Source organism: Pseudophryne corroboree, chromosome 8 (assembly GCF_028390025.1).
Source record: "Pseudophryne corroboree isolate aPseCor3 chromosome 8, aPseCor3.hap2, whole genome shotgun sequence".
NCBI classification, from domain to species: Eukaryota; Metazoa; Chordata; class Amphibia; order Anura; family Myobatrachidae; genus Pseudophryne; species Pseudophryne corroboree.
This window is the reverse complement of record NC_086451.1, coordinates 114,619,502-114,763,680: the sequence shown is the minus strand read 5'-3', so window position 1 is coordinate 114,763,680 and position 144,179 is coordinate 114,619,502. Positions and strand designations below refer to the sequence as shown.

Below are 144,179 nucleotides of genomic sequence, written 5' to 3'. Positions count from 1 at the left end.
GGCTCAACAATAACCCGATTTAGTTAACAATAACTATGTACAAGTATTGCAGATAAACCGCACTTGGGATGGGCGCCCAGCATCCACTACGGACTACGAGAAATAGAATTACCGGTGAGTAAATTCTTATTTTCTCTGACGTCCTAGTGGATGCTGGGAACTCCGTAAGGACCATGGGGATTATACCAAAGCTCCCAAACGGGCGGGAGAGTGCGGATGACTCTGCAGCACCGAATGAGAGAACTCCAGGTCCTCCTCAGCCAGGGTATCAAATTTGTAGAATTTTGCAAACGTGTTTGCCCCTGACCAAGTAGCTGCTCGGCAAAGTTGTGAAGCCGAGACCCCTCGGGCAGCCGCCCAAGATGAGCCCACCTTCCTTGTGGAATGGGCATTGACAGATTTTGGCTGTGGCAGGCCTGCCACAGTATGTGCAAGCTGAATTGTACTACAAATCCAACGAGCAATAGTCTGCTTAGAAGCAGGAGCACCCAGCTTGTTAGGTGCATATAGGATAAACAGCGAGTCAGATTTTCTGACTCCAGCCGTTCTGGAAACATATATTTTCAGTGCCCTGACAACGTCTAGCAACTTGGAGTCCTCCAAGTCCCTAGTAGCCGCAGGCACCACAATAGGCTGGTTCAGGTGAAACGCTGACACCACCTTTGGGAGAAACTGGGGACGAGTCCTCAATTCTGCCCTATCCATATGGAAAATCAAATAAGGGCTTTTACAAGACAAAGCCGCCAATTCTGATACTCGCCTGGCAGAAGCCAAGGCCAATAACATAACCACCTTCCACGTGAGATATTTCAGATCCACGGTTTTTAGTGGTTCAAACCAATGTGATTTTAAGAAACTCAACACCACGTTGAGATCCCAAGGTGCCACAGGAGGCACAAACGGGGGCTGACTATGCAGCACTCCTTTTATAAATGTCTGAACTTCAGGTACTGAAGCTAGTTCTTTTTGAAAGAAAATCGACAGAGCCGAGATCTGTACCTTAATGGAACCCAATTTAAGGCCCATAGTCACTCCTGCTTGCAGGAAATGCAGAAATCGACCTAGTTGAAATTCCTCTGTTGGGGCCCTTTCGGCCTCACACCATGCAACATATTTTCGCCATATGCGGTGATAATGAGTTGCTGTAACCTCTTTCCTGGCTTTAGTAAGCGTAGGAATGACTTCCTCCGGAATGCCCTTTTACTTCAGGATCCGGCGTTCAACCGCCATGCCGTCAAACGCAGCCGCGGTAAGTCTTGGAAAAGACAGGGCCCCTGCTGCCGCAGGTCCTGTCTGAGTGGCAGAGGCCATGGGTCCTCTGATATAAATTCTTGAAGTTCTGGGTACCAAGCTCTTCTTGGCCATCCACGAGTATCGTTCTTACTCCTCGCCTTCTTATTATTCTCAGTACCTTTGGTATGAGAGGCAGAGGGGAGAACACATAAACCGACTGGTACACCCACGGTGTTACCAGAGCGTCCATAGCTATCGCCTGAGGGTCCCTTGACCTGGTGCAATATCTTTTATAGCTTTTTGTTGAGGCGGGACGCCATCATGTCCACCTGTGGCCTTTCCCAATGGTGTACAATCCTATTGGAAGACTTCTGGAGGAAGTCCCCATTCTCCCGGGTGGAGGTCGTGTCTGTTGAGAAGATCTGCTTCCCAGTTGTCCACTCCGGGAATGAACACTGCTGACAGTGCTAACACATGATTTTCCGCCTATCGGAGAATCCTTGTGGCTTCTGCCATCGCCATCCTGCTTCTTGTGCCGCCCTGTTGGTTTACATGGGCGACTGCCGTGATGTTGTCTGATTGGATCAGTACCGGCTGGTTTTGAAGCAGTGGCCTTGCCGGCCTCAGGGCATTGTAAATGGCCCTCAGGTCCAGAATATTTATGTGTAGGGAAATAACCTGACTTGACCAAAGTCCCTGGAAGTTTCTTCCCTGTGTGACTGCCCCCCAGCCTCAAAGGCTGGAATCCATGGTCACTAGGACCTAGTCCTGTATGCCGAACCTGCGGCCCTCTTGAAGATGGGCACTCTGCAGCCACCACAGTAGAGATACCCTGGTCAATGGAGACAGGGTTATCAGCCTATGCATCGGAAGATGCGATCCGGACCACTTGTCCAACAGGTCCCTCTGAAAAGTTCTTGTACGGAACCTGCCTAATGGGATTGCTTCGTAGGAAGCTACCATTTTTCACAGAACTCGCGTGCAATGATGCACCGCTACCTATTTTGGCTTCAGGAGGTCTCTGACTAGAGATGACAACTCCTTGGCTTTCTCCTCCGGGAGAAACACTATTTCTGGTTTATGTCCAGAACCATCCCCAGGAATAGTAGACGTGTCATAGGAACCAGCTGTGACTTTGGACTGTTTAGAATCCAACCGTGCTGTTGTAGCACTTTCCAAAATAGTGCTACCCCGACTACCAACTGCTCCTTGGACCTCGCCCTTATAACGAGATTGTCCAAGTACGGGATAATTACAACTCCCTTTTTTCGAAGGAGTATCATCATTTCGGCCATTACCTTGATAAAACACCCTCGGTGCCATGTACAGTCCAAACGGCAGTGTCTGGACTTGGTAATGGTAATCCTGTACCACAAATCTGAGGTACTCCTGGCGAGGATGGTAAATGGGGACATGCAGGTAAGCATCCTTGATGTCCCGGGATACCATGTAATCCCCCTCGTCCAGGCTTGCAATAACCGCCCTGAGCGATTCCATCTTGAACTTGAATTTTTTTATGTATGTGTTCAAGGATTTTAAATATAAAATGGGTCACACCGAACCATGCGGTTTCGGTACCCCAACCCGTGTGGAATAGTAACCCCGTCCTTGTTGAAGTAGGGGCACCTTGAGTATTACCTGCTGGGAATACCGCTTATTAATTGCCTCTAGCACAGCCTCCCTGCCTGAGGGAGTTGTCAGCAAGGCATATTTTAGGAAACGGCTGGGGGGAGACATCTCGAATTCCAGCTTGTACCCCTGAAATACTACTTGAAAGAAACAAGGATCCACCTGTGAGCGAGCCCACTAATTGCTGAAATTTTTGAGACGGCCCCCCACCGTACCTGGCTACACCTGTGGAGCACCCGCGTCATGGTGTGGACTCACAGGAGGCGGGGGAAGAATCTTGATTCTGGGAACAGGCTGACTGGTGCAGCTTTTTCCCTCTACCCTTGTCTCTGTACAGAAAGGAAGCGCCATTTGACCCGCTTGCTTTTCTGAAGCCGAAAGGACTGTACCTTTGTCTGTAAGGAAACCTGAGGTAAAATTATTTCTTCCCAGCAGTTGCTGTGGATACGAGGTCCCAGAGACCATCCCCAAATAATTCCTCACCCTTATAAGGCTCTCTATGCGCTTTTTAAGTCAGCATCACCTGTCCAGTGACAGGTCTCTAATATCCTCCTGACAGAATGGACATTACATTTATTTTGGATGCCAGCCGGCAAAATATCCCTCTGTGCATCCCCCATATATAAGACGACGTCTTTAATATGTTTTTATGTTTGCCAACTAGTATCCCTGTTTGACAGGGTCACCGACCACGCTGCAGCAGCACTATCTGCAGGTCTCAGTCTAGTACCTGAGTGTGTAAATACAGACTTCAGGATAGCCTCCTGTTTTTTATCAACAGGTACCTATTAAAGTGTCCGTATCCTAAGACGGCAGTGCCACCTTTTTTGACAAACGTGTGAGCGCGTATCCACCCTAGGGGATATCTCCCAGCGTAACTTATCCTCCTGGCGGGAAAGGGTACGCCATCAGTAACTTTTTATAAATTACCAGTTTCTTAACGGGGGAACCCACGCTTTTCACACACTTCATTTATTCATCTGATGGGGGAACAAAACACTGCCTGTTTTTTCTCCCCAAACCTAAAACCCATATTTAGAGGTGCTTGGGTTAAAGTCAGAAATGTATAACACATTTTTTATTGCCGGGATCAAGTCACGGATGTTCCTAGTGGATTGTGTATATGTCTCCACCTTGTCGACACTGGAGTCAGACTCCGTGTCGACATCTGTGTCTGCCATCTGAGAGAGCGGGCGTTTTTGAGCCCCTGATGGCCTTTGAGACGCCTGGGCAGGCGCGGGCTGCGAAGCCGGCTGTCCCACAGCTGTTACGTCATCCACCCTTTTATGTAAGGAGTTGACACTGTCGGTTAATACCTTTCACCTATCCATCCACTCTGGTGTCGGCCCCACCGGGGGCGACATCACTTATATCGGCCTCTGTTCCGTCACCATATAAGCCTCCTCATTCAACATGTCGACACAGCCGTACCGACACAACGCAGACACACAGGGAATGCTCTAAACGAGGACAGGACCCACAAAAGCCCTTTGGGGGGACAGAGTGAGAGTATGCCAGCACACACCAGAGCGCTATATAATGCAGGGACTAACTGAGTTATGTCCCCTATAGCTGCTGTTTTTATATATAATGTATACTGCGCCTAAATTTAGTGCCCCCCCTCTCTTTATTAACCCTTTGTAGACTGCAGGGGAGAGCTAGGGAGCTTCCTTCCAGCGGAGCTGTGAGGGAAAATGGCGCCAGTGTGCTGAGGAGATAGGCTCCGCCCCTTTTTCGCGGCCTATTCTCCCGTTTTTTATGGAATTCTGGCAGGGGTATTTACCTCATATATAGCCCCTGGGGCTATATATTGAGGTATTTTAGCCAGCCAAGGTGTTTTTATTGCTGCCTCAGGGCGCCCCCCCCCCCCCCCCAGCACCCTGCACCCTCAGTGACCGGAGTGTGAAGTGTGTGAGAGGAGCAATGGCGCACAGCTGCAGTGCTGTGCGCTACCTTGGTGAAGACAGAGTCTTCATGCCGCCGATTTTCCGGACCATCTTCTTGCTTCTGGCTCTGTAAGGGGGACGGCGGCGCGGCTCCGGGACCGAACATCAAGGCTGGGCCTGCGGTCGATCCCTCTGGAGCTAATGGTGTCCAGTAGCCTAAGTAGCCCAATCCGGCTGCAAGCAGGCGAGTTCGCTTCTTCTCCCCTTAGTCCCTCGCTGCAGTGAGCCTGTTGCCAGCAGGTCTCACTGAAAATAAAAAATCTAAGACTATTACTTTCTAAGAGCTCAGGAGAGCCCCTAGTGTGCATCCAACCTCGGCCGGGCACGAAATCTAACTGAGGCTTGGAGGAGGGTCATAGTGGGAGGAGCCAGTGCACACCAGGTAGTCTAAGATCTTTCTAGAGTGCCCAGCCTCCTTCGGAGCCCGCTATTCCCCATGGTCCTTACGGAGTTCCCAGCATCCACTAGGACGTCAGAGAAAATCTGTTGGTATGCCGGCGGTTGGGATTCCGGCACCGGTATGGTGGTTGCCGGGAGCCCGGCCGCCGGCAACCTGAAGACCACCCATCCCAAGGTGCACCAGACAGAAGCAAAGAAAAGTTTTTAAGGAGGCAATCAGGGAGCTATGGAGGGGGAGGTATAAGAGCCATGGAGGAGGCAAACACAGAGATTTAGGTTGGGTACACATCAAATAATGTGTTTCCCAGCTAACGACATGACCGATATAACGCTATTTTGGTCCTCCATACACACTGAACGATATATCGTGACAGAACGCATGCCATCATTGCCAGGATCGTCCCACTGGTCATACAGCATATATAAATAAAGCGCAGCGGAATTTGCTGCGTTATATGAGAAATTGTTAATAAATAAATAAATAAATATATATATATAAAAAATAGAGTGCAATAGAGCGCCTGATAGTGTTTATATATTAAAATATTATTGTATAGCCAGTTCACCCATTTGAATTCAGAGAATGTTGGTTCCAAAATATTGCAATAGTTTGTTAAGCTGACCAGCCACTTCACGGCCATTCCCATTTGGTCAGTCCCTACACTGATTTTCAGAAAATAAGAATTTACTTACCGATAATTCTATTTCTCGTAGTCCGTAGTGGATGCTGGGGACTCCGTAAGGACCATGGGGAATAGCGGCTCCGCAGGAGACTGGGCACAAAAGTAAAGCTTTAGAACTACCTAGTGTGCACTGGCTCCTCCCCCTATGACCCTCCTCCAAGCCTCAGTTAGGATACTGTGCCCGGACGAGCGTACACAATAAGGAAGGATTTTGAATCCCGGGTAAGACTCATACCAGCCACACCAATCACACCATATAACTTGTGATCTAAACCCAGTTAACAGCATGATAACAGAGGAGCCTCTAGAAAAGATGTCTCACTACAGCAATAACCCGATTTTTTGGTAACAATAACTATGTACCAGAATTGCAGACAATCCGCACTTGGGATGGGCGCCCAGCATCCACTACGGACTACGAGAAATAGAATTATCGGTAAGTAAATTCTTATTTTCTCTGACGTCCTAGTGGATGCTGGGGACTCCGTAAGGACCATGGGGATTATACCAAAGCTCCCAAACGGGCGGGAGAGTGCGGATGACTCTGCAGCACCAAATGAGAGAACTCCAGGTCCTCCTCAGCCAGGGTATCAAATTTGTAGAATTTTACAAACGTATTTGCTCCTGACCAAGTAGCTGCTCGGCAAAGTTGTAAAGCCGAGACCCCTCGGGCAGCCGCCCAAGATGAGCCCACCTTCCTTGTGGAATGGGCTTTTACAGATTTTGGCTGTGGCAGGCCTGCCACAGAATGTGCAAGCTGAATTGTACTACAAATCCAACGAGCAATAGTCTGCTTAGAAGCAGGAGCACCCAGCTTGTTGGGTGCATACAGAATAAACAACGAGTCAGATTTTCTGACTCCAGCCGTCCTGGAAACCTATATTTCCAGGGCCCTGACAACATCTAGCAACTTGGAGTCCTCCAAGTCCCTAGTAGCCGCAGGCACCACAATAGGTTGATTCAGGTGAAACGCTGAAAACCACCTTAGGGAGAAACTGAGGACAAGTCCTCAATTCCGCCCTGTCCGAATGGAAAATCAGATGAGGGCTTTTACAGGATAAAGCCGCCAATTCTGACACGCACCTGGACCAGGCCAGGGCCAACAGCATGACCACTTTCCATGTGAGATATTTTAACTCCACATATTTAAGTGGTTCAAACCAATGTGACTTTTGGAACCCAAAAACTACATTGAGATCCCAAGGTGCCACTGGAGGCACAAAGGGAGGCTGTATATACAGTACCCCTTTCACAAACGTCTGAACTTCAGGGACTGAAGCTAGTTCTTTTTGGAAGAAAATTGACAGGGCCGAAATTTGAACCTTAATGGACCCCCATTTCAGGCCCATAGACACTCCTGTTTGCAGGAAATGTAGGAATCGACTTAGTTGAAAATTCCTCCGTCGGGGCCTTACTGGCCTCGCACCACGCAACATATTTTCGCCAAATGCGGTGATAATGTTTTGCGGTTATATCTTTCCTGGCTTTGATCAGGATAGGAATGACTTCATCCGGAATGCCTTTCTCCTTCAGGATCCGGCGTTCAACCGCCATGCCGTCAAACGCAGCCGCGGTAAGTCTTGGAACAGACAGGGTCCTTGCTGGAGCAGGTCCCTTCTTAGAGGTAGAGGCCACGGATCCTCCGTGAGCATCTCTTGAAGTTCCGGTTACCAAGTCCTTCTTGGCCAATCCGGAGCCACGAATATAGTGCTTACTCCTCTCCATCTTATAATTCTCAGTACCTAGGGTATGAGAGGCAGAGGAGGGAACACATACACTGACTGGTACACCCACTGTGTTACCAGAGCGTCTACAGCTATTGCCTGAGGGTCCCTTGACCTGGCGCAATACTTGTCGAGTTTTATAAACATGTGGAAGACTTCTGGGTGAAGTCCCCACTCTCCCGGGTGGGGGTCGTCTGCTGAGGAAGTCTGCTTCCCAGTTGTCCACTCCCGGAATGAATACTGCTGACAGTGCTATCACATGATTTTCCGCCCAGCGAAGAATCCTTGCAGCTTCTGCCTTGCCCTCCTGCTTCTTGTGTCACCCTGTCTGTTTACGTGGGTGACTGCCGTGATGTTGTCCGAATGGATCAACTCCGGGTGACCTTGAAGCAGAGGTCTTGCTGAGCTTAGAGCATTGTAAATGGCCCTTAGCTTCACGATATTTATGTGAAGTGATGTCTCCAGGCTTGACCATAAGCTCTGGAAATTCCTTCCCTGTGTGACTGCTCCCCAGCCTCGCAGGCTGGCATCCGTGGTCACCAGGACCCAGTCCTGAATGTCGAATCTGCGGCCCTCTAGAAGATGAGCACTTTGCAACCACCACAGGAGAGACACCCTTGTGCTTGGTGACAGGGTTATCGGCTGATGCATCTGAAGATGCGACCCGGACCATTTGTCCAGCAGGTCCCACTGGAAAGTTCTTGCATGGAATCTGCCGAATGGGATTGCTTCGTAGGAAGCCACCATTTTTCCCAGAACCCTTTCATTGATGTACTGAGACTTGGCTCGGTTATAGGAGGTTCCCGACTAGCTCGGATAACTCCCTGACTTTCTCCTCCGGGAGAAACACCTTTTTCTGGACTGTGTCCAGGATCATCCCTAGGAACAGAAGACGAGTCGTCGGAATCAGCTGCGATTTTGGAATATTGAGAATCCAATCGTGCTGCCGCAACACTACCTGAGATAGTGCTACACCGACCTCCAACTGTTCCCTGGATCTTACCCTTATCAGGGAATCGTCCAAGTAAGGGATAACTAAAATTCCCTTCCTTCGAAAGAGTATCATCGTTTCGGCCATTACCTTGGTAAAGACCCGGGGTGCCGTGGACCATCCATACGGCAGCGTCTGAAACTGATAGTGACAGTTCTGTACCACAAACCTGAGGTACCCTTGGTGAGAAGGGTAAATTGGGACATGAAGGTAAGCATCCTTGATGTCCCGAGACATCATGTAGTCCCCTTCTTCCAGGTTCGCAATCACTGCTCTGAGTGACTCAATCTTGAATTTGAACCTCCGTATGTAAGTGTTCAAGATTTTAGATTTAGAATCGGTCTCACCGAGCCGTCCGGCTTCGGTACCACAACAGTGTGGAATAATACTCCGTTCCCTGTTGCAGAAGGGGTACCTTGATTATCACCTGCTGGGAATACAGCTTGTGAATGGCTTCCAAAACTGCCTCCCTGTCAGAGGGAGACATCGGTAAAGCCGACTTTAGGAAACGGCGAGGGGGAGACGTCTCGAATTCCAATTTGTACCCCTGAGATATCACCTGAAGGATCCAGGGGTCAAATTGCGAGTGAGCCCACTGCGCGCTGAAATTCATTGAGACGGGCCCCCACCGTGCCTGATTCTGCTTGTAAAGCCCCAGCGTCATACTGAGGGCTTGGCAGAGGCGGGAGAGGGCTTCTGTTCCTGGGAACTGGCTGATTTCTGCAGCCTTTTTCCTCTGCCTCTGTCACGGGGCAGAAATGAGGAACCTTTTGCCCGCTTGCCCACGAAAGGACTGCGCCTGATAATACGGCGTCTTCTTATGTTGAGAGGCGACCTGGGGTACAAACGTGGATTTCCCAGCTGTTGCCGTGGCCACCAGGTCTGAAAGACCGACCCCAAATAACTCCTCCTCTTAATAAGGCAATACTTCCAAATGCCGTTTGGAATCCGCATCACCTGACCACTGTCGTGTCCATAACCCTCTACTGGCAGAAATGGACAACGCACTTAGACTTGATGCCAGTCGGCAAATATTCCGCTGTGTATCACGCATATATAGAAATGCATCTTTTAAATGCTCTATAGGCAATAATATACTGTCCCTATCTAGGGTATCAATATTTTCAGTCAGGGAATCCGACCACGCCAACCCAGCACTGCACATCCAGGCTGAGGCGATTGCTGGTCGCAGTATAACACCAGTATGTGTGTAAATACATTTTAGGATACCCTCCTGCTTTCTATCAGCAGGATCCTTAAGGGCGGCCATCTCAGGAGAGGGTAGAGCCCTTGTTCTTACAAGCGTGTGAGCGCTTTATCCACCCTAGGGGGTGTTTCCCAACGCACCCTAACCTCTGGCGGGAAAGGATATAATGCCAATAACATTTTAGAAATTATCAGTTGTTATCGGGGGAAACCCACGCATCATCACACACCTCATTTAATTTCTCAGATTCAGGAAAACTACAGGTAGTTTTTCCTCACCGAACATAATACCCCTTTTTGGTGGTACTCGTATTATCAGAAATGTGTAAAACATTTTTCATTGCCTCAATCATGTAATGTGTGGCCCTACTGGAAGTCACATTTGTCTCTTCACCGTCGACACTGGAGTCAGTATCCGTGTCGGCGTCTATATCTGCCATCTGAGGTAACGGGCGCTTTAGAGCCCCTGACGGCCTATGAGACGTCTGGACAGGCACAAGCTGAGTAGCCGGCTGTCTCATGTCAACCACTGTCTTTTATACAGAGCTGACACTGTCACGTAATTCCTTCCAACAGTTCATCCACTCAGGTGTCGACCCCCTAGGGGGTGACATCACTATTACAGGCAATCTGCTCCGTCTCCACATCATTTTTCTCCTCATACATGTCGACACAAACGTACCGACACACAGCACACACACACAGGGAATGCTCTGATAGAGGACAGGACCCCACTAGCCCTTTGGGGAGACAGAGGGAGAGTTTGCCAGCACACACCAGAGCGCTATATATATACAGGGATAACCTTATATAAGTGTTTTTCCCCTTATAGCTGCTGTATTTTTAATACTGCGCGTAATTAGTGCCCCCCTCTCTTTTTTAACCCTTTCTGTAGTGTAGTGACTGCAGGGGAGAGCCAGGGAGCTTCCCTCCAACGGAGCTGTGAGGGAAAATGGCGCCAGTGTGCTGAGGAGATAGGCTCCGCCCCCTTCTCGGCGGCCTTATCTCCCGTTTTTCTGTGTATTCTGGCAGGGGTTAAATTCATCCATATAGCCCAGGAGCTATATGTGATGCATTTTTTGCCATCCAAGGTATTTTTATTGCGTCTCAGGGCGCCCCCCCCCCAGCGCCCTGCACCCTCAGGGACCGGAGTGTGAAGTGTGCTGAGAGCAATGGCGCACAGCTGCAGTGCTGTGCGCTACCTTGTTGAAGACAGGACGTCTTCTGCCGCCGATTTTCCGGACATCTTCTGTCTTCTGGCTCTGTAAGGGGGCCGGCGGCGCGGCTCTGGGACCTATCCATGGCTGGGCCTGTGATCGGTCCCTCTGGAGCTAATGTCCAGTAGCCTAAGAAGCCCAATCCACTCTGCACGCAGGTGAGTTCGCTTCTTCTCCCCTTAGTCCCTCGATGCAGTGAGCCTGTTGCCAGCAGGTCTCACTGAACATAAAAAACCTAAAACTAAACTTTTCACTAAGCAGCTCAGGAGAGCCCCTAGTGTGCACCCTTCTCGTTCGGGCACAAAAATCTAACTGAGGCTTGGAGGAGGGTCATAGGGGGAGGAGCCAGTGCACACTAGGTAGTTCTAAAGCTTTACTTTTGTGCCCAGTCTCCTGCAGAGCCGCTATTCCCCATGGTCCTTACGGAGTCCCCAGCATCCACTAGGACGTCAGAGAAATATGAGTATTGCTCTCAGGCATCTTTGGGTCTTTGGGATTTTAAATACACAGTATGCTTCTATCATGGGGGGTAATTCAGAGTCGATCGCAGATGTGCCAAAGTTAGCACATCTACGATCATTTACTCTGGCATGCCAGGGGACGCCCAGCACAGAGCTAGTCCGCCCCGCATGTCAGGCCCTGTCCCCCACCCCCCACCCCCCCGCACAGGTACAAACGCATTGCACGGCATCAATGCCTTTGTACCTGGTGAGTAGCTCCCCTCGCGTTCTGAGTCAGAGCGGCTACGCAGTAACCACGGCCCACCCCCCCAACGGTCTGGACACACCTCCGTTGTCCGGACCGAGTCCCGTCAACAGCGTTCTAACGCCTTTGGCACATCCCCTCCCGCCCTGCTGATAGCATCTCAATGGGCTCACGGGGTATGCATGCGCAGTGCGACAGCTGTGCATGCGCACTCCATAAAGTAATTCAGACTCCGATCACTGCCACTGCATCGTTCCAGTCTGAATTACCTCCATGGGTTTAGGCCCTGTCTCACTCTTTTAAAGAGACAGGAACCACACCCAAGCATATCCGTTAATAAACACCTGGGGAATTTCTTAACGTTTAATTTACACATGGACAATAGGGCATACTTGCCTAGCTAACCCTCTCCATGAGGGAGAAAATGCTCTGTTCTTGGACTTTACTGGTAATGTAGGATTGCCATCACCTGTGGTGAGCTAGTTAATTGATTAGAAAGGTGTTTCACCACAGGTGATGACAATCGGGTCTGGGACTCCTGGTCAACAATCGCGTGCTTCGGGCACGGTGCCACGCTTCGCTCGGCACAGATTACCGTTCCAATCGTAGTCCACGTGGATCGTTAAGCATGAAAAGGTTCCAAAAAAGTAAAAAATCATGAAAAACTCATGTCAACCTTTTGTCCATGTCGACCTAAGGTGTGTCGACCAATTGGTGTCGACCTAAGATGCGTCGACTTTTTTGTTGTCGACCTGGAGTCCGGATACCATGACAATCATATATTACCAGGAAAGACCAGGAACAGAGCATTTTCTCCCTCATGGAGAGGGTCAGGTAGGTAAGTATGCAATAGGGGTGCAAGAAAGTTTTGTGGTTGCACTTTTTCTTGCACCCCTATTGTCCATATGCAGGGCAGGAATCTGGCAGGGAAAGCAGGAGACTTGCCCACCTTTCCAGTTGGCCGAGAGGGCCATCCCAATTTTTGTTAGACTCCAGGCCATTCTGGGAGGGTAGGCAAGTATGAGCAAAGGTCAGCTGAAGCCGCAGCCCTTTCACCCCACCCCTGCTGGGACTTTCAGCTTCGTGTCTGCCCGGCTGCACAGGTAGGTGAGTGTTCAGTCGCGGCCCCCCCTCTTCCCCGCCAGCTGCCAGGTTGCGCTGCAGTTGTGGTCCCCTCCCACGGGACCTTACTGCCGGGGCTGCTCGGCTGCAGAGATCACTCTGGAGCTGCGACCTCCTACCCCTGTTGCACAAGCTGCCGTGTAAATGGACCCTGATCTTTTTTGCACACAGACCATCAGTCAGTGCAGCTTCTGTAATAGTAATTTCACTAGTTCCTATGGAATTACTAGGCTGCAGTCTGTCATACTGAAAAAGATCTTTCATACTCAGCTATCATCATTGTACACTATCAAGATTTTTTAACATATGCTCCAGAGTCTTTAAGATGTTCTGATTGAAATCATGTGAGAATTTAGTTTCGTGATGTAATGTCAGACATGGTACACATGTGAATACCAGATTGGATTTTACTGCCCAAGATCATACAGATCACCTTTTACACTTACCCATCAACATGTCTGTGGCTTGAGGTATGCTTTAATCCCACTGTATTTACCAACAGCGTACACTGAAAGAGCAGCTTCTTTTGAAATAAAGCAATAAAAAGCAATGTTCTATGCATTCTGCTTCATAACACACATGTCTTATAATGCAGGAGAGCACACCATGCTTTTATTTACTTTTATTTCCACAGACAAGACAGACTACTGTTCAACACAGAATAACAGTTGTGTTCTCTGTAATAATGTACACCAGTGGTTCTCAAACTGTGTGCCATGGCAGCCTGGGGTCCTCGGGACACTTGCAAGGGGGGCCTTGGATTGGTGGTCCAGAACCAGTTCAAATTATTTATGGTCAATATAACAGGCAAAACCAGTACTGGTGGCTTCCAATTAGAGATGAGCGGGTTTGGTTCTCAGAGAACCGAACCCTACCGGACTTTGCCTTCCGAGCCCGGATCCGAGTCAGGCTCTGGTTTTCCCGCCAGACTTGGAAACCCGAACAAGGAAAAATGTCATCATCCCGATGTCGGATTCTCACAGGATTTGGATTCCATATAAGGAGCCGCGCATCGCGGCCATTTTCACTCCAGTCTCGGAGAGTGTATTGAGAGGATGTGTCCTCAGTGTTCAGTGTCTGTGTGGGGGCAGGAAAGTGGGGTGGCGAGTCTTGTGCTGTGTTGTGCTGCTCAGTCCAGTGTAGTCAGTGTCTTATGCTGCATCAGTCCAGCCAGTCACAGTGTTGGTGTCCTCTGCTGCCACATATCCAGTGTAGCTGTATAAACTGGTGCTGTGTTGTGCTGTCCAGTCCAGTGTAGTCAGTGTCTTATGCTGCATCAGTCCAGCCAGTCACAGTGTTGGTGTCCTCTGCTGCTCTATGTCCACAGTGCTGCTGACTTGCATTTTTGCTGTGTTGTCCAGCATTAGACCAGGGGAAGTCTCTTGTGCATCAGTCCAGTGACCAGTGACACTGGTGGTGTCCTCTGCTGCCATATATCCAGTGTAGTTGTATACCGTATATACTCGAGTATAAGTCGACCCGAATATAAGCCGAGGCACCTAATTTTCCCCCCAAAAACTGGGAAAACTTATTGACTCGAGTATAAGCCTAGGGTGGTAAATGCAGCTATAGCTGGACACGGCCCTCATACTGCCAGATATGCCCCCCAGTGCCAGATATACCCCCACAGTGCTAGAGATATGCCCCCATGGTGCCAGATATTTGCCCTCATAGTGCCAGATATGCTCCCACAGTGCCAGATATGCCCTCATAGTGCCAGATATGCCCCCACAGTGCTACATATGCCCCCAGTGCCAGATATGCCCTCATAGTGCCAGATATGCCCCCACAGTGCTAGATATGCCCCCATGGTGCCAGATATTTGCCCTCATAGTGCCAGATATGCCCCCACAGTGCTACATATGCCCCCAGTGCCAGATATGCCCTCATAGTGCCAGATATGCCCCCACAGTGCTAGATATGCCCCCATGGTGCCAGATATTTGCCCTCATAGTGCCAGATATGCCTCCACAGTGCATCATATGCCCCCACAGTGCCAGATACCATATGCCCTCACAGTGCCAGATATGCCCAGCCCCCAACTACCCCCCCCCCACGACACACCCGCGCTCCCCCCGACACACCCGCGCTCCCCACCCCGCAGCCTGTCTCTACTAACCTTCAATGACGGGGCACGAGTGCAGGCAGCAGCAGGCGGTGCGGGCAGCGGTGGCCGGCCTTGGGACAGAGCGCAGCGGCTGAGGAGGCGGGCGGCGCGGCAGTACTTCGGTGAGCATGGAGAGGGAGAGGGATGGCTGCAGCAGCGTCACTGGTCGATGCACCAATTACAGTGCGCTGCTGCGGCTCCCGAGTCCCCCTCTCTCCTCCTCCTCCTTCTCTCACGGCTGCTTCCTGTGCTCTGCTCCTGCACAGGGCTCCGGGCGCATCACTCGAGTATAAGCCGAGGGGTGCTTTTTCAGCACAAAAAATGTGCTGAAAAACTCGGCTTATACTCGAGTATATACGGTAAGTCCCTTACAGTGTTGTTGTTGTATTGTGCTGCATTAGACCAGTTGTAGTGTCCTGTCCATCAGTCATTCCAATGATGAGGCAGTCACAGTGGTATACGCTGCTGCTATATGTCCACTGCTACAGTATTATAATAATAATAACAACAACTACAAGTCTCTTACAGTGTTGTTGTATTGTGCTGCATCAGACCAGTGGTAGTGGATATTTTGTTATATAACTCCAGAAACATAATGGAGAACACAATTTGAGGATAAAATAGGGAAAGATCAAGAACCACTTCCTCCTAGTGCTGAAGCTGCTGCCACTAGCCATGACATAGATGATGAAATGCCATCAACGTCATCTGCCAAGGCCGATGCCCAATATGATAGTAGAGGGCATGTAAAATCCAAAAAGCCAAAGTTCAGTAAAAAGAACCAAAAAAAGAAATTTAAATGGTCTGAGGAGAAACATAAACTTGCCAATATGCCATTTACGACCCGGAGTGGCAAGGAACGACTGAGGCCCTGGCCTATGTTCATGGCTGTGGTTCAGCTTCACGATGGAAACCCTCACCCTCCCACTAGAAAAATTAAAAGAGTTAAGCTGGAAAGAGCACAGAAAAGAACTGTGCGTTCTGAGATGGTATCACAAATCCCCAAGGAGAGTCCAAGTGTGTCGGCGGTTGCGATGCCTGACTTAACCAACACTGGACGGGAAGAGATGGCTCCTTCCACCATTTGCACGCCCCCTGCAATCACTCCCCTTCCTTTTATTACTGGAGAGAGGACTGGCCAATGCTGAGCTGCCTGTCACCCCAGCATCTGCTGGGCTGGGAGAGAGGCTCCTGCAGCGGCGGCCTTTCTCTCCCCACCCGACATGCGGCTGTCAGCAACAAGGAAGGAGGAGGGCAGCGGGATTATGACCCCCTCCGGGCCCCTCCAATGGGCCAGGTAGAGAGTACCTTCCACCCCCTCTCGGAACCAATGTGTGTGTGTGGTATCTGTAGTGAGTGTGGGGACAGGACTGTGTGTGTGTGTTTGTGTTACCTTGAATATGGGGGTCACAGACTCCCAGCACCCACCCCCATGTGTGCCTCCCCAGCCTCTGACCTCACCGCACGTCACTGGTGTGCATTGGCCCAAACATAGTAGGAAAAACAGAAGTTAATTTACAAGTAAAAGGATAAACATTTATGAAAGAACAACTTGCCATTCTTCTATAATCTTATCACTCGTTCATTGTACAGGTAGAACTTCACAAATTATAACGTTAGTTAATATTTACCTGCTGTGTCAGTCACAGTTTTGTTTGTCTTTCTTTTTCTCCTTTCTGCCTGACACTTTAATCTTTGTTTAGTCTTTGTAATAATTCCCATCAGGTTTTCAAGATAGAGTACCTATGGGGTGCAGCCCCAACAGGCTTGTAGCTGTGACAACGAAAGTTACAATTATTACAGAACCCAACTCCCCAAACACTCCTCCATAGCATGCCTGCAGACTGGCAAGTGCGACACATACAGCAAAAGTTATACACAGGTAAAACATCTAAAGAAAAGAGCTGAGAAGAAGAGTCCTCTAACGGCATGAGTGATGTATCTCAATAGCACAAGTCATGGAGAAACAGGTAAGACAAAATATAATTAAAACACCTTACAAATGTAAAGGTTGAAGGGAAGGAGGTACATTTGATTTTCAAAAATATTCATATATGTATAATGAGCAATACATATTGGCCCTCATTCCGAGTTGATCACTCGCTAGCTGCTTTTAGCAGCATTGCACACGCTAGGCCGCCGCCCTCTGGGAGTGTATCTTAGCTTAGCAGAATAGCGAACAAAAGATTAGCAGAACTGCTACTAATTCATTTGCTGCAGTTTCTGAGTAGCTCAAGACCTACTCCTAGACTGCGATCACCTCAGTCTGTTTAGTTCCTACTTTGACGTCACATACACGCCCTGCGTTCGGCCAGCAACTCTCCCGTTTCCCCAGCCACTCCTGTGTTTTTATCTGGCACGCCTGCGTTTTTTAGCACACTCCCTGAAAACAGACAGTTTCCGCCCAGAAACACACACTTCCTGTCAATCACACTACAATCACTCGAGCAATGAAAAAACGTCGCTCGAGCTTGTGTAAATCTACAAAGTTTTGTGTGAAAGTGCTTAGCGCATGCACGCTGCGTACCATGCGCATGCGCATTTTTGCCATTTTTTTACTTAAACGCTGCACTGCGAAAATCGGCAGCAAGCGATCAACTCGGAATGACCACCATAGTCAAAGTGTAGTCTACTGTGTACACAGCCATAGCTGCTAATCATTCATTTGCAGGGACAGTCTCTGCCAGGCCTGGATATATGTATACTGTATATATATATATATATATATATATATATATGTATGTATATATATATATATATATATAGATATATAGATATATATAGATATATATAGATATATAAAAACAAAAGTCTCATTGATGGAATTGTGGTGAGTGCCTATACCCAAGTTTTGTTTCTAGATGCTAGATGAAGATGATGTGTGTAACAGCAGTGAAGTAGTCAGGTTTTAAGACTCTGTGATAGTGTAGGACCTGCATGAAGGTGGGGTACCTTGAAAATCGGTATGCAGGCTTCCGTGCAATGGCCAATCCACTAACTAAACCCCCATCATTTATTTATTGAATTGTTGAGGATAAGTGAGTTTACTTTGGTGAGTGCTGGGTTTTTTGTTTGTATTTATTAGAGCGATGTGGTCATGGGCTACATGCACCCCGCCCTGTGAGTGGCAAGTACAGCGGTGTACCCCGCTTTTGTGGTGGAGAGTGCTGTGTTACATGCACCCCACCCTGTGAGTGGTAAGTGCATAGCTGTACCCCGCTTCTGGTGTGGTGAGTGCTGTGGTTTTTTTGTGTGTGTGTGTGTGTGTATATATATATATATATATATATATATAATACAGACTTGCTTTAAACCCCATGGGCCGGATATATTGCAATGCGAGACGGCCGGAGCTCCGAGACTCCGGATGAATTTGTACGTTTTTTTTAAAGCAGCAAACATTTACCACGCAAAACCAACCTGGTTTTGCCTTGTAAATGTTTGCTGATTTAAGAAAACGTACGAGTTCGGCAAGAGTCTCGGAGCTTCGGCCGTCTCGCATTGCAATATATCTGCAACCATAGCTTACTGACTATTATTAATATGTGGCAGTATAACCTGCTCCTATATGCTCTATTTTTACTGCTACAAGGAAGATGACACATGGTAAGCCAGGCATTCCCAACATCGGTCCTCAAGGCACACTAACAGTGCAGGTTTTAGTAATATCCAGGCTTTAGCATAGATGGTTAAATCAAAATAACTGAGGTACTAATTAAGTCACCTGTGCACAAACATGGATTTCACTAAAACCTGATCTGTTGGTGTGCATTTTGGATTGAGGTTGGGAATGGCTGTGGTAGGCTATACCTATATGTAATTGAATTCTGGAATGCCATAACACCTTATTGCACCTACCACTATACAGAGTGCAAGTAAGCCTTATGGGGGATGGGACAGTGCCAAAGGACTTACTAAAACTTAGATACTGTATAATAAATCTATGGGTCTAATTCAGACTTGCACGTTAACCCAATGGGGGTGGGGGGGAGGGGGGGTCACCTGATGTGTTTCGCTGTCATTACACAGTCAACTTTGATTCAGGCCCATTGACCCAGACTTCATTACCTTAGCCACCCAGTCAAAAATAAAATCCAATCAGGTTTGTTTGACATGATCTATCCAAGTAAATCTGCTGTTGCCCTGGGATTTTACAAATTGCTGGACATGTGACATTCTACAATGTTTTGATTGTTTCCATTGATTTCCTCACTATGTATGTGAGGTTGGCTGTTCTGTAGTTGACGACCTCTCCTTTGCTTCCATGTTTGTACTGTGAGTCTATATTTGCTCTTTTCTGGTCTTCTGCGACTACTCCTGTTAATAGTAACATCTGAATAACCCTGTCAGTGGTGTTACCAGGACCCCTTTTAATTCTTTTATCACCATGATTGGATATATTCTGCCTGGCCTCTTAGACGTCTCTACCTTGAGTTTTGTGTTCTGTTAGGGTCGTCTCTGTAAGTGTACATGTGTCTCCTTCCTTTGTATCAGTGTCCTTGCTACTTACCTGTGTTCTCCTGCTATGAATACTGAGAAATAATAAGTATTAAGATAATTTGCTAAACTGTTGTGCCCTCAACACGCCCCTTTAGTCTTCCTAATCTTCTTTTTACATATACAGTATAGTAGTGCAAAATGTAGTACTTTAGTGGGGTAAATAAAAAGTAACTTTAATTGAGTTGACGATCCACATGTGATAGTAGTAGGCAAAACTTAGTGGTGATTGTACATATTTGCACATTTATGCCAGATCAAAAATCTGCAATGTCCCATTCAAAGTGCCTGCCCAAACACACATATAATTGCAGAATGGACCTATCAGGAAAGGAAGGCGAGTGGGGGCAGCGCTGGCACCAGCATGAGGAGAGTTTTGCCAGAGACAGATTTAGCTGTGTCTGTAGGGCCGCCATCATGGGGGGACAGCTGGTACTTCCGTCCTAGGTCGAACCGTGAGGGGGCCTGGGTGGAAGAAGTGTTGATTGATCAACACCAGTAGGTGTGTGTGTGTGTGTGTGTGTGTGTGTGTGTGTGTGTGTGTGTGTGTGTGTGTGTGTGTGTGTGTAGAGAGGGGTGGATTCCTATTTTTCTGTCTTGGGCCCCATAAATTCTGATGGCAGCCCTGTGTGCACTGCAGCCACACACTAACAGTCTCTCACTTTCTGCCAGTGTATGCCCGCAGTGCCTATTGCTTGGCCCAGGCTAGCGCAGTTGTGCTCTGAGGGCCTGATTCTGAGGTAGACACAAGGCCGATGTTCCATGCAACTTAGCGATTTTTGTCAGACTGCGCATGTGCCAACATTGCACTTGCTTTTATGTTATATTACTGTGAGAGGGAATGGAATCTAACTGCTATATGAGGAAACACTAATTAGGGCAAGTGGTTCCCTGAGGGCCCCTTAAAATTACTTCACATGCCTTTATGCTCATGAGACAATGTGCAGATGAAAATACAGTATTAAGTTTAAAAAAATATATACTATTAAGTTTTTCTTAACTATTGCACTTAAGGGTTTAGTATGAAATACCTACAATCAAAATCCCGACAAGGTCAAAATACCAACATTTAAAATGTTGATAGGTCAAAAAGTCGACACATTTTTCATTGTTCTTTTGGTGTGTATGTTGACATAGGTCGACATGGACATCGTATAAGTGTTCCGCGTCCCCTGGCATGGCTCGCTGCTCTCGCCATGCTTCGGGCGTACTATTATAGTCCCCCTCCAGGTCCACTGGGATGGGATTGTATGAACAAGTCGGTTTCAATGAAAAAATCATGAAAAACTCATGGCGGTATTCTAAATGTCGTCATTTTGACCATGTCGGGATTTTGACCTTGTCGGGATTTTGACCATCGGTCAATGCTTGTCGGTATTTCGACCGTCGGGATTTTGACTGTAGGTAAATTGACCACATCCCGTACTTAAGGCATAGGAGGTGCTTTGTTCAAACGTCATGGCTCTGCACTCAGTACAGTATACTGATAAAATGTAGTGCAAAATAATACAGAAAAGTGACTTTAAATAAAAATGGTTGAAACTATGAAACAAAGATAAATAATCATACTGTGTTATTTTATAGGGAAAAAAAAGTTCAAATACATAAAGCATTTTGTCTGAGGTCTGTCCCTGCTATAACTATTCTGAAATGACGATAGTGACAACAAGATTGCCCTGGAACATGTACTGCCACAGTTGTTTTTCATCATTAAGGAAGCATTCACCTGAGGCCAAACAGTTTCTCCAGCAGGGTCTACGTCTGGCCTCTGGCATTAGCCGGCTATAACCCTTTAGTAGATAGGGTCGGGAGGAGTCCTAACTTTAGAGAAAACACCCATTTTTGCTGGAGGAAGACCTTATATAACTTTAATAAACAGATCCCCTAAATTTAGTTGCTGGGTGTATATGTTACTGTAGATCAGTATGTTTTCTACTTGGAGAGAGAGTAGGGTGTAGTGTACTCTTGTATGTACTGTATGATATAAATGAGATAACCTTATGATGATGCACAATAATTTGAAAAAGTACATTATAAAAACACCCTGATGTTATTTAATCCTTATACTGCCAGGTTTTACATTGATTTCACAATTACCCAATCAGTGTAAGTTATGCTCCAAGCTGCAGCTAAATAGACTGAATGATGTAAATGTTCAAGTGCCTGTCTTGTCCCTGATGACCAGTATTAGTTAGGAGAGCTGTGGGTGGATGCTGTAATAGTAATCAGTAAGCAGGTCAGATCATGACCAGCTTAAAAGAGGAAAAGTAAAATTATTTAATAAAAATAATTAATATTAGCTAATTAAAAAAAAAAATCATTAACCACAATGTTACATTTCAGGTGGATGTCCTCTTTACAAGGAATCAGTGGAGTTTACTATATACATGGGGCCTAATTTAGGGTTGATTGAAAAACAACATTTTCCTCTAATGGGCAAACCATGTGCACTGCAGGTGAGGCAGATGTAACATGTGCAGAGAGAGTCAGGTTTGGGTGCGGTGTGTTCAAACTGAAACCTAAATTGCAGTGTAAAAATAAAGCAGCCAGTATTTACCCTGCACAGAAACAATATAACCCACCCAAATCTAACTCTCTCTGTACATGTTATATCTGTCCCCCCTGCAGTGCACATGGGCCCTCATTCCGAGTCGTTCGCTCGGTAATTTTCTTCGCATCGCAGCGTTTTTCTGCTTAGTACGCATGCGCAATGTTCGCACTGCGACTGCGCCAAGTAATTTTGCTATGAAGATAGTTTTTTTACTCACGGCTTTTTCTTCGCTCCGGCGATCGTAATGTGATTGACAGGAAATGGGTGTTACTGGGCGGAAACACAGCGTTTTATGGGCGTATGGATAAAAACGCTACCGTTTCCGGAAAAAACGCGGGAGTGGCTGGAGAAACGGGGGAGTGTCTGGGCGAACGCTGGGTGTGTTTGTGACGTCAAACCAGGAACGACAAGCACTGAACTGATCGCAGATGCCGAGTAAGTCTGAAGCTACTCTGAAACTGCTAAGTAGTTTGTAATCGCAATATTGCGAATACATCGTTCGCAATTTTAAGAAGCTAAGATTCACTCCCAGTAGGCGGAGGCTTAGCGTGTGTAACTCTGCTAAAATCGCCTTGCGAGCGAACAACTCGGAATGAGGGCTATGGTTTTGTCCATTAAAGGAAAATGTTTTTTTTTTTTTAAATCAACCTTGAATTAGGCCCATAGTCCATAAATGTAAAAATAAACAGATGTTCCATGATTACTACCTCACAGCACGGAAGTTCTGGGTTCGATTCCCACCATGGACCATGGAGTTTGTATATTCTCCCTGTGCTTGCATTGGTTTTAGTCATTTTGACACCTGACAAAATTAACTCTATTGTGCATGTGGTAGGGAACATACTGTAGATTGTAAACTCCACTGGGGCAGATACTGATGTGAATGTAAAGCACATTTTATATGTTGTACAGGTTGAGTATCCCATATCCAAATATTTCGAAACACAGAATATTCTGAAATACAGAATTTTTTGAGTGAGAGGGAGTTAGTGAAACTTTTGTTTTCTGATGGCTCAATGCACACAAAGTTATTAAAAACATTGTATTAAATGACCTTCAGGCTGTGTGTATATGGTGTATATGAAACATAAATGAATTGTGTGAATGTTTAATGCACAAAGTTATTAAAAATATTGGCTAAAATCACCTTCAGGCTGTGTGTATAAGGTGTATATGAACATAAATGCATTCTGTGCTTATACTTGTGTCCCATCGCCATGATATCTCATTATGGTATGCAATTATTCCAAAGTACGGAAAAATCCGATATCCAAAATACTTCTGGTCTCAAGCATTTTGGATAAGGGATACTCAACCTGTATCACTATTTTAGAGGAGGGTATGTAAGGAAATGTTGTTTGACATTTTTACTAGTAAGATCATGCTATGAAGAATCCATAAGCTTATATGCGGCTTATTGCTAAGTATTTAGAACACTTTTTTTTAACACATTTTTAGATTCTATTAAGTTTCCTGCTCCAATTATAGATGCCAGGCAAATAAGTCACATAAGGTGCAAAGAAAAATGCATACTGTCTCTTAACTCATGTACTGTGGCCCTCATTCCGAGTTGTTCGCTCGGTAAATTTCATCGCATCGCAGCTATTTTCCGCTTAGTGCGCATGCGCAATGTCCGCACTGCGACTGCGCCAAGTAAATTTGCTATGAAGTTAGGATTTTTACTCACGGCTTTTTCTTCGCTCAGGCGATCGTAGTGTGATTGACAGGAAATGGGTGTTTTTGGGCGGAAACAGGCCGTTTTATGGGCGTGTGGGAAAAAACGCTACCGTTTCCGGAAAAAACGCAGGAGTGGCTGGAGAAACGGGGGAGTGTCTGGGCGAACGCTGGGTGTGTTTGTGACGTCAAACCAGGAACGACAAGCACTGAACTGATCGCAGATGCCGAGTAAGTCTGAAGCTACTCTGAAACTGCTAAGAAGTTTGTAATCGCAATATTGCGAATACGTCGTTCGCAATTTTAAGATGCTAAGATTCACTCCCAGTAGGCGGCGGCTTAGCGTGAGCAACTCTGCTAAAATCGCCTTGCGAGCGAACAACTCGGAATGACCTCCTGTATTATCAGTGCTTAAAGTGGTCCTAGAGAGGTTGTGGAACTTCCCCCGGCGCCCATGTAATAAAGGTATTGCGCACGCCGTAGGCTCGCGCCCCCAAAAGGGGGTGTGGTTTCAAAAGGAAAGTGGTGTGGTCACACAATAGTATCCCCAATTAAAATTATGCCACACAGTAGCACAATCTTATTCACATTACACCACATAGTAGTGTCCCTTATTCATGTTATGACACACATTAGTGCCCCTTATACACAAAGCCCACAGTAGTAGCACCACTAATACAAATAATGCCCACAGTAGTAGAACCCCGTAATACACATAATGCCCACAGCAGTAGCGCCCCTTATACAATGACCACAGTAGTAGTTTCCCTTATGCAATGTCCACTCTACTGGTAGTGCCTCTTATATAGAGCCCATAGAAGTGGTGCCCCTTATGCAATGTCCCCAGTAGTGATGTGCCCCTTATGTCCCCAGGAGTGATGCCCCTTATGAAGTGCGCCCTTAACAATGCCCTCATTAGTAGTAGTATTGCCCCCAGCAGTTATGTCGCCTGAGTCAGTGGCGTAAGTTCGTCCCAGGTGCCCGGAGGCAAGATAAATGTTGGTGCCCCCCCTTCCCATGCCGACTCTTTGTAAAACAAATTTGAACCTGATTTACGGTTATACAGGCAACAAAAATGCAAGTAAGCATAGATCACCATGAAGGCACAGATTACCGTTCCTATCGTAGTCCACGTGGATCGTTAAGTATGAAAAAGTTAAAAAAAAAAAAAAATGTGAAACTCATGTCGACCTTTTGACCAGTTGACCTAGCACATGTTGACCTAGAAACCCTATCGACCTTCCAACCCTGTCGACCTAAACATTGTCGACCTAGACACTGTCGATCTAATGATCCACACCGGATTTTTCCAAATTATGCATGTACAGTAGCACAGAAAGAATATAAATGTCCCACTTAATTCCTGGCTACTGGTGCTATAGCAGTCTATGATAGTTTTCAGTAACACAAATTTTGATGGCAGATAACCACTTGGCCCATCTAGCCTGCCCATGTACACACACACTTGGGTTCATTTTTGTTGAGTGACAATGAACCTACCAGTATATTTTTTGATTGTGGGAGAAAACCCACACAAGCATGGGGAGAATATACAAACTCCACACAGTTAGGCTCATGGTGAGAGTAAAACCCATGACCTCAGTGCTGCAAGGGAGTAATGTTATCCATTACACCGTCCATACTGCCCATTACAACATCCATACTGCCTGTAACTTACGTTTTTAAAGTGGAAGTTCCATATAGACAAATTACATCACAGTAACACCCAGCCAGCGCTCTGCCTACAGGCAAGTAGAATGGACTTGAAGATATACAAATAAGTGGCCAGTCTGGCATTGAGAGGTCAAGCAAATAGGAGATCAACACAAAGAGCAATGTGCAATGGAAGGGGACTGAGAATTGGGGACAGTGTGAAATGTTCATACGCTAGCCATGGTCTAAGCTGTGTTTACTGTCTGGGAGCCGCATGCATTTATGATATATATATATAGATAGATAGATAGATAGATAGATAGATAGATAGATAGATAGATAGATAGATAGATACACAGCAAATGACCCAGCACTCCCGTATACCAGAGCTTTAGACACCCGGTGCCTCCGAAAGAGTAATGTGTATACAGCGAACAGCTGTGCGGCACTCAAGGCAATAATGACAGAACTCCAATAATGCTGGTAGACTACCAGCATTATTGGAGTTCTGTCATTATTGCCTTGAGTGCCACACCGCTGTGTGTGTGTGTGTGTGTGTGTGTGTGTGTGTGTGTGTGTGTGTGTGTGTGTATGTATGTATGTATATATATATATAGTGTTCACTCTAGGATTTTTTTAGGGCAGGGTGCTGATCACGGGGAGGGCACATTTTTCATTCGTGAGGGCACATTTTTAAGTTAGAAGGGCAAAATTAGGTACATACTATAATGCTTGGTGCTCCCATTCCTATAGGTGAAAGCATGGACAGTGCGCGCCGAAGCAAAAATTTAGGGGCGTTGTTTCGTGGGGAAGGGGCGTGACCACATAATAGTACCAAATCACATTATACCACACAACAGTGCCGCTTATACACATTGCACCAGGTAGAACCTCCTATACACACTGCGCCAGGTAGAGCACGTTATACATATTGCGCCAGATAGAGCACGTTATACACATTGCACCAGGTAGAACCTCCTATACACACTGCGCCAGGTAGAGCACGTTATACATATTGCACCAGATAGAGCACGTTATACACATTGCACCAGGCAGAGCACTGAGACACACTGCACCAGGGAGAGAACACTGAGGCACATTGCACCAGGGAGCGAACACTGAGGCACACTGCACCAGGGATAGAGCACTGAGGCACATTGCACCAGGGAGAGAACACTGAGGCACACTGCACCAGGGAGAGAACACTGAGGCACATTGCACCAGGGAGAGAACACTGAGGCACATTGCACCAGGGAGAGAACACTGAGGCACATTGCACCAGGGATAGAGCACTGAGGCACATTGCACCAGGGAGAGAACACTGAGGCACATTGCACCAGGGAGAGAACACTGAGGCACATTGCACCAGGGAGAGAACACTGAGGCACATTGCACCAGGGAGAGAACACTGAGGCACACTGCACCAGGGAGAGAACACTGAGGCACACTGCACCAGGGAGAGAACACTGAGGCACATTGCACCAGGGAGAGAACACTGAGGCACATTGCACCAGGGAGAGAACACTGAGGCACACTGCACCAGGGAGAGAACACTGAGGCACATTGCACCAGGGAGAGAACACTGAGGCACACTGCAACAGGTAGAGAACACTGAGGCACACTGCACCAGGGAGAGAACACTGAGGCACACTGCACCAGGGAGAGAACACTGAGGCACACTGCACCAGGGAGAGAACACTGAGGCACATTGCACCAGGGAGAGAACACTGAGGCACTTTGCACCAGGGAGAGAACACTGAGGCACATTGCACCAGCGAGAGAACACTGAGGCACATTGCACCAGGGAGAGAACACTGAGGCACACTGCACCAGGGAGAGAACACTGAGGCACATTGCACCAGGGAGAGAACACTGAGGCACACTGCACCAGGGAGAGAACATTGAGGCACACTGCACCAGGGAGAGAACACTGAGGCACACTGCACCAGGGAGAGAACACTGAGGCACACTGCACCAGGGAGAGAACACTGAGGCACACTGCAACAGGGAGAGAACACTGAGGCACACTGCAACAGGGAGAGAACACTGAGGCACACTGCAACAGGGAGAGAGCACTAGGAGGAAAGGGAGGACGGGCTCAGGGCCGATGCAGAGCGGCACTCACCGTTGCAGAGGAGAGCGCTGTGCCGGGTCAGCGGGGCCGGTCTCTTGATGCTGACAGCGGAGCCCAGGTCAGCGCACAGCGCCATGGTGAGGGGGAATCAAACCATGCCGGAGGACTGGCGGGAGACACCACAGGCTCTGATTGGCTGCTCCTCCCCGCTGCACGCTGACCCTGTCTCCGCCTTCAGCTGAGAGATATCAGCGCGGCGGGGGGGAGAAGTGACAGCACGGCGGGGGGAGAAGTGACAGCACGGCGGGGGGAGAAGTGACAGCGCGGCGGGGGGAGAAGAGCAGTCCTTAGCAGGGCGGGCACAAACGGGCAGGGCGGCATTCTGTCACTCAAAAAAGGGGCAGGGCGCAGCGCCCTGCGAAAGAAGCTTAGAGTGAACACTATATATATATATATATATATATATAAATCCACTTTGTCCGGCTCTCCCTTTAAGCTGGTTGCTGCAGCAGGTGCCCAAACAGAAGGATTACACAAAATAGCAGCAGGTTCAGCACTCATAGTGACTCACACACAGGTACACTGGTGGCAGGGTTAATGGCCATCAGTGTACCTGTGTGTGAGTCACTGAGTGCCGAACCTGCTGCTATTTTATGTTTATGTGTCAAACCCCCCCCCCCCCCTCTCTCTTTCCGAAAGTGCTTGCATTTTTACATACTGAGTGTAGGGTACTTTACAGGAGTCCACGCTCCTGACTGTGACAGCTCCGCTATCCCGCACTACCACTCTCTCCTGGCGGCTCTTTTCTTATGTGTCCTGGCGGGCGGCTGCTCTGGGTCGCGGGAGGATGTCACGTGACATCTGCGACCCAGGCCAGAGCACACAGCAGCAGACAGCACAGAGAGGAGGAGGAGCGAGCGCCGCTGATGCTGATAGCGCTGCGCTCGCTCGTTCGTTCGTCAGCTGCTGCTCCTCTAGCAGCTCCTGCTGCACTACAGAAACGTATCGTGTGAACGGAACGGGGGACAACGGAGCAGCTGTAGGCGCCGTGCCCCCTTCATGGCCAGGAGCCCGGCGGCAACAGACTCCGCTGTCTCCGGGAGTTCCGCCCCTGGCCTGAGTAATGCCCCTAGTCGTTTAGCCCCCTGGGGGAATTACATTAGTAGTAGTATTGCCCCCAGTAGTTATGCCCCATAGTTTAGCCCCCCAGTGGTAATGTCCCTGCAGTTATGACCCCAGTAGTTTACCCCCCCATTAGTTTAGCCTCCCAGTGGTAATGCCCCCAGTAGTTTAGCCCCTGTAGTTATGCCCCCAGTAGTTTAGCCTCCCTGTAGTTTAGCCCTCATGTAGTTTGCCCCATGTAATCATAGCCCCTGCAGTAATGCACCCATAGTAATGCCCCTGTAGTTTAGCCCCCATGTACTTTGCCCCCAGTAGTTAGTCCCCCCGTAGTTTAGCCCCAGTAGTAATGCCCCCAGTAGTTTAGTGCCCCTGTAGTTTAGCCCCCGAGTAGTTTAGCCCTAGTAGTAATGCCCCTGAAGTTATGCCCTCGTAGTTATGCCCCCAGTAGTTTAGCCCCCCTGTAGTTTAGCCCCTATGTAGTTAGCCCCCAGTAGTAATGCCCCTGTAGTTATGCCCCTGTAGTTAGCCCCCCAGTAGTAATGCCCCCAGTAGTTAGCTCCTATGCAGTTAGCCCTCAGTAGTAATGCCCCTGTAGTTTAGCCCCCAGTAGTTTAGCCCCCCCAGTAGTAATGCTCCCAGTAGTTTAGCCCCTGTAGTTAGCCCCCCAGTGGTAATGCCCCTATGTAGTTTAGCCCCCCCAGTAGTAATGCCCCCAGTAGTTTGCCTTATGTAGTTTGCCCCCAGTAGTTTAGACCCCCTGTAGTTTAGCCCCCCTGTAGTAATGCCCCCAGTAGTTTAGCCCCTGTAGTTAGCCCTCCAGTAGTAATGCCCCTATGTAGTTTAGCCCCTATAGTTATGCCCCCAGTAGTAATGCCCCTATGTAGTTTAGCCCCTGTAGTTAGCCCCCCAGTAGTAATGCCCCCAGTAGTTTAGCCCCCTAGTGGTAATGCCCCCAGTAGTTTAGCCCTAGTAGTAATGCCCCCAGTATTAATGCCCCTGTAGTTATGCCCCTGTAGTTTAGCCCCTATGTAGTTAGCTCCTACGTAGTTATGGCCCCAGTAGTAATGCCCATGTAGTTAGCCCCCCAGTAGTTTAGCCCCCTTAGTAGTAATGTCCCCAGTAGTTTAGCCCTAGTATTAATGCCCCTGTAGTTATGCCCCCGTAGTTATGCCCCCAGTAGTTTAGCCCCCCTGTAGTTTAGCCCCCCTGTATTTTAGCCCCTGTGTAGTTAGCTCCTAGGTAGTTATGCCCCCAGTAGTTATGCCCCTGTAGTTAGCCCCCCAGTAGTAATGCCCCCAGTAGCTAGCTCCTATGTAGTTAGCCCACAGTAGTAATGCCCCTGTAGTAATGCCCCTGTAGTTATGCCCCCAGTAGTTTAGCCCCCCAGTAGTTTAGCCCCCCAGTAGTTCAGCACCCCCAGTAGTTTAGACCCTGTAGTTAGCACCCCAGTAGTAATGCTCCTATGTAGTTTAGCCCCCCAGTAGTAATGCCCCTATGTAGTTTGCCCCCACTAGTAATGCCCCAGTAGTTTAGCCTCCCAGTAGTAATGCCCCCAGTAGTTTAGCCCCTGTAGTTAGCCCCCCAGTAGTAATGCCCCTATGTAGTTTAGCCCCTGTAGTTAGCCCCCCAGTCATTTAGCCCCTATGTAGTTTAGCCCCTGTAGTTAGCCCCCAGTAGTAATGCTCCTATGCAGTTTAGCCCCTGTAGTTAGCCCCCCAGTAGTTTAGCCCCTATGTAGTTTAGCCCCTGTAGTTAGCCCCCCAGTAGTAATGACCCCTGTAGTTTAGCCCCTGTAGTTAGCCCCCCAGTAGTAATGCCCCCAGTAGTAATGCCCCCAGTAGTTATGCCCCCAGTAGTTTAGCCCCTGTAGTTAGCCCCCCCAGTAGTAATGCCCCTATGTAGTTTGCCCCAGTAGTAATGCCCTGTAGTTATGCCCCCAGTAGTTTAGCCCCCCTGTAGTTTAGCCCCTCTGTAGTAATGCCCTCAGTAGTTTAGCCCCTGTAGTTAGCCCCCCAGTAGTAATGCCTCATGTAGTTTAGCCCCTGTAGTTAGCCCCCCAGTAGTAATGCCCCCCAGTAGTAATGCCCCTATATAGTTTAGCCCTTGTAGTTATCCCCCCAGTCGTAATGCCCCAGTAGTAATGTCCCTATGTAGTTTAGGCCCTGTAGTTACGCCCACAGTAGTAATGCCCCCAGTAGTAATGCCCCTATGTAGTTTAGCCCCTGTAGTTAGCCCCCAGTAGTAATGCCCCCAGTAGTAATGCCCCCGGTAGTTTAGCCCCTGTAGTTAGCCCCCCAGTAGTAATGCCCCCAGTAGTTTATCCCCTGTAGTCACCCCCCCAGTAGTTTAGCCCCTATGTAGTTTAGCCCCTGTAGTTAGCCCCCAGTAGTAATGCCCCCAGTAGTTTATCCCCTGTAGTCACCCCCCCAGTAGTTTAGCCCCTATGTAGTTTAGCCCCTGTAGTTAGCCCCCAGTAGTAATGCCCCCAGTAGTTTAGCCCCTGTAGTCAGCCCTCCAGTAGTAATGACCCTATGTAGTTTGCCCCTAGTAGAAGCGCCACTTACACTGAAACATATATATAAAAAAAACTCACAATACTCACCAAGCCCCGCTCCCGCGTCCTTCCGGCGTCCGCTCCTCAGCACTATGGGAGAGATGTCATGACGTCTCTCCCGTAGCGCACACTGACAGGAGCTTCCGCTGTGGAGAGAGAGCCTGGCGCCAGCTGGTAACACAATCTCAGCGGGCGCCCGCATCTCCCTGCGATGCCGGGCAAACATAGGGTTAGGTGAGCCGGAGGAGGCAGAACTGCGTTCCGTCTCCAAGTGGAACTGACAGAACGCAGTTGCGCCCTGTTCCAGCTCACTTTAACACCTGTATATATGGATAATATTAAGCATCATTGCTTTCAGGTGGAAGAAACTCTGGGTCATATAGAAGCACTAGTAGTTAATTAACATACTTCAAGGACAATTTATTTTATTGTATAAGCTAAAAAATACACAGTCTGCACTAAAGCTGCCGAAGTGTATTCAGGTACCACGGTTCCAAATCAACATTTATGCATCATGGGGGTTATTCAGAGATGAAAGCACATGGCTGCATACGCAGCAAGATCTGCGTTCATCTCTGCACATGCAGGGGCCGCCCAGCACATCCCCGATGGATTCGACCGCAATGTGTGTGTCTGAGCACATTGTCTAATATGTGAAACAGCTCTTCACATATTAAAGTCAATTTTGTTTTCTTTAATAAACAAGTTATGTACGTATTAAGCATGCATCTGACACATATTTAGCTATCTTCCTGCAAATTATTATCTTCTTTTCAAAATTACTATGGAAGAAAACAACATGGCTGCCAGACACAAACACAAGTTCACAGCTCTTAAGGTCCGTACACACTTAATGATAAAATGAGCGACGTCGCTCATTTTCCCCCTCCTTGAGCGACGTCGCTCATTTTATCGTTAAGTGTGTATGCCGCCAGCGACGACCGATGCGCGGCCCCGCGGGTCGGCAACGATCGTCGCTGTCGGTAGGGCATGCATGAAGGATGTGGACTGTCGTCCACGACCTTCATGCAGGGCTGGCGGGGGCGTGACGTCACTGAGCGATATGAGCGGTCATATCGCTCAGTGCGTACAGGCGGCCGCCGACCGGCCGGCCCGGGAGGGGGAAACGTTAGACGATGTTGCTCACAGAGCGACATCGTCTAATGTGTATGGGCCTTTAGAATGCCATGTGATAACAGGAGGTAAAGGAAAGAGACAAGGGGGGTCATTCCGAGTTGATCTCTCGCTAGCTACTTTTTGCAGCCGTGCAAACGCATAGTCGCCGCCCACAGGGGAGTGTGTTTTAGCTGTGCAAGTGTGCGAACGCTTGTGCAGCCGAGCAGTACAAAAACAGTTTGTGCAGTTTCTGAGTAGGTCTGAACTTACTCAGCCGCTGCGATCATTTCAGCCTGTCCAGTCCCGGAATTGACGTCTGACACCCGCCCTGCAAACGCTTGGACACGCCTGCGTTTTTCCAACCACTTCCTGAAAACGGTCAGTTGACACCCGTAAACGCCCTCTTCCTGTCAATCTTCTTGCGATCGGCTGTGTGAATGGATTCTTTGTTAAATCCATCGCCCAGCAACGATCCGCTTTGTACCCGTACAATGCGCCTGCGCATTGCGGTGCATACACATGCGCAGTAGTGACCTGATCGCTGCACTGCAAAAAAACAGCAGCGTGTGATCAGGTCGGAATGACCCCCAATGTCACAGTGAAAACAGAGTTTTTAGAGTCATTCCAAAGCCTTCTATTTACTACATCATCTGCTACATGTTTCTTTTGTTGCCATAGCAATCACATAGCACTCTGAGAACCTGCAGAATTATCATTCAGTAATAGCATTTTAAATAACAGGTTTAATGGAATAAATATTTTCAGTTTTTTTTTAAATAAATTATAATACAGAAATGGTGGAATGACAGAAGCTACTCAAAAAAGGAAAAGATCTTCTGGATTGGTAGCTCAGACGTTCATGGATCCTCTCGAACCTCAACTCCCTTCTGTCTTATTAACCAGACATTAAGGTATGTGCATTATTTGTGCATGTATGACCAGTGTCGGACTGGGGCATGAAGGGCCCACCGGGGAATTGCAGTGGTAGGGGCCCATTCTTAGAGGCTTGGCAAACCATTAGTGTATGGTCTGGGCCCCTTGATAAATAATATATATACAGAGCCGGCCATAGGCAAACTAGGCAATTGCCTAGGGCATTTGATATGTCTAGGGGCATCAGCAGCTTCTGCTGATTAAAATGATATGCGGCATGCCTATATTCTGTGTGTAGCATTTCATATGCAGATACAGCCACAGTCTCACACAGTATATAGGCATGCTGCATATCAGTTTAATCAGCAGAAGCTGCTTGTGTATCCTAGCCACATAGCAATGCAAATAAGATGCACTTTCTTTAAAAAAAGGTACCCGACATTAGCATTGAGGCAAGATTTGTGAGGACACATCTGTATCCAAGCAGAGGCAGAGGTCACAGTGTTAGTGGCAGTGTGAGTGCTGTGTGCATGTGAGTGGGTTGGTTGTGCAGTAGTGTTCAGAATATGTGTAAGGAGCATTATGTGTATCATGTAAAAATGCATTAATAATGTGCAACATATGTGTAAAAGGGTACTACTGTATCTGTGTCATGTGTATAGGGGCACTAATAATGTGCAGCAAATGTGTAGGGGGCACTATGTGTGTCATCATGTGTATAAGGGCATTAATAATGTGCAGCATATGTGTAAGGGACATTATGTGTAAAAGGGCATTAATAAAGGTTGTCATAATGTGTAAGGCGCATTATGTTTATAAGGACATTAATAAGGTGTCTCATATGTGTAAGGGGCATTACTGTGTGGAATTATGTGTATAAATGCATTACTAATGTGTGGCATTATGTGTATAAGGTGCTCTACTATGTGGCGTTGCGTATAGAAAGGGCACTACTGTGTCGTCTAATGTGAATAAAGAGCAATAGGGTGTGGTGTAATCTGAATAAGGAGCAAGTCAGTGTGATGTAATGTGAATAAGGGGCTCTACTGTAATATGAATTATGGACACTATCGCATGATCAAATGTGAATAAAGTTGCAATACTGTGTGGCGTAATTGGAATTGGGGTTACTATTGTGTGGCCATGCCCCTTGCCAGCAAAAACACACCCCTTTTTGGGCTGTGCGACAAATGTGCGAGCTGTTCCTATTTAAAGTATAGGGGGTACAAATGCCAAAATAAGGACTGCTGTGGGTGAGGGTGGTGGTGCTGGGAAAGAGGGTCAAGGTCAGAGGCGGAACCAGCGGTGGTGCTAGGGGGCACCAGCCAAAATCTTGCCTAGGGCATCATATTGGTTAGGGCCGGCTCTGTATATATAGTAAATACTGCTAGTGCATGCATGATAATGGGGGTCATTCCGAGTTGTTCGCTCGCAAGTGAATTTTAGCAGATTTGCTCATGCTAAGCCGCCGCCTACTGGGAGTGAATCTTAGCATCTTAAAATTGCGAACGATGTATTCGCAATATTGCGATTACACACCTCGTAGCAGTTTCTGAGTAGCTTCAGACTTACTCGGCATCTGCGATCATTTCACTGCTTGTCGTTCCTGGTTTGACGTCACAAACACACCCAGCGTTCGCCCAGACACTCCCCCGTTTCTCCAGCCACTCCTGCGTTTTTTCCGGAAACGGTAGCGTTTTTTCCCACACGCCCATAAAACGGCCTGTTTCCGCCCAGTAACACCCATTTCCTGTCAATCACATTACGATCGCCAGAACGATGAAAATGCCGTGAGTAAAATTCCTAAGTGCATAGCAAATTTACTTGGCGCAGTCGCAGTGCGGACATTGCGCATGCGCATTAAGCGGAAAATCGCTGCGATGCGAAGATTTTTACCGAGCGAACAACTCGGAATGACCCCCAATGTTCCAGAATAATAACAGCAATGCATAGTAACATAGTATCTAAGGTTGAAAAAAGACAATTGTCCGTCGAGTTCAACCTATTTGTGGTCTCCTATGCACGATTATTTTGTATAAAATTTTGACTGATGTTGATGACTGCCGTTACATTTTACCCCTCTTTTCTCTAACGTCCTAGAGGATGCTGGGGACTCCGTAAGGACCATGGGGAATAGACGGACTCTGCAGGAGATAGGGCACTTTAAGAAAGCTTTGGATTCTGGGTGTGCACTTGCTCCTCCCTCTATGCACCTCCTCCAGACCTCAGTTTTACACTGTGCCCAGAGGGAAATGGGTGCACTGCAGGGAGCTCCCCTGAGTTCTCTGCTTAGAAAGCATTTTTGTTTGGATTTTTTCTGTATTTTTACAGGGAGCACTGCTGGCAACAGGCTCCCTGCATCGAGGGACTGAGGAGAGAGGGGCAGACCTACTTAAATGATAGGCTCTGCTTCCTCGGCTACTGGACAACATTAGCACCAGAGGGGGTGAACACAGGTTCGTCCTGGGCGTTCACTCCCAGAGCCGCGCCGCCGTTCTCCTCACAGAGCCAGAAGAAACAAAGTCAGAAGACGTCTCAGGCGGCAGAAGCCTTCAGAGCTTCACTGAGGTAACGCACAGCACTGCAGCTGTGCGTCATTGCTCCACACACCTCACACCCTCCGGTCACTGTAAGGGTCAGGGCGCAGGGGGGGCGCCCTGGGCAGCAATATAAACACCTCTCTTATGGCAAAAGACTATATACATGTACAGGTGGGCACTGTACATGTATATAAAAGAGCCCCCAACATTTTTTTTTATAACTTTGAGCGGGACAGAAGCCCGCCGCCGAGGGGGCGGGGCTTCTCCCTCAGCACTCACCAGCGCCATTTTCTCTCCACCGCACCGCTGAGAGGAAGCTCCCCGGACTCTCCCCTGCTTTACACACGGTGAAAGGGGGTTTTGAAGGAGAGGGGGGGGGCACATATTTGGCGTTTAATTACTACTCCAGTGTGTTTCTTTCCAGGGGTATAGCGCTGGGGTGTGTGCTGGCATACTCTCTCTCTGTCTCTCCAAAGGGCCTGAAAGGGGATACTGTCTTCAGAAAAGAGTTTCCCTGTGTGGGTGAAGTGTGTCGGTACGCGTGTGTCGACATGGTTGACGAGGAAGACTCGCTTAATGTGGAGGGGGAGTGCTTGAATGTCAGGTCGCCGTCGGCAACGCCGACACCGAACTGGGTGGATATGCTGAATGTCTTAAATGCAAATGTAAATCTACTACATAAAAGGTTAGACAAGGCTGAAGCTAGGGATCAGTCAGGTAGCCAGGCCATGCCTATCCCTGTGGCGCCAGGTCCTTCGGGGTCTCAGAAGCGCACCATATCCCAGATCGATGACACAGATACCGACACGGATACTGACTCTAGTGTCGACTATGAAGATGCAAAATTACAGTCGAGGGTGGCAAAAGGTATTCGGTACATGATTATTGCCATTAAAGAGGTTTTGCATATTACTGAGGAACCCCCTGTCCCTGACACGAGGGTACACATGTATGAAGGGAAAAAGCCTGAGGTCACTTTTCTGTCCTCATTTGAGCTAAGCGAATTGTGCGAAAAGGCTTGGGAATCTCCAGATAGGAGACTGCACGTTCCCAAAAGGATTCTTATGGCGTATCCCTTTCCACAAACGGATAGGATACGATGGGAATCTTCGCCTAAAGTAGACAAGGCGCTGACACGCTTATCCAAAAAGGTGGCACTGCCTTCTCAGGATACAGCTTCCCTCAAGGGTCCTGCTGATCGCAAGCAGGAAATTACCATGAAGCACATTTACACACATTCAGGTACTATTGTTAGACCGGCTATGGCGTCGGCCTGGGTTTGTAGTGCTGCCTTGTATATGAGAGATGCTCAAAGGGACATTTGTTTATTAAGCTCCAGAATAAACGCTATGTCTATTTCTGCTAGGCGGCTCTTGTGGACCTGGCAGTGGACGGGAGACGCCGATTGCAAGCGGCATATGGAGTCCTTGCCTTACAAGGGGGAGGAGTTGTTTGGAGACGGCCTCTCGGACCTTGTCTCTACTGCTACGGCCGGTAAATCGAATTTCTTACCTTATGTCCCCCCGCAGCATACAAAAAAGGCACCTCATTATCAAATGCAGTCCTTTCGTTCCAATAAGAGCAAGAAGGTACGGGGATAGTCCTTTGGTAAAGGCAAGGGAAAAAAGCTGCACACAGCTAGTTCCCAGGAGCAGAAGTCCTCCCCTATATCTGCAAAGTTCACCGCATGACGCTGGGGCTTCCCGGGGGGAGGCAGATCTTCGGTTTTTCAGCCACGTCTGGGTTCACTCGCAGGTGGATCCCTGGGCATTAGAGATTGTTTCTCAGGTATACAGACTAGAATTCGAAGACTTGCCTCCTCGCCGGTTTTTCAAATCGGCTCTGCCGGCTTCCCCGTCAGAGAGGGAGCTAGTGTTAGCCGCAATCCAAAAATTGTATATTCAACAGGTGATAGTCACAGTTCCTCATCTCCAGCAAGGAGAGGGATATTATTCAACCCTGTTTGTGGTCCCGAAACCGGACGGTTCGGTCAAACCCATTTTAAATCTAAAATCCCTGAACCTGTACTTGAAGAGGTTCAAGTTCAAAATGGAATCACTCAGGGCGGTCATCGTCAGCCTGGAGGGGGGGGGGGATTGGATGGTGTCCCTGGACATAAAGGATGCATACCTTCATGTTCCGATATTCCCCCCTCACCAGGCGTTCCTGAGATTTGCAGTGCAGGACTGTCACTACCAATTTCAGACGTTGCCGTTTGGGCTTTCTACGGCCCCGAGAATTTTCACCAAGGTAATGGCGGAAATGATGGTGTCACAATTATCCCATACTTGGACGATCTCCTCATAAAGGCGAGATCTCGGGAGAAGTTGCTGGACAGCGTGTCTCTGTCCATGAAGATGTTGCAGTTGTACGGCTGGATTCTCAATATACCGAAGTCCCAGCTAGTCCCTGCAACGCGTCTGACCTTTTTGGGCCTGATTCTAGACACAGACCATAAAAAGGTTTTTCTTCCGATGGAAAAGGTTCAGGAGCTCATAGCCCTGGTCAGGAACCTATTAAAGCCAAAAAAGGTTTCAGTGCATCATTGCACACGGGTTCTGGGGAAGATGGTAGCTTCATACGAGGCCATCCCCTTCGGCAGGTTCCATGTGAGGACTTTTCAATGGGACCTCTTGGACAAATGGTCCGGGTCCCATTTACAAATGCATCAAAGGATCACCCTGTCTCCCAGGACCAGGGTATCTCTTCTGTGGTGGCTGCACAGTGCTCACCTACTAGAGGGTCGCAGGTTCGGCATTCAGGACTGGGTCCAGGTGACCACCGACGCAAGCCTCCGAGGCTGGGGAGCAGTCACGCTGGGAAGAAATTTCCAAGGTCTCTGGTCAAATCTAGAGACTTGTCTCCACATCAACGTACTGGAGTTGACGGCCATATACAACGCCCTACGTCAGGCGGAGGAATTGCTTCAGGAAAAAACGGTTCTGATTCAGTCAGACAATGTCACGGCAGTGGCTCATATAAACCGCCAAGGCGGGACAAGGAGCAGAGTGGCCATGGCAGAAGCGACCAGGATTCTACGCTGGGCGGAATGCCATGTAAGCGCACTATCAGCAGTTTTCATCCCGGGGGTGGACAACTGGGAAGCAGACTTCCTCAGCAGGCATGACCTGCATCCGGGAGAGTGGGGACTTCATCAAGAAGTCTTCGCACAGATCACGGGTCGGTGGGGACTGCCTCAAATAGACATGATGGCATCCCGTCTCAACAAAAAGCTAAAGCGGTATTGCGCCAGGTCAAGGGACCCTCAGGCGGTAGCTGTAGACGCTCTGGTGACACCTTGGGTGTTCAGATCGGTCTATGTGTTTCCTCCTCTTCCTCTCATACCCAAGGTGTTGAGAATAATAAGAATAAGCAGGGTCAGAACAATTTTCATTGTTCCAGATTGGCCACGGAGGACTTGGTATCCGGAGCTGCAAGAGTTGCTCACAGAAGATCCGTGGCCTCTTCCTCTAAGGCGGGACCTGCTGCAGCAGGGGCCCTGTCTGTTCCAAGACTTACCGTGGCTGCGTTTGACGGCATGGCGGTTGAACGCCGGATCCTAGCGGAAAAAGGGATTCCGGAGGAGGTCATTCCTACCCTGATCAAGGCTAGGAAAGACGTGACGTTGAAACATTATCACCATATAGGGCGAAAATATGTTTCTTGGTGTGAGGCCAGAGTTGCTCCTACGGAGGAGTTCCATTTGGGCCGTCTACTTCACTTCCTTCAAACAGGAGTGAATTTGGGCCTAAAATTAGGGTCCATAAAGGTCCAAATTTCGGCCTTATCCATTTTCTTTCAAAGAGAATTGGCCTCTCTTCCTGAAGTACAGACTTTTGTGAAGGGGGTGCTGCATATTCAGCCTCCTTTTGTACCTCCGGTGGCGCCTTGGGATCTTAACGTGGTATTACGTTTCCTCAAGTCACCTTGGTTTGAACCACTCAAAACAGTGGAGTTGAAATACCTCACATGGAAAGTGGTCATGTTGTTGGCATTAGCTTCGGCAAGGCATGTTTCAGAATTGGCGGCTTTATCACATAAAAGCCCATACTTGGTTTTTCACGTGGATAGGGCAGAGTTGAGGACTCGTCCTCAATTTCTGCCAAAAGTGGTCTCATCTTTTCATGTGAACCAACCTATTGTCGTGCCTGTGGCTACACGGGACTTGGAGGATTCCGAGTCCCTGAATGTGGTCAGGGCTTTGAAGATTTATGTGACCAGAACGGCTAGGATCAGGAAGACTGAAGCTCTGTTTGTTCTGTATGCGGCCAACAAAGTTGGCGCTCCTGCTTCAAAGCAGACTATTGCTCGCTGGATCTGTAACACGATTCAGCAGGCGCATTCTACGGCAGGATTGCCATTGCCTAAATCGGTTAAGGCCCATTCCACTAGGAAGGTGGGCTCTTCCTGGGCGGCTGCCCGTGGGGTCTCGGCATTACAGTTGTGCCGAGCAGCTACTTGGTCGGGGTCAAACACCTTTGCAAAATTCTATAAGTTTGATACCCTGGCTGAGGAGGCCCTCCTGTTTGCTCAATCGGTGCTGCAGAGTCATCCGCACTCTCCCACCCGTTTGGGAGCTTTGGTATAATCCCCATGGTCCTTACGGAGTCCCCAGCATCCTATAGGACGTTAGAGTAAATAAGATTTTACTTACCGGTAAATCTATTTCTCGTAGTCCGTAGAGGATGCTGGGCGCCCGTCCCAAGTGCGGACTTCTTCTGCAAGACTTGTATATAGTTATTGCTTACATAAGGGTTATGTTATAGTTTTATCGGTTGAACCCAGGCTATGTTGTTGTTCATACTGTTAACTGGGTAGTTTATCACAAGTTATACGGTGTGATTGGTGTGGCTGGTATGAATCTCGCCCTTAGATTTACAAAAATCCTTCCTCGTACTGTCCATCTCCTCTGGGCACAGTTTCCCTAACTGAGGTCTGGAGGAGGGGCATAGAGGGAGGAGCCAGTGCACACCCAGAATCCAAAGCTTTCTTAAAGTGCCCTATCTCCTGTGGAGCCTGTCTATTCCCCGTGGTCCTTACGGAGTCCCCAGCATCCTCTATGGACTACGAGAAATAGATTTACCGGTAAGTAAAATCTTTATTTTTTATAATAACCATAGTGCGTGACTATGCCCCGTAACCCTGGATATCCTTATCCATTAGGAATTTATCTAACCCATTCTTAAAGGTGTTGACTGAGTCGGCCATTACAACTCCCTCAGACAGGGAATTCCAAACACGTATCGTCCTTACCGTAAAAAAGCCTTTACGCCGTATTGTGTGGAATCTCCTCTCCTCTAACCTGAGCGAGTGTCCACGAGTTCTCTGTGTTGATCTAACCAAAAACAGGTCCTGCGCAAGATCTGTATATTGTCCCCTTATATATTTGTAAATGTTGATCACTGTATGCACTGTAGAAAATACACCATAGTCCTGTGCAGTATAATGTAACATATTCATAATGTATAATTGACAGGGTGGGGCCCCAGGCAGTGAGGCCCACCGGTGGTTTCCCCTGTACCCCTGTGGGCCAGTCCGAGCCTGTGTATGACAAATACAATACATTTGGTATTAGTTGCCTGTATGGGATGCATGTGGCATCCCGGCGGTCATGTGACTGACGCCGGAAACCCGACACAGCTCAGAACACCGGCAAAGGAATACCGACCACGGGATCCCGAAGGAAAGTATCTAGATGGTTATTAGTGTTAGGGCCCTGGGGGAGGGAGGCTTAAGGGGAGTAATTAGCCAGACGGGGGGAGGGTTAGCTTTTTTACTCCCCAAAACTGTTGGGATTCTCTATTTCGTGATGCCAGGGTCGGTCATGTTACCGTTGGCATCCTGAATGCTGGGATAATGTATCACACCCGCCTGTATTTGTATACAAATGAGTTTAAAATTGTTTTTAAAGAGCTAATTTAGCTCAGGAAGGCAATGTTTTATTATTATGTTGCTTTAGTCTGAGGAAGTTCAGATGCCACAATTTATGGTGTTACTAGATATCCAAAATGCTCTTTGGATCTTGGATTCGTGCACAGAGGCAGGAATATGTCACTTAACCACTAGCCTGGCGTGGTCGCATCTAATGCGAGAGTCAGAAAGCCATACCTGCCAACTTTAGTTACTTGTGAAGAGGGACATGCCGCACCGGAGGTGCAACTGCTGCTGGAAAGGGGGTGGGGCTTCACATGGAGGGGTGTGGTCTTGAGTTGAAAGAGCGTGGCCTAGCACTGCAACCCCCGGCTTTGTCATTTTAGGGGCGTGCCCAGTGCTCCCTGAGCATCTGGACAGCCCACAGCTCCCCTCCATGCATTGATAGATGTCGTGCGCATGCGCACGGCATCTATTCAGTAATCACTGGCAGCTTTTCGTTCGGGGTGCATGCACGATCAAATGCCAGGGCCTAAAAGCAGTCCATCCCTGGGCTGCAGAGAGGAGTTACAGCTGGGAAAATGTTAAGTTCACAATAGTCTTGATGTTCCGAAATGGACTGATATTTCGCCCATAGTTGTTTAACCAATATTTTTTAAAAATTGTAAAAAAAAACCCCATTTTATTTGTTTTTTTAAATAAAATTGTGTTAGATATGTTTTAAATACATGTTCTTAAGCTAATTTAATACAGGTCGAGTATCCCATATCCAAATATTCCGAAATACGGAATATTCCGAAATACAGACTTTTTTGAGTGAGAGTGAGATAGTGAAACCTTTGTTTTTTGATGACTCAATGTACACAAACTTTGTTTAATACACAAATTTATTAAAAATATTGTATTAAATGACCTTTAGGCTGTGTGTATAAGGTGTATATGAAACATAAATGAATTGTGTGAATGTACACACACTTTGTTTAATGCACAAAGTTATAAAAAATATTGGCTAAAATTGCCTTCAGGCTATGTGTATAAGGTGTATATGAAACATAAATGTATTCTGTGCTTAGACTTAGGTCCCATCACCATGATATCTCATTATGGTATGCAATTATTCCAAAATACGGAAAAATCCCATATCCAAAATACGTCTGGTCCCAAGCATTTTGGATAAGGGATACTCAACCTGTAATTTAAAAAATACAATTTCTGAGCATTTTTTGGAAATAATATTAGCCATTTACAGCATAGTACAGAGGTTCCCAAATGCGATACTCAAGGCACCCCAGCGGTCCTGGTTTTAAATGTATCCATGCTTGGCCACAGGTGACTTAATTAGCACTTAAGTCAATTTGATTTAACCATCTGTGCTGAGCCATGTATATACGTAAATCCTGGACTGTTGGGGTGCCTTGAGTACCTCGTTTGGGAACCTCTGGTATAATAAATGGTTAAAGTGTTGCTATCTCACTTCAGTGCTTTATACCCCTTTTGTATATGGGCTAAGAGCTATTCGATTGGTACATGGAAAAAACGAGTTTTATGGTAAGAACTTACCTTTGTTAAAACTCTTTCTGCGAGGTACACTGGGCTCCACAAGGAATGGACAATGGGGTGTTGAGTAGGATCTTGATCCGAGGCAGCAACAGACTCAAAGCTTTGACTGTTCCCAGAATGCACAGCGCCGCCTCCTATATCACCCCGCCTCCCTGCATAGGATCTCAGTTTTTAATTAACCAGCCCAATGCAGTAGCAGGAAAAGAGACGACAACGGTTAGTAGCCACATATACCACACTCTCATGATAAGAGAAGTGTCAGCGGCTAATGCCATATCAACCCAAAGAAGCTAAGTGCGTCAGGGTGGGCGCCTTGTGGAGCCCAGTGTACCTCGCAGAAAGAGTTTTAACAAAGGTAAGTTCTTACCATAAAACTCGTTTTCTGCTGCGGGGTACACTGAGCTCCACAAGTCTGGACAATGGGGATGTCCTAAAGCAGTTCCTTATGGGAGGGGACGCACTGTAGCGGGCACAAGAACCCAGCATCCAAAGGAAGCATCCTGGGAAGCGGCAGTATCGAAGGCATAGAACCTTATGAACGTGTTCCCGGAGGACCACGTAGCAGCCTTGCACAATTGATCAAGGGTCGCACCATGGTGGGCCGCCAAAGAAGGTCCAACAGACCGAGTAGAATGGGCCGTAATGTGAGCAGGAGCTGACAGACCAGCCTTCACATAAGCATGTGCAATCACCATTTTAATCCATCTGGCCAGGGTCTGCTTGTGAGCAGGCCAGCCACGTTTGTGAAATCCAAACAAAACAAAGCGAGAATCAGATTTTCGAATAAAAGCAGTTCTCTTCACATAGATACAGAGAGCCCGAGCCACATACAAAGACCGCTCTTTGGGAGACAAATCAGGAGAGGCAAAGGCTGGAACCACAATCTCCTGATTAAGGTGGAACGAAGAAACCACCTTAGGTAAATATCCGGGACGAGTACTAAGAACCGCCCGGTCACGGTGAAAAATCAGATATGGGGAACTACAAGACAAGGCACCCAGATCCGACACTCTTCTAGCAGAGGCAATAGCCAGCAAGAACACCACCTTAAGGGAAAGCCACATAAGGTCAGCTGAACCAAGAGGTTCAAATGGAGGCTCCTGCAACGCCTCCAAAACCACCGACAAGTCCCAAGGAGCCACAGGCGGGACATAGGGAGGTTAGATACGCAACACACCCTGAGTGAAAGTATGAACATCAGGTAAAGTCGCAATTTTTCTCTTACGTCCTAGAGGATGCCGGGGACTCCATAAGGACCATGGGTTATAGACGGGCTCCGCAGGAGACATGGGCACTACAAAGAACTTTAGATGGGTGTGCACTGGCTCCTCCCTCTATGCCCCTCCTCCAGACCTCAGTTAGAGAACTGTGCCCAGAGGAGACTGAGTGCACTACAGGGGAGCTCTCCTGAGTTTCTCTGAAAAAGACTTTTGTTAGGTTTTTTATTTTCAGGGAGCACTGCTGGCAACAGGCTCCCTGCATCGTGGGACTGAGGGGAGAGAAGCAGACCTACTTAAATGATAGGCTCTGCTTCTTAGGCTACTGGACACCATTAGCTCCAGAGGGTCGGAACGCAGGTCTCACCCTCGCCGTTCGTCCCGGAGCCGCGCCGCCGTCCTCCTCACAGAGCCGGAAGATAGAAGCCGGGTGAGTATAAGAAGAAAGAAGACTTCAATGGCGGCAGAAGACTTCAGATCTTTTCTGAGGTAACGCGCAGCGGTAACGCGCAGCGCCATTGCTCCCACACACACACACATACAGCGGGCACTGAAGGGTGCAGGGCGCAGGGGGGGCGCCCTGGGCAGCAATAATAAACCTCTAGGGACTGGCTAACATACATATATTCTGCGGAGGCAGTATATTAAATAATCCCCAGTACAGAAAAGTCCGTATTTCGGAATATTTGGATATGGGATACTCAACCTGTATTGGAAATTTGAGCGGGACCGAAGCACGCCGTTGAGGGGGCGGGGCTTGATCCTCCAGCACTAACCAGCGCCATTTTCTCCACAGCACGCTGCAGAGAAGCTGGCTCCCCGGACTCTCCCCTGCTGAACACGGTGACAGAGGGCAGAAAAGAGGGAGGGGGGGGGGCACATTTAATTGGCGCAGTGAGTGTATATACATATATATATAAAAGCGCTGTTTTAACTGGGAATTTGGTTTCCAGTGTCAGGTGGCGCTGGGTGTGTGCTGGCATACTCTCTCTCTGTCTCTCCAAAGGGCCTTATTGGGGAACTGTCTCCATATAGATATATCCCTGAGTGTGTGGAGGTGTCGGTACGCGTGTGTCGGCATGTCTGAGGCGGAAGGCTCATCTAAGGAGGAGGTGGAGACAATGATTGTGGTGTCTCCGTCGGTAACGCCGACACCTGATTGGTTGGATATGTTGAATGTTTTAAATGCAAATGTGTCTTTAGTACATCAGAGATTGGACAAAGCAGAGTCCAGGGATAGAACAGGGAGACAATCCATGGCTTTGACAGTGTCACAGGGCCCTTCAGGATCTCAGAAACGTCCCCTGTCCCAAGTAGCAGACACTGATACCGACACGGATTCTGACTCCAGTGTCGACTACGATGATGCGAGGTTACACCCAAGGGTGGCCAAAAGTATTCATTATATGATTATTGCAATAAAGGATGTTTTACATATCACAGATGACCCCTCTGTCCCTGACAAGAGGGTTCACATGTTTAAGGAAAAGAAACCTGAGGTAACCTTTGCCCCATCTCATGAGCTGAACGCGTTATTTGAAAAGGCTTGGGAAACTCTAGACAAAAAACTGCAGATTCCCAAGAGAATTCTTATGGCATATCCTTTCCCTGCGCAGGACAGGTTACGGTGGGAATCCTCACCCAGGGTGGACAAGGCGTTAACGCGCTTGTCCAAAAAGGTGGCGCTACCGTCTCCAGGCACGGCAGCCCTCAAGGATCCTGCTGATCGCAGACAGGAAACTACCTTAAAATCAATTTATACACATACGGATGCCTTGCTCAGACCGACAATAGCGTTGCCTTGGGTTTGTAGCGCTGTAGCGGCTTGGACGGATACTTTGTCAGCTGACATTGATACCCTGGATAGGGATACCATTGTATTGACCTTAGGTCACATTAAAGACGCAGTCTTATATATGAGAGATGCTCAGAGAGACCTTGGTCTGCTAGGTTCGAGAGCCAACGCCATGGCGACTTCTGCTAGGCGAGCCCTGTGGACCCGCCAATGGATGGGTGATGCCGACTCAAAGAGGCATATGGAAGTTTTGCCTTACAAAGGTGAGGATTTATTTGGGGAAGGTCTCGCGGACCTGGTTTCCACAGCTACCGTGGGTAAATCTACTTTTTTACCTTATGTTTCCTCACAGCAAAAGAAAACGCCGCAATATCAGATGCAGTCCTTTCGGTCGCATAAGTCCAGAAGAGGTCGGGGCTCTTCCTTCCTCGCCAGAGGTAAGGGTAGAGGGAAAAGCCTGCTACGGCTAGTTCCCAGGAGCAGAAGTCCTCCCCGGCTTCTACTAAATCCACCGCATGACGCTGGGGCTCCTCTGAGGGAGTCCGCGCCGGTGGGGGCACGTCTTCGACTCTTCAGCCACGTCTGGGTTCAGTCAGACGTGGATCCTTGGGCAATGGAAATTGTATCCCAAGGTTACAAGCTGGAATTCGAAGACGTGCCTCCTCGCCGTTTTTTTAAATCGGCTTTACCAGCTTCTTCCCCAGAAAGGGAGAGAGTTTTAGCTGCAATTCAAAAACTGTGTCAACAACAAGTGGTTGTTGAGGTTCCCCTAGTTCAACAGGGGAAGGAGTACTATTCAACCCTATTTGTGGTCCCAAAACCGGATGGCTCGGTCAGACCCATTCTAAATTTAAAATCCCTAAACCTGTACTTGAAAAAGTTCAAATTCAAGATGGAATCGCTCCGGGCAGTTGTCTCCAGCCTGGAAGGGGGGGATTTTATGGTGTCACTGGACATAAAGGACGCATACCTTCATGTCTCCATATATCCCCCTCATCAGGCGTTCCTGAGATTCGCTGTACAGGACTGTCATTACCAGTTTCAGACGTTGCCGTTTGGGCTTCCCACGGCCCGAGGATTTTCACCAAGGTAATGGCGGAAATGATGGTGCTCCTGCGCCGGCAGGGAGTCACAATTATCCCGTACTTGGACGATCTCCTGATAAAAGCAAGATCGAGAGATCAGTTGCTGAAAAGCGTGGCGCTCTCCCTGAGAGTGCTGCAGCAACATGGCTGGATTCTGAATCTACCAAAGTCACAGTTGGTTCCAACAACTCGGCTATCTTTCTTAGGCATGATTCTGGACATGGAACAAAAGAGGGTTTTTCTCCCAATGGAAAAAGCCCAGGAACTCCAGAACATGGTCAGAGACCTGTTAAAACCGAATAGAGTGTCAGTCCATCAATGCACTCGAGTACTGGGAAAAATGGTGGCAACCTACTAGGCCATCCCCTTCAGCAGGTTTCATGCGAGGACGTTTCAGTGGGACCTTCTGGACAAGTAATCCTGGTCCCATCTTCAAATTCATCAGAAAATAAGCCTGTCCCCCAGGGCCAGGGTGTCTCTCCTGTGGTGGCTGCAGAGTGCTCACCTTCTCGAGGGTCGCAGATTCGGTATTCAAGACTGGGTTCTGGTGACCACGGATGCGAGCCTCCGAGGATGGGGAGCAGTCACACAAGGAAGAAACTTCCAGGGACTATGGTCAAGCCAGGAGGCTTGTCTACACATCAACGTACTGGAATTGAGGGCCATATACAACGGCCTACGTCAAGCGGAGAATCTTCTTCGCGACCTACCGGTTTTGATTCAATCAGACAACATCACAGCCGTGGCTCATGTAAACCGCCAAGGCGGGACAAGGAGCAGAGCGGCAATGGCGGAAGCCACCAGGATTCTTCGCTGGGCAGAAAATCACATAAGCGCTTTGGCAGCAGTCTTCATTCCGAGAGTGGACAACTGGGAAGCTGACTTCCTCAACAGACACGATCTCCATCCAGGAGAGTGGGGACTTCATCAAGAAGTTTTTACAGAGATAACAAGTCATTGGGGACTTCCTCAAATAGACATGATGGCGTCACGCCTCAACAAGAAGCTTCGGAGGTATTGTGCCAGGTCAAGGGACCCTCAGGCAGTAGCAGTAGACGCCCTGGTGACACCGTGGGTGTTTCAGTCGGTCTATGTGTTCCCTCCTCTTCCACTCATCTCAAAGATATTGAGAATCATAAGACGAAAAAGCGTGCGGACAATACTCATTGTTCCAGATTGGCCTCGAAGGGCCTGGTATTCAGATCTTCAGGAAATGTTCACAGAAGATCCGTGGCCTCTTTCTCTCAGAGAGGACCAGTTGCAACAGGGGCCCTGCGTGTTCCAAGACTTACCGCGGTTACATTTGACGGCAAGGCGGTTGAACACCGAATCCTAGCTGGGAAAGACATTCCGAAAGAAGTCATCCCTACTCTGATAAAGGCTAGGAAGGAGGTGACGGCAAAACATTATCACCGTATCTGGAGAAAGTATGTATCTTGGTGTGAAGCCAAGAATGCTCCTACTGAGGAATTCCATCTGGGCCGTTTTCTCCACTTTCTACAGACAGGAGTGGATATGGGCCTAAAATTAGGCCCCATTAAGGTACAGATTTCGACCCTATCAATTTTCTTTCAGAGGGAATTGGCTTCTCTCCCAGAAGTCCAGACTTTTGTAAAGGGAGTGCTGCATATACAGCCTCCTTTTGTGCCTCCAGTGGCACCATGGGACCTTAACGGGGTGTTACAGTTCCTAAAATCTCACTGGTTTGAACCTCTTCAAACGGTTGAATTAAAATTTCTCACTTGGAAGGTGGTCATGTTGTTGGCCTTGGCATCTGCAAGGCGGGTGTCCGAATTGGCGGCTTTGGCTCACAAAAGCCCCTATCTAATTTTCCATGTGGATAGAGCGGAATAAAGGACTCGTCCTCAATTTTTGCCTAAAGTGGTTTCGTCGTTTCATATGAACCAACCTATTGTGGTACCTGTGGCTACAGATAACTTGGAGGATTCCAAGTCCCTTGATGTAGTCAGGGCCTTAAAAATTTATGTAGCCAGGACGGCTCGGTTTAGGAAAACAGAGGCACTGTTTATCCTGTATGCAGCCAACAAGGTTGGCGCTCCTGCTTCTAAGCAGACCATTGCGCGCTGGATCTGTAACACGATTCAGCAGGCTCATTCTACGGCTCATTCTACGGCTGGATTGCCGTTACAAAATTCGGTAAAAGCCCATTCCGCTAGGAAGGTGGGCTCTTTTTGGGCGGCTGCCCGAGGCGTCTCGGCATTACAGCTTTGCCGAGCGGCGACTTGGTCAGGTTCAAACACTTTTGCAAAATTCTACAAGTTTGATACCCTGGCTGATGAGGACCTCATGTTTGCTCAATCGGTGCTGCAGAGTCATCCGCACTCTCCCGTCCGGTCTGGAGCTTTGGTATAATCCCCATGGTCCTTACGGAGTCCCCAGCATCCTCTAGAACGTAAGCGAAAATAAGATTTTAAACCTACCGGTAAATCTTTTTCTCCTAGTCCGTAGAGGATGCTGGGCGCCCGTCCCAGTGCGGACATATTTCTGCAAGGCTTGTACATAGTTATTGCTTACATAAGGGTTATGTTACAGTTAAGATCAATCTTTTGGCTGATGCTGTTTTTGTTCATACTGTTGACTGGTTGCATATATTCCAGGTTATACGGTGTGGATGGTGTGGGCTGGTATGAATCTTGCCCTTGGATTACCAAAAATCCTTTCCTCGTACTGTCCGTCTCCTCTGGTCACAGTTCTCTAACTGAGGTCTGGAGGAGGGGCATAGAGGGAGGAGCCAGTGCACACCCATCTAAAGTTCTTTGTAGTGCCCATGTCTCCTGCGGAGCCCGTCTATACCCCATGGTCCTTACGGAGTCCCCAGCATCCTCTACGGACTAGGAGAAAAAGATTTACCGGTAGGTTTAAAATCTTTTTTTTTTCCAAATATGTTTATTAAATACCTCCAAAACACAGTACAGAAATAAGAAAAGAACAGCATGTATATCAGACATATCAACATCAAAATAATCAGGAAAAGGAATTAAAAGTATACAGCATATTTATGTAAGCGGAGGAAATTTTCCAATTTTCTAAGACAATCAACAAAAACAAACTGTAAACCACCAGAAGAGCAGGTATTATACTAGGCTGTATTATATTAAGAATGGAACTGAATATGACTGACTAAAAATTGACACTCAATTCTGACAGTACAAAAAAAAAGGGGGGGGGGAGAATATCACAAGAACATTAGAACAAAGTGAACAAAAGCACCTACTAAGAGCTACAGGCCACCGATCCGTCCATAGAAGTGTCCATCCAATCCGCCGGGGAAGAAACAAAAGAAATAAAGAGAGAAGGGGGAAAAAAGAAAAAGAAGCGTGTGGAGAGGGGAGCACGAATGAAGAAGAAGGGGAGGGGGAAGAGAGGAGGCTCAGTTAGTCAGAGAAACTCGGCTATCAAGTTGTCAGAGAGTACCAAAAGTAAGACTGGAAACATTTATGTATTGCTACCCTAGTGTGGGGAGGAAGGGTACAAATGTATTTATCCCAGCACATAAAGAGTGCAGGAGTCAGGGTTTCCTTATGGATAGAGGCCTCCAACCAGTCCATATTAAATAAAAAGAGTAACCTAGAAGTAGCCATAGAAAGAGTAGGAGAGGTAGGATGGATCCACTGTTGCAATATCGCTTTTTTCCCCACTGCTGAAAGTAACACTATCAATTTTTTATCAGTGCATGGAATTCCAGGTTGGTCCGACAGATGACCAAAGAGGGCCCAGGGAACAGTACATTGAAAGGGGATGCCTAGTGTTGAGGTGCCATAATGGTGTAAGGTGTGCCAGACTTTTTGAATGGCAGGGCAGGCCCAGAGACAATGGAAAAGATTAGCTTCTACCACTGGGCATTTATTACATCCGGCCCTATCTGATATACCCATTAGAAAACCTTGTTTAGGCGAGATATATGCCCTGTGTAGCAGTTTATAGGCCATTTTCTGATATATACTTGCCGGTATTAGTTTAAGGTTCGCAAGAAAAGTATTTAATGGGTTTTCTACTGTGAGTGAGGAAGTTGGGAGATCCATTTTGCTAGGTCAGGAAAATCAGTGTGGGGGTTTAGTTCCAAGCGGGTACGGGCATAAATAGAAGATATGGAGTAAGTATTGGAGCGTAAAAGAGAATCTAAGGGGTTAATAAAGTCTTGTTCCTTAAGGTGAGGGAGAACGGACGTAGGATAGTGTATAGCCTGGGAGTAGTAAAATCCATGCAGGGGCGAGATTTTATATTTCTCAATAGCCTCCTGGAATGGCAAAGGAGTATGAGAAGGTGTCATCAGATTATGTAAAGATCTTAAACCAGAGGAGCACCAAGCACTAAAAGGAAAAGAGGCAGTACCGTTCTGGAACTCCAGGTTTCCAAGCAAGGGTAGAGATACTGAGTAATAATATTTGAGACCAAGAGCTTTTCTAGCCATTTTCCACGCCTTAATAGTGGAAGACACTAGTGGGTTATCAAATTGGGAAGATTTTATTTGAGAGGGCTAGGTATGTAGAAGGTAAGCAAGGGAGAGGGGAATACAAAGCTGGGATTCTAACTTGGTATCTGTGAATACATCGTTGCCACTGAGCCAGTCCATGGCAAAACGTAGCAAGCAGGCTAGATTATATTGTTTAATGTTTGGTAGGTTTACACCCCCCTTTGGCGTACAGATTGCATCATTTTTTTAAGACTAATCCTGGGACGTTTACAGTTCCATATAAACTTGGAAACCAGGGTATTAAGTAAAGAGAAATCAGAATGAGTGAGAAGAATGGGAGTCATTTAAAGAATATACAGGAGTTTCTGGAAGCTTGCCATTTTAAACAGGTTGCATCTCCCTAACACATTAAGGTGAAGGTTTTGCCATAGGCTAAGTTCATCCCGGATTTTATGTATGATCGGGGTAATATTACATGCATAGAGGGTGGAGAGATGTTGCGGTAGAGCCACTCCCAAAAATGTGATATGAGAGGGGGCCCATCTAAACGGGAAGGGTCTTGCCCAACCCAGTCTCGCCTGGCCAAATATGGCCAGGGCTTCAGACTTGGCAAAGTTAATAGAGAAGCCAGCAAAAGACGAAAATCTGTCAATTGCCTTTACCAATTTAGGGAGGGAGCGTTTAGGGTCCGAGGTACATATAAGTAGGTCGTCTGCGAAGGCTATAACTTTGAGTTCGCGATCCCCAATAACAATACCCCTAAACCCAGGTAGCAGTTGGACATAACAAATAAAAGGTTCCAAGGCCAAATTAAAGAGCAAGGGGGAGAGAGGGCATCCTTGTCTGGTGCCTCTCTCAAGAAAAAAGGAAGAGGAGGCCACATTATTAACTACCACCTGGGCCATTGGGGCAGTGCAGAGGGTTCGCATTAGATTACAGAAATTAGTGCCAAATTGCTGATGGGAGAGCACTCTAAAAAGGTGTGGCCAAGCAATTTTATCGAAGGCCTTTTCGGCGTCTAAATTAATAAGAATATTATCTTCCAGATTATGAAGGCGGGTATGGAAAATAGCAGCTATCGCCGGTCTAATACCTTGTACAGATTGTCTGCCTTTAATAAAGCCTAGCTGGGCCAGAGAAATGAGATGAGGCAGACAAGACTGTAGGCGGTTGGCCATTAGTTTGGTAAGCAATTTGAAGTCTTGGTTAAGAAGTGAGATAGGGCGATAGGAACCCATGAGGGAGGGATCTTTACCCGGCTTGGCTATTATGATTATCCGCGCCTCATTGAAATATAAAGGTATGGTTCCAGAGGTAAAGATATGATTGTATAGTTTGGCTAGAGTAGGTGTGAGTTCAGCACTAAGTAATATATAATATTCGGCCCCAAAGCCATCAGGGCCTGGGCTCTTGCCATTTGGTAAAGATTTGATAGTCGTGAGTATCTCTTCCTTAGTTATAGACGTCTCGAGAAGGTCCCCGTCATCTCGAGAGAGGACAGGAAGCTGAGCGTCATGCAAAAAGGATTGACCTGCCTCCACATTATCTGGCTCTGCTGTATACAGGGATTTGTAAAACTGCATAAATTCAGCACAAATGGCTGTCGGATCTGATATAATAGTGCCTGAAGATTTAACCGCCTCAACCCATGTACACGTACGGGGTCCCCGAGCGAGGTTTGCCAAAAGTCTGCCCGATTTATGACCCCACCTAAAAAATTTGTTCCGCAGGTAATCATATCGTGTCTGGGCCTGCTCTGTTAGGAAAGTATCATATATTTGATTAGCGGTCAGGTACGCCTCTTTATGTGCAGGGGTATCAGAACGCTTATACGTTCTATAAGTTGAGGTGAGAATAGAACTCAATTCATGTAGGCGGGAATTAAATGCTTTGCGTCTAGAATTTACTTATGAGATAATGTGACCCCGGATAACAGCTTTAAAGGCGCTCCAGAACAGCGAGACATCCTCCGCCTGGGCTAAATTATCAGAAACGTAGGTGTGCCAAGTATGTCTAAGATGTAGGAGAAAATCCTCCGAGTGGATAAGATAAGCAGGGAATCTCCAGCATTTGGAAAAGCATTGAGGCAGCGCAAGCTTAAGAGAAATCATAATAGGGGCATGGTCTGAGATAATAATATTTTTGATCGAGGTATGAGTGACTTTAGGGAAGAGGTGTCGGGATAGGAAAATATAATCAATACGGGAGTGTGTAGAGTGAGGGTGAGGGTAGAAGGAGTAATCACGAAGAAGAGGATGATGGATACGCCAAGGGTCGGAGAGAGCAAGTTGCGAACAGAGGGAAGAAAGAAGATCACAGCCGGATTTAGATGATAAAGCACTCACCCCAGACCTGTCCATGGACGGATCGATGACCGTGTTGAAATCACCTCCTAAAATTAGATTAGAGCTCCGCCAAGATAAAAGTTTCTGTAGGACAACTGCAAAAATATCCTGTTGAGAGACATTCGGGGCATATAGATTAAGGAGAGTATACAAAACATTATCAATAATCACATCCAGCAAAATAAATCTCTCATTAGGATCAAGAAACTTTCTACGTCTTGAATATTGCAAAGACTTATTAAAAAGAATGGCAACTCCCCTGGTTTTATTAGAATAAGGGGCCGAGATGCAATCCCCAATCCAGGGGGCACGTAAGGTGTTACGGGGATCATCCAGCCAATGTGTTTCCTGTAGGAAGGTGATGTGGGGGGTCATACGGTGGAGGTGGGAGAGCACTTTCTTACGCTTCACTGGAGCGTTAAGGCCTTCCACATTCCATGACACTATATTAAAAGCAAGGAGTGGAGTATCTTCCGCAGCGGTGGGGGGAATAGGAGCAGGGTCAGCTATATCAGCCTATGCCGACGGATGGGAATGCAAGCAAATATATACTAAAGGTGAAGTAGGGCCCCTGCCCATCCCAGTGAGCGGGAAGGGGTTGACCCATGGAGGATTTGGGACGGCAGGTCCAGCAGGTGCAACTAACAATACTAAACAGTAACAAAGAAAACAAACAAGAAAAACAAGAAAAAGTACAGCTCATTGTATACACAGAGCTGTGCAATTATTCCTCTCCACGTGACCTACAGATGGAGGGGGAAAAAAGGAGAGAAAACAGGCATGCAAGCGATAATAACAGTGCAACATTCAAGTGGGTAGACTCGAGAAGTGTGCCTTAGCGAGTGCTATGTCATCGAAGAACAATGGCTTGCCGTCCTCGAAGACCCGCAGTCGAGCCGGATACAGGAGAGAGAATTTGATTTTGGCGTCAAACAGTTGCTTGCACAACGGGCCAAACTCCTTGCGCTTAGCAGTGACAATAGTAGAAAAATCTTGAAAGATCAAGAGCTGATCTCCATTGTAGGTCAGGCTGGCCGTCTTCCGGTAGTGGTCTAAGAGCCGAGCCTTGTCGGCATAATTAAGGATTTTCATGATCACAGGGCGAGGGCGACCAGAGTTCAATTTGCGTTCAGGTCCGATTCTATGCGCTCGCTCGATAGCCAGAGGGGACCTTTGAGATCCATAGCCAGTTGTTGCTGTATCCAGTTAGAGAGAAGATCAAGTAACTCATGACCTTTGACCGATTTGGGGATTCCCACCACCCGGAGATTACTTCTGCGTCCGCGATTCTCCAAATCATCTAGCTTTTGAGTCAGATCCGAAATGTCTCTTTGCTGTGAATTAATGGTAAGTTGTGCTGTATGCAAATCATCCTCCAGGGTAGACACCCGCTGTTCGACGTCATCTAGGCGGCCAGAATGTTGAGTTAGTTTGGATAGAGTAGAGTCAATAGCTTTCCTAATGCCCACCAGTTTTTCATCTAGCAGGGGGCCCAGCACCGCCGCAATATCCGCAGGTTTCATTTTGGGAGGCTTACTGACGGGAACAGACTTGCGTTTTTGTAAAGATCTGGAATGGGAGACAGAACAATCTGAATCAGAGGAGTGTCCCCACACAGTATCGTCTCGGGTTGTGGAGGCGGAGCCAGCAACTGACATCGGGCTCGGTATGAGAAATTTTTCCATAAAAATAAGCGGGCAACGGAGGGCCTAATTATACAGTAGGAGTCGCCTCACGCAAGGAGCAGGCAATAATGAGGTCACATGGAGAAGGAAAAAAGGGGAAGTATAACAGGCTACATCCCAACAAGTAACAGCTTAGGAGCCGTCGGCATCAGTCCGTAAACAGCGCATATGGGTGAGGAGAAATGTCACATAGTTACAGGAGCCGGCATGGATTTATGCGTGGAGCAGCTGGAGTGAAGCTGTCAGCAGAAGAGTCAGGTGAGCAAGAAGGCACTAGTAGGAGAGCTGGCGTTATAGTGACAGCAGCAGCAGCTGGAATGAGCACTACAGCAGGTAGGCCAGGAGTAGAGGGCAAAGCAGCTCCCAAGTGTGGTAATCTGGCAGTCACTAATGCCGAGGCAACAAACAAAAGGTGAGAGGTTCTCTCAGCTGAGAGATTACCTGGGTGCCGAGCATGTATCACAGCTGCAGCAGGAGTAAATGGAGAAATAAGTGGGTCCAGCTGGGGCACAGGGGTCACATCAGCAGGTAGCAGGTCCAGAGACAGAGGTGACCGCAGCAGCACACATCCCAGCAGGGGTGCAAGGTCAACCCTCCGCAAAACAAATACTTCCAGATCTCCCTCCAAGCAGCCCTGAAAATAGTGATCCCGGCCGTGTAGTATAAGGGGGCCGTAGAGCAGGTAGATAGCTCCTTCGGGTGTGCTGGGACCCAGCGGTAGGCAGCGGGTCTCCGGCGGGTCGGGCAGCCGCGTCAGCGGGATCCCCGGCGGACGCATCAGCGGAGCTTCCGGCAGACGCGCCGCGGGCAGGCTCAGAGATCGAGGCCCCGGCGCCGGACTAGCGGTAGGCCACAACCTGCGGGAGTATTAGAAAACACTCCCCGGCTCCGCGGCGCTAACCGAGACACAGCGGGGGGCAGGTGAGAGTGGAAGGGAGGTGGATGTAGAGAGGGGGATGGCAGAAGAGGGCAAGGAGAGTGTATTTAATGAAGTGGATGTGGGAGCCGAGGGATTCTGCCGCCACTCTCCTCCGCCGTCAGGCCAGGCCCCTCAGGTTTAAAATCTTATTTTCTCTGAAACCACACTGACAAGGCAGAAATATGAACCTTGAGGGAGGCCAGACGCAGGCCTAAATCTAGGCCCTGCTGCAGAAAAGCCAAAAGTTTTGCTGTACTAAACTTGGAAGCGTCATAATCGTTAGATGCGCACCAAACAAAGTATGAATGCCAGACCCTATGGTAAATCCGAGCAGAAGCCGGTTTCCGGGCCCGCAACATAGTTTTAATGACCTCTTCAGAAAAACCCTTAGCGGTCAAGACCGAAGCTTCAAGAGCCACGCCGTCAAAGATAGCCGGGCTAGGTCCTGGTAGACACAAGGGCCCTGAACGAGGAGGTCTGGGCGTTGTGGAAGTAGAAGTGGACGCTCTGACGATAGGCCTTGCAGGTCTGAGAACCAGTGCCGTCTGGCCCACGCTGGAGCTATGAGAAGCAGATTTCCTTTTTCTTGCTTGAACTTCCGAATTACCCTGGGTAGGAGTGACACCGGAGGGAACACGTACGACAGCCAAAACCTCCACGGCACCGCCAGCGCATCCACGAATGCTGCTTGAGGATCCCTTGTCCTTGCTCCGAAGACCGGAACCTTGTGATTGTGTCGAGACGCCATCAGATCCACATCTGGAAGACCCCACCTTTCCACGAGGAGTTGAAACACTTCTGGATGGAGGCCCCACTCGCCGGCATGCACGTCCTGACGACTGAGAAAGTCCGCTTCCAAATTCAGGACTCCCGGAATGAATATTGCCGGTAGATGGCGTTCTGCCCACTGTAGAATCCGTGAGGCTTCCTTCATTGCCAAACGGCTTCGAGTGCCGCCTTGATGATTTATGTAAACCACTGTGGTGGCGTTGTACGACTGTACTTGAACAGGACGGTTCTGAATTAAATGCTGGGCCAGGTTCAACGCATTGAAGACCGCCCGCAACTCCAGAATGTTGATCGAGAGGAGAGATTCCTCCTTGGTCCACCGACCCTGTAAGGAGTGATGCTCCAGCACCGTGCCTCAACCTCTTAGACTGGCATCTGTCGTCAACAAGGACCCAGTTGGATATGCAGAAGGGACGGCCCCTGCACAATTGTTGGTCCTGGAGCCACTAGAGCAGCGACAGACGGACCTCCGGAGTCAATGAGATCATGTGAGACCTGATCCGGTGAGGCAGGCCGTCCCACTTGGCTAGAATCAGCTTCTGGAGGGGGCGAGAATGGAATTGAGCATACTCCACCATGTCGAATGCTGACACCATGAGGCCCAGCACCTGCATAGCCGAATGTATCGACACTTGCGGACGAGAAAGGAAGCAACGAATCCTGTCCTGAAGCTTCAGTACTTTCTCCTGAGACAAGAACAACCTCTGGTTGTGAGTGTCTAACAGCGCTCCCAGGTGCACCATGCTCTGAGCAGGGACCAGAGCATGGTGCACCTGGGGGCCTCATCCAGTTGATGAGCCACCCGTAGGCTTTTAGAAACCGGACCGTCATATCCAGATGACACAGGAGAAGATCTGGGGAATTTGCCAGGATTAACAAGTCGTCCAGATACGGCAGTATCCTGACCTTTTGACGGCGGAGTACCACCGTCATCACCGCCATAACTTTGGTGAAGACTCGCGGAGCCGTTGTTAAACCAAAAAGGTAACGCCCGAAACTGGTAATGGATGTTGCCAATAGCAAACCTTAGGTATTGTTGATGTGACACTGCTATAGGAATATGCAGGTAAGCATCCTGTATGTCCAAGGAGACCATGTAGTCCCCAGGTTCCAAGGCCAGAACTATAGAGCGAAGGGTTTCCATACGGAACTTGGAAATCTTCACAAACCTGTTCAATGCCTTGAGGTTGAGAATGGGCCGGGAGGACCCATTCGGTTTCGGGACTAGAAACAGCGGAGAATAGTACCCCCGGCCCCTCTGAGCAAGAGGCACCTGTACTACGACTCCTGTATCCAGGAGGGTCTGTACCACCAAGTGTAGAGTTTTTGCTTTTGTCCGGTCCAAAGGGACGTCTGTCTGGCAAAATCGATGAGGGGGTCGGTTTTTGAAGGCACTGGCGTAACCTCGAGTGACGACTTCCCGTACCCAGGCATCTGAAGTGGTCTTCAACCATTCCTGGGTATACCCTAGAAGCCGGCCTCCCACCCTGGGATCCCCCAGGGGGAGGCCCGCCCTGAAGGACGAAAGAGTCGAAAGGACGTACCTTTAGCCTTCGACACAGAAGGAGCGGTATTAGGTAGACAGGCAGTTTTGGCAGTAGCCAAGTCAGCCACTATCTTATTTAAGTCCTCCCCAAACAGAATATCTCCCTTGAAAGGGAGTACCACCAGGGTTTTTCTAGAGTTCAGATCCACAGACCAGGATCTCAGCCACAATATCCGGCGAGCCAGGACTGACGTAGTAGAGGCCTTGGCTGCCAGGATACCGGCATCAGAAGCCGCCTCTTTAATATATCGAGAAGCAGTGACAATATATGACAAGCATTGTCTAGCATGGTCAGAGGAGATTTCAGCTTCTAACTCCAAGGCCCATGCTTCAATAACCTCAGTAGCCCATGAAGCTGCAATAGTAGGCCTTTGTGCAACACCCGTGAGGGTGTAAATCGCTTTTAGACAACCCTCCACACGTTTATCCGTAGGCTCTTTCAGAGACGTGACGGTAGTGACAGGTAGAGCTGAGGAAACCACCATCCTAGCCACATGTGAGTCCACTGGAGGAGTTGTTTCCCAATTCTTAGACAGCTCTGGCGCGAGGGGATAGCGAGCCAGCATCCTCTTTTGAGGCACAAACTTCGTACCCGGGTTTTCCCAGGTTCCTGACGTATATCCACTAGGTGATCAGAGTGAGGTAAAACCTGTTTAACCACCTTCTGACGCTTGAACCTATCTGGTTTCTTAGGAAGCACGGATGGCTCGGGATCATCCGTAATCTGCAGAATTAACTTAATAGCCTCCAAAAGGTCAGGAACATCCACATGTGAACTACCCTCCCCATCAGCCGTATCTGAGTCAGAACCTGTGGGGTCAGTGTAAGTGTCGTCCTCATCAGACGAGGTGTCAGTGACAGCAGTGGATTGTGAGGAGACGAGCGCTCGCTTAGAGGACCTCTTGGACTTAGGCAAGCGTTGGTCAGACTTTTTAGTAGTCAAGGACTGGTTCAACTTCTTTAATTGAGCAGATAAATCGTCCGCCCACGGCGGGTTAGCTGCAGGGCCCACATACGGTTGTACCGGCATTGGGGGTCCCATAGGGGGTGTTAGTTTATGAACTAGCATATGCAGAAGCGTGGAAAAAGCGGCCCACGGTGGGTCAGTATGTGCCTCCGTTGCCACAGTCCCACTGGGGGGCAAGGAGCCCCCAGAACCAGAGCCTACAGCTGCTATATTCTCCTCATATGTGCCTGTGGCTTCAGCAACACCAGCAGTGTGTTCCGCCCCAGAACCGTTACCCTCAGAAGCAGACATGATATAACTTGCAGTATGAGGTAACACAGTACAATTATCAGCAGCACTATACCTCTAAACCCAAACCCCTGCGCAGTGTAGTCAGCACCAGCAGAGATAAAGGAGAGATATGGTGACCAAATCACAGAGAAAAATACGTAATACAGTATATCTTTGTGAAAATCCTATATTAGATAACACCTGACGCACCAAGCCCCCTCAGGTTATGGAATATAGGGATAGCAGGTTGAGTGAAAGACACGAGATGGACAACACTCAGCTATCAAATGCACACACAGAAGGTCACAGTTTGTACAATGCAGAGGTTATTACAGACAATAATACTGCACTGGACTAGCTTACACAGCTATATAACAGTAGATATAACAGTACACAGTAAGAACTGGATGTATATCACAGGCTAATTGTACTAGGAAACCCTGACTAAATGCACTCTTTTCTTACTAACACTGACTAAAAAAGGCAGGTAGAATACTTACGTGTCATGTAAAGACACTGACAACCAGGCGGCTTTACATAGGAGGATTTGCCCAAGCAGTCCCAGGAACAGTGAGCTGAGGGATAATGGCGCCGCAGACACTGACTGGGAGTGAGGAAAAGGCAGACATGCAGCTCCAGGGCGGGAACATTTGCGGGAAATGGCGCCCCTGGGACTGGGGGAGGGGCTTCAGGTCTAAGCCTTATCCCCCTTGCTGGCAAAACCACCGGGTACTGTGGGCGATATAAGAAGTGGTTTAGAGAGAAAACCCGACCTGCGCCCATGCCCTGGTGATCTAGTGGGATCGCCTGTACTGCCACAGTGTCCACCGCCAGCGCGCGTGACCCGCCTCCCACTGACTGCGCCGGATCGCGATAAAGACCGGGTCCCGCGAGCAGGACCCACTTACCACCTCCCGAAGCGTGGCCACGCGATCCTGGAGAGCCCCAGCCGTGTGTGTCTAACATGAAGAAAACCGGAGCCTCCGTTGTAGGTACCCGGCAACCAGGGCTCGGGAGTGTACAGCGCCGCTGGGGAGAGCTGGAGCTGCAGCAGTGAATGTCACAAAACATTTACCACCGCTGCTGCCCTTGAAGTCTTCACTTTTTACCTCATAAAAAGCTTCTCAGGACTGCTTGGAGCAGCCCCTCTGTTATGTGCCTGCTTACTGCAGCACCAACTGACAAACTGAGCTCCTGTTCTGGGAGGCGGGGTGATATAGGAGGCGGCGCTGTGCATTCTGGGAACAGTCAAAGCTTTGAGTCTGTTGGTGCCTTGGATCAAGATCCTACTCTACAACCCATTGTCCAGACTTGTGGAGCCCAGTGTACCCCGCAGCAGAAATTAAGTTACTGTACAAAATCAGAGTAAGCTCAAACAATGTGTTTTACCATCACGTATGAAATAATTTAGGTTGCTTGTCCTTTAATCAATGCATTGTTCAACAGTGACATTTCCTTCTAGTAGTCAGATGGAACTAATGTGAAATGTTTTCTGTTACATTTTTTTTTTTTTTTTTTTTTTTTGCGGAATGCATCTGGGAATGTCAGGAAATGAAGGATGGCCCAATAAGTAACTGCACTTAATATTTTGCAGGGATGGACTGCAGAATGCCAGACAAACCCAGGATGAGCAGGAGACGAAACGCCCACCTAGCAACATAAGAAGATCCATAGATGTCTCTAAAAGGGAAAAACACTTAGGACTGGCAGGTGGATAATACATTGTTCTTAAAATCAAATCACTTCAGTTGTTGTTCTTAATCATACATTAAAGCAGTAAGTAAGCTATGCTACATCCTGTAAGTGCATGATCGTTATTGTAAAGCACACATAAAAATGCCAGATCTGAGTCCATCTCCTCACATGCTGGGTGCCGCCCAGCACAGAGCAAGGCCACCCAGCATATGTGAGGCCACCTCCTGATACGTCCGCAATTAGAACACTAAGGTTGACCCCTGCCAGTGCAGCCTGGCTGTGCTGTCAGGTGGTTAGCTGCCATTTTTTAAATCAGAGTGGCTGCATGTGACGGTCCCGGTCTGCCCCTGTTCGGCCTACCCCCTAATGCCGCATCGTCGCCCCACGAACGCCCACCGCTGTCAATTAAATTGTGGTAGCATCCATCGGGGATGCGACCGCAATATGTGGGGTCTCGCACCCACAATGCGACCACTGCGCATGCTCTGTTTGCCTCCATCGGCAAACTGGGCAGTGGGCCACATCAGTGGCCGGGTCTGAATGACCCGCTAAATTGTCTACTGCCATCCACTGCATTACGAAGCCAAGAACTTTTAATGACTGGTTTCCATGCTGTTTGTGTGTTACACCAATGTATGACTTGTGTTCTATAATCTGGAGGCCTCATTATTTTCAAAAGGAACAATGTGATTGCATTGCAATGGTGAATTATTTGGTACTCCAAACTAGCAGACGTATTGAATGCCAATATGCTCAATTGTTCCTCAAATACACAAGTTCTGGGACTGCTCACGTGCACAAAAGCACAAAAATATTTGTTTTATAGGAAACAATATTTAAACGAACTTTAAAGAGATGAAAAGGCTGGATTTTGGAGGTGTTTCCTATATTAGCAAGTGTTCAACAAGTTCATTTTAGTACACAAATGACCACATTTATACACCACCTCTGATCCCTTGTACTAATTATAATGTCAACCTTTTGCGTCATAAGTTCTAAAAGATATTCATCATTAGTCTACAGCAAGCAGTATTTCGGATGAAAACAGTAAAAGTGGTGGTGATGGTAAGCGGTACTTTGAGATGACACCATCATTAAAGCAGCAAGTAAGCTATGCTACATCCTGTAAGTGCATGATCGTTATTGTAAAGCACACATAAAAATGCCAGATCTGAGTCCATCTCCTCACATGCTGGGTGCCGCCCAGCACAGAGCAAGGCCACCCAGCATATGTGAGGCCACCTCCTGATACGTCCGCAATTAGAACACTAAGGTTGACCCCTGCCAGTGCAGCCTGGCTGTGCTGTCAGGTGGTTAGCTGCCATTTTTTAAATCAGAGTGGCTGCATGTGACGGTCCCGGTCTGCCCCTGTTCGGCCTACCCCCTAATGCCGCATCGTCGCCCCACGAACGCCCACCGCTGTCAATTAAATTGTGGTAGCATCCATCGGGGATGCGACCGCAATATGTGGGGTCTCGCACCCACAATGCGACCACTGCGCATGCTCTGTTTGCCTCCATCGGCAAACTGGGCAGTGGGCCACATCAGTGGCCGGGTCTGAATGACCCGCTAAATTGTCTACTGCCATCCACTGCATTACGAAGCCAAGAACTTTTAATGACTGGTTTCCATGCTGTTTGTGTGTTACACCAATGTATGACTTGTGTTCTATAATCTGGAGGCCTCATTATTTTCAAAAGGAACAATGTGATTGCATTGCAATGGTGAATTATTTGGTACTCCAAACTAGCAGACGTATTGAATGCCAATATGCTCAATTGTTCCTCAAATACACAAGTTCTGGGACTGCTCACGTGCACAAAAGCACAAAAATATTTGTTTTATAGGAAACAATATTTAAACGAACTTTAAAGAGATGAAAAGGCTGGATTTTGGAGGTGTTTCCTATATTAGCAAGTGTTCAACAAGTTCATTTTAGTACACAAATGACCACATTTATACACCACCTCTGATCCCTTGTACTAATTATAATGTCAACCTTTTGCGTCATAAGTTCTAAAAGATATTCATCATTAGTCTACAGCAAGCAGTATTTCGGATGAAAACAGTAAAAGTGGTGGTGATGGTAAGCGGTACTTTGAGATGACACCATCAATAAATGTCAATGGGGCATAAGGATGCTCCAGTGGCAAATAACATACCTCCACAAAATAATTCTATGTAGCATTACAGCAGTCTTCAGTGGATGGTGCCATAACAGCGTGGTTCACTGCAAATGATGTCATCGAACCCTGAACCAATGTGGGAGGCTGGCCTACTCTCATCGGGAGTTCCCTGAAATTTGTGATTCTTCTGGACATTCAGAGTGAGTAGGCAGTATGTGAGTGATTTAGGGATTTATTCAGAGCTGTTAGCAAACCCAAAAAGTTAGCAATTGGGTAAAACCATGTTGCACTGCAGGTGGGGCAGATGTAACGTGCAGAGAGATTTAGATTTGGGTGGGTTGTGTTCAAACTGAAATCTAAATTGTAGTGCAAAAATAAATCAGCCAGTATTTACCCTGCACAGAAACAATATAACCCATCCCACCTGCAGTGCAGCATGGTTTTGCCCAATTGCTAACTTTTTTGGTTTGCTAACAACTCTGAGTAACCCCCTTAAAACTGTAGGATGGCTCTAGGTATTGGAAGGCTGGCAACACTGGTGTAACTACAGCCCCCGCAATCACTGCGGAGGCTTGGAGGCGCCAGGCTTGGGGGGCGTGCAATGATTCCCATGTGGACTAGCTGTCCGCATGTAAATCATATTACTTGCCTACCCTACCGCATGCCTCGAGAAGTTCAATAACGCTCCCGGAATTCCCCACCGCCAGATGATGCAGATGCCACAGTACACGGGCCGGCGCTGGATGAGTGACACTTAACAGGCAGGGTTGTGGGTAACAGAGCATGGAGCCTTACCCAGAAGTCTCAACCCATCTCTAACACCCCCACGGTGCCACCTTCATTCTCCTAAAACCTGTGGCCGCATCTGTACTGCAGTGCAGGGAGAGAAGACCGGCGGCCTGAGCCCAACGCCGCCAGAAGCATCTCACCAGGAGGACAAGTCCCAGGAGCGCCGCAAGTATAGCACAGCAGCAGCTGTTATGGGGTAGTCAGTGCAAGCAGGGAGGTGAGTAATGGACGGGCGCAGCACTGAGCATACCATCCTCTCCTCTGTGCTGTGCATAGTATGTGTAGAAGTTCTCTGTATAGAGCAGTGTGTGTGTGTGTGTATGCGCGCGTATGCATACAGTATGTAGAAATTCCCCTACAGTCACTCCCTGATACTGGGTATACACCTGTCCCCACCCCTCTCTGCCACTGGGTACTCATTTGCCTCCACCTTCCCCTGTTCTCACCTTCCTCTACCCCCTTCCTGCCTCTGTATGCTCAGATTCCCCCACTGCCTCTGAGTTGCTCCACTACCCCTTTCTCCCTCCCTGTCAGCTACTGGATGCTCACCTCCCTTACTGTTACTGGGTACTCACCTGTCCCCACCTTCCTCTGTACTCACCTACTAACACCCCACCCCCCTGCTAATGGGTACTTACTTCCCGCCTGTCCCGGTTATTGGGTACTCATCTGTCCCCACCTTCCCCTGTACTCACCTGCTACATCCCCTTGAGGTCGAGCAATACACCCCTGGCAACGAGCATGACACCCAGGGCATGAAACCCCTGACAACAAGCATCAGGGTGATTCTCCGTGATGTATGGGACAGCTACACAAATTCAAACGACATACGTCTCCAAAATACCAAGATTTTAGTGGGTCTTAAGTTATAGGGTAAGGCAGTGGTTCCCAAATATTTGGAATCACAGCGCCCTAGAGTATCCAAAAAAAATTCACGGCATCCCTAGGGCAAAAGTTTCTTATTGAGAAATTTTGAAAAAATATTAAATTAAGTAAATTATGTTTATATGTCATACATACATACATTCAATTGTGTGGCGAGGGACAAGATTTGCTTGTATTTGTCCACATGTTTTATGATTGACAGCCACCCGCTTTAATTTTGCCTATGACAATAAATAGTTTGAATTGGTCCTGGACCTCCAACCTCAGGCACCCCTGCAAGTGTCCCGCAGCACCCCAGGGTGCCACGGCACACAGTTTGAGAACCATTGGGGTAAGGAATTGCTACTAAGCAATTACGTTTCATATAACAACAATTTCTTAACAGACCAGTTTAAAAGGAAAACATTTTTAAAAGCATGTGATGCACAGAACTTTATGTTTACTTTCTGGAGAATCACCCATGACACCCTGGCAACGAGCATGAGACTCAGAGCATGAAACCCCTGGCAATGAGCAGGTATTTTAAAAGTAATCAGTAAACCTTGCTGTAGGGCATAATGTGTCAGGGACATTGTGGTGTGTGGCATAATGTGTCACATGCATTACGGTGTGTGGCATAATGTGTCATGGCCATTGCAGTGTGTGGCATATTGTGTCATTGGCATTATGGTGTGTGGTATAATGTGTCAGTGGCATTGTGGTGTGTGGCATAATGTATCACAGGCATTACGATGTGTGGCATAATTTATCACAGGCATTACGATGAGTGACATAATGTGTAAGAGGCATTACGGTGTGTGGTATAATGTGTCATGGGCATTACTGTGTGTGGCATAATGTGTAAAGGGCATTACGGTGTGTGGCATAATGTGTGTGGCATAACGTATTACTGGCAATACTATGTGTGACATAATGTTTAATGGGCATTATGGTGTGTGATATAGTGTGTAATGGGCATTACCGTGTGTGGCATAATGTGTAAGGGGCATTAATATAAGGGTCATGAATCAGTATTTTTTTTTTCTGTGGAGGCCAATGTCTGGGTGTGCAGGTTGCAAAACTGGGATAGTCTTTTCCTGCAATGTCACGCCCCTTGCAGTGAGGCCACGCTCCTTGCAGTGAAGCCACACACCCTTTTTTGGAGCGCCCGCAGAATCTTTTAAAAGTAATTTGAAATTACGTTTCATATAACAACAATTTCTTAACAGACCAGTTTAAAAGGAAAACATTTTTAAAAGCATGTGATGCACAGAACTTTGTTTACTTTCTGGAGAATCACCCATGCCACCCTGGCAATGAGCATGAGACCCAGAGCATGAAACCCCTGGCAATGAGCAGGAATTTTAAAAGTAATCAGTAAACCTTGCTGTGGGGCATAATGTGTCAGGGACATTGTGGTGTGTGGCATAATGTGTCACATGCATTACGGTGTGTGGCATAATGTATCATGGCCATTGCAGTGTGTGGCATATTGTGTCATTGGCATTATGGTGTGTGGTATAATGTGTCAGTGGCATTGTGGTGTGTGGCATAATGTATCACAGGCATTACGATGTGTGGCATAATTTATCACAGGCATTACGATGAGTGACATAATGTGTAAGAGGCATTACGGTGTGTGGTATAATGTGTCACAGGCATTACGGTGTGTGGCATAATGTGTAAAGGGCATTACGGTGTGTGGTATAATGTGTGTGGCATAACGTATTACTAGCAACACTATGTGTGACATAATGTTTAATGGGCATTATGCTGTGTGATATAATGTGTAATGGGCATTACCGTGTGTGGCATAATGTGTAAGGGGCATTAATATAAGGGTCATGAATCAGTATATTTTTTTTCTGTGGAGGCCAATGTCTGGGTGTGCAGGTTGCAAAACTGGGATAGTCTTTTCCTGCAATGTCACGCCCCTTGCAGTGAGGCCACGCTCCTTGCAGTGAAACCACACACCCTTTTTTGGAGCGCCCGCAGAATCTTTCCTTGTCAAATGGCAATGCGGGGGGGGGGGGGGCGGGGGCAATAAACTTTTTTGGCTTGGGGGAGCAAAATTTCTAGTTACGCAACTGGCTGGCAATAGAAATTGTAGGGCCCAAGACACTGATAATATCTCTATCTATACACATATAATTACAAATATATGTACATCTCTCCTTCCTCCCCAACACACCCCACAGTCTATGTCTCCCAGCTCCCTCAACCGATCCCAAAGTCCTCACTAATCCACTTTTACCTTGGGGAGAGACTCACCCGTGCTGCACTCCCCAATATCCAGACCTGAACACCGCACAGCAGGAACCATATAGGTTACTTTGCCAACATACTACTTATAAGCACAATACACCCATGTGAATATGCATTAAACTATATTTTTATTTCTGTTACTGTGGCATTATATTTTGTATTTGGATTTATTATCTAATACTTCTTTGAATTATGCATACATAACGAATTATAACCATAATTGTACAGATGCTTATTTTATTCAGTCAAGAAATGCTTACATTGAATTATTCCTATTTCTGTAACTAGTTATTAAAATAAAAAATTAGACCCTCCACGAAAAAAGGTGCCATTACTTTGTAACTTTGCGAAGGGGTACAGAGAGTGTGGGTTCTTGGAGTGACCCGGGCTGGCAGGGGGGTTCCTGGTCCGCCTTCCCCCTATCATTTCTTACCTGTCTCTCTCCCCCAGCAGCTGTGTGCTGGGCTGTGGTGAGTCTAGCAATCTCCTCTGCCTGCATGATGTACAGAGGAGGGTGATTGCAATGATTACTCCCAGTCCTGGCTGATGGGCTTATGGTACACACCTCTGACCCCCATGCTACATAGGGTGTTGTGCATAGCTTTTTTTCCCCTTTTTTGTGGGTACTAGGACATGGCCACACACACTGCCATGATTAGTCCACACCTCCACAGTACCCGGGCCCGCTCTCTACGACCCTGCCCCTGGGTACCACCACAAAAACATTAGTTTGCATAGTACAATAAATGCTGGGTTAGTACTTCCGCTGTGGTTTGCCACTAAATTTACCATTAATGGAAAGCTTTACATCCAAAAATGCCTTAAAGTACATCCTTAAATCTCCAGATTCCAGCCACTGAGTAATGGCATAATATATTACATTTCAGTGAGTTTGTTCATTGCATTGTCTATGTTCAGTTTGTTAAACCTTCTGTTTGAGTTGGTTCCATTTTCTCACAGTGACTGATGGAAACATCTTTCTCTGCTGTTCAGTTTTGGGATCAAAGCCCAGAAAAGAGACCAAACATTTTATCCCACAAAAACTTTTACTTCCCTCTAAAAGTAATTGTGGTTATCCGTTAAATCCTTTTGAGTGGCATTTTTCCCACCGTCGAGAAAGTTTTCCTCCTAGAATACAGTACATGTTAAAGTGTGCTATCCTGAGACCATAGGCTATCTCTTATTACAGACGGAGAACACCATGTGTTTAGCATCATGGGATAAATGTTAGGAAATAGTTTCAGGCCTGTCATGCTGTTGAAATTTTATCCACTGGTGAACACAGTATCCCTGCTACAAAAGGGATTAATATAATCCGTTGTGCCTAGTGCTATTAGATCAAGTGCTATTTTATTATATGTACAAACATTGCTGGGGCATAATTTCACACTGATACCGTATCAAATGATATTTCAACATTGTGACATTATGTTATGAAAACCAGTATTGAACAAATGTAAAAAGAAAAAAAAAGTGAAACTGAACAGAATTGGGAAACATGCACATCATCAGCAAAAATAACATATGTATACTGTGTATGTATGTATATATATATATATATATATATATATATATATATGTGTGTAGCAAAGTGATACAGCGCCACTTGTGGGATATGATCTCAGTAATAAAAAAGTTTACTAAAAATGCTAAAAACACATAAAACCTCATTAGAGGTGTCTGCCACCCCTTAAGATTGCAATACTGGTACAGTACTGCTGAAGAGAGTATATAGTGGGGGGATAAGGGTACCGGCGACTAATGTTGGTTAAAAGTACATATACTAAAACTTATAATTTATGAGCCAAAAAATATAAAATTAAACAAACAGTTTTTAATAATAGTAATAACGCATAAAAAATGGGATAAAACATAAAAGTTTGCCAAATATTGATAAAAACATAAAGGTCAGATAAGAAGTTTATGACTTAACCTAAAATAGGCAAGGGGGTCACTGCAGGGAACCCAACGCGTTTCGTCACACCAGACACCTTGAAGAAGTCTGGTGTATCTTTTGGATTTTAAATACACAGTATGCTTCTATCATGGGTTTAGGCCCTGTCTCACTCTTTTAAAGAGACAGGAACCACACCCAAGCATATCAGTTAATAAACACCTGGGGAATTTCTTAACATTTAAATTACATATGGACAGTAGGGGTGCAAGAAAAAGTGCGACCACAAAATTTTATATATACAGTTGTTCTCATAAGTTTACATACCCTAGCAGAATTTGTAATTTTCTGGCCATTTGTCAGAGAATATGCATGATAACTCACAAACTTTTCTTTCACTCATGGTTAGTGGTTGGGTAAAGTAATTTATTGTCAAACAACTGTGTTTACTCTTTTTAAATCATACCCAAATGACCCCGATCAAAAGTTTACATACCCCAGTTCTTAATACCGTGTATTGCCCCCTTTAACATCAATGACAGCTTGAAGTCTTTTGTGGTAGTTGTGGATGAGGCTCTTTATTTTTTCAGATGGTAAAGCTGCCCATTCTTCTTAGCAAAAAGCCTCCAGTTCCTGTAAATTCTTGGGCTGTCTTGCATAAACTGCACGTTTGAGATCTCCCCAGAGTGGCTCAATGGTATTGAGGTCAGGAAACTGAGATGACCACTCCAGAACCTTCACTTTATTCTGCTGTAGCCAATGACAGGTCGACTTGGCCTTGTGTTTTGGATCATTGTCATGTTGGAACGTCCAAGTACGTCCCATGCGCAGCTTCAGGGCTGATGAGTGCAAATTTTCCTCAGTATTTTCTGATAACATGCTGCATTCATCTTGCCATCAATTTTGACCAAGTTTCCAGTGCCTTTGTAGCTCACACATCCCCAAAACATCAGCGATCCACCTCTGTGTTTCACAGTAGGAATGGTGTACCTTTCATCATAGGCCTTGTTGACTCCTCTCCAAATGTAACATTTATGGTTGTGGCCAAAAAGTTAAATTTTGGTCTCATCACTCCAAATGACTTTGATCCAGAAGTTTTGAGGCTTGTCTCTGTGCTGTTTGGACTAGTATTGTAAGCGGGATGCTTTGTGGCATTTGTGTAGTAATGGCTTTCTTCTGGCAACTCGACCATGCAGCCCATTTTTCTTCAAATGCCTCCTTATTGTGCATCTTGAAACAACCACACCACTTTTTTTCAGAGAGTCCTGTATTTCAGCTGAAGTTATTTGTGGATTTTTCTTTGCATCCCAAACTATTTTCCTGGCAGTTGTGGCTGAAATTTTTGTTGGTCTACCTGACCGTGATTTGGTTTCCACAGAATCCCTCATTTTCCACTTTTTAATTAGAGCTTGAACACTGCTGATTGGCATTCTCAATTGCTTGGATATCTTTTTATATCCCTTTCCTGTTTTATACAGTTCAATTACCTTTGCCCGCAGATCCTTTGACAATTCTTTTGCTTTCCCCATGACTCAGAATCCAGACACGTCAGTGCAGCACTGGATGAAAGATGCAAGGGTCTTTCAGGAGTCCAGAAACTCACTGACCTTTAATACACACACATTGATTACAGCCATTCAAACCCGTTTGTGTCAACTTTTGTGCATGTTATCAGGCCAAAATCTCCAGGGTATGTAAACTTTTGATCAGGGTCATTTGGGTAGTTTCTGTTGTCATTATGATTTAAAAAGAGTAAACACAGCTGTTTGACAATAAATGCCTTCACCCAACCACTAACCATGAGTGAAGTTATCATTCACATTCTCTGACAAATGGCCAGAAAATCACAAATTCTGCTAGGGTATGCAAACTTATGAGCACAACTGTATATAGCAATACAAAACTGCCGGCACTCTTTGCTATTAATACAGCTGGTCCCTGTGTCATGGTGCAATGATGCTTATAACCCTCCAAGAGACGCATGGCACTCACGGGGACACAGTTCAAAGGTTTAATGAAATGTTGTCCAAGTCAACGTTTAAAGGCTTACGCTCCTTCATCAAGACACAACAAACAAGATACACAAACACACACAAGCAAGTTAAATACCTAAATCCAGATGAGATCTCCCGCCACCGCCACCAGTCCGCTGCCTCGCGGTCGCCGGATGTCAGCGGATTACCTCACTTCTGGGTAGCTGGTAGGCAATAGTTGCTAGGCAACCCACTGCTTGCTCTCCAGCGGAGGATCCCAGTGACACATCACAGGCTACACCGCTGCAGAATGGCTGGGAGGGAGCAAGAGAGACATATATCTAAACAGACATAGTGCAAATACATATTAAAAATGGCAGCAAACATATTCTACATAACAGTATTGTTATATGGACAAAAATACTGCAGCATACAAAATACTTAAAAAACTATTACATAGATGGTCACAAAATGATTGCAGACAGAGTTATAATACAACCCAATGTCACAAACTATATAGGATCTGATATACTATTAGAAGTAGTTAGAGATTTAGCAGCAGTGTAGACTATCACATAAGACTATACCAGTTGATTTTATCATTCAATCCCTAGGGTGTTATAGTATTAAGATGAAAGATCCATTGTGATTCCATAAGTAAAAGGGATTTAGCTCGGTCACCACCACGAGGTGATTTCATTTACATGATCAATAATAAAATATTTTAGGGAGGACAAGGGGTGTCCCATAGTTTTAAAGTGACGGGCCACTGGTTGGTCTACACTTTTGCCAGTTGAGACTATTTGTATAGCAGACCTATGCAGGGCCATTCTATCACAACATTTTCTGATAGTCTGGCCCACATATTACAGGCCACAAGGGTATGTAATTACATAGACCACAAAGGCCGTAGTACATGTAAGCACAGATCTAAGTTTTTTCAGAGTAGGGGTGTTTAAAGGACTTACATGGGACCATAAATCTACAGGTGGTACAATTATGGCAACTATAGCAGCCAAGGGGCTTAACATAGACATTGGGTAATCATGGAATGCCTCTGCCGGTGATATCCGTAACCACCAACCGATCATTTACGTTACGCCCTCTCTTAAGGGCTCCAATAGGGTGTACATTTCTAAAAGCAGGTAGAGCTTTGTCAGAGGATACAATTGTCCAAAGCGCCTTTGTGGCATGCGTAATACCAGGGCTGGCTGTGGTATAATTACTTGCCCAAGGCAACACTTTATCTTGTATTTTTCTACGTGATTGAAGTAACTGGGACCTAGGCATCTGCAAAACCTGTCTCTTATTCTCCAAAAGCATCCCATAATCATAGCCTTTATGCACAAATTTAGATATAAACACATCTATATTATCAGAAGCTTTAGTGGCATCGCCAGTAATTCTAGCTACCCGCATCATTTGTGACCGGGGTAAGCCCCGCTTAAGAGTTGGTGGGTGGTGGCTAGTTGCTAAAAGAAAAGTATTCCAATCCATGTCCTTATTAAACACTTCTGTGTGTATCATTCCCTCATTAATCGTAATCTGGACATCAAGAAAATGTGCTACATCTTCACTACAGGTGAATGTAAATTTATAGCAGAGTTACTCCTATTCACTTCGTCCATCAGCAGCTGAAACCTTTCAACCACCCCACCCCCCATCCCGTTTACAACATAAATATATCATCGATATATCTTGTATATAGTTTAATGTGCTGTGAAATCTCCGGGCACTCAAAAAACATCACATCCTCTTGTTGGAATATGAAAATATTGGCGTACGATGGGGCAGTGACAAGTCAAAAACTTTGGATGACAGCGGAAGCAGTCCACTGACCACTAAATCCCTTCCTCTTGTAACCAAGCTCCTGCAAACCACACCACCAACTCCCTCAGTGTCAATTTCCTCCTTACCCAGAAAAGCCAATAGTCCTGCAGGCCATGTCACTGGCAAGTCTGACGAGTCCTCTCCTGCCTGGGATTCCTCCGATGCATCCTTGAGTGTAACGCCTACTGCTGCTGGCGCTGCTGTTGTTGCTGCTGGGAGTCGATCGTCATCCCAGAGGGGAAGTCGGAAGACCACTTGTACTACTTCCAGTAAGCAATTGATAATTCCTCGCAATAGTCCTTTGCGAGGAAGATGAAATATCACAGCAGTCATCCTGCTGCAAAGCAGATAACTCAGGCCTTGGCAGCCTGGGCGGTGAGAAACGTGGTTCCGGTATCCACCGTTAATTCAGAGGCAACTAGAGACTTGATTGAGGTACTGTGTCCCCGGTACCAAATACCATCTAGGTTCCATTTCTCTAGGCAGGCGATACCGAAAATGTACACAGACCTCAGAAAAAGAGTCACCAGTGTCCTAAAAAATGCAGTTGTACCCAATGTCCACTTAACCACGGACAAGTGGAGCAGGGCAGACTCAGGAATATATGACTGTGACAGCCCACTGGGTAGATGTATTGCCTCCCGCAGCAAGAACAGCAGCGGCGGCACCAGTAGCAGCATCTCGCAAACGCCAACTCGTTCCTAGGCAGGCTACGCTTTGTATCACCGCTTTCCAGAAGAGGCACACAGCTGACAACCTCTTACGGAAACTGAGGAAGATCATCGCAGAATGGCTTACCCCAATTGGACTCTCCTGGGGATTTGTGACATCGGACAACGCCAGCAATATTGTGCGTGCATTACATCTGGGCAAATTCCAGCACGTCCCATATTTTGCACATACATTGAATTTGGTGGTGCAGAATTATTTAAAAAACGACAGGGGCGTGCAAGAGATGCTGTCGGTGGCCCGAAGAATTGCGGGCCACTTTCGGCATTCAGCCACCGCGTACAGAACACTGGAGCACCACCAAACAATCCTGAACCTGCCCTGCCATCATCTGAAGCAAGAGGTGGTAACGAGGTGGAATTCAACCCTCTATATGCTTCAGAGGATGGAGGAGCAGCAAAAGGCCATTCAAGCCTATACATCTGCCCACAATATAGGCAAAGGAGGGGGAATGCACCTGACTCAAGCGCAGTGGAGAATGATTTCAACGTTGTGCAAGGTTCTGCAACCCTTTGAACTTGCCACACGTGAAGTCAGTTCAGACACTGCCAACCTGAGTCAGGTCATTCCCCTCATCAGGCTTTTGCAGAAGAAGCTGGAGACATTGAAGGAGGAGCTAAAACAGAGCGATTCCGCTTGGCATGTGGGACTTGTGGATGGAGCCCTTAATTCGCTTAACCAGGGTTCACGGGTGGTCAATCTGTTGAAATCAGAGCACTACATTTTGGCCACCGTGCTCGATCCTAGATTTAAAACCTACGTTGTATCTCTCTTTCCGGCAGACACAAGTCTGCAGAGGTTCAAAGACCTGCTGGTGAGAAAATTGTCAAGTCAAGCGGAACGTGACTCGTCAACATCTCCTCCTTCACATTCTCCCGCAACTGGGGGTGCGAGGAAAAGGCTAAGAATTCCGAGCCCACCCGCTGGCGGTGATGCAGGGCAATCTGGAGCGAGTGCTGACATCTAGTCCGGACTGAAGGACCTGCCAACGATTACTGACATGTCGTCTACTGTCACTGCATATGATTCTCTGTTAGGGTCTCCTGCCCTGTGCTGCCACGTCGTCATGGCAACCGGGAGACAAGTGCTAGCGGAGTAACCTGAGCGCAGCTGATACTCCGGTTCGGGTCTTTTGCTGTGCAGTGGTTACAGGCATGGGATCCGGTGCTGGTTTTTGTGCTCACAGTCTGTGAGGTCTGAGGGGGGAGTGGACAGCACCTGCTTTATAAGGCCTCTTCTCAGGTTAAGCAGATGCTGCTGAATCTTTGTTGGTTAGTCAGTTCCTGAAAGTTAGCCAGTACTGTATAGCTTTGTATTTTGTTGTTGCTTACTGCAAATAGGCCTGGGCATTTGGTACTACACTCTGCCAATCCAGACCTAGCAGTAAGACTGGAGTCAGTCATTTAGCCTGCTGAGGTTCTTTTGCTATTCTGTGAACCCAGCAGGTTTGTGGCTGTACTTTCAGACCTGGCTGCATAATCCTCTCTCACTGTGCAGGGCGTCCATGTGTCAGTTTAGTGGCAGTAAGCTGAACCTGGGCCCTGCAAGTGAGAATTAGGATTGTGGAGACTCTCCTTGTGTCTATTATTCCATCTCTGACCAAGGAGTTTACTGCCACACCCGTTGGTAACCCTTTAGGGTTTTGCTGTTGCCCTTAGCAACAGCATTTCGGGTTCTCTACGTATTAAAACACAAGATCTTGCTTTTTCCATCTGAGCATTTCTAATACTAGGGAGACACCCAGTTTCTTAGCCTCTGGGCTTCTCTGTTCACTCTGTGTTGGTTTTGTTACCCTATCACCTTCTGTGTACGTTATGTCATATTTCCCAGTCTGTCTGTGAGTTCATTTGTTTTGCATCCCTCTCTGTTCAGACACCAGTACATTCCTGCAGGCACTGGTGTGTATAACAGTTCAAACACCAGTACATTCCTGCAGGCACTGGTGTGCATAACATATTCAGCAGCCCAATACTCCTGTTGAAATTTTGTGGGAATATGGAGCATACCCCTCAAAATACGTTGCAACAGGTGGTCGATCAGGTGCAGGTCCTGACTCGTCAATTTAATGATTTGTCCATTAAAATGCACACCTCCCAGGCCGCTGGCGGAGCTCCCGCAGCAGCAGCACCTTCAGGGGTTAAGGAGCCGAAAGTAAATCTTCCGGATCGTTTTTCTGGAGATCGCTCGCAGTTCTTTTGTTTCAAGGAGAGCTGCAAGTTATATTTCCAGCTTAGGTCTCAGTCTTCTGGGTCAGAGATTCAGCGGGTGGGCATAGTGATTTCCTTGCTACAAGGAGACCCACAGGTCTGGGCATATGGGTTGCAGCCTGACTGTCCGTCGCTTAAAAGTGTTGATGCTTTTTTTACGGCACTGGGCATGTTGTATGATGACCCTGACAAGACGGCCTCAGCCGAGGCTCAGATTTCGATCCTTAAGCAAGGGCGAAGGCCAGTTGAGGTTTACTGTACGGAGTTTCGGAGGTTGGCCCATGATACCCAGTGGAATGACCCAGCCCTGAGACACCAGTACCGAAGAGGTCTTTCTAACCAGATAAAAGACCAACTGGTACAATATCCCTTGCCTGATAGCTTGGATCAGCTCATGCAGTTATCCATCCGGGTGGATAGACGGCTGAGAGAGCGTAGGCTTGAAAGGGAGACCGAGGTTTCCTTCTTTCCCAAGGGAACCTCAGACTCTGAGGAATTTTCCGAGGAGCCTATGCAGATTGGGGCTACCCGCCTCTCCTCGCGTGAGAAGACGCGGAGGAGACAGCAGGGGTTGTGTTTGTACTGTGGGAATAAGGGTCATGTGGTACTATCATGCCCAGAAAAGCCGGAAAACTTCAGGGCCTGAGGGTGATGGGAAATATCCTGTCAGGCCAGAAGTCAGAATTTCCCAAGAAGACTTTTATCATTCCGGTGACCTTGAAGATCCTCGGTCAAACTGTCAAGACTGAGGCCTTTGTGGACAGTGGGGCCGACGGGGTTTTTATGGACCGCCAATTCGCCCTGAAACACTCTGTTTCCTTAGTACCCTTGGCGTCGGAAATTGAGATTTGTGGGTTAAACGGGGAACCATTATCCCAGGGTAAAATTACCTCTTGCACTAGCCAGATTTCTTTGTTTATTGGAGCCACACACTCTTAAAAATTGTCCTTTTATGTGACTGTCTGTACTTTTGCCCCATTGGTGTTGGGGTTACCCTGGTTAAGGGCCCACAATCCTCAATTTGACTGGGTCTCTGGGGAGATTCTTAGTTGGGGTACTGATTGTTTCAGGAGTTGCTTGAGCCTTCCAGTCAGGCTCTCGCAGCTAAGTTTGCCAGGATTGCCAGGGTGTTATGCAGATTTTGCGGACGTGTTCTCCAAAAAAGTTGCAGAGGTACTACCTCCCCATCGCCCCTATGACTGTGCCATTGATTTGTTGCCGAATGCTAAGCTTCCCAAGAGCAGGTTGTACTCCCTGTCACGTCCTGAGACTCAGGCTATGGCAGAGTACATTCAGGAGAACTTGGCTAAAGGATTTATCAGACCTTCACAGTCTCCAGTTGGGTCGGGGTTCTTCTTCGTGGGTAAAAAGGACGGTTCATTGCGACCCTGCATCGACTTCAGGGAATTGAACCGTATCACGATTAAAAATTCATACCCACTGCCTCTCATTTCGGTCTTGTTTGACCAGCTTCGTACTGCCACCATTTTTTCTAAGATTGACCTACGCGGTGCGTACAATCTAATCCGAATAAGAGAGGGGGATGAATGGAAGACTGCCTTTAATACCCACTCAGGGCATTATGAATATTTGGTGATGCCTTTTGGGCTCTGTAATGCCCCGGCAGTCTTCCAGGATTTCATGAACGATGTGCTCAGGGAATATTTGGATAGATTCTTAGTTGTATACTTAGATGACATCCTAATCTTCTCCCATTCCCTGGAGGAACATCGGAAGCATGTACGCTTAGTCCTCCAGAAACTCAGAGACCACCGGCTTGGGGCGAAGCTGGAGAAGTGCGAATTTGAAGTTCAGCAAATCGCATTTCTAGGATATATTATCTCCCCAGAAGGTTTCCAAATGGAGGGTTCCAAGGTACAGGCAGTCCTGGATTGGGTGCAGCCCACTAGTTTGAAGGCGCTTCAGCGTTTCCTGGGCTTTGCAAATTTTTATAGACGATTTATCGCTGGATTTTCGTCTATAGTGGCGCCCTTGGTGGCACTCACTAAGAAAGGGGCGGATGTTGCTCACTGGTCTCGTGAGGCCAAAGCGGCTTTTGCCCGTCTCAAAAGGGCATTTGTCTCGGCCAAGGTGCTGCGACACCCAGATCCAGAGCGTCCTTTTGTGGTGGAGGTGGATGCCTCTGAGATGTGTATTGGGGCAGTGCTCTCTCAGATGGGAGTGTCTGATAATCGCCTTCATCCCTGTGCTTACTTTTCCCGTAAATTTTCGCCTGCCGAGATGAATTATGACGTGGGTAACCGGGAATTGTTGGCTATTAAGGATGCACTCGAGGAGTGGAGACACTGGCTTGAGGGGGCTAAGTTTGTGGTCTCAATTCTCACCGACCATAAGAATTTGGCATATTTAGAGTCAGCGAAGCGTCTCAATGCCAGGCAGGCACGATGGGCTTTGTTTTTTGCTCGCTTTAATTTTTTGATAACATATCGCCCTGGGTCAAAAAACATCAAGGCTGATGCGCTCTCGCGGAGTTTTGCTCCAATCCAGGAGACCACCGAGGAGCCGTTGCCCATTGTGTCCCCATCATGTATTAAAGTGGGCATTACCCAGGACCTCTTGTCATTAGTCCTTAGAGCACAGGAGCAGGCTCCTCCAGACCTTCCGGTAGGTCTTTTGTTTGTGCCTCCTAGGTTAAGACAGCGAGTGTTCCTGGAATTCCATGCCAAGAAGTCGGCAGGTCACCCGGGTATTGCCAGAACTCGGGAGTTGCTATCTAGGGCGGTGTGGTGGCCCTCGGTGGCTAAGGATGTGGATCAGTGGGTTCGGGCATGTGACATCTGTGCCCGAAATAAGACTCCTAGAGGGGTTCCTGTTGGCCCATTACATCCACTCTCTATTCCATCTAAGCCATGGACCCACATTTCAATGGATTTTGTTGTGGAATAGCCCAAATCCTCTGGGATGACAGCCATCTGGGTTGTCGTTGACAGGTTTTCGAAGATGGCGCACTTCGTTCCACTGGTTGGGCTGCCATCGGCCAGACGCCTGTCTGAATTATTTATGCTGCATGTTGTGCGCCTCCACGGGTTGCCACTTGATGTGGTCTCTGACCGCGGATCCCAGTTTGTGGCCAAATTCTGGAGGGCATTTTGTTCCGATCTCCAGATTTCTGTCAGCTTGTCGTCAGGCTACCATCCGCAGTCTAATGGGCAGACTGAAAGGGTGAACCAGACCTTGGAGCAGTTCCTCAGGTGTTATGTCTCAAAGTGTCAGACTGACTGGGTTGCTCATCTGTCAATGGCGGAGTTTGCCTATAACAACGCGGCTCACTCTGCTACAGGGATCTCTCCCTTCCTTTGTGTGTATGGGCATCATCCTAAGGCCAATTCTTTTGACCCCCTGGACTCCACGCCTGGTGGTTCCTCTGTCGTTTCGGTCCTTAGAGGTATTTGGAGGAAAGTGAAGAAAGCCCTTGTGTCTGTGTCATTAGTGACCAAAAGGGTTTTTGATAAGCGGAAAAGACCCTGCAGCTTCAAATTAGGAGACTTTGTCTGGTTGTCTACCAAGAATTTGAAGTTGAAACAGCCATCTCATAAGGTAGGCCCCCGGTTCATCGGCCCTTATAAGATCACCAGGGTTATCAATCCGGTGGCATTTCAGTTAGATCTGCCCCGTTCTTTGGGTATCAATAAAACATTTCATTGTTCCCTTTTAAAACGGGCGATTAGTAATCCTTCTTCCAGAGGAAGACCTTCCCCTCTTCTGATACGTGGCCAGAGGGAGTTTGTTGTTGAAAGGATTCTTGACTCCAAGATGGTTCGGGGTCGGCTGTCATTTTTGGTGCACTGGAAGGGGTATGGCCCGGAGGAGCGGTCGTGGGTGCGCAGTTGTGATCTTCATGCCCCCAGACTGATACGCTCTTTCTTCTCGCAGTTCCCCGATAAACCCGGTGGTAGGGGTTCTTTGACCCCTCGTCAGAGGGGGGGTACTGTTAGGGTCTCCTGCCCTGTGCTGCCACATCATCATGGCAACCGGGAGACAAGTGCTAGCGGAGTAACCTGAGCGCAGCTGATACTCCGGTTCGGGTCTTTTGCTGTGCAGTGGTTACAGGCATGGGATCCGGTGCTGGTTTTTGTGCTCACAGTCTGTGAGGTCTGAGGGGGGCGTGGACAGCACCTGCTTTATAAGGCCTCTTCTCAGGTTAAGCAGATGCTGCTGAATCTTTGTTGGTTAGTCAGTTCCTGAAAGTTAGCCAGTACTGTGTAGCTTTGTATTTTGTTGTTGCTTACTGCAAATAGGCCTGGGCATTCAAGTAGGCACGTCAGACAGTCCGTACGTATACTGGCAGGAAAAAGAGGCAATTTGGAGGCCCTTGCACAAACTGGCTTTATTCTACCTAAGTTGCCCTCCCTCCAGTGTGTACTCTCGAAAGAGTGTTTAGTGCAGCCGCTCACCTTGTCAGCAATCGGCGTACGAGGTTACTTCCAGAAAATGTGGAGAAGATGATGTTCATCAAAATGAATTATAATCAATTCCTCCGTGGAGACATTCACCAGCAATTGCCTCCAGAAAGTACACAGGGATCTGAGATGGTGGATTCCAGTGAGGACGAATTAATAATCTGTGAGGAGGGGGATGTACACAGTGAAAGGGGTGAGGAATCGGAGGATGATGAGGAGGAGGACATCTTGCCTCTGTAGAGCCCGTTTGTGCAAGGAGAGATTGATTGCTTCTTTTTTGGTGGGGGCCCAAACCAACCAGTCATTTCAGTCACAGTCATGTGGCAGACCCTGTCACTGAAATGATGGGTTCGTTAAAGTGTGCATGTCCTGTTTATACAACATAAGGGTGGGTGGGAGGGCCCAAGGACAATTCCATCTTGCACCTCTTTTTTCTTTCATTTTTCTTTGCATCACGTGCTGTTTGGGGACAATTTTTTTGAAGTGCCATCCTGTCCGACACTGCAGTGCCACTCCTAGATGGGCCAGGTGTTTGTGTCGGCCACTTGTGTCGCTTAGCTTAGTCACACAGCGACCTTGGTGCGCCTCTTTTTTTCTTTGCGTCATGTGCTGTTTGGGGACTATTTTTTTGAAGTGCCATCCTGCCTGACACTGCAGTGCCACTCCTAGATGGGCCAGGTGTTTGTGTCGGCCACTTGTGTCGCTTAGCTTAGCCATCCAGCGACCTCGGTGCAAATTTTAGGACTAAAAATAATATTGTGAGGTGTGAGGTGTTCAGAATAGACTGGAAATGAGTGGAAATTATGGTAATCGAGTTTAATAATACTATGGGATCAAAATGACCCCCAAATTCTATGATTTAAGCTGTTTTTTAGGGTTTTTTGAAAAAAAACACCCGAATCCATAACACACCCGAATCCGACAAAATTTTTTCGGTGATATTTTGCCAAAAACGCGTCCGAATCCAAAACACGGCCGCGGAACCGAATCCAAAACCAAAACACAAAACCCGAAAAATGTCCGGTGCACATCACTAATTTCTTCACAATTTTTAAGTGGAAACTGAACATTTACCAGAGCACCTGTACACCAATTTGTTGACTATATATGTGTGTGTGTGTGTGTGTGTGTGTGTGTGTGTGTGTGTGTGTGTGTGTATATATGTATATATCAGTGATGTGCACCGGACATTTTTCGGGTTTTGTGAGGGGAATGACCTGACTCAGGCTGGCAGTGTCTGAACTGACTTCACGTGTGGCAAGTTCAAAGGGTTGCAGAACCTTGCACAACGTTGAAATCATTCTCCACTGCGCTTGAGTCAGGTGCATTCCCCCTCCTTTGCCTATATCGTGGGCAGATGTATAGGCTTGAATGGCCTTTTGCTGCTCCTCCATCCTCTAAAGCATATAGAGGGTTGAATTCCACCTCGTTACCACCTCTTGCTTCAGATGATGGCAGGGCAGGTTCAGGATTGTTTGGTGGTGCTCCAGTCCAGTCTCTTGCACGTCCCTGTCGTTTTTTAAATAATTCTGCACCACCAAATTCAATGTATGTGCAAAACATGAGACGTGCTGGAATTTGCCCAGATGTAATGCACGCACAATATTGCTGGCGTTGTCCGATGTCACAAATCCCCAGGAGAGTCCAATTGGGGTAAGCCATTCTGCGATGATCTTCCTCAGTTTCCGTAAGAGGTTGTCAGCTGTGTGCCTCTTCTGGAAAGCGGTGATACAAAGCGTAGCCTGCCTAGGAACGAGTTAGCGTTTGCGAGATGCTGCTACTGGTGCCGCCGCTGCTGTTCTTGCTGCGGGAGGCAATACATCTACCCAGTGGGCTGTCACAGTCATAGAGTCCTGAGTCTGCCCTGCTCCACTTGTCCACATGTCCGTGGTTAAGTGGACATTGGGTACAACTGCATTTTTTAGGACACTGGTGACTCTTTTTCTGAGGTCTGTGTACATTTTCGGTATCGCCTGCCTAGAGAAATGGAACCTAGATGGTATTTGGTACCGGGGACACAGTACCTCAATCAAGTCTCTAGTTGCCTCTGAATTAACGGTGGATACCGGAACCACGTTACTCACCGCCCAGGCTGCCAAGGCCTGAGTTATCTGCTTTGCAGCAGGATGACTGCTGTGATATTTCATCTTCCTCGCAAAGGACTGTTGGACAGTCAATTGCTTACTGGAAGTAGTACAAGTGGTCTTCCGACTTCCCCTCTGGGATGACGATCGACTCCCAGCAGCAACAACAGCAGCGCCAGCAGCAGTAGGCATTACACTCAAGGATGCATCGGAGGAATCCCAGGCAGGAGAGGACTCGTCAGACTTGCCAGTGACATGGCCTGCAGGACTATTGGCTTTCCTGGGTAAGGAGGAAATTAACACTGAGGGAGTTGGTGGTGTGGTTTGCAGGAGCTTGGTTACAAGAGGAAGGGATTTAGTGGTCAGTGGACTGCTTCCGCTGTCATCCAAAGTTTTTGAACTTGTCACTGACTTATGATGAATGCGCTGCAGGTGACGTATAAGGGAGGATGTTCCGAGGTGGTTAACGTCCTTACCCCTACTTATTACAGCTTGACAAAGGCAACACACGGCTTGACACCTGCTGTCCGCATTTGTGTTGAAATAATTCCACACCGAAGAGCTGATTTTTTTTGTATTTTGACCAGGCATGTCAATGGCCATATTCGTCCCACGGACAACAGGTGTCTCCCCGGGTGCCTGACTTAAACAAACCACCTCACCATCAGAATCCTCCTTGTCAATTTCCTCCCCAGCGCCAGCAACACCCATATCCTCATCCTGGTGTACTTCAACAGTGACATCTTCAATTTGACTATCAGGAACTGGACTGCGGGTGCTCCTTCCAGCACTTGCAGGGGGCGTGCAAATGGTGGAAGGCGCAAGCTCTTCCCGTCCAGTGTTGGGAAGGTCAGGCATCGCAACCGACACAATTGGACTCTCCTTGGGGATTTGTGATTTAGAAGAACGCACAGTTCTTTGCTGTGCTTTTGCCAGCTTAAGTCTTTTCATTTTTCTTGCGAGAGGATGAGTGCTTCCATCCTCATGTGAATCTGAACCACTAGCCATGAACATAGGCCAGGGCCTCAGCCGTTCCTTGCCACTCCGTGTCGTAAATGGCATATTGGCACGTTTACGCTTCTCATCAGACGCTTTCAATTTTGATTTTTGGGTCATTTTACTGAACTTTTGTTTTTTGGATTTTACATGCTCTCTACTATGACATTGGGCATCGGCCTTGGCAGACGACGTTGATGGCATTTCATCGTCTCGGTCATGACTAGTGGCAGCAGCTTCAGCACGAGGTGGAAGTGGATCTTGATCTTTCCCTATTTTAACCTCCACATTTTTGTTCTCCATTTTTTAATGTGTGGAATTATATGCCAGTATCAATAGCAATGGCCTACTACTATATATACTGCGCACAACTCTAATGCACCACAGGTATAGAATGTAGATGGATAGTATACTTAATGACGACACAGAGGTAGGTACAGCAGTGGCCTTCCGTACCATACTGCTATATATACTGGTGGTCACTGTGTCAGCAAACTGCAAAACTAAAATGCACCACAGGTATAGAATGTAGATGGATAGTATACTTAATGACGACACAGAGGTAGGTATAGCAGTGGCCTTCCGTACCGTACTGCTATATATACTGGTGGTCACTGTGTCAGCAAACTGCAAAACTAAAATGCACCACAGGTATAGAATGTAGATGGATAGTATACTTAATGACGACACAGAGGTAGGTACAGCAGTGGCCTTCCGTACCGTACTGCTATATATACTGGTGGTCACTGTGTCAGCAAACTGCAAAACTAAAATGCACCACAGGTATAGAATGTAGATGGATAGTATACTTAATGACGACACAGAGGTAGGTACAGCAGTGGCCTTCCGTACCGTACTGCTATATATACTGGTGGTCACTGTGTCAGCAAACTGCAAAACTAAAATGCACCACAGGTATAGAATGTAGATGGATAGTATACTTAATGACGACACAGAGGTAGGTATAGCAGTGGCCTTCCGTACCGTACTGCTATATATACTGGTGGTCACTGTGTCAGCAAACTGCAAAACTAAAATGCACCACAGGTATAGAATGTAGATGGATAGTATACTTAATGACGACACAGAGGTAGGTACAGCAGTGGCCTTCCGTACCGTACTGCTATATATACTGGTGGTCACTGTGTCAGCAAACTGCAAAACTAAAATGCACCACAGGTATAGAATGTAGATGGATAGTATACTTAATGACGACACAGAGGTAGGTACAGCAGTGGCCTTCCGTACCGTACTGCTATATATACTGGTGGTCACTGTGTCAGCAAACTGCAAAACTAAAATGCACCACAGGTATAGAATGTAGATGGATAGTATACTTAATGACGACACAGAGGTAGGTACAGCAGTGGCCTTCCGTACCGTACTGCTATATATACTGGTGGTCACTGTGTCAGCAAACTGCAAAACTAAAATGCACCACAGGTATAGAATGTAGATGGATAGTATACTTAATGACGACACAGAGGTAGGTACAGCAGTGGCCTTCCGTACCGTACTGCTATATATACTGGTGGTCACTGTGTCCGCAAACTGCAAAACTAAAATGCACCACAGGTATAGAATGTAGACGGATAGTATACTTAATGACGACACAGAGGTAGGTACAGCAGTGGCCTTCCGTACCGTACTGCTATATATACTGGTGGTCACTGAGTCAGCAAACTGCACAACTGAAATGGACCACAGGTATAGAATCTAGATGGATAGTATACTTGACGACACAGAGGTAGGTACAGCAGTGGCCTTCCGTACCGTACTGCTATATATACTGGTGGTCACTGTGTCAGCAAACTGCAAAACTAAAATGCACCACAGGTATAGAATGTAGATGGATAGTATACTTAATGACGACACAGAGGTAGGTACAGCAGTGGCCTTCCGTACCGTACTGCTATATATACTGGTGGTCACTGTGTCAGCAAACTGCACAACTGAAATGCACCACAGGTGTAGATTCTAGATGGATAGTATACTTGACGACACAGAGGTAGGTACAGCAGTGGCCTACTGTACCTTAATGCTATATATTATATACTGGTGGTCACTGGTCAGCAAAACTCTGCACTGTACTCCTCCTATATAATATTATATTGGTGGTCCCCAGTCCCCACAATAAAGCAGCACACTGAGCACAGATATGGAGTGTTTTTCAGGCAGACAACGTATACTGGTGGTCACTGTCAGCAAAACTCTGCACTGTACTCCTGCTATATAATACAGCTGCTCCCCAGTCCCCACAATTAAGCAGTGTGAGCACCAGTGGCGTAACTAGAAATTTTCCTCCCCCAAGCCAAAAAATCCTTCGGCGCCCCTTCCCCCCCCCCCCCCCATACCCCCCATAATTGGCATTAGCAAAGGGACAAATATGTGCGCGCCGTAGGCGTGCGCCGCCAAAAAGGGGGTGTGGCTTTGTTAAAATGGGCGTGGCTTCGCGTAAAGGGGCGTGGTATTGCAGGAAAAGACTACCTTATACCCCAGTTTTGCAACCTGCACGCCCAGACGTTAGCCACCACAGGAAAGAAAAATAATCCTGATTCATGCCCCTTACATTATTTGTCATTTTTCCTCCTTATAGTAATGCCGAGTATACATTATTCCACATACTGCAATGGCCCTTAGACAGTATGCCACACACAACAATGCACATGACACAATATGCACACACTGTAATGCCCCCGACACATTATGCCACACACCGTAATGCCTGTGACACATTATGACAGGAATCGCAATGCCCGTTATACATTATGCTACACACTGCAATGCCCCTGATACATTATAGCACATACAATGTCTGTGACACAGTATGACACACACCACAATGATCCTGAGACATTATACCACATACCACAATGCTCGTGATATAGTATACAACACACCGTAATGCCCGACACATTATGACACACACCGCAATGTCCGTGATACATTATGCCACACACCGTAATGCCCATTACACATTAAGTTCTACAGTAAGGCTTCTAATTACTTTTAAATTACCTGCTCGTTGCCAGGGGTTTCATGCTCTTGGTTCCATGCATGGTGCCATGGGTTTTCATGCTCAGGGTGTCATGCTCGTTGCCAGGGGTTTCATGCACTGGGTGTCATGCTCGTTGCCAGGGGTTTCATGCACTGGGTGTCATGCTCGTTGCTAGGGGGTAGTGCTTGTTGCTAGTGCCGTGCTCCCAGTGCCACATATGCCCCCAGTGCCAGATATTCCCCCACAGTGCCAGGTATATGCCCCCAGTGCCATGTACATGCCCCCAGTGCCAAATATACCCCTCCCCCAGTGCCACATATGCCCCCTCAGTGCCTGCCACCCTCAGTGCCAAATATTCCTCCACAGTGCCACATATGCCCCCTCAGTGCCTGCTCCCCCACAGTGCCAGGTATATGCCCCCAGTGCCAGATCTTCCCCCACAGTGCCAGGTATATGCCCCCAGTGCCAGGTATATGCCCCCAGTGCCAGATCTTCCCCCACAGTGCCAGGTATATGCCCCCAGTGCCAGGTATATGCCCCCAGTGCCAGATCTTCCCCCACAGTGCCAGGTATATGCCCCCAGTGCCAGGTATATGCCCCCAGTGCCAGATCTTCCCCCACAGTGCCACATATGCCCCCTCAGTGCCTGCTCCCCCCAGTGCCAAATATTCCCCCACAGTGCCAGGTATATGCCCCCAGTGCCAGATATTCCCCCACAGTGCCAAGTATATGCCCCCAGTGCCAGATATTCACCCACAGTGCCAGGTGTATGCCCCCAGTGCCAGATCTTCCCCCACAGTGCCAGGTATATGCCCCCAGTGCCAGGTATATGCCCACAGTGCCAGGTATATGCCCCCAGTGCCAGGTATATGCCCCCAGTGCCAGATCTACCCCCACAGTGCCAGGTATATGCCCCCAGTGCCAGGTATATGCCCCCAGTGCCAGATCTACCCCCACAGTGCCAGGTATATGCCCCCAGTGCCAGGTATATGCCCCCAGTGCCAGATCTTCCCCCACAGTGCCAGGTATATGCCCCCAGTGCCAGGTATATGCCCCCAGTGCCAGATCTTCCCCCACAGTGCCAGGTATATGCCCCCAGTGCCAGGTATATGCCCCCAGTGCCAGATCTACCCCCACAGTGCCAGGTATATGCCCCCAGTGCCAGGTATATGCCCCCAGTGCCAGATCTTCCCCCACAGTGCCAGGTATATGCCCCCAGTGCCAGATCTACCCCCACGGTGCCAGGTATATGCCCCCAGTGCCAGGTATATGCCCCCAGTGCCAGATCTACCCCCACAGTGCCAGGTATATGCCCCCAGTGCCAGGTATATGCCCCCAGTGCCAGATCTTCCCCCACAGTGCCAGGTATATGCCCCCAGTGCCAGGTATATGCCCCCAGTGCCAGATCTACCCCCACAGTGCCAGGTATATGCCCCCAGTGCCAGATCTTCCCCCACAGTGCCAGGTATATGCCCCCAGTGCCAGGTATATGCCCACAGTGCCAGGTATATGCCCCCAGTGCCAGATCTTCCCCCACAGTGCCAGGTATATGCCCCCAGTGCCATATCTACCCCCACAGTGCCAGGTATATGCCCCCAGTGCCAGGTATATGCCCCCAGTGCCAGATCTATGCCCACAGTGCCAGGTATATGCCCCCAGTGCCAGGTATATGCCCCCAGTGCCATATATTCCCCCACAGTGCCAGGTATATGCCCCCAGTGCCAGGTATATGCCCCCAGTGCCAGGTATATGCCCCCAGTGCCAGATCTTCCCCCACAGTGCCAGGTATATGCCCCCAGTGCCAGATCTACCCCCACAGTGCCAGGTATATGCCCCCAGTGCCAGATCTTCCCCCACAGTGCCAGGTATATGCCCCCAGTGCCAGGTATATGCCCCCAGTGCCAGATCTACCCCCACAGTGCCAGGTATATGCCCCCAGTGCCAGGTATATGCCCCCAGTGCCAGATCTTCCCCCACAGTGCCAGGTATATGCCCCCAGTGCCAGGTATATGCCCACAGTGCCAGGTATATACCCCCAGTGCCAGGTATATGCCCCCAGTGCCAGATCTTCCCCCACAGTGCCAGGTAAATGCCCCCAGTGCCAGGTATATGCCCCCAGTGCCAGATCTACCCCCACAGTGCCAGGTATATGCCCCCAGTGCCAGGTATATGCCCCCAGTGCCAGATCTTCCCCCACAGTGCCAGGTATATGCCCCCAGTGCCAGGTATATGCCCCCAGTGCCAGATCTACCCCAACAGTGCCAGGTATATGCCCCCAGTGCCAGGTATATGCCCCCAGCGCCAGATCTTCCCCCACAGTGCCAGGTATATGCCCCCAGTGCCAGGTATATGCGCCCAGTGCCTGCTCTCCTCTCTCCCCCCCCCCCACCTTTGTGTTGGAGGGACACTGAGCGCATAGCGCGTCTCTCCTGTGTCCCTCCTGGCTCTCCCCCGGCAGGTCTAATAAAGGAAGTGCCGGTTCATGAGCCAATCAGAGCTCACGAACGGCACTTAGACCGGCCGGGGGAGAGCCAGGAGGGACACAGGAGAGACGCGCTATGTGCTCCGTGTCCCTCCAAGTCCTTACAGCAGGGAGGGAGACCGCAGATTGACATGCGGACGCTCGTCCGCATGTCAATCTGTGCAAAGTCAGTGGCGCCCCCGCAGCCCCTCGCCCCCAAGCCACCGCGAGGACTGCGGGGGCAGTAGTTACGCCACTGGACTGAGCACAGATATATGCAGCACACTGAGCACAGATAAGGAGCGTTTTTTTCAGGCAGAGAACGGATAAAACTGGTGGTCACTGATCAGCAAAACTCTGCACTGTACTCCTATTTTATACAGCTGCTCCCCAGTCCTCCCCCAATTAAGCAATAAAGCACAATCAAGTTCAACAATAATGGAGAGGATGACAGCCACGTCCTCTCCCTAACATTTCCAATGCACGAGTGAAAATGGCGGCGACGCTCAACTGCTTATATAGAATCCGAATCTCGCGAGATTCCGACAGCGGGATGATGACGTTCGGGCGCGCTTGGGTTAACCGAGCCATACGGGAGAATCCGAGTATGGCTCAGACCCGTGTAAAAAGGGTGAAGTTCGGGGGGGTTCGGTTTCCCGAGGAACCGAACCCGCTCATCACTAGTATGTATATATATGTATAGATAGATAGATAGATAGATAGATAGATAGATAGATAGATAGATAGATAGATATTTTCTGATCCTGACGGTTACAATAATGGCTGTGGAATACCTATTGTCAAAATACCAAATATCATGGGTATTAGGATCAGGGTTATTGTTAGGCACTAGAGGAAGGTTAGGGATAGGCAGCAGGAGAGGTCGGTTAGGGTTATGCTGCCAAAGGTAAAAGGTAAGGGTAGGCTGTAGGAGGGGAAGGTTAAGGTTAGAATACTCACCAAAATTTGGTGGGATTCTGTGTGGGCTACAGCACAGATCATATATAGCATGAGGACGCAGGTTAACACATATAGGGCGGGTAGGGCCGGTGCAAGGTCTCTCTGCACCCTAGGCAAAGCTTCAGCCTAGCGCCCCCTAACCAGCAAATCTCACCACCATCACCTCTCAGAGGGGAGATTCAGGTGGCCACTAGGTGGGCTAGGGTGAATTGCATCTCCTATATATTAGCCCAGATCTGTGACTCTGTGCCTGGAGTCACAGATGGAGGCGAGGTGGCTGGATGCAGGGCAGGATCAGGAGATAACGGCGCCGCCACGCTCCTCCTGGCTCCTGCACACGGCGGGTACTGGGGTGAGGGCTGTCACTCTCGCCCGCCAGGGCCCTTCCCTCACATGGATGCCGCCATGAGAGCAGCAGGAGCCGCCAGAGCGCATTACAGGCCAGAACTGCAGCTGCGCCCAGAGCCGGCCCCACGCATACGCGGGGTACGCGGCTGTGTAGAGCGCCAGATGAGGAGGGCACTGCCACAGTTACCCTGCTGTCCGAAGCCACCGCGCCGCCCGCAGCCACTGTAGCTGCACCTCTCCCATCTGACTTTTACATGCTGGCGGTAACTCTGGGAAGGGAGTCCACGGCGCTAGATCACCACCAGCATAAGAACCCTGTAGGTAGGTCCCACCGCGCAGGCTGTTATGTGGGCGCCCTGGGGTTTATGCTGTCCTAGAAAGCAGCAGTTGAATAAGCTCCGCCCCCACAATCATGACTCCCTCCTCCTGTCCTGTGAAACACTGCCATAATCTGAAGCAGACACGCTTCACTTGCCTGTCCTCCCTGCACTGTATAGAGTAATGCCGAGATATTGTATTCTGTGTTTCTGCATATGGGAGGTATGTGAATGTACAGCAGGGGTGTATATAAGTTTATGTATGGGGGGATGGGAATGTACAGGCAGGGATGTATATATCTACTGTATGTGGGGGGGTGTACATGTACAGGAGGGGGTGTATATATGTACTGTATATGTGTGTGGGGGGTGTGCATGCGCAGGAGGATGTATATACTGTATTTATATTGGGGAGGGGTATGTGTATATACATGAGGTGTGTATATGCATATGGGGGTATGTCCATGTGCAGGAGGGGTGTATGAATGTATATTGGGGGTAATGTGTATATACGGTAGGGGTGCATATATGTATATGGGGAGGTATGTGTATGTACAACTCTTAAGAGGAGTGTATATAAACAGTATAACGGTGTGGTGGTGGGGTATATGTGTATATATACACAGTATATTGGTGGTGTGGGTTTGTCCATGGACCCCGTCGTTAAGCAGCTGTCAGCCCCCAGGAGAGAGATGCTCCGACCCCCTTCAAGCCTGAGCCAATGTGACCATGGCAGACACCAAGCAGACTCTGGGCCTCTGCAGGGAGGGAGAAGCAGAGCTCCATGGAAGGGACTGGATGCAGCAGCTGGGAATCATGTTTGTTGCGGACCAGCTGGAGTGGCTGTCCGGTGAAGTTTGGTAATGGGGGCAACAGGCCTTTGGCTGTTGAATTGTGACTCCATACATGCGTACAGTGCACATCACACCAGCACCCGAACCTTCCCGACCCACAGCGCCACCGGAGCCCCTCCCCTAGCCACCACAGCACCTCCCCTTCCCTCACCCGCAGTACCCACCCCTCCCTCCCCCACCCACAGCACCTCCGGACCCCCGCCTGCATCTGCGCACCACCTGCAGCCACTCATCCCCCACCCACAGCATCAACAGACCCCTTCCCCGGCACCCCGCAACCACCCCTTCCCCAACCGCACCCCCTTGCACCCACCCCCCCTTCACCTGCCCCTCCACCAGCAACATCTACAGACCCCCTCCCCCATCCGCCCCACCTGCAGTCTCTCTGGACCCCCTACACCATCCGCACCCCCACTTCTCCCCCACCCGCAGTACCTCTGGACCCCCTCCAACATCCACAGCCCACCTCTCCACCACACGCAGCACCTTGGACACCATCCGCAGCCGCTACCAGTGAGTCCCTGAATCAGGGGTGATCAGCGGCACGGAGAGGCACCTCCACTTCACGCCTGACACCTCCAGACTCCCCCCCCCCCCCCCCCAACCTGACCTTACACCTAAATTCTGTACATCGTGCCCTGCAGGCGCTCTTCACGCCGTCGCAAGGGGATATGCCCCCTGAACCATCGGACGCCCTTTTGTCGCTCAAAATGTAACCACTAACAAAACTAGGAATGCTGGTAATACTCCATATAATACAAATATTGAACGGCAGAAAGGCGTGCAGGGGTTACGGGGGCGTAGTCCCTTGCAATGGTGTGAAGAGCGCCCGTAGGGCGCGGTGAATCACCTAGTGTATAGATATACAGAGAAAAGAGACAACACTCAAGGACTTTTAAAGTGAAAAAGTACATTGACTGCCATTCTTTCTGCTTATGTATAACCGCCAGCTGGCATGTTAAGAAATTTTATGGTGCACTGGGGACAATTTCACATTTTGCTGAGTGCCAGGATTATCTTATTGTGTTCCATCCCCCCATCTGTAAATTCATTACTGACCCCCCCCCCCCCCCCCCCCTATTCCATTTGTAGTGTATTGTGCCCCAGTGCCTGTGTTTTTCCTGTTGAGCTGTTTACAAGTGCTAACCGCCCATCTGGCTGTAAGATCTGCACTGTCTGTGGTCCCGCAGCAACCCCCATGGATTATTCGTTTTCCCTCTGCTTTGGCAGGATTCCTCTTATGGGCAGCAGCAGCATTACAGTGATGCTGCGGGTGCAGACATGTAGTCAGGTGTTGCTTGCTGCTGGAGAGTTGGGATCCAGGGACCTGGAAGAGGTGCATCAGGGCTATGAGGAGCAGCCGTGGAGGCGCCCCTCGGGAGCCATAGTTACATCCACCTTAACATGACTTGATGTTACACCTGTCAGCATGGAGGAAGTGCTGAGACACTGCGTGGTACAGCCTGATAGCAATGGCTGCACCTGATTAGACCCGCAGCAGCAGCTAGCGCAGTGTAAAAGGAGGTGGCGCATAAAGAGACATCCTTCATTTTTTTGCTATATGAATTCAGTGGTGTCCTACAGGAGCTGTAGTCCCTAGGCAGCTGCCTAAAGCTGTCTAATGGTAGAGCCGGCCCCGAGAAAAAACGTGGCTAAAAGTGAGTTTTCTGGCTTTGGCCACATTTCACATATGTATCAAGCACTGGATTCTGGGGATTCGGTGCAGAGCGAAACACCAGCTTCTTTCCGCATTCTTCACAGGAGTCTGGGGGCGGGCTTATGCAGGAAGGACAAGGTGAGTGCTGGGTCCCGAGTGCAGCGGCACTGGCGGCTGTGAAACACACAGCACTGCCGATCCCCGGGGTAAGGCAGCCAGCACATGTATTACATACAACATTACATATATGTGTATATGTGTTAATCCCCCGCCCCCCTCCCCTTTATGCTGTAAGTGGTCCACAGGCAGCAGGCGCAATTGGATTGATAGTGGGTATGTGTATTTATGTTGGTGACACCCTAAATACGGTGTTGTTCTAGAAACAAACATGGTAATTGAATGCGTGTTTACATTACTTTAGCAGTTGAAGGTGCTACCTGCTGTCTTCAAGAGAGATTCAACACTCGGGACAGAATCTCCTCCAAGTCACCGTCCAACCTCCGCCAGAAGATCGCTGTCACTGTGTTGAAACCTGAGAATGCAGAATTCAGTCCAACCTACCAGAGTAATGTTCTACATTTGATGGCAGGTGAGATATGACAGGAACTTCCCTAATATGACATGAATATAATAAAGTATAAATGTCCTTTTGCTGTATGCAAAAAGTTGATTTCAGGTCTATAAACTGTTTGGGTCACATATTCTGCAGTTGGTACTGTGTTATTGCCAGCTTTTCATTAAAATCATGTTTTCCTTGGCTGAGCAATGGACAATTATGGGAAACTTTATACGCATTCTAAAATATGATTTACTTGATTTTTTTTTTTTAAATGAGATTATAATTACAGCAAGATACAGTATCACATATTTACCCCAGAGATAGAATGATAAATGTGCTGTCATCCATGCATTTACTGCTTGACTAATGTAGCAGCTGATTCAAGCCATTCATTTAGACAACTACATTACAATGACAATTGTTCATGCCAATTGTCCTAATGAGGACTTTAATAATTAGCTGGCGCATACTCTGTTAAATTGTCCTGCTGGGAAATGGCAGAATTTTCTGCTGTGTGTCCTATTATCTCCAGAATAATTATAACGATGAATAGGTTAGACTTAACTACTGCATAGGAAATATTTGCCATAGTTACCAGAAGGAAGATAATACTGTAGGTTTTGGGCTATGGGTGACCAGTGCTTGGGATACTACCTGTCACCATACCGATGCCGGGATCCGGGGGAGTAGAATGCCAGCGCAGGAGGGGGGGGGGTCGTAGCGAAGCCCTTTGCGGGCTCGAGTGAGAATAGTCCCTGTTAATCAGCATGCCGACTGTCGAGATTTAGAGGGGTCGGGATGTAGCCGTTGGTGTTGTGACCGGCGGTCACATAACTACATACCAGATAATATGTACGTAAATGTAATTGGTGTGTTATACTATTTTTGCTGTTTTTCACCACAATGCTGTGCCTCTCATTGTTCTGTGCCTCCCCACACTCAGCCAACCAACAGATTGGCAATGAATACACCTTCTTTACACCACGCATACAGTCCTAGAATGGAGCAGCACCCCATCTAAGCACTCTCTGCCACAGGGCACCAAAATGACTGGTTACGGTTCTGGCTCCTCCCCTTAATCCAGCTCTCGCCACATTTATGGTTTTGCTCAATTCTGTATAGCCTGCAATTACGTTGACATGCCCACTAGATGCACTAGCATTTTCTTATTCCTGCAAAGCACCACAAGTCTCAGCATGGTAGCTCCTCTTCTAATGTTTAAAGTTAGAGTGTGCGGTCCAGCCCCTGCCCCTACACCCTCTACTTGCCTATGTGAGAATGGCCAGTTACAGGCCAGTTACACCCCTTAACCACTTAACTGACGATTTATATTGCCGAAAACCGCTCTGAAATTGTCGGGTTTTTGATGAGTGAATTAGGTGAAGAACATGACTTTAACCCTATTCCAAATAATTTTAGTAAAAAAAAAAAGGAAAAAAACTATTATTATTATTTAATTTTTTTTGGGGGGGGGGTTAATATTTCCCCCCCAAAACATTGAAACATCGATCGGGAAAATCACGACCATTGGAACATCGGGAACATCATGACCAAGCAAAGACAGCCTGCAGGTATACAGGGGGGGGGTCTGGGGCATACTTGCCTACCTGACCCTCTCCATGAGGGAGAAAATGCTCTGTTCCTGGACTTTCCTGGTAATGTATGATTGCCATCACCTGTGGTGAAACACCTTTCTTATCAATTAACTAGCTCACCACAGGTGATGGCAATCATACATTACCAGGAAAGTCCAGGAACAGAGCATTTTCTCCCTCATGGAGAGGGTCAGGTAGGCAAGTATGGTCTGGGGGTGGCTTGGGAGGGTTCATTTACATTCCCCAGCAGCTGCCATTGTCTGCAGCCGCTGGAGGGAGGGGATCCTGCTGTGCTGACCGATCAGCAGTGATCAGCAGCACGGCAGACACGGGGAGAGTGCAGGGAGGCAGAGGGACCTTCCAGTCCCTCTGACAGCAGTAGCGGAGGGAAGTTTATCTTCCCTGCGCTGCTAACACTCTCTATCTGACTGGTCACATCCTGTGAGACCAGGTCAGATAGAGTACTTGCGGCATGTTCGCATGTGATGCGACCATGCCTGGCAAGTGGTTAACTATCAGATGCGACCACGCCAGGCTGGGCTTTTCCTGACATGGTCATATCTGATGCAACCAGTCAGAAACGCCCACTGTGCGGCTGCTGGAAGCAACCACTAAGCAGCTTCCATTCTCAGAGGGCACTCCCCCAGTACTCCTGATCACTACTGACATTAGCAACCATCGGGAAATGTAATAGGCTGCAGAGAAGAGCATCAAAAATGAAGGATCGCGATGGTCCGATATCTCGATCATCAATGTTTATGCCATTTTTTTAATTTTTTTATTTATTTATTTTAAGAAAATCATGTTGGATATGTTATAAAAAGATGTTCTTAGCATAATTCAATCACAAAAAAAATTTAATTTCCAAGCGGTTTTTGGAAAAAATATTAGCCTAGTGGTTAAGTTGCAACTATAGATGCAATGAAATGCACATAACTCTGTTTTGCCTGTACTTGCGTATGCTCAGTCTGGAGCATGCACAGTACCAAAGCATGCAGGACACACTCCACAAACTGGCGTACGTTCAAGTTTGCATCAGCCCTAATATGTTTAGTGGTTTGAAATTGCCTTGGCATTTTTTGTGTAATCACTAGAATGTACCATGTCTCTCTCCTACAGGTAGGCTAAATGGCAGAAGTACAGAACCAAGAAAACAAGGGGTAGCACAGGCTCCTTACCTGCCAACCAATGTACAAAGATCAGAGACCAATATATTGCACCTCTACCTCCCAACTGCTGAGTCCTATGAAGAGGATGAATCCGAAACTGCCAGGTACAGTATATCCCCTGGAATTTTGTTATGTCTTATTTACTAGATTGACCAATATTTACCCAAAATAAAAACTAGCGTAAACTGTAATATCTGAGCTTTCATTTATTTATTATATTCAGTATAAACATTTTTTTTTTTAACGTCATACAGCATTTAACTTGTGTTACTGTTACACCCAAATGACTATAGTTGAATTGTATATACTACATTCCTTCCTTGAATGGGCAGAACTATTCCCATGTCCAGGAAACTCAGGCTCCCAAGAAACTCATGAAACTGTCACTTCAGGGCTGGCATTCTGGAGAATTTGGAATGAACACACCAGAAATTGCAATGTTCCAGAGCAGCTGACAGTGTCAGACACTTCATAGGAGACAAGCTACGATAGGTGCAGGCACAGGCAGTGCAGTTGCTATGGGGCCATAGAGTGGTACGTAGGGGTCATTTCAAACTTTTTCCTTGGGGCCTGCAATATATCTAGGAATGCCCCTGGACCTGCTCATTGTAGTGTGGTATAAAATGAACTGGAGGGCATTTTAATGTTATATAATATGAACCGGGGCACTGTAATGAGGCACAATATGAATGGGGAGCACTATATATCATAATGTGAATTGGGGTACTGTGCGGCATAATGTGTACTGGCAGCTCTGAAATGTGACATAGTGTGAACTTAAGCACTACTACGATTCATAAAAGAAACTAGCGCACTGCTATGGGGCATAACATTAAATAAGGCTCTACTATGGTTCAGAAAATGGTTTATGGCACTATTATAGGGCATAATATTAATAAACATCCTAGTGATATTTGGTGGACCCCTTCATTCAAAGTAAAGCATTCGTTACCTCTAATACCAAGAAATAAAGACACGGAGACTTGAATTTGGCAGAAAAATTGCTAGCTATTTATTTGACCCTAACCATAGCAAACCTGTAAATGAAAACTTTGTTAAGATGCCGATTCAGCCGGCATATCGTGGCAGAAAAAAGAACGGCTCTATTAAACTGACGCTAACCTTAAAATGCTAAAATCAAAACCATCCTAATTTAACTACAAACTATCAAATTGGTAATAGGTGACAACTCAACCCCCACAGTGACTACCCACCCTGATGGGTGCCCTGCCGCTGCCTCCCGGACGGGTGATCGAGCGGCCAATAAGTCGATGGAGGTGAGTGCACCTAAACCACACCAAACTGTAAATCACTACAGCTTACCATACAACTACAAACTGCCGTTCTTTTCCGCCAACAGCGAAAGACTCCTCCCCAGAGTCTTCGCACCGCCACCATAACCTCACCCTGACTCCTGCAACACTAGACACAGATCCTCCAGGAAAAGCATCATCCCCTCATTGGATAGATGCACACCATCAGGCCGAAAAAGGTGACTGTCTCGGTACCGAATCCTAGGGTGGCGAACTACTTTGCCTCCGTGGGACAGCACCCACTTCGCCACCGCCCCATTCACCTTCTTTCTGGCCTCATCAATCAGGCGACCGTCCGCCACACCTCGCCAACTCAACCTTGGCACCATCAAGGAGAACACCAATACGCAATTGGTCCATGCTGCGGCCACACTTGCCAGATCCTGTATCATGGCCCACCGCAACTCCAAAGATGTCCTCTTCCCCAGGTCGTTGCCACCTAGATGGACAACAAGCACCCTAGGGACTCCATGCTTGCTGGCCTGACTGACTAGTCTACTCCTCAGGTCTTTCCACATCATCCCTCGCCAACCAAGCCAACGAACTCCCTGAGCCCTAGGAAACATCTGAGCCCCATCCGAGGCCAGAAACTTGGCGGCCCAATACACATAAGAGTGGCCAACCACCCAAATAGCCAAGTCATCTTCAAACCAACCTGAAGAGGAGGAAAAGGGGGTAAAATTGGTTACTAATTATCTATACCATTGTTTATTAAATGCATTAACCTGAAGGATCTGCCAAAAAGAAAAATTTAGAGTTTTTGTTTATTGCAGAAGTCACGGCCTAGCCGATCTGCACAAGCTTCTAGCCAATTTGAAGCGAGCATAAACACACAATGGGAAAAATCAAATTAAAATAAGAAATGAAACGGGTGGGGGGTGGGGGGGGGAGGGGGGGTATAAAATGGGAAAAACATGTAAGAACTTAGCTGGAGGTGAAAGCGTAAAACCTGCTGAGGGACTTTGATTAGAACTGATCAGCCGAATTGTGGATTAGAATTCAGTCCGTCAAGTCAGGCAAAAATCGCAAAAGAACTCCAGACCCCCGCTGCCAGCTCATGTCAGCAGCGGCAAGTGGCTAATCCCTGAGTAGGATAAAACGGGAAAACGAACAAACGCATGACACAAGAACGTACTGAACTGTAACAACATGATTATAACAACTATAATTAAACAAAAACCACGCGCAAGCCAACATCTCATGCGACGGGGCGAATATAACGTCTGTAACTTGACGACTTCCATCGCCCCACCGCCTGGATCTCAGCCATGGAAAATCCCGCCGACACAGCCGACGTCGCAGCCCCTATGCGGAAGGAATGTGTCCCAAAAGCAGCGGGTGGAAGGCCCAAGCTCGCCAGACAACGACCCAGCATCCAACGAAATTGATATTTCGTCACCGGCAGCCCGTCATAATGCAGCAGCCATGACCCCCTCCTGTCAGGCCGTACTGCCTCATATTGCACTGCCAACCTCACTGGGCAAATGCTCTCCTCAAGTGCCGGAACCAAGGTGACCCATCGAGCTCTCCTCACTTGGTCCGTCTTAGAGCGCCGCAATCTGCATAGCAAGGACCTCTCACCCACCACCACGTCCCCGACAAGCATGCGCGAATCTGCTCGCTTAGAAGGCGCTACTAATTCCGAAACCCTAAAGGCCCCGTGGTAAGCCATGGAGAACGCCAAACTAAACAATAGCGACTCAAACATGGACGACGCGATACCTCCAACTGCCCTGATGACAGCCGGCAGCAAAGCCGCATCAATGGGCCGCCTCTTGTCAGGCGGCGTCGGCGCTACGCGCGCCCATCCTTTCATCGCCTTCAGCAGAATCCCGCTTTTCGTCACGTCAGGGACACCCTTGATTTTGCTGAAAAACGAAATACCAGCCAAGTACCGGGATACCACCGCTCTGGACCTACCCGAAACATACAGCTGCCAAATAAAAGAAAGCATCATCCGATGCCCGCTCTTACCTTGCTGATTTCGTCCTCGAACAAACTCCTCCCACTCGCTCCAAGCTTGTCCGTAAGCCTTCAGCGTGGTTGGCGCGACTGACCGCAACGCTAGACCTTCCAGTCCGGCCCGATCACCTGCCAGACATAACCGGGACAATGAAAACCATGCTCGTCGGCCTCGGGTGCCAACAACCAAAACCTTTCCCACTGCTCTCGTGACAATGCGTCGGCAATTCCGTTCTCCAGACCAGGCACATGCTGCGCTCGAAACCACAGGTTCCTACGTAGGCACGTCACTAGCAACTGTCCCAGCACCCGCAGAACCACCAGCGACTTCGCCCTCTGGTTATTTATCGCGTGCACCACGCCCAGATTGTCACATCTAAACAAGATGCTGCGATGAGCCAGCCGATCGCCCCAGACCTCTAGCGCCACCATAATGGGGAAAAGCTCAAGAAGCAAAAGGTCCTTAGTTAAACCCTTGCGACGCCATTCCGCCGGCCATGAAGCCGCGCACCAAGATCCCTCCAGATAGCAACCGAATCCAGAGGCACCCGCTGCGTCGGTGAACAGCTGCAACCTAGCGCTGTCGACCGTTGGGGCCTGCCATTTACACACCCCGTTGAAGTCCTCCAGGAACGAGGCCCATACGGCCAAATCCCTCTTAATCTCGGAGGACAGACGCACGAAATGGTGTGGTCTGGCACACCCCGCAGTCGCCCTTTCTAGCTTCCGTCAAAAAACCCTGCCCATCGGTATTACCCGACAAGCAAAGTTCAACATGCCCAGCAAGGACTGCGCCTGCCGCAGTGTGACTTTACACGACCCCTCGAACCGGGAAATAGCGTCGCGGAGCTTCACCACCTTGTCCCGAGGCAGTCGACACGACCCCGCCACCGTGTCAATCTCAATCCCCAAAAATGACAAACAGGAGGCCGGTCCCTCTGATTTATCCTCGGCCACGGGAACGCCGAAGTGGAAAAACAGAGCTCGGATGCTGAAAAGCAAGTCGCCGCACCGTGATGAATTTGCCGGACCCGCACACAGGAAGTCATCGAGGTAATGGGCGACCCCGTGACCCCCAGACGAAGACTCCACGCACCAATGCAGAAACGTGCTAAACCGTTCGAAAAACGAGCATGAAACGGAACATCCCATCGGCAAACATTTGTCGATGAAATACTCCGCTCCTATCCGAAAACCCATAAAACGGAATGAGTCCGGATGTAACGGCAGCAACCGAAAAGCGGACTCAACATCAATCTTAGCCATGAGGGCCCCAGTCCCGTAACTGCGGACCAGCTCCAACGCCTCGTCAAACGACTGATACACCACCGAGCAATGCGCCGGCGGTATCGCGTCATTAACTGACGTCCCCGACGGGTAAGAAAGATGCTGAATGAGCCGAAAAGCGCCTGGAGTCTTCTTGGGAACCACCCCCACTGGAGAGATGACCAAACCATCCACCGGGGGTGATATAAACGGTCCCTTCATCCTGCCCAACCTGACCTCCTTATCCACTTTCTCCCGCAGCACCAACGGCAAGGCTCGGGCAGACTGGAGGTTCTGCTGGGCCCGCACCGACACCTCGCTCGCAACAGGCAAGCGAAAACCAAAACGAAAACCGGAAAACAAAAATTTCGCATCCGCCCTGTTTGGATACCAATCCAACCACTTGCCCATCGTATCCAAATTAATTGGCGTTGGAGCTCTGCGGAGTGCTCCCGCCCGCGGCCTGTCTTGGATAAGTTTGCTTACCCCGGGCACCCTGACGACTGCCTTTGAAGCAGGAGGAGGCTGGGTGGGATCCGCCACATTGCAAGCACAAGTGTCGAAAACGACACTGCTTGCCGAAGGAACAGGCCGCGTTGTTAAACGCGAAACATTTTCCTTTTGTGGCGGCTTGCCCCCCCGCGCGGACGGCCGACCTACCTGGCTTGCCCGATCCGCCGTCCGCGCCGGACCCCTGGGCGGTCGACCCTGCGCGGTGCCCGTCCGCCCCCGCGCTCCGGGGCTCCTTAGCCTGTTGCGAAGCCCGAGTGACTTTGAGCCAGACTTCCACGTCCTTGCACCCAAAGTCCATGACCTGTAACCCGTCCTGCTTCTCCCTGAATTCCTGGTCATACCTGCGCCACTCCGAGCCCGAAGATGTGCACTGCATGTCCTGTATGAGATGCAGGTACCGAATTATGTTCATGTGCTCGTCAGGTCTATCTTCCAGGTAACAAGCCGCGAAGACTCAAAACCCGGCCAGCCAATTGTCGAAGGTACGGAAAGCCTCGGCCCCGATGCCCTTCTTTGCTGCCGCCGACTTATACTCCTTCTTCGCGTCCTTTGTCAGGACGAACACATCAACGAAGTCCCCCATGCAAATCTTCCTACGGCAGCTATCCCTCAGCCCCCGCATTACTGCAGTGTAGTCGCAGCGAACAACCCCGGGCAAATCGCGGCGTTTCTTGGCCCTGCGAGCTTCCTCGCTCAGCCGCTTGCGCCTCTTCCGCCTTCTCTGCTGACCCGCCGCCCTCTTGGCGAATTTCGTCGCACGCTTCTTCGCCCTAGTCGTACTACTGACGTCGGACGCCGGCGACGACAGAGAAGATGAAGAGGAGGAAGAGGAAAAGCTGCGCGAACTAGAGCTCGCGGAGGAGCCCGATATCGACTGTACCACCTCACCTGACATGGTCGACTGCCCCAACACGGAATCCTCCGGCGCGGCAAAACCGACGTCTTCCTCCTCGGACTCTGCCATCTCCACTTCACCGCGATCCCCTGCAGAAGATAAAGGAGCGAAGGACCCAGAAAGCAATCGCGGCGCATGCCGAGCAACTCGTGAGGGGGGCGTCCCCACCGCGCGTCCCTGCCCGTCTTGTCCCGGACCATGATCCAGTTCCGCGGCGGCCGCCCTGAGCTCCCGGCAGGCGCGAGCAACTCGCTGCACCGCCGAAACCCTCTGCACACCGGACCCGCCTGCCACCGCAGGCGTGCTGCAACTTGCGGCCACCCCAGGGGATGCAGCCGCGGCCAGCGGCCCCAATGCCGCCACCACCGTGGCCAGGGCCGACGCCAGCCTTCCGCTTTCTTTCATTTTTTTGTTACTTTTTAGGAAAAATGCATATAATTTCCATTTTAAGTACCCCAATTGTTTTTTATTATGACCACTAATAAACGTCTATACTGTTTTCCTATCTTAGTATTGGCCCACAGAGCTGTATAACAAATTGGACAGATAAGAAAGCTGTTTAATATTCTTTACTAATAAGTGTGATCATTGCTTTCCAATAGGTTTGTCAGACTGGGTTTTGTAATAAGATTACCAAGTCCTATATTATTATTATTATTATTATTATTATCATCATCATCATCATAATTATCATGATTTATTGATCCTGTAAATGCAGCTCTGGTTGAAAGACAGTAATAATTTTAACAGAACAGATCACGCTGGCGTCAGTTTGCATTATGTGTCCTCATTGGTACTGTATGTAGTTATTTTGTTGGCATACAGATCGTCAACAGTGTGAAAATGTCAACAATACATGTCAGTGCCTGGTTCAAGGTAAGGCTGCAGTTAGTGTTAGGCTGCCACCAGGGTAGGGTTAATATTGTAAAACACTATGCCGACATGCAGACACTTACAATGATAACATGATGACCATATCACCATATTGTACCACACCCGTCCTCACTAGTGGCATAATCCCTCGCTCTACTTTGCATGGGCAATATAGATGTGTAACTTCTATTTGCTGACCCTTTTTAAGCTGCACAATGGGTGCCAGTTGTTCCACAAGCTCCTGGTAATAGTTATGTCAAGCATCTCTTTACAATTCATCTTCCCATATGCACATTTACTCTGGAAATCTATTTTCAACTTGTTGCAGCTGATCTGTCTCTCTTTCATAGGAGTAAGAAACACACCTCAGAATATAATGACAAAAAAACTTCCAAAAATATTTTGAAAGTTGACCCACGAAAACCACTGCCACCGCACCCGCCAAGACGAGTGACAGATAAATGGACACGTTTGCCGTGCAAAGAAGCTGTAACCACAGCTAAGGTGTCTGTTCAATTTGGTGGGAATGACACAGGACTTCATATATCCTCCAGTAGGAGGTGTTTGCTGGACAGCACCAAAAACAGGCTCTCTCTTTTGGAGGATTCAGTCCCCAGGAATTGTACCCAGAGACCGGCAAGTAATATAGGTTACAGGTTAGGGTCTTATTACACATACAAGATAGCAGGGGGATCGGAGTATGGACTTAATGTCTGGCCTCTGAATATAAACAACGAGAAATCCAAAGGAACATTATTATCAAATCAGTGTCTGGGACTGGAAAAGGGGGAATCTTTTATTAGACGCACAAGGGACCATCCAATGATTGAAAAGTCAAATGTAAGATGTAAAAGTCAACCAGACATTTTAGATGTTAAAGAAAGAGGCGCATATATCTAACATTCCCCAGATAGCTAAAATTCCAAGTTCTGCGTGTCTGAGTTACAAAAACGGGTTATTTATATTTTCCATGTCATCATAGATGTTTTATGCCTCGTCTCATTCATTTAAACATTCCAAAGTTGATCAATAATGTGTAATGTTACACAAACTGCATGCTTTATTATTTACAGTTAATATACACAGACAGAAGGTAAAATCTGTATTAGGTGCATTTGGCAAAACACAGCTACATACATTCTAAAATGTAAAATCAGGTATTGGGTGCACAGGAAATACTATTTATCTGCACACTGAAAAGTAAACATATTGTACATTTACAGAAATATATACATTCTGGTAGTAAGATTGTAAGCTCTCCTGGACAAGAACATATTGACTGCCTCACTTACAATCAGTGGTGAATTTCCCATTAGGCACGTGAGGCACATGCCTAGGGGCAGCACTTGTTGGGGGCATCACTAGGATGCATGTGTTGGTACTGTCAGACCGAAATGCACCAGTAACTGCTAAATATTTCCACTGTACTCTAGTGTACCATATGCCATCTTGAATGGAATGAGTAAGACATGCATATTCTGCCCCTGTAAGCTGTCCTACTTAGTAAATATGTACACATAATTAAAAATAAAACAATGTCATAATTAGTGGCTTTTTTATTCTGTTAAATTGGCTATCATCAAATGAGAGCTTATAACTAATCAATGAAAATAATAAAATGAGGACGGGGGGGTGGGGGTGCGGCTGTTACTGTTGTGCCTTGGGGCGCTCTCACCCCTAAATCCACCCCTGCTTATGATGTTTTACAAATAACCAAATGTGAAAGTTATAATTGTAAATGTAGGGAAAAAATAAAGCATGAAGTAATGTATTTTCTTGCCTACTCTCTCAAAATGTCTTGAAGACACTCACCCACTTTCCAGCTAATCACGTCATTTTAGCACTGTACTCCTGGCGTGATGTCATGATTCGCTGCATTTCGGAATTCAAGGGCCGGGAAATGCTATGACTTCCAACATTGGCCATCTATATGTATAGTAAGTAAGGTCTGCAGAGATTACTAAAAAATATACATTTTTGGAAAAATCATATCTGATTACACCAGGGTTAATTACAGGGAGCAATAATTAGTATTGACTACGACTAATACTCAGTACATGTAACTGTGCACAAGTAAGGAAGTTCTAAAAAGAGCCCAAGAATAACTCGTACTGAGACAATCTGAATTCTGAACCACTGCAAGACACGAACCAAGTCCCAGTTCAGATCGTCACGTGGTTCTGAATTTGGATCTTCTTGGGGAATCCAGACTGCGTTTCAGTTCAGATCCACAAAATTTGGTTGGATCAGGATTTCAACAAAATGCAAGTGTACAAATAATATATGTGGAATGCACTTAGCGAAATGAGATTGTGACTATGGCTGGACCTTTAGACTTCTGCAATAGTGCCCTATTCCTGCACAAAACTCAGTTTGTGGTAAATTTCACTGCTGATTCGCTCATCGCTACACTTGGTAGTAAGGGCCTAATTCAGACCTGATCACTGTGCTGTAAATTACTCTGTCCTGCGAACAGATAGTTGCCGCCCAGAGGGAGTGAAAATTCGCCCTGTGCAAGTGTACAATTGCATGTGTACGCTGTGTGAAAATTCTCCTCAGTCAGCGAACAGCTGCAAAACCGTTTGCAACACACTCACCATCTAATGTTTTTCCCATTCTGTGCAGTGTGCGCAGTCTGTGCGTCGCTCAATACTTACTCGTACAGTGCGAAAGAAATCTGGCTGATCGGGGCCGGAGTTGACGTCACACCCCTGAAAACGCTTGGAAATGCCTGCGTTTTTCCTGACACTCCCAGAAAACCAGTTGCTATCCACAAACGTCCGCTTCCTGTCAATCACCTTGCGAACGCCCGTGTGATCAAAATATTCTCACTATCCTCTTGCTGTTTGACAACACGTGTGCGCATTGTGCAGTCATTCGATAATGCGATTTTTCACAACAGCGATCAGGTCTGAATTGGGCCCTAAATGCTTTGATCCCAAACATTACACTTATCTTACTATTGCATTTACTTGGGCTGAATTTATGAATCGATTTATAGAGCGTTTTTGTTTCAAAACATCAATTAATCTATTCAGCACATGTACCTGCAATAGTATACAGTATCAGGTGTGAACTTTAGGAGCAGAACATTTTTGTAATTGGTGGGGGTGAGGCAGGGGCGGATTGGGAAATAAAAGTGGCCCTGGAAAAATTAATGGTAGTGGCCTCATGTGGGCGGCACCAAATCAACTGTAGGCGGAACCAATAGCAAAGTAGGCGGGATTTCTACTTCAAAACGTAATGTAGGCGGAGTTACACCAGTAAAAGGCAGAGCTTGTCCTATTAGCTGGACCTAACATATTAAAAAGTTTAGAAAGCATTATGTTGTAGCAGAAGTACTAAAGAAATTAAAACTGGGGTGACATTTAATTTTCTGCACACTCACTAAATACATTTTAAAGCAATTACAGCTACATGCTTTACTCTATTACAGTGGTTCTCAAGCTTAGTCCTCAGGACCCCATACCGCTCACGTTATCGAGGTCACCTAGCAGGTGCACAGGTGTATTCATTACTCACTACCACATTTCATAAGGTGGAGCTAACTATTTCACTTGTGATTCTGTGAGGAGACCTGAAAAACATGCACCGTTTGAAGTCCTGAGGACTGAGTTTGAGAACCTGTGCTCTATTAAAAACAAGGAATACCCTTGCCACTAAAACTTCCCCCCAACCTACCGCCGCTGACACCCCCACCGGACCTGACGCTAAGACATCATCATATTTTGAAGCATAGGTTGAGCAAGAGACAAATATTATTTTTTCAGCACTGTTTTGTTGCATTTTTATGAACACACCTTTACTATATTCACCGAAAACATATTGGCATCTACCCACCCCTATTCTGCCTCTCAAAGCATAAGTAGATAAAGCAGGGGTGGCCAACCAGTCAGAGGCAAAAAGCCAAAAAATATCTGTTGTCAAGCCAAAGACCCGGTATCATAACTGGCACGAGGCCACGCCCCATTTTTGTGCGCCCGCCTTCAATATGACGTTTGTAGGAGCATGACCATGTGTCACACCCCCATTTTTAGTTACACTGGGGGTGAGAAACACTGAAACACTTTACACATTACGGCAGGCAGAGTCCCCATTTTACACATTACGGCAGGCAAGAGTCCCCATTTTACACATTACGGCAGGCAAGAGTCCCCATTTTACACATTACGGCAGGCAAGAGTCCCCATTTTACACATTACGGCAGGCAAGAGTCTCTCCCAGTCAGAACTTGAAGACAGGCAGGGGAGGAGAAGGGGAAGGCTGCCCTGCTCACGGATGGCCACTGCGGCCATCCTCTGTAAGTGTAGAGACGGAGATAAAGCTATCTCCGTTTCTCCATCAGGGGGGTTCTGCTGTCATGAGCTACAGTGTCAGGGAGTGGGCGGCAGGAGCCGCAGCTCAATAAAGAAAGACGAAAGCCACGGGTTGGCCACGGCTGAGCTACAGTATTAATACAAGATGAGAAAAAATGTGCCTATGGACACAAGTCTTTTTTTATGTCCTTATGCAGTACAGAAATTAATATTTTACAGAACACACAAATACATTCAACTTACATGAGCCCCTATTATATAGATTACAGATTGTAAGCTTGCGAGCAGGGCCTTCCTACCTCTATGACTGTTTGTTATTTCCCAGTTTTGTTTTATCAATTATAAAGCGATAAAGAATTTTCTGCGCTACATAAAAAACTGTTAATAAATAAGACCCCCTGACCACCGGACCAGACGCTAGGACCCCCTCTCGCCCACCAGACCGAATCCTACTGCTACCATCAACTCCCCCCCACCATACCACCCGTACCTACTGCAGCTGCTACCATCAAAGCCAGGACCTGCCGCAACCGGATCCAACCTACCCCACTCATTCTCTGTGGAGGGCATCGTGGCCATTGCATCCCTTATTTCGAGTGCCAGGCTCCGGAATACTAACATACATAAATAAATGTATGTGTGTGCGTGTGTGTGTGTGTGTGTGTATGTATATACAGGGCCGGATTAACAATGGGGCGGATGGAGCTGCAGCTCCAGGCCCCCCATTGAAAATAGGCCCACAACCACAGTGAAGGGACTCATAGCTGCCGGCATTACAATGAGTCACACTGACTCATTGTATGCCGTCGCCAGCACTGCACCCGCCGCGCCTCCACCACCACTGCCTACAGGGAACCAGTCACTTACTCAGTCACTGAAGACTCCTGGCCGGAGCGGGAGGAGGAGCCGATCACGTGACGCATCTCTCCTCCTGAGCGCCTCCGCCCCCAGCCTATTAGTTGTGCTGCTGTACTCTAGTGACGCGAGGGAGGGGGGAGGAGCAGCTCTCCCATCTAATTCGAGCTCCTCCCCCCAGACAGTGCTGCTAAGTGAAGAGGATGGGCCGGCCGGAGGGGGAGGAGGAGGAGCCGCTCTTTCAGCTCCTCCCCTTTCCTGCTGTGACTCAAGCACCGCATGGGCAACCAGAATGGCCGCACAATGTAGCCCTGGGACTCGCAGCAGCTATTCTTGGCTGCATGGAGAGTGAAGAGTGCTACATTCTACATTCCTGGATGCTAAAGGGTGAGACCGGAGGTGCCTGTTCCAGTATGTTTATTAGTTTATATGTGTTGTATATGTATTTGTGAGTCAGTAATTGGTTTCTTAAAGTTAGTGGTGACTGTGTCAGTAAATTTGTATGTGCGTGTGGGTGTCTGTCAGTAAGCATGTATGTGCTAATAAATCGTGTGTGTGTCAGTAAGTGTAATCTAGGTCAGTAAGTGGTGTCTGTGTTATTAACTGGTAACTGTCAGTAATGGGTATCCACAGAGCCATTTATTGCGGCAGGCGAGGCGGGCGTTCGCACAGGGTGCCCACCGTGGCTCTAAGTCGCTCTTTTTGGCTCCCCCTCCTCCCCGTCATTACCATTCCGCTTAGGGGGCAGGGTTTCGTGCAATGATGCGTTTGCATCATGACATCACAACGCAAAAGTGTCATTGCATGAAACTCCGCCCCCGAGCGCAGTACTGATGACGGGGAGGAGGGGGAGCCGGGATACGACAGGAGATTGGAGACTGGAGAGGTGGGCCGTCGCGGGACAAACAAAGAGTGTAGAGGTGTTTTTTTTTTTCGTTTTTTTTCTTAGTCTCTCTCTTTGTTGAAGGGGTCTCTGCCTGACGTAATGAGTAAAATGGGGACACCTGCCTGCTGTAATGTGTAAAATGGGGACTCTTGCCTGCTGTAATGTGTAAAATGGGGACTCTTGCCTGCTGTAATGTGTAAAATGGGGACACCTGCCTGCTGTAATGTGTAAAATGGGGACTCTTGCCTGCTGTAATGTGTAAAATGGGGACTCTTGCCTGCTGTAATGTGTAAAATGGGGACTCTTGCCTGCTGTAATGTGTAAAATGGGAACTCTTGCCTGCTGTAATGTGTAAAATGGGGACTCTTGCCTGCTGTAATGTGTAAAATGGGGACACTTACCTGCTGTAATGTGTAAAATGGGGACTCTTGCCTGCTGTAATGTGTAAAATGGGGACTCTTGCCTGCTGTAATGTGTAAAATGGGGACACTTGCCTGCTGTAATGTGTAAAATGGGGACACTTGCCTGCTGTAATGTGTAAAATGGGGACACTTGCCTGCTGTAATGTGTAAAATGGGGACTCTTGCCTGCTGTAATGTGTAAAATGGGGACACTTGCCTGCTGTAATGTGTAAAATGGGGACTCTTGCCTGCTGTAATATGTAAAATGGGGACTCTTGCCTGCTGTAATGTGTAAAATGGGGACACTTGCCTGCTGTAATGTGTAAAATGGGGACTCTTGCCTGCTGTAATGTGTAAAATGGGGACACTTGCCTCTTGTAATGTGTAAAATGGGGACTCTTGCCTGCTGTAATGTGTAAAATGGGGACTCTTGCCTGCTGTAATGTGTAAAATGGGGACTCTTGCCTGCTGTAATGTGTAAAATGGGGACTCTTGCCTGCTGTAATGTGTAAAATGGGGACACTTGCCTGCTGTAATGTGTAAAATGGGGACACTTGCCTGCCGTAATGTGTAAAATGGGGACGCTGTCTGCCGTAATGTGTAAAAAGGGGAACCTGTCTGCAGTAATGTGTAACAAGGGGGACGCTGTTTGCCGTAATGTGTAAAAAAAGGGGATGCTGTTTGCCGTAATGTGTAAAAAGGGGACGCTGTCTGCCGTAATGTGTAAAAAGGGGGACGCTGTCTGCCGTAATGTGTAAAAAGGGGACGCTGTCTGCCATAATGTGTAAAAAGGGGACGCTGTCTGCCGTAATGTGTAAAAAGGGGACGCTGCCTGCCGTAATGTGTAAAAAGGGGGACGCTGTCTGCCGTAATGTGTAAAAAGGGGACACTGCCGTAATGTGTAAAAAAGGGGGACGCTGTCTGCAGTAATGTGTAAAAGGTGGACGCTGTCTGCTGTAATGTGTAAAAAGAGGAATCTGTCCGCCGTAAGGTGTAAAAGGGTCTCTATCTAGTGTAGTGGTGCTACCGTGCGGCGTAATTTGAATAATGGAGACTACTGTGCACCGTTATATGAATTGGTATTATTTTGTGGCCACACCCCTTCCCCACGAAGCCACGCCCCTATTTTTGTGCACGCCTACTGCACGCACTGCCCCTGTTTTACATAGAGGGGAGGGGCTCCGATGCCGTTTCTTGCACACAGAACTAAAATTACTAATTACGGCACTGTTGCTAGGTATCCATTTCCCTGGCCTTGAGCAGGTCCCCCTCACCAGATCCTCTCAAGGGGTGAGGGGGTGGACTTGGATGGGGGGGGGGTCAAAGCATTTTGTCGCACATGGGCCCACCGCTCGCTAGTTCCGCCACTGTAGCCACACCCATGGTACAGACTATACTCCCTATTTAGACCACCCCCACTGCAGCGCTTGTCACGCCTCCTACCGAGGCACACAATAGGCCCTTCATAAGTTTCAGCTCCAGGCCCATGTGGACCTTAATCTGGCACTGTGTATATATATATATGTATATGATATATATATATATATATATATATATATATATATCCCACACTGACACATTTTTACACATAACCTTTATCCCCCAACACACCCCAAGGCGTATTTCTAAACTCACACACATATAATAGTCCACATACACACACATTTAATAAAGTATTAGCACCCCACACACACATAGTTGTATGCTCACTTACACATGTATTTTTCCCACACACTCACATACAGACACATATAATATACACACACCCAGATGTATGCCACACTGTTACATTTCTGCACATAACCAACACCCCCCCAAGCATTTGTTTACCTCCTGGTGGGTGTAGAAAGCAGGGAGTAGGATGGATGCTGGCCAGGAAAAACTGAGTCCGAAGGGAGGAGGTCGGGACACAGGAGAGGAGGGGCCAGCCAGTATAGGAGCTCAGCTCATTTCTGGCTTGTCCCAGGGGAGGGGCCCCAACAATCCCGGACTGCATCTGTATATAGAGAAGGCTGGCTGCTCTGTGACACTGTCCAAACTGCTCCAGCCCTGAAACACCGCATTTGAGGACAGTGAATGGGTGTCAGAGTTCAGAGCGGCCAGGAGCAAACATTGCAGTGCCCGCCGGCCGCAAGCTATATGAAAGCACAGAGTAGCTGCGGGCCGGGGAGCACAGTGGAGGCTGCGGAACTGAGCAACCTGACCTCTCCTGCTTAATGCTCTCTTCTCCAAGGTGCGTGACGTGCCTGGCGTTGGGGCGCGTATACGTCCTTGTGGGCGGGGACTCTTCATTATAGCAACTGCACTAGTAGATCGGTTTGGTGTTCGGGGCCGACTGTCATCCGTGGCCCCGCCCCCCTTGGCGCGTCACCCAGTCACGGCTTTTGCGCATAACAGGCAGCCAAGGGAGGCTGGTCAACATATGACAGGCGGCCCCGCACACCGATCGGCCCACCGGGGGAACTCCCGGCGGCTTCTATGGCCAATCCGGGCCTGGGGTGAGGTATAGAAGATCTACATGCATTAGGTCTACAGTCACTAGGTCAACCCCATATGGTCGACAGGCACAAGGACAAAAGGTCGACATGGACAAAGGGTCTACATATGAAGGTTGACAATGGAAAAGGTTTACAGGTACAGAAGGTCAACAGGGTTAAAAGGTCAACATGAAAATGGTCAACACACTTTTCTTTCTTTTTTTATTTTTGGGGTTAGTGTAGATAGTTTTGGCATCTGGGACCACCAATTGTTGAAACGCATCCCCTCGCGGGCTCGCTTCGCTCGCCATGCATCGGGCACGGAGTCTCATTTTGCTTCACTTCGCTCGCCACAAGGTTACTAAAGGTTATGATTTGTTATATGAATAACCAAAGAAGGAAATACTAAAAACAAACAAAAAAAAACATGTGTCGACCATACAGTATGTGTGTCAGCCATTGTCATGTCGACCTTTTGAACCTGTCAATCTTTTCCAGTGTCAACCTTTTGTCCATGTTGGCCTTCTGTCTTTTGACCTAATGAATGTCGACCTATTGTATGTCGACCAATAGTCCTGATCAAAATTGGTGTTGAGTATGCTAAATGTTAAAGGGGTAAAACAATTACATTTTTGCAGTATATCATGTTTATGTTAAAGGTGAGTGCACTTCTGTACAGACTTCCTGTTCTTCAGGTAGGCTTCATGCTCTATCCCAAGATGGCCAACAAGATCTCTACTGAGCATGGGCAGGAACCAGATTAGACTGAGATTTTATGGTGTGACAGATATCTCCAGTTTAGATCCCATGAGAGACCTGGTTATTACCTGCTGAGAACCAGTGTGTAACAGTGAGTATGACTGTACCTGCTATCAATCAACACCACTAGTTAAATAACTGGGCTGTTCATAGCTGGAGTCATCCGCTGCTGTTTGCCTATATAACGCTGCAATATCAACCCCTGCACACACATAATTTCCAACAGTTTTAAGGAAAGTGTAATAGTATCTTCTGGTGGTAGAAGCATCATTCAGCAGGGTCCTTGCCAAGTGTAGTCTAGGCACATTCATAAACAAGATTTGGTTTTGTGAGACAAGGCTATTTTACTGAGATTCAAAGGGTGAATACGGAGCATCTAGGTGGACATTCCATGTGAACTTACCTACCAACTTTTCCAGGTCTAGGGCACTGTCTGCAATCCAAAAAAACAGGACTTTTGTCAAAACAGCTGTCACAGTGGACTTTGGGCATGTATAGAACATACCTGCCATTGATGCACTCTGCAATGTATGTAGGGGTATCTTTAGTTGAGGAGTGGGTGCTTTGCTTAATACTTCAGAAGTAACCTTCCCCATCCACAGCTTATCCCAAACCGCCCCCACCCCCAACAGCCTAACCATAGCCCTTCCCCTTGTGCTTAACCCAAGGCGAGTACTTACCTTCATGATACATTGGGATTCTGGCCATCAGGATCCCGCTGTCGCTATTCTGACTGTTGTGCTCTTGCACCCAACCCCTTCAGAAGCACTTGACAAGAAATATGGTAAGGCCCTCATGTGATTTTGAGGTTTCTGCAGGGGGCATGATAGTGCCTAGAACATAAATAACAAACTTTAAAGGGCTAGATTTATCAAAGCTAGGCATGAGATAAAATGGAGAACGATAAGGAACTGACCAATCAGCTGCTAACTGTGATTGTACAGGCTGTGTTTGAAAAAGGACAGGTTGGAGCTAATTGGTTGGTACTTTAGCTCTCTCCACTTTATCTCCTGCCCAGCTTTAATAAATCTAGCCCTTTAAATTTATAACAGGTACTGTATGTGTGCATTTTCTAGCCACAACAAAAACATATTTTTTCTTCATCCTAAGGACCAAACGTTAAACCCTTAGGATATGAAACTCCTGAGATTTAGGCGAGATTGTAGTAAAATTTCAAGGGTTAATGTTTAGTAAGGCCAAACCAACCTGTAGGAGCAGCATTGTAGGAAGAAATGGAAAAGTTAAAATTTATGAAGGGATGATCCTAAATCATGCTGGACTTTATAGTGAGTGACATGCACAGGTCCAGCAGATACCACAAAAGGTAAAAAGTCTAGAATAGGGTTGTGCTCTTTGATATGTGAGAGGCACCAAACTAGGAGCATTTGCACAAAGATGCATCTATCATGTGCCAATATTTTGCTGTTCATGTATCAAACGGGTATGGGACTCCCATACCCATTAGGTCGACACCCATTGGTCGACAGTGGATAGGTTGACACTAGAAATAGGTCGACATGGCCATTAGGTCGACATGAACAAGGGCGACATGAAAAAAGGTTGACATTAATTTTTTTATGTTTTTTTGGTGTCGAGTGATCGGGAACCCCAATTAGTGCACCGCAGCCCCTTGCATGGCTCGCTGCGCTCGCCATGCTGCGGGCAAGGTGCCTTGCTGCACTCGGCATAGGTCACCGTTCCCAATCGTAGTCCACGTGGATCGAAGTATGAAAAAGTCGCCAAAAAATTTGAAAAACTCATGTCGACCTTTTTTCATGTCAACCTTGTTCATGTCGACCTAATGGCCATATCGACCTATTTCTAGTGTCAACCTATCCACTGTCGACCAATGGGTGTTGACTTAATGGGTGTCGACCTAATTGGTGTCGACCTAGAGTCCGGATACCGTATCAAACATAGTTTAAAAAAATAAGCTACAAGGTGCAAACTTGCTCCTAGCAAACCATGGGGGTCATTCCGAGTTGTTCGCTCGCAAGCTGCTTTTAGCAGCTTTGCACACGCTAAGCCGCCGCCTACTGGGAGTGAATCTTAGCTTATCAAAATTGCGAACGAAAGATTCGCAATATTGCGAAAAGACTTCTCTGTGCAGTTTCTGAGTAGCTCGAGACTTACTCTGCCAGTGCGATCAGTTCAGTGCTTGTCGTTCCTGGTTTGACGTCACAAACACACCCAGCGTTCGCCCAGACACTCCTCCGTTTCTCCAGCCACTCCCGCGTTTTTCCCAGAAACGGCAGCGTTTTTTCACACACTCCCATAAAACGGCCAGTTTCCGCCCAGAAACACCCACTTCCTGTCAATCACATTACGATCACCAGAACGAAGAAAAAACCTCGTAATGCCGTGAGTAAAATTCCTAACTGCATAGCAAATTTACTTGGCGCAGTCGCACTGCGGACATTGCGCATGCGCATTAGCGACTAATCGCTCCGTTGCGAGATAAAAATAACAAGCGAACAACTCGGAATGACCCCCCATGTTATGAAACAAGGGAAGCTTTTGCCAGTAACTGCTGTCTACTTCTGCAGCTTACAGACAAACACTGGGCAACTTGATTTTCACACAGCAATTTAGAATTCAGCTAGGATGCCCCATGGTGCAACATTCTATATGGATTTCTCCAATATCATCAGCTAGCACCAAATATAATGATGGACAAAATTCATTTAAAAAAAAAAAATTAAATTGTAAAACAAATGTACCACCTGAACTCAAGAATCCCTCTTTGAACATCACTTAAATCACTGCATAAATATAAATACAAATGTATTTCAGAGACAAATTACATCTTGTCACTATAAATTTGTTGTAACTTGACAGCTGACTAATCAATACCAGATGCAAGAGATTTACTGTTGGAAATTCTGAGCTTTAAGTCATCCAATGTACATATCTATGCAAAAGAAAGTTTTATTTATTTAGTATATTGTGATGTAGTAGGTAGTACTAACATGTCTGGAATTTTAGAGGCCATAACAGTCTTCATTCAGAGACAGAAAGGGTAATTTATTAATGAGCTATAATGTGGGTCTACAGCACAACACAGGTGCTGTTACATCATACTCTATCTCTTTTGAGTATGGGATTTTAGGGGACATTCTATAGGGGACATCGTCTCCCTATATCACAATCCCTCAGCTGTAGTTCTAGTTAATGGTCTAAATTCCGACCCTTTTTCCAATGGGAATAGCACCCATCAGGGATACCCTCTCTTCCCCGTTCTTTTTGTTTTTGTGATGTAGCTGCTAGCTAAATGTATTCTTGTAAATAGTAATATCTCTGTTCGCCCTATAGATAATAAACCAACCCCATTCCAGCCACATAACACCCACTCTCTATTCCCTTCACTGGCTACCTGTAAGATGGTGAATCGTTTTCAAGATTGGCTTACTGACTTTGAAAGCCCTTCATGACCAGGGCTCAGGGTACTAGAAGCAGCTTCTGATTCCTTACTGTCCCAATCTTGTTTTGTATTTTGTGCTGTAAGACAAATGTAAACCACTTTGAGTCTTATTAGGAGAAAAGTGCTATATAAATAAAATTATTATTATTATTATTATTATTATCATCAATAAAATTGCACTCTATGCCGATGATATAATCCTCATCCTCAACAATCCTACTGCAGCTCTCCCCCGCTTGTTTCCTGAAATACATACATTATCCAATTATAAAATCAGCACTGACAAATCAGAAATTTTAATCCTTCATATTCCCTAAAGTCTTCCCAAGTATGTAATCTCAAAAAATTAAATACACTGGAATATATTTTAACAAATTTTATTCAGAGCTTCATGTTGCTGATTTTCCCAGATCACTGGTTTCCATAAGTTCTGATTTTTCAAGTGGAAAAAATTATTTATACAGTACGTTGGTTTGGCCGTTCCGCCATGTGTAAAATATTTTATCATGCCTGTTATACTTTTGGCATACTCTCTTTATACTTACAGTATCTCATCCAAAACGTTAAAACATTTGCAAAGTGAGTGGTCTAATTTTATATGGGCAGGTTAAGGTGCGCATATCGCAAAACACGTGTTGGTGGCATAGGGTGACCCAGACCTTCTCAAATATTATCAGGCTGTACATCTTACTTCTTGCATCCAATGGCATTCTCCCCTAGGCGAAGATTTTGGGTGTCCGTAGAAGCTGATACCCTGGCTTTATACTCTCCCTTCTATCTTTTATGGTTTTCGACTCGTGACTGTACGCCACTTATCCATTCACTACCCACCATTCACTTAACTCTATCAATCTGGGACTTTTGCTTTCGGTTCTATCAGCTTCTCTCCATTCACCCTCTGTTATCCCGTTATGGAACAATCCAGCCTTCCCACCACAGTTGAATCCCCAGTCTTTCCATTTTTGGACTTGGCACCATATACTTTTTCTGCTAGATACTGCACCCCTTACATACTTTACCTAATTTTCTAGCCTTCAATCTAGGTTCTCTCTTCCACATAGGGGGTAATTCAGAGTTGATCGCAGCAGCAAATTTGTTAGCAATTGGGCAAAACCATGTGCACTGCAGGTGTGGCAGATAAAACATTTGCAGAGAGTTAGATTTGGGTGGGTTATATTGTTTCTGTGGAGGGTAAATACTGGCTGCTTTAAATTTACAGCGCAATTTCGATTTCAGTTTAAACACACCCTACCCAAATTTAACTCTCTCTGCACATGTTATATCTGCCCCACCTGCAGTGCACATGGTTTTGCCCAACTGCTAACTAATTTTCTGCTGCGTTCAACTCTGTATTAGGCCCATAGTGTATTTTATCAATATCTCCAAATGAGACAATTTTACCAAACACAACTGGCCTCCATCCCTATGTCTTCTACCTCTCTTGTGAAATCACTGTGCCATCATTCCCAGTCCTCTACAGGTCTTATTTTGACTATTTATTTAGCACTGCTTTCCCATAATAAACCTGAGAAGGAAGCACACCAAGTGGTCTGGGAGCAAGATCTAGATTGGACTCTAACCCTCAAAGAGTGGTCTAAAATTAGAACAGAAATAACCTACGAATAAGGGAAACTTTAAAAAAAAAAAATTTTTACAGATGGTATTTGATCCCCACATGACTTTGTTCTATTTACGTTTCTGCCTTCGGCATATGTTGGCGCCTGTGTGGCCCACGTGAACTCTGCTGCCCATTTGGTTGTTCTACCCCCAGATTCAACGTCATTGGAAAGCTATTCATGACCTCATTAGTGCTATAGCAGGCGCTCCCACCTCACCATTTTATTCTTTGTTATTCTATTAACTTCCACAAATCTCACAACCATTACAAAAATTGATTAAACACTTACTCAATACAGCTAAATGTGAAATTGCTTCCAAATGGAAAATGCTTTACTCTCCCTTCTACTCAGCTACCATAAATGCAGTTTGGTTCACCTATCGAAAGTAATGTATTAGCTCGATTATACTGTATACTAGAGATGAGCGCCTGAAATTTTTCGGGTTTTGTGTTTTGGTTTTGGGTTCGGTTCCGCGGCCGTGTTTTGGGTTCGAACGCGTTTTGGCAAAACCTCACCGAATTTTTTTTGTCGGATTCGGGTGTGTTTTGGATTCGGGTGTTTTTTTCAAAAAACACTAAAAAACAGCTTAAATCATAGAATTTGGGGGTCATTTTGATCCCAAAGTATTATTAACCTCAAAAACCATAATTTACACTCATTTTCAGTCTATTCTGAATACCTCACACCTCACAATATTATTTTAGTCCTAAAATTTGCACCGAGGTCGCTGTGTGAGTAAGATAAGCGACCCTAGTGGCCGACACAAACACCGGGCCCATCTAGGAGTGGCACTGCAGTGTCACGCAGGATGTCCCTTCCAAAAAACCCTCCCCAAACAGCACATGACGCAAAGAAAAAAAGAGGCGCAATGAGGTAGCTGTGTGAGTAAGATTAGCGACCCTAGTGGCCGACACAAACACCGGGCCCATCTAGGAGTGGCACTGCAGTGTTACGCAGGATGGCCCTTCCAAAAAACCCTCCCCAAACAGCACATGACGCAAAGAAAAAAAGAGGCGCAATGAGGTAGCTGTGTGAGTAAGATTAGCGACCCTAGTGGCCGACACAAACACCGGGCCCATCTAGGAGTGGCACTGCAGTGTCACGCAGGATGTCCCTTCCAAAAAACCCTCCCCAAACAGCACATGACGCAAAGAAAAAAAGAGGCGCAATGAGGTAGCTGTGTGAGTAAGATTAGCGACCCTAGTGGCCGACACAAACACCGGGCCCATCTAGGAGTGGCACTGCAGTGTCACGCAGGATGTCCCTTCCAAAAAACCCTCCCCAAACAGCACATGACGCAAAGAAAAAAAGAGGCGCAATGAGGTAGCTGACTGTGTGAGTAAGATTAGCGACCCTAGTGGCCGACACAAACACCGGGCCCATCTAGGAGTGGCACTGCAGTGTCACGCAGGATGTCCCTTCCAAAAAACCCTCCCCAATCAGCACATGATGCAAAGAAAAAGAAAAGAAAAAAGAGGTGCAAGATGGAATTGTCCTTGGGCCCTCCCACCCACCCTTATGTTGTATAAACAAAACAGGACATGCACACTTTAACCAACCCATCATTTCAGTGACAGGGTCTGCCACACGACTGTGACTGATATGACGGGTTGGTTTGGACCCCCCCCCAAAAAAGAAGCAATTAATCTCTCCTTGCACAAACTGGCTCTACAGAGGCAAGATGTCCACCTCATCTTCACCCTCCGATATATCACCGTGTACATCCCCCTCCTCACAGATTATCAATTCGTCCCCACTGGAATCCACCATCTCAGCTCCCTGTGTACTTTGTGGAGGCAATTGCTGCTGGTCAATGTCTCCGCGGAGGAATTGATTATAATTCATTTTAATGAACATCATCTTCTCCACATTTTCTGGATGTAACCTCGTACGCCGATTGCTGACAAGGTGAGCGGCGGCACTAAACACTCTTTCGGAGTACACACTTGTGGGAGGGCAACTTAGGTAGAATAAAGCCAGTTTGTGCAAGGGCCTCCAAATTGCCTCTTTTTCCTGCCAGTATAAGTACGGACTGTCTGACGTGCCTACTTGGATGCGGTCACTCATATAATCCTCCACCATTCTATCAATGTTGAGAGAATCATATGCAGTGACAGTAGACGACATGTCCGTAATCGTTGTCAGGTCCTTCAGTCCGGACCAGATGTCAGCATCAGCAGTCGCTCCAGACTGCCCTGCATCACCGCCAGCGGGTGGGCTCGGAATTCTGAGCCTTTTCCTCGCACCCCCAGTTGCGGGAGAATGTGAAGGAGGAGATGTTGACAGGTCGCGTTCCGCTTGACTTGACAATTTTGTCACCAGCAGGTCTTTCAACCCCAGCAGACCTGTGTCTGCCGGAAAGAGAGATCCAAGGTAGGCTTTAAATCTAGGATCGAGCACGGTGGCCAAAATGTAGTGCTCTGATTTCAACAGATTGACCACCCGTGAATCCTTGTTAAGCGAATTAAGGGCTGCATCCACAAGTCCCACATGCCTAGCGGAATCGCTCCCTTTTAGCTCCTTCTTCAATGCCTCCAGCTTCTTCTGCAAAAGCCTGATGAGGGGAATGACCTGACTCAGGCTGGCAGTGTCTGAACTGACTTCACGTGTGGCAAGTTCAAAGGGCATCAGAACCTTGCACAACGTTGAAATCATTCTCCACTGCACTTGAGACAGGTGCATTCCACCTACTATATCGTGCTCAATTGTATAGGCTTGAATGGCCTTTTGCTGCTCCTCCAACCTCTGAAGCATATAGAGGGTTGAATTCCACCTCGTTACCACTTCTTGCTTCAGATGATGGCAGGGCAGGTTCAGTAGTTTTTGGTGGTGCTCCAGTCTTCTGTACGTGGTGCCTGTACGCCGAAAGTGTCCCGCAATTTTTCTGGCCACCGACAGCATCTCTTGCACGCCCCTGTCGTTTTTTAAAAAATTCTGCACCACCAAATTCAAGGTATGTGCAAAACATGGGACGTGCTGGAATTTGCCCATATTTAATGCACACACAATATTGCTGGCGTTGTCCGATGCCACAAATCCACAGGAGAGTCCAATTGGGGTAAGCCATTCCGCGATGATCTTCCTCAGTTGCCGTAAGAGGTTTTCAGCTGTGTGCGTATTCTGGAAAGCGGTGATACAAAGCGTAGCCTGCCTAGGAAAGAGTTGGCGTTTGCGAGATGCTGCTACTGGTGCCGCCGCTGCTGTTCTTGCGGCGGGAGTCCATACATCTACCCAGTGGGCTGTCACAGTCATATAGTCCTGACCCTGCCCTGCTCCACTTGTCCACATGTCCGTGGTTAAGTGGACATTGGGTACAACTGCATTTTTTAGGACACTGGTGAGTCTTTTTCTGACGTCCGTGTACATTCTCGGTATCGCCTGCCTAGAGAAGTGGAACCTAGATGGTATTTGGTAACGGGGGCACACTGCCTCAATAAATTGTCTAGTTCCCTGTGAACTAACGGCGGATACCGGACGCACGTCTAACACCAACATAGTTGTCAAGGACTCAGTTATCCGCTTTGCAGTAGGATGACTGCTGTGATATTTCATCTTCCTCGCAAAGGACTGTTGAACAGTCAATTGCTTACTGGAAGTAGTACAAGTGGGCTTACGACTTCCCCTCTGGGATGACCATCGACTCCCAGCGGCAACAACAGCAGCGCCAGCAGCAGTAGGCGTTACACGCAAGGATGCATCGGAGGAATCCCAGGCAGGAGAGGACTCGTCAGAATTGCCAGTGACATGGCCTGCAGGACTATTGGCATTCCTGGGGAAGGAGGAAATTGACACTGAGGGAGTTGGTGGGGTGGTTTGCGTGAGCTTGGTTACAAGAGGAAGGGATTTACTGGTCAGTGGACTGCTTCCGCTGTCACCCAAAGTTTTTGAACTTGTCACTGACTTATTATGAATGCGCTGCAGGTGACGTATAAGGGAGGATGTTCCGAGGTGGTTAACGTCCTTACCCCTACTTATTACAGCTTGACAAAGGGAACACACGGCTTGACACCTGTTGTCCGCATTTCTGGTGAAATACCTCCACACCGAAGAGCTGATTTTTTTGGTATTTTCACCTGGCATGTCAACGGCCATATTCCTCCCACGGACAACAGGTGTCTCCCCGGGTGCCTGACTTAAACAAACCACCTCACCATCAGAATCCTCCTGGTCAATTTCCTCCCCAGCGCCAGCAACACCCATATCCTCCTCATCCTGGTGTACTTCAACACTGACATCTTCAATCTGACTATCAGGAACTGGACTGCGGGTGCTCCTTCCAGCACTTGCAGGGGGCGTGCAAATGGTGGAAGGCGCATGCTCTTCACGTCCAGTGTTGGGAAGGTCAGGCATCGCAACCGACACAATTGGACTCTCCTTGTGGATTTGGGATTTCGAAGAATGCACAGTTCTTTGCTGTGCTGCTTTTGCCAGCTTGAGTCTTTTCATTTTTCTAGCGAGAGGCTGAGTGCTTCCATCCTCATGTGAAGCTGAACCACTAGCCATGAACATAGGCCAGGGCCTCAGCCGTTCCTTGCCACTCCGTGTGGTAAATGGCATATTGGCAAGTTTACGCTTCTCCTCCGACAATTTTATTTTAGGTTTTGGAGTCCTTTTTTTACTGATATTTGGTGTTTTGGATTTGACATGCTCTGTACTATGACATTGGGCATCGGCCTTGGCAGACGACGTTGCTGGCATTTCATCGTCTCGGCCATGACTAGTGGCAGCAGCTTCAGCACGAGGTGGAAGTGGATCTTGATCTTTCCCTAATTTTGGAACCTCAACATTTTTGTTCTCCATATTTTAATAGGCACAACTAAAAGGCACCTCAGGTAAACAATGGAGATGGATGGATTGGATACTAGTATACAATTATGGACGGGCTGCCGAGTGCCGACACAGAGGTAGCCACAGCCGTGAACTACCGCACTGTACTGTGTCTGCTGCTAATATATAGACTGGTTGATAAAGAGATAGTATACTCGTAACTAGTATGTATGTATAAAGAAAGAAAAAAAAAACACGGTTAGGTGGTATATACAATTATGGACGGGCTGCCGAGTGCCGACACAGAGGTAGCCACAGCCGTGAACTACCGCACTGTACTGTGTCTGCTGCTAATATATAGACTGGTTGATAAAGAGATAGTATACTCGTAACTAGTATGTATGTATAAAGAAAGAAAAAAAAACCACGGTTAGGTGGTATATACAATTATGGACGGGCTGCCGAGTGCCGACACAGAGGTAGCCACAGCCGTGAACTACCGCACTGTACTGTGTCTGCTGCTAATATATAGACTGGTTGATAAAGAGATAGTATACTCGTAACTAGTATGTATGTATAAAGAAAGAAAAAAAAAACACGGTTAGGTGGTATATACAATTATGGACGGGCTGCCGAGTGCCGACACAGAGGTAGCCACAGCCGTGAACTACCGCACTGTACTGTGTCTGCTGCTAATATATAGACTGGTTGATAAAGAGATAGTATACTCGTAACTAGTATGTATGTATAAAGAAAGAAAAAAAAACCACGGTTAGGTGGTATATACAATTATGGACGGGCTGCCGAGTGCCGACACAGAGGTAGCCACAGCCGTGAACTACCGCACTGTACTGTGTCTGCTGCTAATATATAGACTGGTTGATAAAGAGATAGTATACTCGTAACTAGTATGTATGTATAAAGAAAGAAAAAAAAACCACGGTTAGGTGGTATATACAATTATGGACGGGCTGCCGAGTGCCGACACAGAGGTAGCCACAGCCGTGAACTACCGCACTGTACTGTGTCTGCTGCTAATATATAGACTGGTTGATAAAGAGATAGTATACTCGTAACTAGTATGTATGTATAAAGAAAGAAAAAAAAACCACGGTTAGGTGGTATATACAATTATGGACGGGCTGCCGAGTGCCGACACAGAGGTAGCCACAGCCGTGAACTACCGCACTGTACTGTGTCTGCTGCTAATATAGACTGGTTGATAAAGAGATAGTATACTACTAATATTATATATACTGGTGGTCAGGTCACTGGTCACTAGTCACACTGGCAGTGGCACTCCTGCAGCAAAAGTGTGCACTGTTTAATTTTAATATAATATTATGTACTCCTGGCTCCTGCTATAACCTATAACTGGCACTGCAGTAGTGCTCCCCAGTCTCCCCCACAATTATAAGCTGTGTGAGCTGAGCAGTCAGACAGATATATAATATATATAGATGATGCAGCACACTGGCCTGAGCCTGAGCAGTGCACACAGATATGGTATGTGACTGACTGAGTCACTGTGTGTATCGCTTTTTTCAGGCAGAGAACGGATATATTAAATAAACTGCACTGTGTGTCTGGTGGTCACTCACTATATAATATATTATGTACTCCTGGCTCCTGCTATAACCTATAACTGGCACTGCAGTAGTGCTCCCCAGTCTCCCCCACAATTATAAGCTGTGTGAGCTGAGCAGTCAGACAGATATATATAATATTATATATAGATAATAGATGATGCAGCACACTGGCCTGAGCCTGAGCAGTGCACACAGATATGGTATGTGACTGAGTCACTGTGTGCTGTGTATCGCTTTTTTCAGGCAGAGAACGGATTATAAATAAAACTGGTGGTCACTGGTCACTATCAGCAAAACTCTGCACTGTACTGAGTACTCCTAATGCTCCCCAAAATTAGTAAATCAAGTGTCTCTCTAATCTATTCTAAACGGAGAGGACGCCAGCCACGTCCTCTCCCTATCAATCTCAATGCACGTGTGAAAATGGCGGCGACGCGCGGCTCCTTATATAGAATCCGAGTCTCGCGATAGAATCCGAGCCTCGCGAGAATCCGACAGCGTCATGATGACGTTCGGGCGCGCTCGGGTTAACCGAGCAAGGCGGGAAGATCCGAGTCGCTCGGACCCGTGAAAAAAAACATGAAGTTCTGGCGGGTTCGGATTCAGAGAAACCGAACCCGCTCATCTCTACTGTATACATGAAACACCCATTAATTTTGTAAAAGTTTGGACTCCATGGACGTCTCACTTTGAGGAACCTCCCTTAGCTACTAAATAGTTTCTCCCTGCTTACATATTCATCCCTTCTTCTTTTTTTTTCTTTTTTCACATACACTGTCTGGTCCCATTCTTCTTTTTCTTTTATATTGTTTCTGCACTATCTTCCTCTCTTTATTTTCCTCCTTCACAAACCCCCCTTTTTTTCTCTCTTTCTCCCTTGCTTCAATCTATGGGACATTTTCGTGATCATGCCTAGATTGTTATTTATGTATGCTCCCTTATCTATATATTTATTACATAATTCTGTTCATGTTTCATTGGAGAATTAAATTATTTCCCCAGTGGGGGTGGTGCCCAAGAAGACTCCTGGCGCATTTGTCTTACCCACCTGGGTCATCTGTTAATGATGCTATACCTCCGGAGCACTGCTCGGTGGTGTATCAATCATTTGATGATGCTCTGACTATAGTTCAGTCCTATGGGCATGGGGCGCTGATGGCTAAGATTGATGTTGAGTCGGCCTTTCGGTTCCTTCCTTTGCATCCCGATTTGTTCAGGTTCATGGGTTTTCGCATTGGGGAGGAATACTTTATAGACAAGTGCTTGCCTATGGGGTGTTACGTTTCATGTGCATTTTTAAAAAAATTTAGCACCTTTCTTCATTGGAGTGTGAAGTTTTCTTGTGGTGGTCATGGGATAGCTCACTATCTTGATGACTTCCTGTGCGTTGGTTCCGCGGGTTCCAGCCATTACAGTGAGCGTTTATTTTCTTTGCGTGCCCTCTTTTGCCAGTTTGGTGTACCCGTATCTGAAAACAAAACAGAAGGCCCCCTATCTTGTTTGTCATTTCTCGGGATAGAGATTAATACCATGTCGGGCTCTTGCAGTCTTCCAGTGGAGAAAGTTTTCAAGTTGCGCAAGGTTATTGCACAGGCAGTAGCGGTGCGTAAGATAACCCTTAGGCAGGCCTAATCTCTTTTGGGGCTGTTGAACGTTGCCTGTAGGGTTATCCCTATCGGCAGGGTTTTTTGCTGTAAGTTGGAAAGAGCCACGGCGGGGGCCTCCAGATCTCACAATTTTATCCGCCTATCTTCAGAGATAAAGCGGGACCTGGCTGTTTAGGTTTCCTTCCTGGAGGATTTTAATGGTGTTTGGATCTGGATGGCTCCCCTCATCAATAATGACGTCTCGCAGCTTTTGGGTTTAGTTGCTACCTTCATGGATCCTGGTGTGTTGCGCCTTGGCCGGGAGATTGGGCATAGGGGTTTGACCAAAGAACTTTTGCTTTTGGAATTGTTCCCAATCATGATATCCTTGGAGGTATGGTGTGAGCGGCTTTGCAATCGCAGCATCTTGTTCAGATGGGATAATCTGGGCATGGTGCATGCAATAAACCAGGGGTGGGGAACCTCCGGCCCGCGGGCCGTATAAGGCCCGCGAAGCCGTTTGGTCCGGCCCACCAGCTTGTGTCAGTGAGACACGCTGCCGCTCAGTCCGGCGGCAGCGTGTCTCAGCTGTCAGAACAGGGAGGAGAGCGCGGCTGTCGGGTGGGAGCGGCGGCGTGTATGACTTGAAACCAGCCACCGGTTCGTGAGCCAATCAGAGCTCGCGGACCGGCAGCCAATCAGAAGCCGCGGCTGCCGGTCCGCGAGCTCTGATTGGCTCTCGAACCGACGGCTGGTTTCAAGTCCTACATGCCGTCGCCGCCCAACATAGCCGCGCTCTCCTCCGTGTCCCGCCGAAAGCAGCACGGTAAGCAGCACGGAGGGGAGGGGGGGCAGGGCAGGGCATCTGTATACCTGGCACTGTGGGGGGCATCTGTATACCTGGCACTGTGAGGGGCATCTGTATACGTGGCACTGTGGGGGGCCTCTGTATACCTGGCACTGTGGGGACATCTGTATACCTGGCACTGTGGGGGCATCTGTATACCTGGCACTGTGAGGGGCATTTGTATACCTGACACTGTGGGGGCATCTTTATACCTGGCACTGTGGGGACATCTGTTTACCTGGCACTATGAGGGGCATCTGTATACCTGGCACTGTGGGGGCATCTGTATACCTGGCACTGTGAGGGGCATCTGTATACCTGGCACTGTGGGGGCATCTGTATACCTGGCACTGTGGGGGCATCTGTATACCTGGCACTGTGAGGGGCATTTGTATACCTGGCACTGTGGGGGCATCTGTATACCTGGCACTGTGGGGGCAATTGTGGATCTGGCACCGCACTATTGGGGGCATATGTGTATCACGTCCCATTTTAACTGGCCACACCCATTTTTTGGCGCGCGCGCCTCCGGCTCGCATACACAGTACCTCTAAGGGGCAGACCTACTGGGGGGCAGGGTAATTTTTTAAGTTGAGAATTTTTGTATGGCCCCCGAAGGATTTTATAAATATCCAAATGGCCCTCGGTAGAAAAAAGGTTCCCCACCCCTGCGATAAACAATCAAAGGGCTAAGTTGTTGCTGGTTTTGCGCGTACTTGCACAGCTAGTGTTGACTTGCATGCGGCGCAATGTGTTATTTCGCGCTCAGCATGTGCCAGGGGTTGATAATGGGATCGCGGATGCATTATCTAGGTGTCAGTGGGATAGATTTAGGTCCTTGGCACCGGATGCTGACTCTGCTGGTGTGCTCTGCCCCTCTTATGTTTGGTAGGTTATCGAGCCGGCTTGAAGGGGTTAGCAGAGTGATCTCTTGCCCCAGGCACTCTCAAGACATACCGTAAACCATGGGAAGAAGGGGTTTTTTTTCCCATGGACAAGGGCCTAGAAGTAAGAGCGGGCATCAGTTGATGCTTTCTTTTATTTGGCAGCTCTATGTCTCCAGCAGGTCTAGAGCTGTTGACTCCAGGTACCTCGCGGGTATTTCCTTTTTCTCGAAGTTAAAAGGAGTCCCGGACCTTACTAAAAGTTTCCTTCTCGCGAAGGCCCTAAAAGGGTGGGCGCATTTGGCGCCGGTGCCACCGGATGAGCGGCATCCTATTGACGCTTCACTCCTCCCGGTTATCCCTGGGGCAGTTTTGGGTGTGGCGGACTCTGTTTTCGAAGCACTGTTATTCCAGCTGGCTTTTTCCATGGCTTTTCATGGGGCCTTTTGTGTTTCGGAGTTAGTCGCTTCCTCCAAGTGGAGGGAGTCGGCTATGTTGCGGTCCGATGTTCAGGTCGCTGAGGGGTCCTTACTGTGCAGACTGCACCGCTCTAAGACTGATCACTTGTGCAGAGGCAAATGGGTATTCTTGGTGCCTTCCTTGGATAACCGGGTTTGCCCAGTGGCCTTGGCCAATCATTATGTGGTGGTTAGACCTTCCTTGGAGGTTTCATGGCTATTACATTATGATGGTCTGTCGTTGATGAAATACCAGTTTAGCTAGATGTTACGACGCTGTATTTGCACTGTGGGCCTCTCGCTGCGGGACTTTGGTACTCATTCTTTTAGAATTGGAGCCGCCACATCTACAGCGTCTGCAGAGTTTTTAGTTGCGTAAATCCAGGCGTTGGGCCGGTGGAAATCGGCCTGTTATAAGCGTTATATCTGGCCTGGGTGTTTTAATTACAGTTAATTGTTACATTGTTTGACTGCTTTGTTTTAATTTGTTTGCCGTATCTTCGTTAGTCTGGTTTGTTTCCCCCTGTCCTCCCTACTCGGGAATTAGCTACTCAGAACTGCTGGCAGTGGGGGTTCAGAGGGTATTATAAAAAATATTACCTTGTTTGACGGACCTAATTCGGCTTGATTATTCTTGATTTGGCTAATTGGATTTCAATTATATATCTCTCAGCAGGTTTTTTAAGTTTTAACTCTGACCGAGTTCACTTGTGTTGTCCCTCCCCATCCCCCCCTCCCCATCCCTACCACTTCTTTTATTTATTTTTATTTTTAATATCCTCTTGTGTGTTCATGTTGCTTTGATTGGCTTGAAACTTGTTTACGGCAAATTTATTATACCAAATTTTTTTATTTTTGGCAGATCCTCACTATGTTGGTTTAACAGCACTAATTCTGATTACTCAGCAAATTATAACTTTTCTTTTTGCTTTCTTTCCTTACTTACAGGTTTAGGGTGTGATAGGTGTCGTGTCTGGATAGTCGGTCACTCATGTTTTTTTGGCGGCTAGGTTTATGGCCTCGGCAGGGGCACCGATTTTTCCAGGGTCTGAGGAGGTTAGATGGGTTGGAGTGAGAGGTATGTTGTGGCAAGATCTTAAAGCTAAACTTTTGGCACGGGCTAAGTTGTTTGGTTTACCTCAGATTCTGGTTCTGCATTTAGCAGGGAACGACGTAGGTAAGAGGACAGCTTTGGAGTTGTGGTGTACCATGGTGGTGGATTTAGCCAGTGTTTTAGAGGCCTGGCTGGCATGCAAAATTGTTTGGTCATTTATTGTTCCATGGTTGGTTTGGCGAGAAGTGACTGATTGCCAGGCGATTGATACGGCCAGAAAAAAGGTTAATGCAGAGGTAGCAAAGTGGGTACTGGCCAATGGCGGTGCTGTTGTTAGACATCTCAAAATTAGGTTTCATTATTCTTACCTATTTAGGCCTGATGGGGTGGACTTGGCTGAAGAGGGTTTGGTTCTTTTTCTTGAGGATCTGTTTGCGGTAGTTGCTTCTGTGCATTAGGGGTATGGTGGCGGTGCGTGTTTCTGTAAACAGAACCTCGCTTTTGGCGATAAAGAATGGTGGTTTACCTGTTTTTGGGTGCAGGTATCAGTTGAAGTTTGATTGGTTCTTGGTTTCAGGTGCACTCACTTTCATTGACTGTTTATATCTGCTGGACCACCTTACCGGGGGCAGCGTCACCACCTTACCGGGTTTGTAGTAAAGGTAGAAGGTGGAGTGGATACCTGTTTTGGTGTTAGTTGGTTTTGTAGTGTTTTGATGGAGGTGTTAGTATGTTGGGGGTTTGAGATGATTTTAGCCGTTCTTTCTGTGCCACCATACTTTACTTTTATTCTTACAGTTTTAAAATCATATAAGTTCATTTAAATAAACAGCTAACATTTTCTGCCAAATTTGTCTCTGTGTCTTTATTTTATTAATGTATGTTGGCCCTCATTCCGAGTTGATCGCTCGCAAGGCGATTTTAGCAGAGTTACACACGCTAAGCCGCCGCCTACTGGGAGTGAATCTTAGCTTCTTAAAATTGCGACCGATGTATTCGCAATATTGCGATTACTAACTACTTAGCAGTTTCAGAGTAGCTCCAGACTTACTCTGCCTGTGCGATCAGTTCAGTGCTTGTCGTTCCTGTTTTGACGTCACAAACACACCCAGCGTTCGCCCAGACACTCCCCCGTTTCCCCGGCCACTCCTGCGTTTTTTCCGGAAACGGTAGCGTTTTTTCCCGCACGCCCATAAAACGGCCTGTTTCCGCCCAGTAACACCCATTTCCTGTCAATCACATTACGATCGCCGGAGCGATGAAAAAGCCGTGAGTTAAAATACTATCTCCATTGTAAAATTACTTGGCGCAGTCGCAGTGCGAATATTGCGCATGCGTACTAAGCGGAATTTCACTGCGATGCGATGAAAAATACCGAGCGATCAACTCGGAATGAGGGCCGTTGTTAATTGCTATGATGCGTACACACTACACAGGGCTTTTCTCAGCCACTAGGAGGTTTAGTGTCCGTTATTCACATTACAACGAACAGTAGTGTACATAATTTACATTATACCTTACAGTAGTGTCCATTATTCACATTACACTGCACAGTAGTGTCTGTTATTCAGATTACACTGCACAGTAGTGTACGTAATTCACGTTACACAGCACAGTAGTGTCTGTTATTAACATTACACTGCACAGTAGTGTCTGTTAGTCACTCTACACTGCACAGTAGTGTCTGTTATTCAGATTACACTGCACAGTAGTGTACGTAATTCACGTTACACAGCACAGTAGTGTCTGTTATTAACATTACACTGCACAGTAGTGTCTGTTAGTCACTCTACACTGCACAGTAGTGTCGGTTAGTCATGCTACACTGCAAATGAGCCAAAGCAAATTTACTGGGTCTATACAATATGTAGGGTTACTTGAAGACATTAGAATACCACACTGAAATGCATATCCCGTGGCATCAAGCATGTCTCATGTTCACATAAGAACCAACAGAATGTTGTAACACTGAGCTCAGTTCTAGAACGTTGCTGAGAAATGACAAGTTGTACCTTGTGTAAGAGGGCAACGTCAGGGCGTATAGGGTCTGCTGCCGTGCAGATGTACCACTTACCGGACGCCGCACGCTCTCACTCGCAGGTGCCGGAACACTCGAGAGTCCTGGAAGCACTTCTGGACGACCCGGACCCCTAAAACCTAAGAGGAAGAAAATCGTTGAATATCGTCTCCCCAAACCGTGGATCGCAACACCCTATGTGGCTGAGGAAAATGCGCCTTCGGGCTTGGTGGGGGTCATCACCGGCGTCCGCCTCAGAGCCCGAATTTCACCTATCGGCACTTTTGCACCAGGTGGAAATTCCGCCTTGCACAGCCGTGCAAGGCTCACCGTTGCCCTGAAGGAAGGGAGATAGAAAGAACACAACCAAACACTCAGACTGTGGTTACTCACCGTCTCACCCTCCGCTACTCCGATCTTCTCCAGTACAGGTCCCTGTAAGGAGGCAAGAGAGAGAAAACCGCAGTGCAGGGCCTAACTAGACCTAGTGTCACACCTTATCCTAACTACAACGGCAGAGCCCTCAAACTAACTCTGTGGGTGTGGTGCAACCAAACTATGCACAAACTTCATAACAATAACTTGCCCTGCACGGTAACACACATCGGAATACACATAACACAGCACTGTCCCTTGAAATACCTACCAGCCGAATAGAGGTAGGCCTCCGCTCTGCCTTCCTAAATACCTCGGGGTGGCCTGGGCCTAGCGCCCCGGGCCACCTGTACTCACCTCGGGAAAATACTGATTTGCCGGGCCTAGCGCCCCCTACCTGCACACAGGCCGGAGGCCTGACTTCGCCCACGGGCCTAGCGCCTGCCTAACGTGCTGCCCGTTGGGTGACCTGGGCCTTGTGCCCAGGGTCACCTTATATGTACCTACTCGGCCACAATACGCTAGGGCCTAATGCCCTCTAACGCTGCACAGGCCTATCGCCTGATATGCCCCCGGGCCTAGTGCCCGCCTAACTGGTGCCCGTTGAACGAGGGTGGCTTGGGCCTAATGCCCGAACCCCCGGAGGATAGTGGTCTGGGCCTGCGGGCCACGGGCCGAGGGGAACCCCGACTGCGCGTGGCCTCGGCCCAGACACACTGACCTACTTGCCCCACGGGCCGGGAGGGCCCGACTGAATACCCACAGGTCGGGAGGGCCTGAACGTGCCTACGGGCCTAGTGCCCGAACACCTGGTGGTCTAGGGAGGGAGTTACAGGAAGGTCGTGTTCCTGATATAAGGCGCCGGGAGGAGGCGGGGCCATGACGCGGCGGACTCCCATTGGTCCGCCGCAGCGACTCCTTATTGGGCGCCGGGCCGCGAGCAGCGATTGGCTCGCGTCCAGCGCCCTTTTCAAATCCCGGGCCGCCGATTGGAGGAACTTGGATCCTTTCGGATCCTCGTTCCTCCGGACTCCGCCGCGCGGCCGCCCGCCGCCTGACATTTCCCCCCCGTTTGTCCTTTGTAGTCCCGACAAAGGTAGACTGAGACCAAATATACTCCGGGTCCGTATACCGGGGACCAGGCACACCGCGGTTGGAGCGCTGAGATCGCCGAGGCAAAGGAGATAACCCAGGCCAGGTGACCCCAGCATCCAGGGAACTATTGTCACGAGACGGAACCACTGGGGTCCACCAATCTTCCTCCAGGTCAGTCCCTCCGGGCAAGGATGCCAATACAGTATCATCCCCAGGCAACACAGCCGTGTTCCCACCGGGGACACCTTCAACTTCCCCGTCCTCTGGGAACCTACAAGGGCGCAGCATATCCCGGTGAAGGGTTCTCAACCGACCAGACCCATCTGTTGCTTCCACCTGATACACCGGGCCCTCCTCCGTGAGGCGCCTCCGAACAATATAAGGTCGCACCTCCCACTTCTCCGCTAACTTGCCGCCCGGCCGCGTCATGCGGACCAGCACCCGCTGTCCCGCGTCGAAAGGCTCCGCTCCTCGAGTCCTATGGGGCGTATGAGCGTGGTCGGCTATCCTCTTCCGAGTCACTTCGTGAGCCACTTTTAACCGCTGCTGGTGTTCGGCGACCCAATCGGTTGGCAGCAACCCTCCTTCCTCCCGAAACTCGGTCAAGTGCAAATCCTGTGCTTCCCGCCCGGGACGACCAAACATCAAAAAGAAGGGGGAGTATCCAGTGGTGCTGTGGACCCGGTTGTTATAGGCCCACACCAGCTCGGCTACATGCTCGGGCCACCTTCGTCTTTTGGTGTCTTCCAAGACCCGCAACATCTGGAGCAAAGTCCGATTGAACCGTTCGCAGGCACCATTTCCCTGAGGATGATACGGCATGGTGCGGGACTTCTGCATCCCGTTCAGTCGACAAAGCTGTCCCATCAATTTCCCCTGGAAGCAAGCCCCTTGATCGGAGTGAATCCTCTCAGGGCACCCAAACTGCCGGACAAAATGCTCAACAATGGCTTTGGTTGCAGACTCCGCCGACTGATCCCGGGTGGGGACCACCACCGTGAACTTAGTGAAATGATCAGTCATGACCAAGGCGTACTGATGGCCACTAACGGACTCCCCAATCAGAACGTAATCGATCATCAACAACTCCAGGGGATGACTTGTCTGAATGGTATGTACTGGCGCATGTTGTTCGTTCGGTTTGACCACGCCGCACCTCCGACATTCCCTGCACACCTTCTCCACCAATGTCCATAGCTGAGGGGCGAAAAACTGGCGCTGTATCCACTGAAAGGTCTTGTCTACCCCTAAATGGGCTCCGCCATCGTGCGCCTCCGTCACCAGTGCCTGGAGGGACGCTTCCGGCACCACAACCTGTTCCACCCTCCTGAGTTCGTGTCGGAGATACACTCGTCGACGCAGCGTTCCGCCGCGGACGAGTAATCGGTCCCAACTCCGCAGGACTTTCCGGCAGTAGGGAGTCAGTCGACTCCTCTCCCACTGGCTAGGCCAATGTTCCTTCTGCTTCCATCGCCGAATGACATTCAGCCCTGGGTCACTCTGCTGTAGAGAAGCCCACTCTAGCTCAGTATTCTGGAGCAGGGCAGCGCATTCCAGTACTCGTGACCCTTCCAGTGTACCTGGACACTCAATCCTGGTCAAGTCGGGGACCTCCGTATCCTCGTCCTCACTGTACCTCGAAGTCGGGGACATTGACACAGGGTGTCATGACAGCGCATCTGCATTCCCGTTACTCTTCCCTGGGCGATAGTGTATTTTATAGTGGAACTTTGCCAACCGGGCTACCCAACGCTGCTCCAGGGCACCCAGTTTCGCAGTCTCCAGATAGGCCAGGGGATTGTTATCCGTGTATATTTCCACATGGGTAGCGGTCAGGTACTCGGCGAACTTCTCAGTCACGGCCCAGACTACAGCCAACAACTCCAACTTGAAGGAACTGTAGTTGTCCGGGTTCCGCTCAGTTTCCCTCAAACTCCGACTTCCATAGGCGATTACTCGTTCTCGGCCATCCTGTATTTGGGAGAGAACTGCTCCCAATCCCTGTAGGCTGCCATCGGTATAGAGCAGGAATGGCTTGTCAAAATCCGCATAGCCCAGAACCGGAGCCTCCGTGAGCATCTCCTTCAGGCGGCGAAATGCCTTCTCCTGGGCCTCACCCCAAGCCACCACCTGTGTTTTCTTAGTCGTGGGTAGCCCTCGCAGCAGGGCATGCAGGGGTTCCGCGATTTTTGCGAAGTCCTTGATAAACCGCCGATAGTATCCAACCAACCCCAGGAACGCGCGCAGTTCGGTGGTAGTAGTGGGTGTCCCCCAGTCCTGGACTGCCGAAATCTTGCCCGGCGTCGGGCAGACCCCTTCTCGGGACACCACATGTCCCAGGTATTCCAAACTTGGTTGCAAAAGATGACACTTGCGGGGCTTGAGCTTAAGCCCATATTTCTCTAGGCGCTGCAACACCACATCCAGGCGCGCCAAATGTTCCTCCAGAGTGGGGGCGAATACTATGATATCGCCCAGGTATATCAATAATGCTTCGAAGTTCAAATCTCCCAGACACCTCTCCATCATCCGTTGGAATGTAGCCGGGGCATTGGTGAGCCCGAAGGGCATGCGCAGGAATTCAAACAGCCCCATAGGAGTTGTGAAGGCGGTCTTCTCCTGATCCGACGGGCTAACTGCCACCTGCCAATACCCACTGGCCAAGTCCAGCGTGGAGAAATACCGGGCATTCCCCAGGGCCGCCAAAGATTCCTCTATCCTGGGCAACGGGTAAGCATCTCTCACGGTACTGCTATTCAACCGCCGATAATCCACGCAGAACCGAATGGAACCATCCTTCTTCCGTACCAACACGATGGGCGCAGCCCATGGACTTTTGCTCTCCCGAATGACCTGATTATCCAACATCTGCCGCAACATTTTCTTGACCTCCTGGTAGAGATTGGGGGGAATGGGGCGATATCTCTCACGGATAGGAGGGCTCTCCCCAGTGCGTATCTCATGTTTCACATCTTCCGTATATCCGAAATCTTCTTCATAGCGGGAGAACGCCTTCCGTCGTTCCCACAACATCTGCTCCAACCTCAGCACCATACTGGGACTACATTCGTCCAAGCAAACATCCATCTGCTCCCTGATAGTCCGACCGCACCAATCTGCACTGGGTTCTTCTTCCTTATCCAGGCTCAGTGCCATGGACCAGGACCCGGGTTCGTCCGCATGCAGCAAGACCTGCCGCCCCCCGGACACTCCGTCCCTGGTGACCGCCGTTATGTTGGCAATTGTTGCTCCCGCCGGGATTTTCTTCCTTTCGTCCAGAAGATTGCACAGCCGTACCAACACCCGGCCGTCCCTCACTATGGCCAGGGTTCGGGCCAGGATGACCCCCGAATCCATTCCAAAGTATCCATTGGGTTCCACCATGACCTCTAACCCCTCCAGATGTTGGTGAGTCCGCACCTCGAGGGGGAGGACCATCTCCTGGCGGGGAGGTAACTCAATCTGTTGCCGACCACCGGTCCGAATCGCTCCCAGGGACTCCTCTCGATATTCAGCTTCACAGATTCTCCCTACCTGCTGAAAGGCTTGTTGTACCGGCCGCTGAATACCCATCTCCTTCCAGTATTGCGGACCCTTCTCCCGAAACAAAAGCTGGTTGAGATCCTGGAGGACGTTCATGCCCACAATCACGGGCCCGTGACTCAAGCCCAAGCTCCCCACAACCAGTATTCCCTTCCTTCCCAACGTCTGTCCGCAGATTGAAATCTCCATCCACACAACTCCGACAACCGGAATAGGAAGGTTGTTGGCCGCCGTGAGGATGACCCAGCTTTCCAACACGGAATCCTTCAAATGGGAATAATGTTCCAGGAAACAAACCTCAGACATGGTGGTGACCTGCGAGCCAGTATCCAGCAGGCATTTCTGCTCCTTGCCCCCAAGACACCCAATCACCACGGGACACTCCCCCACTATGTCGGCGGAATCCACTATAGTGGTTTCTCCCCCGACCACCTCCCTCGCGGGTGGTCCCGCTACCGCGAGGGACTCTAGTTTAACGGAGGATCTTGCCTGGGCTCGTTACATTCCTGGGCAATGTGTCCAAACCGATTGCAGCGGTAACAACGGGGACCTTCCCTGGGGCGGGCACCTCCTGCATTGGACCGTGATTCCTTGGGCCGCCGATGCGGTGCCCTATCCTCTGACCCCTCCGAACCTCTCTGCCTGTGCACCTCATCCCGCAACTGGGAGATTTCTGCCTTCATTTCCAGAGTGACCTTGGCGAATGCCGCCTTCAGATCCTGGACACAGGCTTCCATGGGACTGGGTTCTTGGCTGGTCCCTGCGGCCACCGGTGCCGACCATTGTGGGGCCATGGCGTAAGGACCGAAATTAGCATTACGGTCTCTGGCGACTGCCTCCACTTGGACCTGACGGAAGGTCATTGTCTTGTCACTGGCGATTTTATCCAACAGGATTTGTCGGATGGGAATACTCCGGAGGCCCAGTGCGAACTGATCCCTCAACATCAGGCTGGGGTTGACCAAGGACCCCAGACCTTCCGGATCACGCCGCGTAATTTCGCTCAGCATGTCCTGTAGCGCGTTAGCAAATTGGGGTATGGATTCGTCCTCCCTCTGAAACCGATTGAACAGTTGCTGACGCAAGGTTCCTGCCGACGCAGTGTTCCCATAGGTACCCTCGAGGATCGAGAGTACCTCATCTAACGTCTTACGTTCCTCTTCCGGAACAAGGATCACCGATCGCCAGGCATCTCCATCCAGCGTATTCAACGCCAAGTGTAGCTGCATTCCTGGAGGCACCCCATACAGCTGGATGATTCCCTCCAGTCTCTTCTTCCAGTCTGCCAACGGCATGTTCTGCCCATCATACCGAGGGGTATGCGTCAAGGCTGGTCCAAAATTGAACTTCCTCTCTACTCCCGGAGGGGCGTCGTTTCCCACTCCCGGAGGAGCGACGTTCTCTGCGTTCGACATCCTGCCAACTACGCCAAATGTAAGAGGGCAACGTCAGGGCGTATAGGGTCTGCTGCCGTGCAGATGTACCACTTACCGGACGCCGCACGCTCTCACTCGCAGGTGCCGGAACACTCGAGAGTCCTGGAAGCACTTCTGGACGACCCGGACCCCTAAAACCTAAGAGGAAGAAAATCGTTGAATATCGTCTCCCCAAACCGTGGATCGCAACACCCTATGTGGCTGAGGAAAATGCGCCTTCGGGCTAGGTGGAGGTCATCACCGGCGTCCGCCTCAGAGCCCGAATTTCACCTATCGGCACTTTCGCACCAGGTGGAAATTCCGCCTTGCACAGCCGTGCAAGGCTCACCGTTGCCCTGAAGGAAGGGAGATAGAAAGAACACAACCAAACACTCAGACTGTGGTTACTCACCGTCTCACCCTCCGGTACTCCGATCTTCTCCAGTACAGGTCCCTGTAAGGAGGCAAGAGAGAGAAAACCGCCGTGCAGGGCCTAACTAGACCTAGTGTCACACCTTATCCTAACTACAACGGCAGAGCCCTCAAACTAACTCTGTGGGTGTGGTGCAACCAAACTATGCACAAACTTCATAACAATAACTTGCCCTGCACGGTAACACACATCGGAATACACATAACACAGCACTGTCCCTTGAAATACCTACCAGCCGAATAGAGGTAGGCCTCCGCTCTGCCTTCCTAAATACCTCGGGGTGGCCTGGGCCTAGCGCCCCGGGCCACCTGTACTCACCTCGGGAAAATACTGATTTGCCGGGCCTAGCGCCCCCTACCTGCACACAGGCCGGAGGCCTGACTTCGCCCACGGGCCTAGCGCCAGCCTAACGTGCTGCCCGTTGGGTGACCTGGGCCTTGTGCCCAGGGTCACCTTATATGTACCTACTCGGCCACAATACGCTAGGGCCTAATGCCCTCTAACGCTGCACAGGCCTATCGCCTGATATGCCCCCGGGCCTAGTGCCCGCCTAACTGGTGCCCGTTGAACGAGGGTGGCTTGGGCCTAATGCCCGAACCCCCGGAGGATAGTGGTCTGGGCCTGCGGGCCACGGGCCGAGGGGAACCCCGACTGCGCGTGGCCTCGGCCCAGACACACTGACCTACTTGCCCCACGGGCCGGGAGGGCCCGACTGAATACCCACAGGCCGGGAGGGCCTGAACGTGCCCACGGGCCTAGTGCCCGAACACCTGGTGGTCTAGGGAGGGAGTTACAGGAAGGTCGTGTAGGCCCAGGGCCACTTACCAGGACCGGTGGGAGAGGCTGTGGAGGGGAGCTTCGTTAGCTCTTTTGCTTCCCGCTCCAAACAGCACTCTCCGCCGATCTCCCATCTCTGCTGCGCCGCCGCCTCCGTCCCGTCTTCTGTCGCCGTCTTCTGCCTCTTCCGGCGCCGCTGTCGTCGTCCGCGCTGGCCTCCTGGCGTCTTCTTCGGGAGCTCCTCTCCGCTCCGTCTCCGGCTCACTAATGAACCCCGCCGCCGCCTAGCGCCCCTAGCCGCCGGGAGGAGGCGGGGCCATGACGCGGCGGACTCCCATTGGTCCGCCGCGGCGACTCCTTATTGGGCGCCGGGCCGCGAGCAGCGATTGGCTCGCGTCCGGCGCCCTTTTCAAATCCCGGGCCGCCGATTGGAGGAACTTGGATCCTTTCGGATCCTCGTTCCTCCGGACTCCGCCGCGCGGCCGCCCGCCGCCTGACACCTTGCAGCAATAACAATGTTAGAAAACCTCAAAATCAATCCCACCTTGAAGCAAACACCGTACTGGTACACACACAGCTTTCCCACTACAGCAAGTGACAGTTTCATCATTATAGACAGAGACAGCACTAAGCTTTTATTCCAATGAAGATGGTGACTTCAGCCACCATACCACACCATGCAACAGCAAAGGGGGGAGCAGGGCCAAACGGGGGCGGAAACTGAAGTGGCACGCATCGTCAGCGACATAATGCATACACCCTAGATGATACAGTATCATGAACTATGTTTCAGAATCGTGCACATCGTCCAAGATATCGTCTAGTGTGCACCCAGCTTAAATAATCACAGCAAAGGGACATACAGTCAGACTGGGGAAAAAACAGTAAAATATGTGTGTGTTTCACCCAAATTACCAAATATTGAGACACAGCCTCAGAACAAATGGACAACTGCAACAACAAAGGGAATGCAATATAAAGTTTTTAATTGGGCACTATAACAGCTTTAATACAACTTAGTGCAGATTCTGCTGTCGACTGGGCGTGTGTGGCTTTGTGACCATACTGGAGGGCAGCAGATAGAAGTCTAGATCCAAGTGGGCTGAAGGACCGCTGATGTCACAACCATGTGACCCGTGACCCACCTTATGAGGAGGTAGATTCAGCGCAGGGGGGTTAGGCAGGGGGGTGTCGGTTACAGTTAGGCGGGGGTCGGTTAGGGATATTCTGGGGGAGGAGTACTGTTAGTGTTATGCTGTGGGGGAATACGGTTAGGCTGCGGGAGTGGTGATTAGGGTTAGGCTGCGGGGGGTGGAAAGTTAGGGTTTGGCTGCAGGGGGTGGACAGTTATGGTTAGGCTGTGGGGTGCTGTTAGGTTTAGGCTGTGTGGGGGGTACTGTTTGGGTTAGGCTGCAGGGGGATAGTTAGGGTTAGGCTGTGGGTTATTTCAGTTAGGGTTAGGCTGTGAGGGGCTACGGTTAGGGGGATTCAGTTAGGGCAGGCTGGGGGGGTGTTGTTAGGGATAGGCTGGGGGCGGGTGTCGGTTAGGGTTAGGCTGGGGGGGTTAGGGTTATTCTGTTTGGGGTACGGTTAGGGTTATTCTGTGGGAGTTATGGCAAGGCTGCTGCAGGGGTGGTTAGGCTTAGGCTGCGGGCATGGACGATTAGGGTTAGGCTGCAGGGGTTTTCAGTTAGGGTTAGGCAGTGGGGTTTAAGTTTAGGGTTAGGCTGCAGGGAGGCTGTTAGGTTTAGGCTGCGGTGTTGTGATGGTTAGACTATGGGAGGGAGATTATAGTTAGGCTGCGGGGGGGGGGTATGGTTAAGGTTAGGCTTCATGGGTGGGTACAGTTAGGGTTAGGCTGCGTGGGGGAGGGTATGATTAGGGTTAGGCTGCGGGGGAAAGACAGATTAATTTAGACTTACCCAGACAGAAATTGGCTCCTCTTAACCCATAAAGTTTGAGCACGTTTACCTCACAGTAGTGACTACTACCTGGCCCTCCTGTGCTTGAAAAGCAGCTGCTTGTGGGGGAGACGCTCTGGACCCGACTAGCCTCCCCATATGCCAGCCAATTTGCCCTCCCTCTCTATCCCACCAGTGGTGAGCTCCGGTTGCCAGGATCCCTGTCATCATGGCCTTATTCTCCTTCCCTTGCGCTTCTCCCTTGAGCTTCCACCATACAGTATGTCAGGGTGTCCTTTCCGTCGCTTACCTGCGGCAGCGGCACAGTTCGTCGGGACCCGCTGTAGTTCCGGTCCCACGGCTGGCTGTGAAGCTGTGCTACTCCGTCTTAGTGCCCTAGGTCAGCACACACCCCTCTTCTCCAGAATCCCTGGGGGACAGACCTACACAAAGACATGGGGGAGGACAGGAGGCAGAGTCTGAGGGACGGCTAGTGGTGGTGGTGAACAGCCATGCGGGTGCTGGCGGAAGGTGTGCCCACAGTGCACATGCACTGTGGGCAAGGCACCACTGGCACACCGCTAGTTACTGCCCAGGTTGCAGTAATGGAGCATGAATATAGTATATTTTTGGCAAATGTGAGATCTCTCACTAACAAGCTGGATGAGATTAGGCTGGGAATTGCCTGTAACCGGACATTTGCTAACTGCTCCCTGTTGATATTTACTGAGACTTGGCTAGGGGTGAGTGACCCGGATTGTCCTTTTGAGCTGTCTGATAGGACTTTGTTTAGAGTCGACAGGACTTTGGAGTCTGGAAAGAAAAAAGGCAGTGGTCTTTGTATATATATCCATGATAGATGGTGCTCTTATGCGGATCTAATTGAGACCTTTTGTTCTGCTGAGCTGGAACTTATGCTTATGTGGTGTAGGCCATTTTATCTGCCTCGAGAATTTCTCTGACGTCCTAGTGGATGCTGGGAACTCCGTAAGGACCATGGGGAATAGACGGGCTCCGCAGGAGACTGGGCACTCTAAAAGAAAGATTAGGTACTATCTGGTGTGCACTGGCTCCTCCCTCTATGCCCCTTCTCCAGACCTCAGTTAGATTTCTGTGCCCGGCCGAGCTGGATGCACACTAGGGGCTCTCCTGAGCTCCTAGAAAGAAAGTATATGTTAGGTTTTTTATTTTACAGTGAGACCTGCTGGCAACAGGCTCACTGCAACGAGGGACTAAGGGGAGAAGAAGCGAACCTACCTGCTTGCAGCTAGCTTGGGCTTCTTAGGCTACTGGACACCATTAGCTCCAGAGGGATCGACCGCAGGACCCGTCCTTGGTGTTCGTTCCAGGAGCCGCGCCGCCGTCCCCCTTACAGAGCCAGAAGCATGAAGATGGTCCGGATAATCGGCGGCAGAAGACTTCAGTCTTCACCAAGGTAGCGCACAGCACTGCAGCTGTGCGCCATTGCTCCTCATACACACTTCACACTCCGGTCACTGAGGGTGCAGGGCGCTGGGGGGGGGGCGCCCTGAGCAGCAATAAAAACACCTTGGCTGGCAAAATAATCACAATATATAGCCCCAGAGGCTATATATGTGATAATTACCCCTGCCAGAATCCATAAAAAAGCGGGAGAAAAGTCTGCGAAAAAGGGGCGGAGCTATCTCTCTCGGCACACTGGCGCCATTTTCTCTTCACAGTGTAGCTGGAAGACAGCTCCCCAGGCTCTCCCGTGTAGTTTTCAGGCTCAAAGGTTAAAAAGAGAGGGGGGGCACTAAATTTAGGCGCAATATTGTTTATACAAGCAGCTATTGGGGAAAATTCACTCAGTGATAGTGTTTATCCCTACATTATATAGCGCTCTGGTGTGTGCTGGCATACTCTCTCTCTGTCTCCCCAAAGGGCTGTGTGGGGTCCTGTCCTCAGTCAGAGCATTCCCTGTGTGTGTGCGGTGTGTCGGTACGGCTGTGTCGACATGTTTGATGAGGAGGCTTATGTGGAGGCGGAGCAGATGCCGATAAATGGGATGTCGCCCCCTGTGGGCCGACACCAGAGTGGATGGATAGGTGGAAGGTATTAACCGACAGTGTCAACTCCTTACATAAAAGGCTGGATGACGTAACAGCTATGGGACAGCCGGCTTCTCAGCCCGCGCCTGCCCAGGCGTCTCAAAGGCCATCAGGGGCTCAAAAACGCCCGCTCCCTCAGATGGCAGACACAGATGTCGACACGGAGTCTGACTCCAGTGTCGACGAGGTTGAGACATATACACAATCCACTAGGAACATCCGTTACATGATCCCGGCAATAAAAAATGTGTTACACATTTCTGACATTAACCCAAGTACCACTAAAAAAAGGGTTTTATGTTTGGGGAGAAAAAGCAGGCAGTGTTTTGTTCCCCCATCAAATGAGTGAATGAAGTGTGAAAAAGCGTGGGTTCCCCCGATAAGAAACTGGTCATTTCTAAAAAGTTACTGATGGCGTACCTTTTCCCGCCAGAGGATAAGTTACGCTGGGAGATATCCCCTAGGGTGGATAAGGCGCTCACACGTTTGTCAAAAAAGGTGGCACTGCCGTCTTAGGATACGACCACTTTGAAGGTACCTGCTGATAAAAAGCAGGAGGCTATCCTGAAGTCTGTATTTACACACTCAGGTACTAGACTGAGACCTGCAGATAGTGCTGCTGCAGCGTGGTCTGTAACCCTGTCAAACAGGGATACTATTTTGCGAACATAAGTCGTCGTCTTATATATGAGGGATGCACAGAGGGATATTTTGCCGGCTGGCATCCAGAATTAATGCAATGGCCATTCTGTCAGGAGGGTATTAGAGACCCGACACTGGACAGGTGATGCTGACTTTAAAAGGCACATAGAGCCTTGTAGCGGTGAGGAATTGTTTGGGGATGGTCTCTGGGACCTCGTATCCACAGCAACAGCTGGGAAGAAAATTTTTTACCTCAGGTTTCCTCACAGCCTAAGAAAGC

The 144,179-nt window shown here is 48.3% G+C and overlaps 1 protein-coding gene across 1 annotated transcript; it reads left to right on the top strand.

The window, feature by feature from the left end:
- Positions 1-32,997: 32,997 nt before the first annotated feature.
- LOC134947545 (uncharacterized) lies at positions 32,998-105,432 on the top strand. Its single transcript, XM_063935589.1, has 5 exons — positions 32,998-33,114; positions 61,695-61,810; positions 93,990-94,157; positions 96,842-96,995; positions 104,064-105,432. The coding sequence occupies exons 3-5, from the start codon at positions 94,151-94,153 to the stop codon at positions 104,611-104,613; spliced, it is 711 nt and encodes a 236-aa protein (XP_063791659.1). The 5' UTR covers positions 32,998-33,114; positions 61,695-61,810; positions 93,990-94,150; the 3' UTR covers positions 104,614-105,432.
- The last annotated feature ends 38,747 nt before the right edge of the window (positions 105,433-144,179 follow it).

Bases quoted from the DNA above. Each gene is read 5' to 3' on its own strand.
- LOC134947545 (XM_063935589.1), top strand. The intron at 96,996-104,063 runs GTACAGTATATC...TCTCTTTCATAG, and splicing joins GATGAATCCGAAACTGCCAG to GAGTAAGAAACACACCTCAG.